Raw genomic sequence first — 113,648 nt, 5'->3', positions numbered from 1 at the left:
CAGATTGCAAGTAAGGTATTTGAGACCAAAGTCCAGATCTCCTGTGGTGCTTCCCACCTCCTGTGTAGAGTTATGTGATTACTGTCTTCACGTATATAAACGAGTCCTCCACCTGAAGCAGAACTCTACACAAGAAAATGTACCATCTTCAAATGGGAGAGGCGGCTTCTGTTCACCCACACATCAGCAGCCCCAGTGCCAGCGCTGCTTCTCCTTTTCTGAGCCTCCCACGTGCCAGATGCCCAGCCCCAGCTGCTTCTGTAAAGAGGTGATCAGAGCCTCCTGACATCACAGGTCACTGTTCCTATCTAGCCAAGTATTCTCTGCTTACGTTTTCATTTTAAATTTTTATTAACAATTTTTTACACTGACAAGATGTACCTAACATAAAATTCACCACTTTAAGTGTACAATTCAGTGGTATTAAGGATATTCACATTGTTATGCAGCCATCACCACTGTCCATTTCCAGAACTTTTTCGTCATTCCAAACAGAAACGCAATACCTATTAAACAATAACTCCCCAGTCCCCTCTCCCCCCAGCTCCTGGTAACCTTTATTTTCTATGAGTTTGTCTCTTCTAGGTACCTCATATAAGTGGAATCATACACTATTATGCTTATTTTTATGAGTTTTTACTCATTTTCAAAAATTATGCCTTTACTGTGTGCTCATTATTGTACTAGGATACAGAAGAGACATAAAAAAGATGTGACCTCAAAAAATTTATAATTTAAATGTTTCTTATTCAGTTCTATATTTCTCTTCCCTCCCCACCCCTGTATTAACCCAGCCCTTATCATGAGTATTCAAAAGAATATTTGTTCATTCAGACTATATTAAGGAGTACATAGTAGCAAGATGAAAAGAGTTAAAGAGGTGAGTATACATTGTGTGTTCATATTTCCAGAGAAGGCAACACTCAGCCCCTTTGGTGGTTCCCATTCCACTGTCCTAACAGTTCTTGGTCCTCAGATTTTTCATAACTTTCATAAAATCGCTTTCCCCTACTTTTATTGAGGACAGGACCTCATTCTAGCCCCTGAAGTTTAAACATCCACGCAAGAGTGAGTTCTAGGGGTTTTTTTGTTTTTTTGTTTTTAAACATTAACAAGAAACCCCAGTGGCCTCAGCAGGTGTTGTTTACATCTCTTCTCTTGGTTCAGGAATGCCCAGCTTCATTCTACTGGCAGTAAATCTATTGTTTTAGTATCTTAGCCTGTTGAATTCAGATTCTTCCTTGGTTCAGAGTGTGGAGTAGCTCTTGCTGAAAGGGAGCAAGCTTTGATGTGCAGGCTAAATGGATACTGTACCAGGTGGGCCCGTTGTAGTGCGTGGGGGCCTGGACTCATGGAATGTCAGCCAAGGCATTAGCACACATCCCAAAAGCCTACTTTGGATGTAGGGTCAATGAAGATATTTAAGAAATTTAAAATCATCACCTAGAAAACAATTTGCAAAGGAAAGAGTAGCACCTTTCTTTTTTTTTTTTTTTTTTTTGGTCTTTTCAGGAAATTGCACAATTAAGAGGCAGAGTTTTTAATTTGTTTTTGTTTGGTGTTAAGCATGCAGTATGCTGTAGCTGTTAGTGTCAAGAATAAATTAAATAAAAAATAGAACAATTACTAGTAAAGTTGGTCTCAAGTGATTCACGCAGAGCCTTTAAATGTCTCCTGTACCTTGATAACTTTTCCTCCAGAATCAGCACTGCTCAGACGATTATTGTCCTGGGAGACAACTTTGTCTCTCTTAGTAAGGAGCTGTAGATAGTAGAACCAAGAAGAAGAAACTTCTGTCAGCCAGGATGGATTGTCCTTCCAAATGTACTTTCTCTAATGTTGTAAAGTAAACCATTGGAGATGGGTTTACAAGTTTATAGTTCTGAGCTCCTCCCTGGCCTAGGTATGGGAAGGCGTTCTTAAATACACAGCTACAGAACAGAGAGAAGCAGGAACACATACAAGATAAGGGAAACCTATGATTAATTGTTGTTTTAAAATGTCATGACTTAGGGCTGGAGTAGAACTCTTGAATTTCCTTCCCATGAGATATCTTCAATTTTCTCTTAAAATATTTGCTTTGGGATGGGATTCTTTTCTAACCAGACACAATACTTCAGCCCATGTTTTTAGCTACCACCCCTTAGGTTTTTAACTTTTAGCTCCTCACTTAAATATAGCATACATGGAGAAAAGTGTCCCATCACAGGTGTACAGCTTGGTGATTTCTGCAGACAGAACATGCACATGCAAGCAGCACTTTGGTCAAGAAACACTACATTGGGCTTCCCTGGTGGCGCAGTGGTTGAGAGTCCTCCTGCTGATGCAGGGGACACGGGTTCGTGCCCCGGTCCGGGAAGATCCCACATGCCACGGAGCAGCTGGGCCCATGAGCCACGGCCGCTGAGCCTGCGTGTCCAGGGCCTGTGCTCTGCAACGGGAGAGACCACGACAGTGAGAGGCCCGCATACTGCAAAACAAACAAACAAAACAAAACAAAAACAAAAACAAAAAAAAGAAACACTACATTGCCTGCAAGTCCTCTTGTGGGTCCAGCGTCCATCACCACCGCCAATATGATAAACTTACTTGTGCCTGTTTTTGAACTTCATGTAAGTGGAATCATACTCTCTGTGTTTTTTGGTACCTGATTTATTTTCCCCAACATTATATTTTTGAAACTCACTCATGTTGCTGCTCCTTCTCTTAACATTTATGCTTCTTAATCTTTTTTCTTTCTCTTCAGATAAACACTTAGCTTTTATGTGTCACCTCCTTGATGCAGTGTTGCCAGCCATGACATGTGTATAAGTAGAGTGACTCCAAGTCAGGTCCTCCTGGTGGCCTTGATGGCTGGGGCTGTCCCTGCTCTTTCTCCTCTGTATGGTTACCTGGGAAGAACTGAGAGCTAAGAAGAGACAGGAGAAAATGACAAGCTCAGCACTCTCTGCATGAAGCTTCTTTTCCTTTAACACTCTTCCTCACTCCAACCCCTTCCACCCCAGTCCCTCAGGTGGGAGGAATGTCGATGCTGGCTACACCAGCCAGGTTCAACTCCATGGAGACACTTTCCCGAACAGGAGTCATTTTCCTCTAATTAGGGAAGGAGGAGTAGAGGAAAGTGATCTAGGAACATATTACCAGCTTTCATAAAGGGGTGATTTGTTTGGCTGGTAATTTGTTCATGATTTTTTCCTTCCTCTCCTGGTGTGCTTGCCCATGAGAAATGAGCTAATACTTTATAAAATACAAAAATAAATTTAGCAACCTCTTTTTTAAGAGAGAGAGAGATTTAAACTTCACAAGCATATAGCATAGATGAAACAACCCATTCAAGTTTGAGCAATTGATTTTATAAAGATTTTTTCCCCAGATCTCTTTGCAGTATGAAATTTACAATAGCAGCTCTGTAATTTTGTAGGTCATCTTTTTACTAAGTACTTGTCAATTCATTCATTTTCATACACTGTGCAGAAGTAAAGCCAGTAGCTGTCTGAATGTGTCAACTTCAAACACTAGTGCGTTATCAAGAAAATCAATACGATGTTTCAACACTCTTCCAACTTATTCTTCTGACCTCAAAGGCAGAGAATATTCACTGGAATGAAGTCAACTTAGATTCTTAGGTCACAGCCAAAGTGGTTATATTGATAAAACGAAGACAAGGGAATTGTGCATTTCTTTTCTGATGTTTCTTTTCATATTTATGATCAGCGTTTGCAGCACTGGGAAAAATGTAGGAGGAAGTGGGAGGAAGCAATGTAATGGTTGCTGTGGTTTTAGATGCTAAGGGAGTTACAGACCCTCCTGTAACTCTGCAGTGACTGCAGGAAGCGGTGTCAGGGTGGTGGAATATGGTACAGGGGATGGTGAATCCTCTTGGCAGGTCCCTTCTTATAGTCCTTGACACTGGCTGCCTATGTGGGAAAGTCGACTAGAGACAACAGCTCATTTGGAGAGGCCCCCTCCGTACTCCTCTGTTTGGGGCATGAGAACCATTTCGATTTGCAAAATGAAATGTTGAGAATTCTGTATATGTAGGCACTTGAAATTACCTAGACCCCAAAAATGTGAAGGTCAAATAGAATAGGAGACTCACCTTTTGAAGCCTCAGTACAAAATATGCATGGAAAATTTGAATTTATTTTGTATTAAGTATTTTGGGACAGCTGCTGCTAAGGGCAGTGTGATCTGAATGATGAACCAGATGTAGGGCTGAGGCTCCAACCATCAGTCATGCATTCACAATAGGCATGTAAGAAATTAACACGAACTTGAATTAGTATTTGAAGCCTTTCCTCAAAGTACCTTTGTTTAAAGGAGAGAAGAACCCCATCCATTAAGTGTCACAGGCCAGATTACTCTGTCACCTGCTATGGCATCTCCATAACTGTCTGGAATGCCACATAGCTTGTTACTTTGTTTTGGAGAATTCCTACCTGTGGTAACCATATTTCCTTTGTCGAAGGCCCCCACGTGCTGCTGTATTCTCTGCCTTCCTGATACTCACCATTGCTTGACTTCACCCTACCGCCATATACACGAAGGCTGTAAAGAGAAAAAGAGACCTTCAGAGCTGGGAAAGGACCAGCTAGTCCAGTAATTCCAAGCTGTGCTCCTACAGTGCCCTAAGCAGCCTGCACAGAGTTGGGACTTAGAGCTGAGGAGAGCCAAACTAGGGGTGCTCAATGCTCCTTCCAGCCTTCACCCTGCCCTGCTTCAAACAAAACAGGAAAAGATTTGCAACACAGTTACATAGTCCATTCGCTTTCCTTTCCAGGTAAGGAAATTGGAATCTGAAGAGCTGACTTCCTAGATACAAAGCATATCAGTGTGGCAGTGACAAAACTGCTCGAGAAATGGAGGATTTCTGGGAACTGCAAGTCCAGCCCTCACATGTGAAGGAGGGAGTTAAAGGGCAACGTAAACCTTCTGAGACTGAACCGGGAAGAAACAGAAAATATGAACAGACCAATCACAAGCACTGAAATTGAAACTGTGATTAAAAATCTTCCAACAAACAAAAGCCCAGGACCAGATGGCTTCACAGGTGAATTCTATCAAACATTTAGAGAAGAGCTAACACCTACCCTTCTCAAACTCTTCCAAAATATACCTGAGGGAGGAACACTCCCAAACTCATTCTACAAGGCCCCCATCACCCTGATACCAAAACCAGACAAAGATGTCACAAAGAAAGAAAACTACAGGCCAATATCACTGATGAACATAGATGCAAAAATCCTCAACAAAATACTAGCAAACAGAATCCAACAACACGTTAAAGGGATCATACACCATGATCAAGTGGGGTTTATCCCAGGGGATGCAAGGATTCTTCAATATATGCAAATCAATCAATGTGATACATCATATTAACAAATTGAAGGAGAAAAACTATATGATCATCTCAACAGATGCAGAGAAAGCTTTCTACAAAATTCAACACCCATTTATGATAAAAACCCTCCAGAAAGTAGGCATAGAGGGAACTTACCTCAACAAAATAAAGGCCATATATGACAGACCCACGGCCAACATTGTTCTCAATGGTGAAAAACTGAAACCATTTCCACTAAGATCAGGAACAAGACAAGGTTGCCCACTCTCACCACTCTTATTCAACATAGTTTTGGAAGTTTTAGCAACAGCAATCAGAGAAGAAAAAGAAATAAAAGGAATCCAAATCGGAAAAGAAGAAGTAAAGCTGTCATTGTTTGCAGATGACATGATACTATACATAGAGAATCCTAAAGATGCTACCAGAAAACTGCTAGAACTAATCAATGCATTTGGAAAAGTTGCAGGATACAAAATTAATGCACAGAAATCTCTTGCATTCCTATACATTAATAATGAAAAATCTGAAAGTGAAATTAAGAAAACACTCCCATTTACCATTGCAACAAAAAGCATAAAATATCTAGGAATAAATCTACCTAAGGAGACAAAAGACCTCTATACAGAAAATTATAAGACACTGATGAAAGAAATTAAAGATGATACAAATAGATGGAGAGATATACCATGTTCTTGGATTGGAAGAATCAACATTGTGAAAATGACTCTACTACCCAAAGCAATCTACAGATTCAATGCAATCCCTATCAAACTACCAATGGCATTTTTCACAGAACTAGAACAAAAAATTTCACAATTTGGATGGAAACAGAAAAGACCCCAAATAGCCAAAGCAATCTTGAGAAAGAAAAACAGAGCTGGAGGAATCAGGTTCCCTGACTTCCGACTCTACTACAAAGCTACAGTAATCAAGACAGTATGGTACTGGCACAAAAACAGAAATATAGATCAATGGAACAGGATAGAAAGCCCAGAGATAAACCCACGACATATGGTCACCTTTTCTTTGATAAAGGAGGCAAGAATATACAGTGGAGAAAAGACAGCCTCTTCAGTAAGTGATGCTGGGAGAACTGGACAGCTACATGTAAAAGAATGAAATTAGAACACTCCCTAACACCATACACAAAAATAAACTCAAAATGGATTAAAGACCTAAATGTAACACCAGACACTACCAAACTCTTAGAGGAACACATAGGCAGAACACTCTATGACATAAATCACAGCAAGATCCTTTTTGACCCACCTCCTAGAGAAATGGAAATAAAAACAAAAATAAACAAATGGGACCTAATGAAACTTAAAAGCTTTTGCACAGTAAAGGAAACCATAAACAAGATGAAAAGACAACCCTCAGAATGGGAGAAAATATTTGCAAATGAAGCAACTGACAAAGGATTAATCTCCAAAATTTACAAGCAGCTCATGCAACTCAATATCAAAAAAACAACCCAATCCAAAAATGGGCAGAAGACCTAAATAGACATTTCTCCAAAGAAGATATACAGATTGCCAACAAGCACATGAAAGAATGCTCAACATCATTAATCATTAGAGAAATTCAAATCAAAACTACAATGAGATATCTTCTCACGCCGGTCCAAATGGCCATCATCAAAAAATCTACAAACAATGAATGCTGGAGAGGGTGTGGAGAAAAGGGAACCCTCTTGCACTGTTGGTGGGAATGTAAATTGATACATCCACTATGGAGAACAGTATGGAGGTTCCTTAAAACACTAAAATTAGAAGTACCATATGACCCAGCAATTCCACTAGTGGGCATATACCCTGAGAAAACCATAATTCAAAAAGAGTCATGTACCACGATGTTCACTGCAGCTCTATTTACAATAGCCAGGACATGGAAGCAACCTAAGTGTCCATCAACAGATGAATGGATAAAGAAGATGTGGCACATATATACAATGGAATATCACTCAGCCATAAAAAGAAACGAAATTGAGTTATTTGTAGTGAGGTGGATGGACCTAGAGTCTGTCATACAGAGTGAAGTAAGTCAGAAAGAGAAAAACAAATACCATATGCTAGCACATATATATGGAATCTAAAAGAAAAAGAAAAAAAAGGTCATGAAGAACCTAAGGGCAGGACAGGAATAAAGACGCAGATGTAGAGAATGGACTTGAGGATATGGGGAGGGGGAAGGGTAAGCTGGTACAAAGTGAGAGAGTGGCATGGACATATATACACTACCAAGTGTAAAATAGATGGCTAGTGGGAAGCAGCCGCATAGCACAGGGAGATCAGCTCGGTGCTTTGTGACCACCTAGAGGGGTGGGATAGGGAGGCTGGGAGGGAGGGAGACTCAAGAGCGAAGAGATATGGGAACATATGTATATGTATAACTGATTCACTTTGTTATAAAGCAGAAACTAACACACTATTGTAAAGCAATTATACTCCAATAAACATGTTAAAAAAAAAAAAAAAGGTCAACCTAACTTTGTAAAGCTTTGGTTTCATTCAGAGATTTTAACTTTTCCAAGGATGTGCTTGCCACCTTCTTTAGATTCTTGGTTTCTGGTACACAGCTTTGGAGAATTGTCTGTGCTGTTTCAGGAAAAAAATTCAATAGCAACTTTCAGCTAGTGCTTCTCATGCCAATGTGAGGCTAAACACAGGGAACTATGGTGAAGACTGTGGCCTCTAAGGCTTATCTTAGTCCAAACCTCCCTTTCCACACTTTAGAGAAGGCCACGATGAAATGACAAACACGCCTAATCCATGTCCCACAGTTCCTGGGTGGCAGCTTGACTTGCGATGGTGCTTGAGACCCTTACTGTTATTGGTCCCCCGCCTAAATCCATCTCTCCTTTAGACCCTCCCTCTCCAACTCCAGACTATTATCAACTGTGTACTTGAAATTTCCACTTGCTTGTCTAATAAACACCTCAGACTTAACATGACAAAAGGTGAATTTCTGGTCTTTTCCCCAAACCAGCTCCACCCAAGCATTTTTCACCCTGGATAATGGCAACTCTATCCTTCTGATTACTCAGGCCAAGACCCTCAGGGTCATCCTTGCCTCCTCTCTGTCTCACACCCTCCATCCACTGGATCTGACCAGTTCTCACTCCCTCTACTGCTATCACGTCAGGCTGAGCCACTATCATCTCCTCTCCTGTTTTGCTTCAGGAGCTTCTTAACTTGGCTTTCTTTCTGCCTCTGAACCTCACTTTCAGTCTATTCTAACAAAGTGGTCAGAGAGGTCCTTTTTATAAGTAAGTCAGATCATGTCATCCTTTCTTCAGAACACTCCAATGACTCCCCATTTCACTCAGAAATTAAAAGATCTGCCTTCTTTATTCCCCACCCTCTTCCATATCCCATTGATCCAAGCCACACCCTTCCAAGCCGCCCCAAAGTCCCTCCATGCCCTTCCTCTTCCACAGTCACCCCCTCCATGCCTCACCCCCATAACTTCTCTGGCCTCATCGCTACTACTAATCTTGACCCTCCCCATCACTCCACTCCGGCCACACCAGCCTCTGAGCTGAGCCTCAAACTCCCTTGGTGTGCTTCTGAATTAGGCAATTTGACCGGCGGTCCTCCTCTGCATGGATCACTCTAGCCAGATTTCTAACTCCCTTACAGCTTCAGGGCTTTGCTCCAGTGTCCCTTTCTCAATAATCATCCTAGCTAAATCATCAGGGAAATATAAATAAAAACCACAATGAGGTATCACCTCATACCTGTCAGAATGGCTATCATCAAAAAGAACACAAATAACAAATGTTGGTGAGGGTGTGGAGAAAAGGGAACCCTCTACACTGTTAGTGGGAATGTAAATTGGTGCAGCCACTGTGAAAAACACTATGGAGGTTTCTCAAAAAACTAAAAATAGAAGTACCATATGACCCTGCAATTCCACTCTTGGGGATACATCCAAGAAAAACAAAAACACTAATTCAAAAAGATACATGCACCCCAATGTTCATAGCAGCATTATTTATAATTGCCAAAATATGGAAGCAACCTAGGAGTCCATCAACAGATGAGTGGATAAAGAAGATGTGGTGTATATATACAACAGAATACTACCCAGCCATAAAAAAGAATGAAATTTTGCCATGTGCAGCAACATAGATGGACTTGGAGGGCATTATGCTAAGTGAAATAAGTCAGACAGAGAAAGACAAATGCTGTACGATATCACTTATATGTGGAATCTAAAAAATATGACTAATTAGTGAACATAACAAAAAAGAAGCAGACTCACAGATACAGAGAACTAGTGGTTACCAGTGGGGGGAGGGGAGGGGGAGGGGCCACATGGGGGCTAGGGAAAAAGAGGTACAAACTCTTAAGTATAAAATAAGCTACAAGGGCTTCCCTGGTGGCTCAGTGGTTGAGAGTCTGCCTGCCGATGCAGGGGACACGGGTTTGTGCCCCAGACCGGGAAGATCCCACATGCCGTGCAGCGGCTGGGCCCGTGAGCCATGGCCTTTGAGCCTGCGCGTCCGGAGCCTGTGCTCTGCAACGGGAGAAACCACAGCAGTGAGAGGCCCGCGTACCGCAAAAAAAAAAAAAAAAAAAAAAGCTACAAGGATATATTGTACAACAGGAGAAATATATCCAATATTTTATAACTATAAATGGAGTATAACCTTTAAAAATTGTGGTTCATGGGCTTCCCTGGTGGCGCAGTGGGCTTCCCTGGTGGCGCAGTGGTTGAGAGTCTGCTCTGCCAATGCAGGGGACACGGGTGCGTGCCCCGGTCCGGGAAGGTCCCACATGCCGCGGAGCGGCTGGGCCCGTGAGCCATGGCCGCTGGGCCTGCGCGTCCGGAGCCTGTGGTCCGCAACGGGAGAGGCCACAACAGTGAGAGGCCCGCACACCGCAAAAAAAAAAAAAAAAAAAAAAAATTGTGGTTCACTGTATTGTACCCCTGTAATATATAATATTGTACGGCAACTATACTTCAATTAAAAAATAATTTAAAAAATTTTTTTAAGAAAAAAATCATCCTAGCTAAAACGGAAAAATACCTGCCACCTACACATGACCCGCCCTACGCATTCTTGCCTGTGGCTATGCATAGCGAGCGGAATTTCCAGAGAGAGACCTGCGGGAGGAGCTCTTGGAACTCTCGCGAGAGCCGAACCGCAAACGGTGCGCCGGAAGTCCACGTTGCTCCCTGTTCCCTGGCCCGCGGTGCGAAAGCAGCACGATGCTTAGTGACTCTGAGAGGCCCGCGGAAGTCCGTCAGAGCCCTAGCAGCCTTCCTGAAGGTCCAGGAGGCCGAAAGTGCCTGAATGGGTGGGCGCTGTCAGCCGGCCAGGCCTAAAGCGCTTGCTCCCGACCATGAGAACTGGTTCTGCACACCGCGTGTCACCTGTCCGTCCGGGCAGCGCTGGGGCGGCTCCGTGACCGAGTTGTAGCGGGGCGGCCGCAGGGAGGTGGCGTCCTGCCTCAGCCCAGGCTCCAAGAGCGTGGCCTGTGGTCCTCCCAGCTCCGGGGCGCCGAAAATGGTGGAAAAGGCCCAAGGTGGGGTCCACAGACTGACACCGCAGGAACAGAGGTCTGGATGGAATCGCCGGGTAAGGTGATGGCTGACGACAAGGAGCATTCCAGTAAGTGATGCTGGGTTAGTAAATTGCCTCATTCGTTAAAAAAAAAAAAAGAGAGAGAAAAGAAAAAGAAGGAATAGATGGGTTCAAGTATATGTCCTTAAATTTTTGCCAGCTATTGCCAAACTACCATCCAGAAAGATTCTTCTAGTTCACAGTTTCACCAACAGTGTGTTAATTTCTTTCTCCAAACCCTTGATAACACTGTCTTATTAAAAAAATATCTTTGCCACTCCTATAGGCCAACAATTATATGTTATTACCGTTTTAGCTTATGTATCTTTGGTTACTATTGAGGATGAACATCTTTATTGATAATCTGTGATTTTTACTTTTATGAATTGTTCTTTGTTTTTTTAAATTGGCAAATTATGAAAACTCTTTATGCATTAACCATTTCCTAGCATTTCACGTTGCACCCGGTTTACTTTTTATCTTTTTTTATGGTGTTTTTCTGGTCATGTGAAAATTTTAAGTGTTTAGAGAGTTAATTCTATCCACCTTTTCTTTTATGGGATCTAGTTTTGTTTTGCTTAAAAAAGTATCTCTCCCTCCTCTTCATATGAATATTTATCCATATTTTCATCTAAGTTTTCTGTGGTTTTATCATTTCACAGAAATCATTATATATTCTGGAGTTTATTCAGGTTTAATAGGTGTGATAGGTCGCAAAAATAGCTACAGTTCTCTATGCTTCTCAGTACCACCCTTCTCTGCAATGTCAAGTTGAGCTCTGCCCGTGAGGAGGTGGAATCTGTTTCCCTACCTCTGAAGTCTGGCCTTGTGACTTGCTTTGACCAATAGAATGGAACGGGAGTGACAATGTATAGATCCAAAGCTAGACCTTAAGAAACCCTTTGTGCTTTTGCTTGCTCTCTGGGAACCTTCCTGGGCCACACATGAACAAGCCTGCTGGGTGATGAGATGCACGGGGCCTTGTTGCTCTCGATCACTCCAGTTGACATCAAGTCAGCTTACAGAGATGTGAGTGAGGTCATCTTGGACCCGTTGGTCCCTAGCCAAGATATCAGCTGAGCAGTAGCTGAGGGCAGCAGAGCCAAGACCTGAAGCAGAGCTGCTCTGCTGAGTCCATCCCAAGTTGCTGACCCACAGAAAAATGAACTAAATAAATGGAGGTTGTTTTTAAGTCCCTAAGGTTTGGAGATTGCCTGGTTATATAACAAAAGGTAACTGATATATGAAGTAGGGAATCCTATTTTATTTATCCAAGGGTTAGCATATGGTCTAATATCATCACTGAATAGTTCATCTTCTCCCCACTGATTTGAAATGTCACTTTTATTCCAAATGCATTGTCTTGGTTCTGCCTCTGGGTTCTCCATTATGTTCTGTTGATTTGTTTCTCCTTTGTTTAATAGGCTTGCTCAATTATATGTTTCAATATCTGGAAGGACAGGTCTCACTTCATTACTCTTTTCTCCTACAATTCTTAGCTATTCTTGTATTTTTATTCTTCCAGATGAGCTTGGTATTATTTTTTCATATCACAAAAATATATATGTTGGGCTTTTGTTTGGGTGTTATTAAACATAAAATTTGAAAAGTATTGACATTTTTAAAATATTGAGCTATCTAGAAATACAATATTTTGAATAATTTATTGTCATTTTATATATTTCAGAAGAATTTTATAGTTTTCCTTATGTAGCTTTCTCATATTTCTTATTAAATTGATGTTTGGGTATTTTATATTAAAAGTAGGATTGTTTCATTATATTTTATAGCTGATTACTTTAAATTTTTAGGAAAACTATCGACCTTGATATATTAATTTTGTAATTGACCCCCTTACCGAACTCTCTATTTCTAGAAAAATGTTTAAAATTGGGTTTTTTTAGCTATGCAAATCATAGCATTGCAAATAATGATGACTTTTTCTCCTTTCCTATGTTTTTTCCCTTTATTTTGTCGTTGCATCTTATTGCTTTGGTTAGCACTTTCAGAATAATGTTAAAGAATAGTGGTGATGAGGTCATCCTTTTCTGAATCTTGCCTGTATTGTTTCCTTTAAACAAGATAATAACTCTTTGAGAGCAGGCTCCATGTCTTGTTCTTTTATTCTTTCTCTCTTGATTCATAGCCAGCGCCTTGCTTATATTTGGCAATAAGCAAATATTTAGTAATTTAAGGGGCAAACACTTATTGCAGATCTTCTTTGTGTTGGAAGTTGTAGAAGGAACTGGGTGTACAAAGATTAAGATAAGGTTCCTCAGCTTCAGGGACTTCTAAGTCCATTCATATTGTACGGACTTTGTAGTTGGAGAGAACCAGGGGCAAACCTTGGCTTTATGTCCTACCTGTTGTGGGACTTTGAAAAATTTACGTCACCTTTCTAAATTTCAGTTTTATCCCCTTGAAAATCTGGAAATTAATCGTAACCCTCTTACAAGTTTCTTGGGAAGATTGGACAATACGTGTATAAGAGCATTTAGAAGAATTTCTGAGTAAATGAACAGAAGCAGGAAATACAGGAAGAAGAGCTGTGGTAGATGGGGGAGAACACAGGCTCAGATTTGGACATGCTGAGTTGAAAATGTCTATGGCACTCTAAATGGAGTTGTATGTTGGGCAGTTGATTATACAGATCTAGAATTTGGAGAGATTTAGATTTATGAATATGTTACTTAGGTCCTTAATGTGTCAAGGCCCAGAAGAATCACTCTGGTCACTATAAAGAGGATTTTTTGTGGGGTGAGTGGGTGGCGGGAGAGGGGAAATACATATGAAGCTAAACTGAAAATGGAAAGCCACCAGAATGGAGACAGCTCAAGGATGAGAGTTATCAGGAGAGGCAAGTGCCACAGAGTGGTCCAGTGAGCTGGGGATGGAAAAGTGCACTGATGTTAGCTATTAGGTCTCTGGTGTCCTCTCAGGAGCAGCTCCACCACTGGAGGGTGGGAGAGGAGGGCTGACGGCAGTGCAAGTGGGAGGTGAGAAAGGAGAAAGCAGCTCTGCAGGGAGGATAGAGATGAGCGCCATGCTATCTGTTGGCTTGGTGGGTGGTTCGTAGCTCAAAGCCACGCAATATCCATGGCTGGGGTTCAGATATCTCTGGGAAACTCTTCTGTGGGTGACCACATCTGAGCCTATTTCTGTTGAGGGCTGAGATACTCCCTTGGCAGGCAGTCAACAGAGTGTAACCCCAACGAGGATCTCCCTACTTGGAGATGGAATGCAAGGTGGCTTTGACACACTGAAGATTCCAGAGAATGCAGAGTACCTTTGGCTTCTCAGTGGCTCCGGAACATTAGCACAGTGGACAAGGTGTTTATCAGGCTGCAGTGCTTGGCAGATGGGACAGTACCTGGCAGAAGAAGCAGGTTCCAGGCATGGCCATGCTGTTCAGTGACAGCAGCAGTGGCTGGAGGATGCAGTGGTACCTGGAGGAGATGACATAGGTGCTTCCCAGAGCAGGCAGGTTCCAAAGGTGTGGTGGTATCTTATGTCATCAGAGGAGATGATGGGCTCCACCTGATACCTGACTAGGCTTTCCTGTGAGTACATATAAGAAAGGGCTTGGGGATTCTCAGAAATACACAAGGGGGCCTTGAGGGGTTTAGGGTATTGTGTGGTAGTTAAGTATAAGAGCCAGCAAAATGTGGGTGATGAGTAATTCCTGTGATCCCTTGTGCCCCTATGAGCTAGGCTGTACGTGAGGCAACATGGTTACCAGGTGAAGAAATTGTTCCTAATAGGCCACAGGAGCCCTAGCAGGTCAACCATTTGCTGCTGTCTCTGGGGTTGTCTCTGCATGGAAAGTGTTTTAGCAGGACATGCACACACACGAGTTCTAGGGTGAAATAATCTGGGAAAGTGAGTTAAAGAACATTGAACAGGTTTTCGTATATAGATTCTTTTATTAAGGGTCTCTGGTGTCCTGATCCATTCAAGTTATATTCATTGAGCACCTGCTAGGTATCAGGTGAACTAGGTACAGTGAACACCACAGGCATGGTCCTGGTGGTCTAGAAGGGCAGACAGTGCTAATATAGACTGTGAATCTCTAGGAGGAAGGGTAGAGTATTCAGCATTCCCCATATTTATGCCATGAATCCTTTCTGGAGGAACACCCTTCGTGTTTGGGATACTGCAATATCAAAGGAAAAGAAGTAGGAGGAAAGCTGGCAGGTGAGGTATGGCTATTTGGTCTCTGACTAAAGGACATAAAACAAGTTGAAACAAAGACAAAGAAAGAAACAATGCACACCGTAGAAGGTGTTGATAAATCAACAATAAAGACCAAATGGGGGTGAGGTGAGCGAGAGAGATTCTGAATTGCTCCCACCCTCCAGAGCCCTTCTCTCTCTCACTCTCTTTCTGCTTGAATTGCCTCCAAATCATTTGAAAACCTCTATCTCCCCTCTCACATATATACTTGATATTTAAACATTTTTAATCATAAGCTTAAGTAGTTATAAATGTGCAGTTACCAGATTATTGCATGTGTGCCTCAAATATATTTTTGAAGCTGTAGATTTGAGTTATCTAGTCATAAAATATGCCCACCGTGTAATTAATCCACAAAACTATTCCTCATTTTCAGCCCGAACAGCCAAATCTTTCTGAAAAAAAATGTTCTTCATGTTTTTCAGATACATTCCTTTGACAGCCATTCCTCTTCTGAATTCTTGTCCTAAAGTGGAGGGAGCAATATTGCACACAGCACTGCACACAGCAATAGAAGACAAAGGCTTAGAGACTGCCATCAGTGTGTCACTGAGATGAAATGAACGTTACCTCCTTCAGTATTTCCTACCTTACTTGCTCTGCTTTGCCCTCAAGGGAGATGCTTTCTCAAACTGTCCATGGGTTTAGTGACCTGGAGGTTTTCCCAACCTGGGGCACTGCTCCAAAGTCAGACTGGGTGAAGGCTGAGTCTTTCCTTTGTGAGGAGGGAGACTTCTTGTGAAAGGGGAGGTGGCAGGTGCCCCTGCCCCCCATCAAAGCCTGTGTGGGGCAGTCACTTTTAGGAAAAGACACGGAAACTGAGGATCTCGTGTCCATGCCCATGTGTCCCGCAAAAGCCGTTCTATGTCCTAACACACTTGTACCCAGTTAAAACACTACTGGTGAACTAGCCGGAGAGTAATGGAAAGAAGCCACTTCTGACTAAGCTCATGGTCAGTGCAGAGGCTTGGGGGCTTTATTCCTTCTCCTAAATTCAAAGCCCAGTTCAGCCCCCACGTGGGGTGATGCATTTGCTGGGCGAGGAACCCAGAGCTGGAAGTCACAGACATTTGGGTTGGGAGGGAGGGGGCCCATCATCAGCACCTGGGGTTTTATCCTGTTACAAAAGAAATTCTTACTGTGTCTGAGCTGCATTCTTCTGCTTTCCCCTCCTCTCTGTTATCAGGTGCCCCTACCTTCCCCAGCCCCCAGGTTTCAGCGTTGCAGGCTGATCTGTACCTGCACCAGTCTTCCCCTTGCTGAGCCCACCAGTCTCAAGGAGAGGCATCCCACCCACCCTGTCCCCCACCCCAGGGCAGCCGTTGCCCCAAGCGATCTGATATCCACCTTTCATAAAACCTCCCAGATCCTCTTAGCCTTTCAGCTATAAGAGAGTGGATCATTATCTGAATATTCCCCCGGCTTCCTTCAATTCCCTCTTATAGTCAACTTGTAACGTTGACTTTTCCCCCCTAAGTTGTCAAGATGTTTTATCTCTACTGCAAGAGTGGAACTTCCTAGGGGCAAGACATTTTCTCCTTGCTCATTTTTGTTTCCTCTGAAGTACCAAGAATGGGGTGTCACACACGGTCGGTGCTTAACAAATATTAGTTGAATCGGTGAAATTGGAGGTGACATAATATACATATATGAGCTATGCCTTGATAAGACTCAGGTCACAAATATAGAATGAAATTCATATAAAGAAAAATATGAAGACCAAGTTTACAGCTGAGGTTTTTAGTGGTTATAATGGCTATTACTGGCTATGCATTATTGACAAGAAAATCCATGGAATCTGAGTGCGTGGCTCCTTATTTTGATAACCACATTTTGTGATTAGGATGTCAAGCCTGAAACTAGAGACTGAAGCCACCCCTGCCTCTGGGCGGCAGATGGCGCTCGCACACCATTAGAGAAGTTCAGTCTGAAGTTTCTGTTTTACCAAAGGGGAGGGCTGTGGCTTTCCGCAAAAAATTGCAACAAATTGATTTCCTGCAGTCTTCTGGGCCAGAGGTCAGTTCTCCAAAGCGGGGGTTTAGTCTTTGTGCCTTTTAAACAGCTTTCTTACCGAGAACGAAAAGACCAGACGAAAAGCAGAGAAAGAGAGCTAGAGAGAGAGGTATTGTCTGGACTCGGGGATCACTGCTGACCTATAGAGAAACCCAGAGTGCAAGTACTTTGGACAAATCACTTGCCCTGAGCAAGCCTGCGTTTCATCATATAGGTAACGATGAGGACGCTGCCTCAGTGCTTTCGGATCTTTGGGGAGGTGAATTTTTACTATGTTTTGTCAGCTCTTATCTCCTTACTCTGCAAGAACTCTGGTGCCTTGATCCCTCTCCTCCCGCTTTCTCTCCTCCACTATTCCTGGAATCTTCATGATCAGTCTACAGGGAGGAAGTGGTTAAGGCAAAACACAACACAACACAGCGCAGCAGCCTGGGTCACTCACCATCTGAGGCAGTGTCTTCCCTGAGCCTCAGTTTACGTATCTGTAAAATGAGGATAATATGTACTTGGAAAAGTTGTTTTTATAAGAATTGAACAAAATAATGGATATATGGTGAAACATTTGTTTTCTTATACCTCTGAATAAACAACAAATACAGACTAACACTAACCAAGAATTTGAGTCTAAAATCTTCACTAATTCATTTTTAGTCCATTACTTCTAAGCCATCTCATTAGTTTCTCTTCACTTAGGCTGGTTCTTCATGACATGACTGGTTTTCCATTCATTCTTTTATGAAACAAATATTTATTGAACACCTAATATGCCCCAGGCACTTTACTAGGTACTGCTGAGTATACGACAACAAGGACAAAATCCCTGACCTCATGGAATGCATGTTTAGTGGCAGAATAAATAATAATAAATAATAAGTAAACAAATAATATGTAATTACAAATATTTACTGTGAAGGAAAAAAAACTAGTGTTTTGGTTTAAAAAAAAAAACAATGGGGCTTCCCTGGTGGCGCAGTGGTTGAGAGTCCGCCTGCCGATGCAGGGGACACGGGTTCGTGCCCCGGTCCGGGAAGATCCCACATGCCGCGGAGCGGCTGGGCTCCTGAGCCACGGCCGCTGGGCCTGCGCGTCTGGAGCCTGTGCTCCGCAATGGGAGAGGCCCCAACAGGGAGAGTCCCGTGTACCGCAAAAAAAAAAAAAAAAAAACAGTGAGGGGAGGGATATCTTAGGATGGTCAGGGGAGGCCTTTTTGGGGAGGTGAACTTAAAATACAGAGGAAATAGAGATGAAAGTGAATACTTTCCTATGGAATAGGCTAGGAAAAAATCCAGGGACACCTGAAAGATTTTATTTTTATTGTCCTTAAATAATAAATACAATTATGTTTATAATCATGTAATAAAACTATCCATTCTATAGCATTTTGCAGTTTATATAAACATATTTCTTTGGGAGATTTCATCAAGTGTATCTTTTACCCTACTGCTTTACTTTCAGCCTGGTCCATAGTAGGTACCCAATAAATGCTTGTTGAATGAATAAATGGTTATAAAAATCCGCCAGTGTAGGCAAGGCAGGGGTTACTGCACCATTTCAGGGATGTTGAATGACTTGTCCCTGGCCTAATGGTTCAGAAGGGAATGGAACTAGAGCTAGAATCCTGACTTTTTTTTGACCTTTGGCAATTTTTTCAATATTTTAGTCTTTAAAATTAAAGTCTCATCTTACATTTATGGAATTTCTCTTCAATATATTAGAGTGTTTAGGTGAGATACAGTCCATATGTCTGATGGAAAACCAGTGCAATCTTGTGGGGGATAAGTTGTTTATAGATAACACTGATGTTAATCCAAGTGAAGTTGTCCACACCACCTATCCTCCACCCATAAAATCCTGGACAGGTTTAACCTGCCAATTGCTGATTCTTGAGTGTGTTTCACAAGCCCATGATTAGCTCCAAAATACTAATGTTTCTATGAATTGTTATGAAAGGATGATTCCAAAACTTCAGGAAGGGTGTGGTGGCAGAATTGTGCATATTGTAGAAAGTCCGTATTTCAGGAATGCGAGTGGATCTCTTCACATTCCCATTTATATTCACCCCTCCTCTGTAGGAGGTGAAGTTCAGAGAGATCTTATGGGTATCTCATGTGTTGGTGGATTAGTAGATAACTAAAGAAGTGCTTGAATAGGGACTTCCCTGGTGGGGCGGTGGTTAATAATCTGCCTGCCAATGCAGGGGACATGGATTCGAGCCCTGGCCCGGGAAGATCCCACATGCCACGGAGCAACTAAGCCCGTGAGCCACAACTACTGAGCCTGCGCTCTAGAGCCCGTGAGCCACAACTACTGAGCCTGCGCTCTAGAGCCCGTGAGCCACAACTACTGAGCCCACGTGCCACAACTACCGAAGCCCGCGCACCTAGAGCCCATACTCCTCAACAAGGGAAGCCACCACAATGAGAAGCCCGTGCACTGCAACGAAGGGTAGCCCCTGCTCACCACAACTAGAGAAAGCTTGCGTGCAGCAACGAAGACCCAACGCAGCCAAAAAAAAAAAAAGCCTGAATAGAGCGTCTTGAAGGTAAGATCTCTGATCAAAAAAAAAAAATCTCGTGGGGATCTGGAATGCCACCCAATGGCTTTGTTTCCTCATTTTAAGTAGAATCTTTACCTGCAGTCTTTCTTTGAATACAGATCTACAAATCACTGCTAGGTTCTGGGAGAGGTGCAAAGAAGAATACAAGTGTTTTTCCACCCAGTAAATAGGTTTTTTTCTCCCTCCCTCCTTCCTTCCACGAGTATTTCCTGAGCACACACTATATGCCAGATACTCTGCTAGGCTCTGGATGAATCAAACAGCTAACGTTTTGAATGCTCACTGTGGACAGACACTGACTGTTTAAAGTGCTTTTTATGAGTTAACTCATAGACTCACAACCTCCCTTGATAAATCAGAAAGGGAGGTCCAGAGAGGTTAGGTGATTTAACCTGAAGTTACACTGCTAGAGAATAGCAGTGACAGGATTCAAACTTAGGCGTTCTGGCTCCAGAACCCGGGCCTTCACAGGGTCCCTGCCCTAAGCTCCTAGCCTAGTTGGAGGGACAGAAATGTAAAGAGATTTGTAACTAGAGTCCAGCAGGGCTGTGATGGAAGGGGAAACAGAGGACTCCTGGAGCTGGCTGCCTGGAGGAGCTGGGAGCCATCACCAGGCACCAGATAGTAACTTAGTCACAAACAATCAAAACACAAAAAAGCACCTCTTGTCTTCCTCAGTGACTCGCTTTGCTGTTAAGGTGTATCACTCCACTGAGGTTACTTCGGTAATGCAATTTTTAATTCTTTTAAAAGTAATACAAATCAAGTACTGGTTGAAGCAATGAGCGCCATTTGGGTTTGTGAGACTTGGCAGGTATCCCATGTGTAAAGAGTCACTTTGTGCTCTTGCTTTTGTCTCTCAGCCTCTTTTGTTCTCTGGGTCGGGTGGGGGGTTGAGCCAGGGTGGAAATCTTGAGACACTGTTCTCTCTCCCAGGACCGCATGGACGTGACTAAAACCACTAGAACTGGAAAGGGAAGTTGAAGGGGAAAGGGGATGGATAAATTCAGCCACGCCATTGTGAGACTTTAATCTGTTCATTCTCTGCGCGCTCACTGTCCCTCAAAACCTTGCATCTTCCGTCTCCTTTCCCTGAAGTACAATGTCATCTCTTATTCCTGCCTGTCTGTGGTCCCGAAAGATGCGGCTCATAACCTGCCTCTTCAAAAAGCCTCCCTAACCTCCAGCGCCATCTCCCTCACGCCACACTCCTGTGGTGCTTAAGGTACACACCACTCGTCTCACTAGTGAACAGACGTTGCTTTGGAACAGCTGGTATTTTCATATTATGGCATCATATTTCATATCTCTTCAAATTCAACTCAGTACCCTTTTTCTTGAACAGAAGATTCTAGTTAACTATACATCTAGGGTAGGTCTTCCTTTTAAAGCCGAGGAAATCTTGATTGTGTACCTGTAAATTTCTCTCCTTTTAGGCTTGTCAGCAGGTCAGTTTTCCTAATCCTATTTTGCTTAAACATCAGTTCCTCTTGTGGTGGACTCCTAACACTTTTGCATAAACTTTATTTATATAGAAGTTACAAAAATTTATAGGTATCAACATGGTTGTTGCCTTTTTTTGAGAATATTGCATTGTTTTACGTACACTTAAAATTTTTTTCTCATAAAATACGCATAGCATACAATTTACCATCTTAACCATTTGTCTATCCTTTTAAAATCTCCAAGGTTTTGAGCTAAATAATCTGAATACATTTATTTCTTTTTATATTTCTGATATTTCATAAATGTATAGAGCTCCATGTATCAATCATTAAGTATATCCTACCGGAACATTCTTGTTTCCTTCTTGCTGTTTTGTGATAGAAGTGAAAACACATATAAGGAATATATTTACGTAATAAATTCACTACACTTTAATTTTTGTGTTCCTAATTAATTTTGGGTCCTGCATGTTGAATTGATAAGTTCCCAGTTATGGACAACTGCATCAGGCTCATCACACTCTTGCTTTTTACCTCCACACTTTTCTAGGTTTCAAATATTGTCAATACTTATAGCTGCGATTGAATTATTTTTGATATTACATTGAATATTGTGATTTTAAATGTAAAGAACACTAATAATATGAATACTACTACTAATAGTAGCTAACACTTTGTCAAGTACTTACTATGTTGCCAGGGATTTTTTAAAGTGATTTACACAGATTGACTTAGGCACTCAAAACATTAATTCCAGTCAATTCCTGTGCTGAGTAACACTTTATACCGTCTCATGAAGTTAGACCAATGATAGATGCAGGTGTCTCTTGTCCTCTCCTGGGTTTGCTCTTGGGATATAAGGCACAAATATTAAAGTTCACCAAGAAGGGAGTAGCAAACTATACTAGATTGGAAATTCCTAGAATTATTTATTTTTGATATCCCAAGTTATTATTTGGCATACAAATGTTTGAGAAATAAATTAATGAATATTATTTCATTAGAGCCCAGTAAAGTATAGGATCATGATGGGCTTTGAAATGGCAGGGGAAACAGCTGTGCGGGGAGCTGAGTTTTCAGCTAGAACTTACCTGCTGTTAGGGAGGTAAGTCAAGGAAAACATCTATTCCTGTCAAGGAGAAATTTAAAGTACATGGTATTGGCTTCATGGATGATTGCAAATGTCAAAATTCCATTAATTTGATTTTTAAAGTTTAAGGTATTCTGCCATTTGGTTACTCAGTATATGAATAGAATGACATTTATTCTACTTGGCTCTCTGTAAGCTGCACATGCACATTTGTTTGAAGGGTATAATTTATCCCTTTAATGAGTATTTTAGGAGCACACCACGTTGGGCTAAATAGGATGTGTGAACTGCAGGAAAGGGACTCTGATATTTAGCCTCTAATGGAAGACAGACCTGCTGGACATGAAAGTCTTAAGTTATAATGAAAACCAGCATGGGATTAAGTGGCAGTGAGTGATACAGACAAGATGATACATCTACATATATTTCAGAGAAGGGAGAGGATGGTCAGCTAAGGTCTGATGAGGGAGGTAGGATTCTGTTTGGACTCGAATTGCAGGGAAGGGAAGAAGAGCTTCCTTTAGAAGTGGAGGTGTGTTGTGACCCAAAGCAGGAATTCATAATGTCTGTTTTTGAGGTAATATAATGATTTTTTCCTGGCTGGAGTTTTTCTTTTCTTTTTTTTTTTTTAAGGTTATTCATTGGGCACTTACTACATGCCAGGCATTGTGTCACGTATTAAGGTGCATCGTTTAACTTAATCCATCTTACGCCCTATGAAATAGCTATTACTAAATCCAGAGAGGACACTCAGGTGAGGGAGGTCAAGTCACTTGCCCAAAGTCAGCAACAGATCTCAAGTCTCTCCCTCACAAAAGTTTGTGCACTAACCCATGTGCTCCCATCCCAATTTGTTCAAAACGAAATATAACCCAAGTGTCAGTCTCTCTCGAAGACTTCTCTTCCTTTACTGTATTTGGGGATAGGTGGTCTTATCTCATGTTTCCCCTGAGTTATTTCCCCGTAGCACACGTTCCCGCTCACTTTCAGCTTGGCCCTGAGGTTCTGCTTACTTCACGGGTGGTCACTGTTTGGACACTACAGCCATTGTCCTCATGATATGGTGCTGCTGCCATTGTGCTGGCTTCAGCTGAATGGTGGTGTGGAGAAGGACACAGTATCTTTTCCTGCTCTGTTGCTTAATTCTTCACTATATCACCAGCACAAAACATCACTGAAGGAATAAACTGGAGTTTATCTTAGTTTGGATGTAGGTTTAATCATAGAAACAGAGACCCACCATTAGTAATGGCTTGACTATGGTGGGAGTTTCTCTACCGTATGAAAGTCTGAGCTGTTAGGGTTGCTCTCCTTCATGACAGGGATGGGGCCCAGACTTCCACCTTGTTGCTGTGCCATCGTAAGGCAGCTGCATGTAAGGTCCAGTGTGGTGCATCATCATGTCTATATCCTAATATTTTCAAGGAATGGCCTGGAAGTTGGACACATCACTTTCACAACCATCCTGCTGGCCAAAACTTAGTCACATGGTCCTGCCTAGCTGCAAGGGAGGCTGGGGAATGCTCTCTGTATTCTGGGTGGCCAAGTAGCCAGCTGAAACTGAAAGGTTCTATTACTATGAAAAGAGGAGAATGAATATTGAGGAATAGTTAGGAATCTCTGCCACAGAGGGAATGATTACAAAAGAAAACTGTGAAAAGACCAAACTATTAAAATCTTTGGATTTGGGAGGGATGCCGTCCTCTAATAGACATTGTCTAGGTACAGTCTTTGCTCTCAGGTGTGACTTCTTTCAGAGAGAGAGAGAAAGAGAGAGAGAGAGGGAGGTCCTAAGTACATCTTCATTCTTTTAAAGGACTCTGGGTACTCCTTCTTCCACAGAAGTAGTTCTCACCCTTGGATCTCTCCTCCAGCACCATCCTTAGACACGACAACCTGCAGCCATACCTTTGCCAAATTCTGTTTTTTTTTATCTAGAGTTACCCATAAGGGACATGAGCGGAAAACCCCAGATGTTATAGAAGAGTGCTACAAATGCAGCCAAAGTGGCTTTTTGCTTCACATCATTGGTGGGTTTTTTTTCCCAGAAACAAAGTAGAAATGAACGTCTACCTCGCTTAGCTTCTACCAGCAGGTTCTGAGTCTCCACACAATGGTTCTCACACGTGGCCATCGACTGGGACCACTGAGGGAATGTTTAGAAATGTCAGTGCCTGAGTGTCTCTCCCAGGGCTTCTAAGTTAATTGGTCCTGATCATGGCCTGGGCCTCAGGATTTAATAGGCGATTTTAGTGCACAGCTGCTGTTGGAAATCTGTTCTCTGCCTTTTCATAGGGATATTTCCTGAAGGATTCAATTCTGAGTTAGTGACTTATTTTAAAATGCTTCTGGGACTTCCCTGGTGGTGCAGGGGATGGGACTCCATGCTCCCAATGCAGTGGGCCGGGGTTTGATCCCTGGTTGGGGAACAGGATCTCATGTGCCTGCCACAACTGAGAGTTCGCATGCCCCAACTAAGGAGCCCGAGCTGCAACCAATATATATATATAAAATGGTTCTAAAAGCACTTACACTTGGCTGGTAGAGAGAACAATTAGTGAGCAGCATTGAGAATTGGGTAGAATTAGAAATAAAGTTGAGATTCCAAATCCTCTGGATCCAAAGTGAAGTGACACATAGTTGCACGATGGGTGGGAGACAAGGTGACTGAACCAGGCAAGATCAGAGTGAGAGCACATTGTAGTGAGGCAGATGTAGGGGCAGATGTAGTAGGGAAAGGGTGAAGGGGTAGGCTCTGCTACTCCAGTCTTCTGAGGTAAAATTCTAACCAGGAGGATTTAGATTGCGATGGGCTTTGGAAAAGTGCACAGGAAAGCAGGAATCCCAGGTGTGAGAGTAGAATGAGAATTCCCCCCTGCCAAGCATCCCTCTTTCAGAGCTGCTTGGCTGGTCCTGTGTGCACTGAGGGGCTGAGAAAATGAAGGTTGAACACACCCTCCCTCTCCCATCGCCTCTTCTCTACAAGCTTCTCTGCCAGGGGACTGTGGACAATTCCTACTCAGAGCAGGGGGATTTAGATTTGACTTGGAATTGTAAAATTTCCAAAATCACTGTTTACAGCTCTGCCCTGTTGGTTCAGTTCATTTCTGCAATCCAGGGGTTTTAAGGGGAGCTTTTAAAAATGGGACAGGAAGGAGAAGTTGAGGAATAGGAGAGAAAATTCAAATTGGTCACTTTTGACCTATTAAAATTTGGAGACATGAAGCCAGGTGGTGATGCCTGGATTAGCAGTGTTAGTCTTGCTTCACTTGAGTCCTCAAAGTTATTTTTGCTCTTTGTAGATACATTTTTCAGGGGTTCAACCCGTGTCCCCTGCATTGGCAGGCGGATTCTTTTTTTCTTCTTTTTTTAATAAATTTATTTTATTATTATTTTGGCTGAGTTGGGTCTTTGTTGCTGCACGCGGGCTTTTCTCTGGTTGTGGCGAGCTGGGGCTACTCTTTGTTGTGGTATGTGGGCTTCTCATTGTGGTGGCTTCTCTTGTTGTGGAGCATGGGCTCTAGGCACATGGACTTCAGTAGTTGTGGCACGTGGGCTCAGTAGTTGTGGCTCGTGGGCTCTAGAGCACAGGCTCAGTAGTTGTGGTGCACGGGCTTAGTTGCTCCGCGGCATGTGGGATCTTCCCGGATCAGGTCTCAAACCCCGTGTCCCCTGCATTGGCAGGCGTATTCTTAACCACTGCGCCACCAGGGGAGCCCGCTCTTTGTAGACATTTATTTGGTGTTTTTCTGCATCTCCTTGCTCTTCGATAATGGGTAAGATCTGATATATGCCCAGATAGAATAATATTAAATGACTATGTTTTGGCTCATATTACATTTTACATTTCTGCCTTGTAATAGTCTGCTTTAGTAGAATATCAGATTTTTCATTTCACTGCAATGCAACCATCGAGTTTGGCTTTTCTCCAGTTTTTTCTGTTGGACGCTCGTGGCAACAGTGTGTAAAATTTATACTTGCCTTGGACCCCTGTAGTTAAGGGTTCAAATCATTCTTTTTGAAAAATTACTTAAGATCTCTGAGCCTCAGTTTCTCTTTTGTAAAATGGGGATAATAATAGTCTCTATTTTATAGAGTTGCCTTTTATACTGCTATTTAAAAAAGTATTAATATTATTTGGTTTTTACAAAAACCTGTTTTAGGACTTCCCTGGTGGCACAGTGGTTAAGAATCTGCCTGCCAATGCAGGGGACATGGGTTCGAGCCCTGGTCTGGGAAGATCCCACATGCTGTGGAGCAACTAAGCCCGTGCACCACAACGACTGAAGCCCATGCGCCTAGAGCCTGTGCTCTGCAACAAGAGAAGCCACCACAATGAGAAGCCCACACACCGCAATGAAGAGTAGCCCCCGCTCGCCACAACTAGAGAAAGCCTGCGCACAGCAACAAAGACCCAATGCAGCCAAAAGTAGATAAATAAGTAAACAAATAAATAAACTTATAAAACAAAACCAAAAAACTTGTTTTACAATGCTGGAACAGTTTAGGCAATGACTAATAAAATAATATTGAACTAAAACTCAAAGTATAAAATAAATAAAATACCAATACTGATGTAATACATGATTGATTAATTAATAAATGGAGGGAGACTGAGCAAATCTGTGCAGAAGAATTGCACGTAATTCCGAAGTCCAATCCATTTTTCAATCCCAGGTCAAAACCAAAGTGTCTGATGGTAAACAAAAACGTTAATTTGAAAAAAAACCTGGGATATCCTCAAGAAATCTTAACACCTAATGATGACAAGTTAAACATGGAGAAGTCAGGGATGTTAGAGGGAAACATTCTCTCTTCAAAAACTATAAAAACAACGCCAATAACTTTCTACTCTGAAAAACTTGAAGTTTTTTCACGTTTGTTTTAAGTGATTTTAAGTTCACAAGCCTTTAATACAATGTTTTGACTGATCCTTTAGAGTCTTTATTTTTTACTTTTACTTAGAAAAATGAGGCTGGAGTAGTTGTGTTTTTTCTGGTGTCAAAGAGAGTAGACTTTGACGATGTCACTCCTCCTCTTTCTCTGCGTCCCCTACTCTCCCCATCCAACACCACGCCCCCCAACCAGAGTATTATTTTATGGTTATTCACCAACTCTTCCTTTAGCTAAAGAAAATATTTTTGGAAAAGTGAAAGATACATGTTATTCTCCAAAGTTTATTTCTGTTTCCATTTTGGACAGCCCTAGAAAAGATGGGTATATTTGAAGGTGTGAAAGGCATCAGGAGAGGATCTGGGAGAAGGCGGCAGTTGGTGTGTCAGGGGTTTGCACTCTTGTTAAGCAAGGTCTCAGCCAACACTGCTTCTGACCTGCGTCCCTCCCAAAAGAGGTTGTGTTTGTCTGACAGCTTTGCGCCATGTCTGCAGGGCGTGTTGGAAGTTTGTATTTCCATAATGCTTCTTAATGAGTGCTTTCAGCAATGCTCACTGTCCTAGTTTTGAGGAACCAGTCTTGTTAATTCTTGTTTCATGTGAAATAGTTTAACATCAATGCCTTACTTACGTCAAAGACCTAGGAGCAAAAAAGTGTGACGGGATGATTTACTGAAATATTAGCTGATTGTTTTCTCCTGTTATTTCCCCTCTTCTCTATTTGAGGAATATAACCTGGTCTAGATTTTGTTGTTGTTGTTGTTTTTTGGCTCAGAGATTTTTGTTGGATAGAAAGGAGAAGCAACCTTTCCTTCCTTCCTTCTTTCCTCCTTCCTTTCTTCCTTAGCTAATGGCCAGAACAGGGAAATATAACCGTTATTTTGTAATAACGATAAATGGAATATAATCTATAAAAATATTGAATCACTATGTTGTACACCTGAAACTAATATAATATTGTAAATCAACTATATTTCAGTTAAAAAAGAGCTAATGGTAATGTCCTATGAGGAAAAGGGAAATAGATAAGGCCCTTAAGGGCTTGGAGAAATCGAGGCAGAAGATTCTCCCCAAACTCATAATTGAGGTTTGAGGTCTCATGGGGGAATAAACGCATTGCTTAGGAGGGGCAATAGCTGAGGAGTTGGGAAGAGCCCAGAAAAATGGCACCTAGGGGAGAAGAGACATTAAGCATGAGGGTTGCCAGTCCAGGTAAAGATCCCTAGTGCCCACATATGGCAAGGAGGCCAACTCTCCTGCCCTTCTAGGACCACTCCGGGCTTGGAGGATGTTCACCCAAAGTTCTTCCTGCCTTCTCTGCATTCCAAGTGACCCCGTCAGTCTGGTGCAGCCTGGGAATGGAAGGGGTGCTCCTCATGACTGGGATGAAATGCAGGCTTGCTGCCATATTAAGTTGGTTAAAAGGCAATAAAACAGCAATATTTCTTGAGCACCTGAGCTTGTGGACTGAGATTCATATCTGCTACACTAGAATTAATTCATGGCTAATTGATTTGAGGGGAAAATATTGATCTTTCACACCAAAGGCAAATGTTTGAGTAAGCCCCGACAAAAGCAGAAATTGTACTAATTTCATGTATTAAGGGGGAAGAGAAGGAGAAAGCATAAGTAAATATATAGGGTTTGTTTTTCTGTAAAAACTCAGGGCTCCAAAACCCTAGTCAGAGTTTCTTTTACAGAATATACACATTTTTATTTTATTTTTGTTTGTTTGTTTGGTTGGTTTTTTGCGGTACGCGGGCCTCTCACTGTTGTGGCCTCTCCCGTTGCGGAGCACAGGCTCCGGACGCGCAGGCTCAGCGGCCATGGCTCGCGGGCCCCGCCGCTCCGCGGCCTGTGGGATCTTCCCGGACCAGGGCATGAACCCGTGTCCCCTGCATCGGCAGGCGGATTCTCAATCACTGCGCCACCAGGGAAGCCCCCTCACATTTTTAAATTCTAGGGATTTGCGATCATTTTGGGCACGTTTTAGGTGTGAATGGGGAGGGAGTCATTGACTTACTTCCCGATTGGTTGTCCTTTCCCTTCCATATCCAGCTAATGCACTTTCTCATCTCTGGAAAGAGCACTGGACTGGGAGTCAGGACACTGAATCCCAAACCTTGGTCTTGGGCGAGCCATTTTACCCTGAAATATGTGAAACCGAGGGTCTTGGTGTACATGGGAGTTCCCATTTGTTGGGATTGAGGATGGGGAGTCAGCTGTGGGGAAATGCGTAGAGTGAAGAGCACTGGACTTGCTCTGAGGACCGAAACTCAAAGTTCGGCTTTTAATACTTATTAGCTTTCATGATTTTTGGCAAATTATTTAATTTTTCTCAACCCCAGTTTCCTAAACTGGAAAATGATCCTTATTTTTTGTGTGTGTGAGGATGAAATGAAATGCTGTATGCTGGAGTACTTTGTAAATTATGAAGTACGATACAAATTTAAGGCCTTATTAGCAGTCAATCAACATAGGTTTTTGAGAGCCTGAAATATGTTGCTTGGCTCTAGAGGAGAGATGAGAGGAGCCTCAAACGACTTCAGGTCTCAGTGAACTTTTCGTTCAGTTGAGGACAGGAAACAATCAGAGGACACTTAGCAAAGGAATACTTTTAAAAAAGTTTTATTGGGGCAGGATGAGAAAATAGCTGGGGCATATTATTAAAAAATTATGACATTAAAGTAAATAAAGGCTAAATTATTTGCCAAGCCTTCTAAAATTTGCCAAAACAAACCCAGATGATCTTTCATTTTTAAAAAATTTAATTTTTTTCCTGGAACTTTATATATCATAGCAGCAAACAATTCCCATCCTAGTCAGAAAATGCAGAAAGCTTCTCTGGGTGAGAATCTCCATGCCTGTTAAATCGCAGATCAGTAAAGATTCTTACCTTTTTGATTTCTTGAAAGTGGCTTGCCTGCCAGCAGTGTGTATTTCTGGAAGAAATGATAGTAAGTTCAGGTGTCCCCATGCTTTACATAAATTAGTCTGTTTAATCCTCACAACAGTCTTATGAGTTAGGCACCACCATTACCACCAGTACCCCTGCTTTATAGAGAGGAAACTGAGGCATAGAGGAATTTACAAGCAGTTGAGCCTGAACATGAACCTGGGCAGCCTGATTCCAGGGCCAGTATTCTATGCAGTAACCAGTATTCCATGTTGCTGCCGAAACACAGCATCATCTCTGATCTTAACTTTTGCTAACAATGAAATTTTTATTCTGTAGAGTGTAGAATACCCAAAGTTCTCAAAGGCAGTTTTTTTTGAAACATTGTTTTATTTCATTTAAAGTGAGAATATCTATGACAATCTGTTTGTTCATTGTTGGCGCCATCAGTGAAGACAATATCGCAGGAAGATTAGTACTTTCCTTTGTGCTAAGGATTCTCTAGAGTGATGATACTGAGATCGTGAGTCCTGAACTCACATATAAGTGACAGTTAGAAGAGAAAAAATTAAACAAAGAAAAAAATGGAAACAACAGAATGAGATCTTGAAAAGACAGAGTAGAAAAACAACATATGTCAGATTTATTTTAACACAACTCACTTGAATTCAATGCATATTGTGAACAGTTTTGACTGAGATATTTGAATTCCCAGAGAATTTTTTCTTTCTATTAGTACATCCTTTAATTTTAGGTTATGTATTTGCATATCCAGATACTTATCCTTAGGGCAAAAGTAATTACCTATGTCCTTAAAAAATAAATTATTTGTATGGTAAACATGTTGAATAAAAAATATTAGGTCTCCAGGCAGAGGATTCTATTCGTGCATAATTCCTATTTATTATCAAACACATATGTAATTATAAATCTTTTTGAAAAAATATGGAGAGCTGTAGTAAAGCTATTATATGAGCAACAATAAAAAATGTTACAATTGTGATGGAAGATTGGTTTGGGTGTTTTACCTCTACATTAAGCCCTACATACCTTCAAACATTTAGGGCGCTTCTGAGGAATGAGGAAGAAACTGGTGAACTCCTAATGGTAATTATATTAAATTGCCAACACCTATTTGATTGTAATACTGAAAAAATAAACATGATACTAGGTAGCAAGTTTAAATAGAGAAACTGGAGCTTACATAAGGAGAAGGAGACAGATGTTCAGAAAATTTGAGAAATCGGGCAGTAAAAATTCGCAGTGTGTAATTTCTTCCTAAAGACACACATTAAAAAAACAGTTTAATCCCCTTACCTTTCTCCTCCTTTCCTTCCCTCCCTTTTTTCTTCTCTCTCTTCCTTTCATTCTTTCTCGCGTATTTATTGGGTGTTTACTGTATTCCAGTCGTTGTTCCTACTCAGAGTGCAACAAGACAGATGTGATCAAGACAGATGAGGTTCCTGCCTTTCTGGGGCTTACATTCTAATCAGTATCTCTCCCATGCTGTTTCCATTTTCTTCACTATCACTGCCATCCCTCATTAATAAATGTGAGCTATTGTAGCTAGACTTCTAACTGGTTACCTGGTTTCAACTTTCTCTCCTTACTCTGTTTAGCATACTGCAACCAAATAAATCTTTGCAGTATGTTGCTTGGTTGAATTCGCCACAGAGTGAGGACCAGAAAACTACCATATGGTTAAATGAAACTTTCAGGTAAAGATTTAGAACAGTAAGTCCCCATTAAATATTGGTCCATGCTGTTATTCTAGAGCCTCCATTGGCTTCTCCCTCTCCAGGAGGGAAAGGTTAGCCTCTCATCCATCATTTGCATGCCTCCAAGATTTTGTTTAGGGCTTGAATATAACATATTAGGCAGTTCTGTTTGGTTTACAGTTTGTGGGATAGTGAGGGTCAGGTTGGGTTTATGATACACACATAAAAGTGATTCAGTCCCCAAAGTGATGACCATTCAGGGGTAACAGTAGAGAGAGAGTGTTTGTCTAGAGCACCTTTCAGTATTTCAAATTCTACCTTGTCAGCCTATGCTCAGCCCCTGTAACAATGTAGGATATTGTTATTTTTACTAAATTATACTGATAACTTCTACATGTCTAAAACAGAACTCATGGTTTCCCCTCCCTATTGTTCCCCCTCCCCCGCCCCATTGGTAAATGGTACTGCCAAGGCACCCGCTTGCTTAGTCAAGAGATCCTGGAATCATCCCTGATTTCTTTCTTCCTCTATTACCCCACACTGAGTTCCTGAATAAAGCCTGGGGGCTCTAATTTCAGAATGTATCCCCACCCCAACCCTATCTCCTCTACTCTCTGGTCCAAAGCATCAACTTCTCCTCCCTAGGTTCCCCCAAGAGCCTTCTTCCTTGGTGTTTTGCCTCTCTTGCCGTCTACAGTCTATTCCCACACGGCAGCCAGAGTGATTCTTCTGAAACATGAAATTACATTAAGAACCTAAGTCCTTTGCTCCTCCAGCGACTTCTCATCTCCTTTAGAATCAAGGCAGATACCTTGCAGAGGCCCTCCCTGACCTGGCTCCTGGCCTGTCTTTAGTCTCGTTTTCTACCCCTGTCACCTCTTGCTCACAGCTCTCCCGCTTCACTGGCCGCCTTGCTGCTCCTCTGACTGACTGTCTCCTAAGCAGCTCAACCTCCTGAAGCTCCTTCTGTTTCCATTGTACAAAGGAGATATTTGCATAGTTGAGATTTTTTGTCTCATGTTGCTTGGGAAGATTACAATGGATTAGGCTTGTAGAGTGTTGTGCCTTGTGCCTAGCATACAGCAATTCATTAATAAATATTTACTATTGTTTCTCTTTTAATACTACTCTCAGTTTTCCAGATGTCCTAGATGTCTCACTGGCAAATCAAATTCGATGTTTCCAACCTGAACTCATAAACGCTTCCCAACAAACCAACTCTTTTTTCTGGCACTTCTGTTCAGGTGTCAGGACATCACCGTTTTTCAGGATCCCTGTCCTGACACCTGTGCCCTGACTCTTGCTTAGATATCACCTCTAATTAGTCACCAAGTTCTGTTGTTTCTAAAAATTTCCATCGATCTCCCTCTTTGCTTAATGCCAGCAAACCAAACTCTCATAGTAACTTCCTAACTGACCATCCTGCTTCTGGTTTCTACTTTTTAAAGGATCCCGTTTTCCACTCTCAGACTCCTGCAGTCTAGCTCGGCCCTGGTCATGCCACTCCTGGACTCAGAAGTCTTTAAAATCTTCCCGTCACCTACAGAAGAAAGGCTCTGTGACCTGGCCTGTTATTTAAGGCCTCTGTATTTGTCAGTATTTTCCAGAGAAACGGAACCAATACGATATGTGTGTGTGTGTATATGATTATAACTATATATATTATATATATATATGATTTATTCCATAGAATTGGCTTACATATTAATGGAAGCTGGTGGAAGCATAATGGAAGCATATTAATAAAACCTGCAGGGTGGGCCAGCAGGCTGCCATTGCTGCAATTCCAGTGGGAAGACTGGCAGTCTGGAGACCCAGGAGAGCAGATGTTCCAGTTTGAACGCATTCTGCTGTAGAAGGCTGTAGGAAGAACCGTCGTCGCTGATGAAGTCTGAAGACAGTGTGCTGGAGAATTCTCTCTTGCTCAGAGGACGCTGGTCTTTTTGTCCTATTCTGATGGTTGGAGGAGACCCACTCACATTGTGGAGGGCAGTCCACTTGAAGTGCATGGATTTGAATGTTAATCTAATCCCAAGACAGCCAGAATAATGTTTGACCAAATATCTGGGCACCCTGTAGCCCAGATATTTGGTTAAGTTAAGTTGACGCATAAAGTTAAAAGCTAATATCTTAACCAGCCTCCTTTGTGTAGGCCAGTACTTGCTGTTTACTGATGACTCTTATTTAGCTCATTTTGGAGTTTAAATCAGCAACCTGCTGTGCTTCTTGGTTTTTGTTTTTTTTTTTTAGAGTTATTTATTCATTTATTTATGGCTGCGTTGGGTCTTCGTTGCTGTGCGCGGGCTTTCTCTAGTTGCAGCGAGCGGGGGCTGCTCTTCTTTGAGGTGCGCGGGCTTCTCATTGCTGTGGCTTCTCTTGTTGCAGAGCACGGACTCTAGGCGTGCGGGCTTCAGTAGTTGTGGCTCCCAGGCTCAGTAGTTGTGGCTCAGGGGCTCTACAGCACAGGCTCAGTAGTTGTGGTGCATAGGCTTAGTTGCTCCACAGCATGTGGGATCTTCCCCTACCAGGGCTCAAACCCGTGTTCCCTGCATTGGCAGGTGGATTCTTAACCACTGTGTTACCAGGGAAACCCTGTGCTTCTTGGTTTTTAAAAAAATAAGTAAAAAAAAAAAATGTTAAATTTAATTAAAACAATTTATTGTTCATAGAGGGATTTAGAACAACTGTTGGCCTTGTTCTTTTCGTTTCAGTTCCCAGGCAGCAAAGGCTGCTGAGTATGAACTGTCCATAGTCACCAGGAAGCCCTCTGAAACCCTCAAACCCAATAGCAATCCAGCAAAAAAAACAAAAACAAAAGCAAAAATCTATCATTTATTGAACTGAACATGAACTGCCTACTAAGGTTACACCAAATAGGCCTGAATGATAGTTTTTAGTCTTCCCATTTTGCAGCTGACAAGACTAAGGCTCAGGGAGACTGAGAGGGTTTAGGTAACTTTCCTGAAGACACACTATAAATGGATAAATTGGGATTCATCCTAGGAAATTAAAAAAACAAAATACACACCTAGATTTATTCCTACTAGTGAAAGATTTTAAGAAGTGGGGCCTGGAGGGCTGCATTTTTTTTTTTTTTTTTTTTTGTGGTACGCGGGCCTCTCACTGTTGTGGCCTTTCCCGTTGTGGAGCACAGGCTCCGGATGTGCAGGCTCAGCGGCCATGGCTCACGGGCCCAGCCGCTCCGCGGCATGTGGGATCTTCCCAGACCGGGGCACGAACCCGTGTCCCCTGCATTGGCAGGTGGACTCTCAACCACTGCGCCACCAGGGAAGCCCGGTCTGCATTTTTAATGAACTCACCAGGAGATTCTGGTATGTGGACCACTCTTTGAGAAACACTGACCAATGGGAATGAGCTTGTGAACATGAAGAAATGAGCTCACGGACATGGCACTGCTGTGGGATAGTGTTCAGTTCTCTCAAACCAGCCATTTGATATTTCAGATAAATTGAAAGTAATACAGTAGAATTCAGTTATGGGACTCACAGAAGAGGAGCTCAGTGCAACGTGAGGAGCATACTTCTCCAGCGGACAGATATGGAATAGCTTACAGTAGAGAGGCCCTGAGCTGAAGACCAGCTGAGGAGTGGAATTAACTGGGTTACCTAGACATGTTAGGATTCCGTGTTCCTGAAAAGAGAGAAGCCAGTGTCAGCTCAGACTCCACCTGGAAGAGATCTGGGGGGGACTGTTTCCTTGGTCCCCAAAATACAACACATATGGGGAGGATTCATTGTTTTCCATTTAAAGAGAAAATGGCCCATCTTGGTTCTGAATAAGCAGTAGGAGGTATTTGAGTGTGATTTCTGGAGAATGTAAACTGTCCCCCAAATCACTTACAGATAATGACTCCAAATGAGGTTTGAGCAAATTCATGAAAAGCTAAGTGTTTTTTGTCTGTTGTAATAAGCGTCCTAATGCAAGATCAAAACATGCAAGTTCAGAACTGAGCCACACAGCAGGAAAACATTTACAGAACCCAGAAAAGGAGGAGTCCAGAGTCCCAACAGCAAAGATGTTGTCTTGGTTCTCACCAGAAACTAGACCCTCTGAATCACGTTCATAATATATGTAAATATAGCATAAGTTAACTGCTTCGTAAATGTATATATTTAATATTCTAGGATAGTATATTTTCCATTTATTTCTATATAATCCATTTGTGGTCTTCAAAAACTCTGAGTTTGAGTTCCTTCAAGTATTGTAATGGATTACCAATTATGTCTAAACATAAAAATGTTATAATACAAAAAATATAAAAGTGAAAATGCCTTATTAGTAATTGCTTCATTTCATTTTAAAAAGCACAAAGAAATAAAGAATCACAGAAAGTAGGTTTTGCTTATCTTAAATACTGAAAACAAAACCGAAGGGGAATATAAAGTACAAAGGCAAATTTCTAAGTTTATCTACAGCAACGATATAAACTGCATCCTAAGAAATCATATTTCCCATTTTAAAAACAGTATATATTTTCAAGTTCTAAAGTGAATGTTACCTGAAGTTACAAAATAGACATCAGCTTATTTAAAACAAAAGCAGGATGACAGATTCTACCCATGAGAATTTTTAGCAATACTACCGAATTCTAACATTAGTTTTTTCATATCAGGGATTTTTTTGGCAACAAAGAGCACAATGAAGCAGGAACATATTAAGGAATTCATCTATAAACTGACTGTAGTCTTGCAAATGTCAAAGGCTTACCTAAGGTGTTTGATATTTCACAGAGCTGGTGAAAGGATTAGCTTTCTTCCTTTCTCTCGGTTCTTTCATTCTATTCCTGCACTAGGACAGCTCCTCAGAAATCAGACCTTGCCAGGCTGTATCATCTTTTATTTGTCTCAGTTTCCAGAAATGCTGTTCCTGCATTAATAAATAGTTAATGCTATATCGTCTTTTTCTCTTTTTTTTAAATAGAAGGCAGATTAAAAAATACTCATTTGGGGCTTCCCTGGTGGTGCAGTGGTTGAGAGTCCGCCTGCCGATGCAGGGGACACGGGTTCGTGCCCCGGTCTGGGAAAATCCCACATGCCGCAGAGCGGCTGGGCCCGTGAGCCATGGCCGCTGAGCCTGCGCATCCGGAGCCTGTGCTCCGCAACGGGAGAGACCACAACAGTGAGAGGCCCGCGTACCGCAAAAAAAAAATAAAAAATAAAAAAAAAATACTCGTTTGAAAAATGACTCAATTAAAAAACTAGTCAAAGATATTTTATTCCATAAGCCTATTAGAAAGATTGAAATAATGTTTGTTCTTCTTAAAAGGAAATAGATGTATTCTGCCAAGGCCAGGGCCTAGCACAGAGTGGATACTCACTAAATGGTAGTAATTTAAGAAAATCTCTTTCAAGAGTTACTGTCAGAAAAATATTTGACTCTTCTGAGGAACTTGTTTGCTTTTTAATGGAATGAATGATGAGAATTATATTCTCACTTGTTTACCTATTTTCTATAACTGATAGAAACTCGAAACTAAATTTAGTGCTTAACTTCCATAATCATCGTATTCTAGATACTTAACGCATCTATTTCGAGTCATTTTACAATTGTAAAAAATTAGCTATCTTATTTTATTTGGACTTTAACATTCTGATCACCTTCAAGTGGTTTTTAGAAGGAGATGAGAATAATGAAAACAAAACAGTAACAAGAAAGAATGCTGCAAGCCTCCAACTCCTAAGATTTTTCATAGACATTAGGATGCATCCAAACAAAATGATTTTATTTTTATGACATAAATTATGTCAATTTATGTTATGTATTATTTATGTTTTTATTGTAGTGTCGAGTGTTTAAAATATTTCAAATATCACAGGAAAAATAGCCTGGATGACTGATTCATGCCGCACTTAAAAAATAAAATAAAACAAAAACCAGTGTTTTATAAAATTTAGAACTTTTCTGTTTTCTAAAGAGAAGTCTGAGAGAAGCAAAATATTAACTTATGCTGTGTTTTAACACTTTAAAGCATCGTGGTGTATACATGGTTATATGGACAGAATCCCACAGACTCATGATCTGATCCAGTTGCTGCTGCTTCCTCCTGGGTGATCTTTGCAGAGTTAATCAACCCTCTATGTCTGTTTCCCTATCTGTAAAATTAAAAAAAACCAATTCCTACCATTCATAGTTGTAAGGATTTATGACAGTTTATGCAGCTTGCCTGAGACAAAGCCTGGTACCCATTAAGTATTCCATAATTGGTAGCTGTTGAATTAGTAACAAAACCAACACTATATGCTCTGCTTGCCTAGAAGGGTGCTGAACATGAATCCTCAAAGGACCTTTGGTAAGTTGCATTGAGAAAAAGAGTAATACTGACAGCAAAACAAGCTGGCTCTTCCTTCTAGGATGCTTCTGGCTTGACTGACTTTCTCTCTGATTGATGAAGCTGGATGTAAAGATGGGGACTTGAGTCTATTTTTAATAGCAAGAGTTATTAAATATTGTTTTTCACTTACATCAAATATCAAAAGTAACAACACTAAGAAAATAACATTGTGTTGTTGACATAGTTATACTTCTTTTTTTCATAAGGAAGAGAGAAAAATATCTTAATCACTTATAATAATCATGTTGAACATGTTTTTCAGGCCGTGGGGCTTTTTCCTGTAACACCCTGGAATAATTATTTACTTTTGTCCGAAGTCTGTTTTTGATTGTGTACAATTTCTTTTGATTATCTTAGAGGTGCGCTAAGATTCCAGAAGGCTGAATTTTGCCCGTAACATAATGCACCAGTTGAATCTGGAAATTGTGCCTGTTGGAAAATAGATGCTGACTCACATGGTGGACTATAGCATGACTACATGTAGTAGTAGTAGTCACATAGTCACGTACATGTAGTCACGTACATGCCCTTCCATCTGTTAGAGCTCCTGCTGTCATAATTGTAATTTTTTTGCTCTGGAAGAAACTGATAATACGATTCTCAGTTTGTCAGAGCTGTAGAATTCCACTAATGTAACAATTTGGCTTTGGTATTCAACATTTTTGCAGCTTTTTGTATTGGTAAAACTGAACTAAGCAGAGAATCATTAATTAAGTGTGTACCAATTTTGACCCTTTAACTTTGTTTTCTCTAGGAAGATATAAAAACAAACAAAAAACTTTACCTGCCAATTGGTAAACTTTATAGTGTAGCTGTGAAGTTTAGAAGCACACCATGTTTGCCTCTATCAAGACACGCAGTAATTACTGCATTGGGGAAAAAGTTCCTGCTTTTCTGCTGGGGGAAAGTTGGGGGAAAGTTCCCTGGAGTTGTTTAAGGGACTGGTGGGATGATGTCTGCCAAAACTGTACTGGAATATGTGGCTGTGTGCAGTGGGATGCATGCTCCTCAGACGTGAAGCTCATGGTTATTTCTTCCAGGGTAGGCAAAAGGCACAGTTTTATTTAAAATAAACAGCAAAGGTACAAATCATCTGAGGCAACACATTATAGATGTGTATGTGTACCTGTATGCAGGGATTGATGGAAATCCTGCATTTAATATACTACATTCATTGCTGTTTTGCGTACTATAGTGAGATATGCATTGCTAATGAGGGGCAATGCTTTGAACTTTCATGTATGCATTGAGCACCCCATGTACTTCAATGCAATATCACCAAATAAGTATACATTTGCCTGTGTTTTCAAAATAAATGGTCAAATAAATATATAGCTCTCTAATCCCTGAGTAGCACAGTGACTAGGGTGACCAACCATCCTTGTTTGCCTGGGCCTGAGTTTCTCAAGATCAGGACTTCCAGTTTTAAAATCAGGAAAGTTCCAGGAAAAGTTGGACCAGTCGGTCACCTTAATGGTGACATACCAAGATGTGAAAAAGTTGGTCAATATGTTCTACCTCCAATACTAATATAGGAAGTGTGAAATCAACTGAACGTTAAATTCTAATGTTAATTTACACAAAAGGGCAGTAGCTACGCTGTCTACCATAAGACCTGTGGTTGCTCTAGGTCTCAGGACTATTTTCATCATTATCCCCTGCCTGGTATTTATAATACACATGATAACTACTGACCAAGATTTTGTGGACTGACTCAGCTAGCCACATCACGTCCCAGCATGGAGCCAGAGAGGTGCAATGTATCTAAATAAAAGCAGAATTAATTAATACTGCAAGGATTTGCAAACCTTTTCCTCAAACTTAGAGGGACATTTTTACGAAATATTAAACTAGAAGGGCTGGAAGAAAGGGAAGTATAATTCACTGTCAAGAATCTTTCCGGCTTGCTGTTTCTCATGCAGCTGTCTTAATGAGATTGAGAGGAACAAGGAAAAGAGCAAGGGCTCTGGAGTCAGGCAGGACTGGGAAGGAATCCTACCTCCAGGACACCTTGGCTGTGTAATCTTGATCAAGTTACTTAACCTCTGTAGTCTCATCTCTGAAATGAGAAATGCATAGTCTAAATCATTTTCCTTTGTCATATGCTTTCAGAGAATTATATTTCTTTTCATTAGAGCACTGAGCTTAATGGTGATTATTTGCTGTGTCGATCTCCCTGTGAGTTCTACGAGAGGAGTGGCCATCTCTCTTTTTATTTTAACTGCATTGTCATAGTGGGCATTCAGTCATTTTTTGTTGAATGGAAGAATGAAGAATTTTTGTGAGGATTACATGAAATAACTTACATGTAGGGTTCCTGGAACCTTCTTTTCTTCTTGTCTGCCCAGTCAAACCCACTGAAATTACAGTCTTGCTTTTGTATTTGTAGAAAAAGGTTTAGTTAATAGATATTTTGTAAATATGTAGAAAAACTGAAAATCCAAAGATCAGATGGTATATCTGCATGTTCATCCAATCTGCATATTTGGTCCAAATGCCAATTCCTACCTATCCAGTTATTTGGGGTAATGTCCATACAAGTTTAGGTTATGGCTAAGGACTGTGACCACAGAGAACTGGAGTTTATTTTGTTGTGATTAGTGGTCCCTATTTCTGTAGTGAGGGTACACTGATAACCAACAATTTAGATAGATTGCATACATTTTCAAATATCTTCTTATGCCAATTTTGAGCCCAGGTATTGCATTCCAGGTAAGAATTGTGTCTGAGCAGACAGTGAAAAGTGAGTACTAGCAGGAAGTTTATTTTCTTTTATCCAATCAATATTTCAGCTGTATGTGATTTTCTGTCCAAATTATGTAGTTGATTGCTTCAATTTTTTACTTCCTTCTGCATGTCTAGACACATCATTAGAACTGACAAAGAGAATTTAAGTGGCATGCCAGTCTCTGTAGCACGGGGCCTTATGAGAAGGATAATCCTTGGAACTACTCCTTTCCAAAACAATTCATGTAAAACAGGCCATATCATTTATTTGTAGAAGGAACACTATTCAGCTTATCAATAAGTTAATATGGGGTAGATAGAACAAATTCAGTTGTATCATATTTTTATAGTGGGCTTATTCCACTATAAAATTCCAATACCCTTTCAGGGAATCCTTTAATTTTGTATGTGTGTTTTGAAGAGTTATCTAGATATAACAATTCAAAAATTTTAATGGTTGTTCTATGATTTGATCCCTAAAAATCAGCAATGGATGGTGTACCCTCACCATTTTTGTTCAGAATAGTCTTGTTATTGCCATTTTCTTACCTCACCACATACTCTGCTCTTCCTGTACTCTCAGGCATACTTTCTTAAAGATTGGAAGTAAGGATGAAATTAAAAACATACAAACCAAATAAATAAAAAACCTTGTGAATAATTATTTTATGCATAAACCTAATAAGAATACAAAATATAGGTGGTTGCCTACACAGAAATCCTTGGGGTTTGCCACAAATGCCATTTTAGTTTCTACATAGTTGATGCTGATGGGGAGGGGAACATCTCTTCTACGCATCCTGGGTTCTCTAGCTGTGGCCTTGTAAATTAGACTGGCCAAAGGCAGATTAACAAGGGAAAAACAAACAGATGGTTATTAACATGTGCACCATGCATGTATCACATGGGAGTACCAGAGATGAGTAACTCAAAGGTTTTGTTAGCATTTTAGCAGAGGAACAAAACATTTTTAGAGATATGACAAGGAAAAGGAAAAGGACCTTGAGTCTCTAGGGATAGCAAATAGTGGAAAGGCAAATATAGGAGAAACTAATGGAAGACAAGGACTAGCTAGTAAAATTTGTTATGTAGATTCCTCTGGTGCCATCTCTAGGCTGATGAGGATCTAAATATGTCCCTTGTGATTAACTTTTGTCCTTCCTGGTAGAGAGAGGGAGGAGGGACACCTTTGTACATTTATGTTCTGTTTTAGGCAAACAGGAGGGCAGAAAGCTTTTCTTGTATCTGCTTTTTCTCAATTGCCTTCCGCTCAAAAATAATTCTTATGCCAAAGTGACACACAGTTGGCCTATCCACGGGTTCCAGATCCAGGGTTTCGACTAACCCCGGAACCTGCAGATATGGAGGGCAGAGTGTGCAATGCTGTTTTACATAAAGGACTTGAGCGTCTGTGGATTTTGAGGGGCATCCTGGAACTAATTCCCTCCCAATACCGAGGGACGACTGTATTTTGGGATGATATGTTTTGCTACCCTACAATGCCATTGGCCTTTTCTTATGCTGCTTGTGTGTGTGTGTGTGTGTGTGTGTGTGTGTGTGTGTTGCTTTCTTTTTAAGCTATAAGATGAAACTGATAGAATTAAGGACATATGTGATAGTAATCTCTATATAGCACTCATCGCCATATTCAGGGTTCAAATTAGATACATTTACTTTGTAGAGATCAATTACATGATATAATGTGACAAACTAAGTGACTTTTTAAAATAGAAAAGGATACCAAGGTCACCTTTTTTACTCACTTTATCAGTTCATTCTCATAGTTTAGGACTAAATTTAACAATACTGTTAGGCAAATAAAATTTTTAGAATAAAAATTTGGGAACATTGTACTCTCCCAAGTCCAAAATTTTATAAACTACACGGGAGGGACACATTACAACATGTTTGCCCAGTGTTTTACAACAGAATTTATTCTCTCATTCAGAAACATTTACTGAGTGCCTCCTGTTTCCCAGGTGCTAGTGCTGTGCTGCCAGTTTTAGGAAATAGGAAGCAAACAAGACATTGTTCCAGCCCCAGGGGAGCTTACCAAGTGTCAGACAAATCGATGGGTCATTTTTACATTGTGTGATGAGTGCTTTGATAAAGACAAGTGTCGTGTTGCCCTTCCATTCCCTTAGAGGTAGGTTCTCTGTCAAAGTGATAACTAATGAGGCTGCTGAGTTCATCAGTGATCTGTGAGGTTAATCATGGAGTGGGCTAAGTGGGATCATGAAGGCGTGTAAGGAGGTAGGTTGGGAGACCACAGCCTTTTTTTTTTTTTTTTTTTTTTTGCGGTACGCGGGCCTCTCACTGTTGTGGCCTCTCGCGTTGCGGAGCACAGGCTCCGGACGCGCAGGCTCAGCGGCCATGGCTCACGGGCCCAGCCGCTCCGTGGCGTGTGGGATCTTCCCGGACCGGGGCACGAACCCGCGTCCCCTGCATCGGCAGGCGGACTCTAAACCACTGCGCCACCAGGGAAGCCCGATCACAGCCTTCTTAATGTGAAATCGTTTGAAAGGACACTTCTCTGACTTCTAGGAAGTACTTACAGCTATGATAGAGATGAGTTATCATGGTAGACTTTCTAAAAAATCAAAAACAGATTTCTGGGTCTCTTTCAGGGTCTGCTAGTGTTCCTTGCACACTCTGTCTCACTTACACAGGACGTTTTCCTGCACACAGGAAGTCAGTTGTATTTTACCACTTAACAAGATTTATATAAAAACAAAATAATGAATACTGCTTGCATTATTAGTTGCAACTAGTCGCAACCCCAAATATGTTGTTAAGTCTTCCTGCAGTGGAGCCCATCTTCCCTTCATTGTTAATCAGTCTTTTTAAGCACGTGGTTGGCTTTATCACACTAGAGTTTCTAATTAACTCAGAAGTCTGTACAGTCCTGTTGTCAAATATGTCCTGTTTGGTTCAAAAAATTCAAATTTGTCAAATCTGGGTCATTTGATGAAATCAGGTGATTTTTCCTACTGTATAAAATCCCCTTATTAATGTTTTAGTAATGTCTCCAGATATGTATATTTAAACTAATTTAGGGAGAGAGAGAAAAATATTAGAAAATTGGATTGACAATGAAACTTGAAAGATTGAAATCTGAAGAAGAAAATAACTTCCTTTGCAACAAGCTGTAGACACTGTATGGACACTGTATGAAGAATAATGATTTCTTATTCTCTATCTTCTCCATGAGAAGAAATATATTAGTTCTGTAGGAGGTGAAATGTAAGTAAAAATTCCTGGAGAATAACATCCTCTAGAATGTTTAAATACAGTGGAACTGGTCAACATGGAAATTTCCATAATGTCCTTTTTGACTTTTCAGAGGTGGCTATTCTAGGCACTGTGGAATACGGTGGTGACTGAGGCGGTCAAGTCACTCTGGGTTCTTGTTTTGGGCAGGGGCACCTTTCTCTGGGACCAGTGCAAGTGGCAGCAGATGCCTCCTCTGCACAGAAACAATGCCCTTCATTCCTTTATGTTCCGAAAATAATATAAAGGTCTGCCTGGGAGGTTTCTGTTCTATATATACCCTTTTACTCCTCCCCTATCAAATGTTTGGGTGGTATTTTATGCAGACTCATGTTTAAACATTTATTTTTTCTGACTTCAAGTTTTTAAGTTCGAATGTTTACAATCTCTTATCAAGGGAAACCAGGCTGCTTACTCTTGTCAGTGTCACACAGGGATGTGGGCAGCCTTTTGGGTACGAGTCATCCACAATAGCCAGAAAGATGGAGGCAAAAGACAAAACCATATCTGAAGAAGACATCCAGGTTCGAAACTAGATTTGCCAAATTGGTTGTCAGTGAGGAGTGGGATGGTGGAGGGGGCAAATGTGGGGAATTTTCTAGAGTTCTGTAACTAGAAGAAAAAGCATAAAGCAGAAATGAGATGACAGAGGTCAAGACATTGGTCGTAAGTAGGGATGGGTGTTGACTGCATGATGTATGTGTGTGTCATTTGGGTCAGATGGCACAGGGTTTAGTTTGGAATTAACATATACACACTACTGTATATAAAATAGGTAGACAAGGACCTACTGTATAGCACAGGGAACTATATTCAATATATTGTAATAACCTATAATGGAAAAGAATCTGAAAGAGAATATATATATATCTGAATCACTTTGCTGTACACCTGAAACTAACACAACATTGTAAATTAACTATACTTGAATTAAAAAAAGATTGAAAAAAAATAAAATAAAAAAGGAAGGCACAGGGTTTAAGGGCCTGAGTAAGGGATTTAAAGCATGTGTTAAATTTTTTTTAAATTTATGCTTATATATATTATTATTTTTAATTTATTTGTTTTATTTATTTATTTTTGGCTGCATTGGATCTTTGTTGCGGTGCGCGGGCTTCTGATTGCAGGCTCGGTAGTTGTGGCGCAGGGGCTTAGTTGCTCTGCGGCAAGTGGGATCTTCCCAGACTAGGGATGGAACCCGTGTCCCCTGCACTGGCAGGCGAGTTCTTAACCACTGTGCCACCAGGGAAGCCCTGTGTTAAATTTTATACTCACTGAGTAATTAAAGTTATTCCTCCTTACCTAGAGATGAAGTCAGTGCCTTCTTTGTTTCTTACTTTTAAAAATTTGCCAGGCAGGATATGACTTCTCCTTTTCGAAAAGAAGGAATCCTCTCTTAAATATTCATTGCCACTTGCCATAATAGAAGGAACAGACTGGAAATGAGAAAGAGAACAAGAAGAAAAGGGGAGATATAAATGACAAATATTTAATATATGTGCATTTATGAAATGTATTATAAAAATGTAAAATATGTATTATCACCCAGATAACTAAAGTGACTTAAATATCTGACATTTATATTGTTTGTGGGACTAACAAGACAGGAATTATGTCCCTACTTCTTTAATCTGGAGGAAGAACTTGAAAAAATCTAGGGCTTTTCAATATCTATAAAATTTTCAAATTTAAAAGTGATAAATATAAAAAAAAAAGAGTTTCTTCCCCAATTGGGTTTTTTTTTTTTTTTTTTAGGGATTATTTTATTTTATTTTATTTTTTGGCCGTGCCACACAGCATGCAGGATCTTAGTTCCAGGGATCAAACCTGTGCCCCGTGCAGTGGAAGCACGGAGTCCTAACCACTGGCCTGCCAGGGAATTACCCCCAATTAGTTTTGACTTCAGTTCAACAGAACATGAATGGAATACTCACAATTTCATATGACACACCATCCTGGGCTTTGTTTTCTGCCCTGGTGCAAAAGAATAAGATGAAGTTGTAGAAAAATCTCAGCTCTTGCATCATGCAGTCATATTGTTTCTCCACAGACTTGTCAACATGAAAAAAGTCTATGTTATGGCTAACAGTTAATGCTTGAACAATGTGTTAATACGGTCTTTCTCAGAATTGAGAAATACATGGAGCCTTTTTAATGGAAAAAAATTCCAATCCTTTGAATGTTGAAAAAATATTTTTATTGTAATGTTACTTGAAATGTACAAATATACAAGGATGTATACAACATGGGGAAAATAGCCAGTATTTGGTAATGACTGTAAATGGAGTGAATCCTTTAAAAATTATATAAAAATGTATAAATATAACACTAATTATATACTCTTAGCTATTAAACAAATGACCAAAATAAATTTACAAATTAAGTAAAAACAATACGTTAAAACCAACAAAATCCAAATTAATATGATTAATTTAATGTGGTGGATGATGTTGTATTACTGAAATTAAATTACCTCTTGTAACAGGAACTCTGTACCTTCAGACCCCAGGTACACAGATCTTGGCTGAGGAATGCCCTACAATAATGCTATGACCCTCTTTACATCATCCTAAGGAAGAGTATGGTCTAGTAGATACCATGTGGGATTTAGGGGCAATCAAACTTCAGTTTGAATACCTGCTCTGATTTCTTTTCCTGTAAGCGATGTAACCTTGGACAAGTTTATTTAATTTCTTAAGCCTCATTTTTCTCATCTGTGAAATGGGTGGGTGGGTGTAATACCCCCCTCCCAGGTATTGTTTTGAGGATTTAGTGAGATCATTTAGGATGCCTGTCACATAGAAGGTATTCTATAACTATTAGTTTCTCTCTTTCCTTGATTAATCTAGTTTTTTTTTTAAAGTTCCTCACAAGTTTGGACTTCCAAAAAGAATTACAGCCTATCAGACTGTATGAAAAACCAACTAGCTAAGACAATTTTTGGAGTCACAAGAATAATAAAAACTCATCACCCTCCCCCTGTCCCCCACTTTTTTTTCTCCATGATTGCTTATGCTTTCTTCCTCCATTCATATGTCCTTCTAGACATTATCACATGTCCAAATCCAACTCAGAATTTAAGGTCCGGATCAAGTGCACTGCAGCCCAGAAAGCTTTTCTAAATTCTTGGCTAGAGTCATCACTCACTTCTTATAACGCCCAAAACACTTAATCTCTACCTCTCATGTGTTACTCAAATTTGAGTAAGACAGCTGAATATGACTTACACAATGGCAGAGCCTTGAGGATGGGCTTGGAGAACAGCTTTGTCATAACACAGCCCAGCCAAGGACTGCTGGGAAACAACTGCACACGGACCCACCCCACCGGAGCAGTGACAGCTGCGCCCCTCAGCACTCTAGTTGGGTGGGCTGCGTCAGAGCTGTGAAAGGGTCTTTTGTTCTGAGGGTTACTGGCCTCCCATTAGCCCTTTCAGCCAGTCACGCACAGCGAGCAGTCCTGTCAGCAGCCTCATTTCTTTAGAGGAAAGGAGGTGGTAAATCAGTGTGTGGTGAGGATCGTGGAACATCGGTTGGAAGAAGCTGCGTTTCTGGAAGCTTCTCTGCTGGCAAGTAGACACTGCTCAGTGGCTGAACTGCTGCTGATTTGGACAGGAAGCTGAGTCAGCTTGTGGGTCAGCCTCTGAGGAAGAGGTTGTGAGGGAGATTCATGCACTAGGGTCCAGGGAGAGATGGAAGAGACCAGAAAATGAGGCCACTGCATAAAGTAGACTCGACCACAGGGGAGGTGAGGTCAGCTGAGGAAGGAAAGTTGTCAGGCCAAAGGTGTGGTTTCTGCTGCCTATGGTGAGGACAACCAAACAGAGGTAACCAAATGTACGTGCCAAAAAAGGTCCAAGGTGTACCATGTTTGGAATAGAATAGGCCTGTCCCCAGGCAGAAGCCCTGCCCTTGTCTTGGTTAATCTTAATATCTGAAAACACAGGAGTGACTGAGAATAAATATTTCTCTTTATGAGGGATATATGCAATAGTGTTAGTCAGCATTTCTCAAACTGACCCAATCATAAAAATCACCTGGTGAGGTTTCTAAAAAGATACAAATTTCCAGGCTCCATCTCAGATAGACCCGCGGAATCAGAATCATCAGGGAGAAGGCTGGTCTGGAATTCAGAATTTTTTTCTATGCTTCTCAGGGGATTCTTACAATCAGGCCAGTTTAGGATGCCCTTTTGTGCCTGGAAGGGCTCACAAATGGGAATCAGAAAGTCTGAGTTTGAATCCAGGCTTTACCGCTCACTCATTGAGAGGTCTTGTGTGAACAGCATAACTTCTGTGAACCTGTTTCCTCAAATGAAAAAAGGGCATCCCTTTCCTCCCTACGTCACTGGCTTGTGAGGCTCAAAGGCCTTCATGTGTATGACAGTACGTAGTAAATTCAACCTGTTTTCCCCAAACTGTCTATAAAGTAAATTGCTCACGTACTACAAAAGTTTTCCATTGATTTGCAGCGTATTTTGGAAGAAGTATACATTTAGGTAAAATCAATTACAGGATGATAGTGGAGGCTTTAGTCTCCTCTGTCTGGCTTTCTCATCTCCCCATTCAGCATGCATTGGGTGAGCAAGTTATATTTCTTTGGGGACTGCTTGGGTTATCATTGCTGCTTTCATTGCCTTCTCGGGGGTTTGTGAAACATGACAGGTCAACCCCAGACTCCAAGGAGAATAGTTGTGTTTGTCTTCCTCTGAAGGTGGGAAGGGAGCAGACTGTGGGATGCAGAATGGAGTGAGACCACATGGTGGTCAGCTGTGTTTCTTCCAGAAGCAAGAAGGGAAGGTAATGATCAGGAAATCTGAGCATATAGATATGTATGTGAATATACTACTCACACACACACACATACATGTAAATATATACATACATATAAATATACACATAAATACATACAGGTATTAAAAATATAAAAAGTAAAATTGGGATTAAAAAAACACCTCATTTGTTTTTCAGTTAATACAGTCTTGATAGCTTTCCATCTTAATAAATACAGACGCATAACATGATTTTTTTTTTTTTTTTCGGTACGCGGGCCTCTCACTGTTGTGGCCTCTCCCTTTGCGGAGCACAGGCTCCGGACGCGCAGGCTCAGCAGCCATTGCTCACGGGCCCAGCCGCTCCGCGGCACGTGGGATCCTCCTGGACCGGGGCACAAACCCGTGTCTTCTGCATCGGCAGGCGGACTCTCAACCACTGCGCCACCAGGGAAGCCCCCCCCCATAACATGATTTTTAATGGTTGACTGCTAACACTTAAATTAATTGATGTGTCATAACTTACTTAACCAGTCCCTACTAGTGAATACCTGGAATGTTTTCCAAATATTTGCTGGCATAAATGTTGCCTCCTACATATGTCTTTGCCTAGTTGTCCAAATATTTCCTTAGGAAAAATACCTAGAAATTGAATTGCTGGGTCACGATTATGCACATTTAAAAAAGACTTTTGATCTATTAGTTCAAGTGATTTTCCAGAAAACTTGTATCAATTTATATTCACACCAATACCTTCTATGTGCTAGCCCCTACCCTTAAGGAAACCACAGTCTAACTCTTTATACTTTAGGATATTAACCGTTTGTCTACCTTATGTATTTGGAAATATTTTCTGGTGTTTTATGCTCTTTTTTTTCTCTGATTGGACTGGGTAAATCCTTGATGTTTGCTTAAATTTCATAGTGTACTTCATGGTTTGAAAAGAGATTAAAAACTGTCCTCACTTTGCTCAAACATAAGTAGGAGGCTAAGGTTATTGTTGCCACTTACAAATATGTTTATGTAATGTCAGATACTCAAATTCAATCTGGGTTTGTTGGCTGGACCATCGATTCATTTATTCATTTCATCAAACATTTATTGAGTGTCTTAAAAATTTCTAGGACCCTTCAGTCAAACGTGAACTCTAACTCAGAGGAAGCTGATGATCTAGTAGAGAAGACAGACAAATAAATCCATACTGATAGTGTGACATGCAGTGTGATACGTGCTATGATATCAGAATACACAGACTGCTCTGAGAACGCAGAGTAAGGAAATCTCTAATGAGGTGGGAAGGCACTTGGGCCATTTTGAAATTTTAGTAGGTATTTCGTGGATATAGGCATGGAAGGGCATTCTGTGCAAAAGGAACAGTATGATTGAAGGTGCAGAGACATGATACACATTGAAACATTTAGGAAATATGCAGTGTTTTTGTTTCTCTGGATTAAAGAGCATTGGAGAGCGGCAGGAGGGAAGTTAGAGATGAAGTTGGGGCCAAGATAAAATGGGGCCTTCTGAAGGCTAAGATAAGAATGATGAATTTTACTTAGAAAATTTTGGGAGAAAAGAGGAAGAGGAGTGGGATTGCAGAGGGAAGAGTGGGACTTTACTTGTAGTGTTTCTTCTTTTTTTCTTTCCTTAAGAGATAATTTTAGATTTAGAGTTGCAAAAATGAGTTCCCACATGCCCTTTAACCAACTTTTGCTTATGTTCACCTTACCTAACCATAAAACATTTATCTAAACTAAGAAATTAACCTTGGTTAATTAATAATACTATTGATTATAGAACAGAACTTTATACAATTTCACCAGTTTTTCTACTAACGTTCCTTGTCTGCTCCAGAATCCAAGCTGGGAATCCCACATTGTCTTCAGTTCTTATATTGCCTTGGTCTGTGATAGTTGCTCAGTTTTCCTTGTCTCTCATTGTTACTGAACCAAGTTTGAGTCCGCTGGCTCTCATGCGGTAAAGCCGCTCTACTGACACTGGGTTGTGGTGAAGCAAAGTGCAGTGCACCAAGCAAGGAGTCCAGGACAGCTAGTGCTTAAAGCACCTGCACTCCCCATGGGTTTCATTCAGCAAATCATTTTTAAAGGCAAGGTGAGGGAGGGGCATCCCAGGGTATGTGATCAGCTCATGCACCATTCTCTGATTGGTTGATGGTGAGGTAATAGGGTGGTGTCACAAGGGTGAATATTATCAATTCTTTAGGTGCCAGTAGGTATAGGGGCTACGTGCTCACGATCATCAAGTAGTTAATTTCTTACATTTGGTGGTGGTTTTAGCATCTGTAAAACAACTCAGGAAATGTGCATCCGATACTGTAATCTAGGTACTTCAGAGAGAATTTGAAAGAATACTAGTCAGTTGTTTTGTAGCATGTTCCTCAGTTTGAATTTGTCTGTTTTCTCATGATTAGACTGAGGTTATACATTTTTGGGGAAGGATAACTCAGAAACGACGTGCCCTTCTCAGTTTGTCATATCATGGTGAACACTGATTTTTCATTGCTCTCTGGAAATGTTAACCTTGATCACTTGGCTAAGGCCGTGCTTGCCAGGATTCTCCACCATAAACTTAATATTTTTTCCTTTTTAATTACTTAATATCTTCAGAATGTCAACTAAAAATCTGGAAGAACATCTTCTTGGTGATTTGGAGACATCTAAGAAATAATATCAGTATTATAATTATAATAATAATTACATATTATTAGTATTTTTGAGAGACCTGCTTTCTGAGCTGGTAGACTCTGTCTCATTAAAGCTCTAAGCCTTCTTGACAAACCAATCAGTAATAGTTCAGACATTACTGCTCAGTAAAGACTAACTTAGCCTCATCTCGCGACAGATATTGACATCCCCCCATGTGTACTTATTCTACCAGCCAAGTTGCCTAGATCCTTAAGCCCTACCCCCCTCTTCCTCTCTTTCTCAAATGTCTCATTCCCTTCAGCACACACATTTTCTCAAGTCTCTTCCACGTTAAAAAAATACGTATATATACATAAAACCCCTCAATATCTTCCTCTGACCCTGTGACTGTCTCCCTAACCACCACCCTTTCCACATACTTCCTTCACAGTAAGCTTCCAGAGTATGTCATTTACACTCTACATCCGCGTTCTGTAATTAGCCCAGCCCATGGCATTCTTCTTTTGCTCCATCAAACAATTAACGTTACTCTTATTAAAGTCAACACAACCTTTCATTTGGCACTTTTCAGTAATTACCTTACTTTACTTCCTGCGGCATTTGACGTTGCTCACCATGGACTTGTTCCTGAAATGCTTCCATCTTTCTTGGCTACATTGGTTAACTCTTTCAGGGTTTTCTTTCTGTCTCTCTGGTTGTTCCTCCTTTATTTTTCTCTGTCATATTTTAAATCCGCCTGCGTCTGAATGATGTAAGACTCACACTTCCAAAGACTAGAGGGAAAAACAGTAAATTTACAGGGAAGAACTTGCCAAACACTACTTAAGCCTTGAGGTTAATATCCCTAGTGATGTCACGTGGTATCAGGTACCCCTGGCATGCTGTGATGAGAAGGGTACTTTCCCTCTGTGGTATTCTTTCAAAAAACCCACAAACCAAGTCAAGAGGAGTTGACCAAGGTGGTGACGTAGGAGGCTCCTGAGCTCCCCTCCTCCCACGTGCACACCAAACGCACAGCCACATGTGGAGCATTTTCCCTTTGAAAAGGATCCAGAAACTGGCTGAAGGACTCCTACTCATCAGACGAATGAGGAAACATCCACATCAAAACAGGCAGGAAAGGCTGAGACACACTGTCACCATAAACCCCACCCCTGACACAGCACCATACAAGGGGGAGGGAAGCCCCAACTCTTAGCTTTTCCTTAAAGAGAAAAGGGTTTGAGCCCCACGTCTACCACCCCAACATTTGAGACTCCCAGGGAGGGTCAGGCTCCCAAAACATCTAGCTCTGAAAGCCAGTGGGACTTGTTTTCACAAGACTCACAAGACTATAGCAAAATAAGAAGCAATTCTTTTCTTTTTTTTGTCTTTATCTGACATTTTTTTTAACATCTTTATTGGAGTATAATTGCTTTACAATGGTGTGTTAGTTTCTGCTGTATAACAAAGTGAATCAGCTGTACGTGTACATATATCCCCATATCTCCTCCCTTTTGCGTCTCCCTCCCACTCTCCCTATCCCACCCCTCTAGTTGGACACAAGGCACCCAGCTCATCTCCCTGTGCTATGCAGCTGAGAAGCAATTCTTAAAGGGTGAGTGAACACTCACCAAGGCTATCACCCCAGCGTTCAGTGCAGAGGGAGAGGGCAAAATAGCCCTTCTGCCAGTCTTGCCCTCAAAGAGATTTATCTGCATACTTTAAAAGCTGCTGCCTGAGGGCCAGCCTTCTAATTGAGCGGGCGCTAGAGGCTGGCTGTAATCCTCCCTAGAGCCCAGAGAAGCTGGAGGACACCTCTGCCACCTGCTCCTTCCTACCTGCGCCAAGTCACCAGTTTCTCCGTGGAAGGAACTTGTAGGCATGTCTGTGCCCCAGCTTTTATGGCTGCTGCAGAAAGGACTGACTGGATCACCTACCTCTGGTAGCCGAAGGGGCTTCCATTCCCAGGTTGGAAGTGAATGAAAGGAGGTAGATATAATTGCTAGGAAAGTAACTGAGATGATGTCTATGGTAAGACTAACTGGTAGGTGACAATAAGCTGTATGAGTGTGTTGGACAGGCTTCACAGGTGAGAGGTAAATGATGGGTTTTAGTTTATAAAACGTATTTTGCTTATATGATCAGTTCTTTAGTTACTCCCTGCAGTGACTCTATGAGATATTATTATACAATATTTTCATTTTCCACATGAGCAAGCTGAGGTAAAACAGCTTATGTAGGCTCACACCAAGGGCCAGAGTCTGCTCAGAATGTTGCTATTTCCAGCTGTGCTGATCACTGGAAAAAAAATTGGGGGGAGGTTTGTTAGTTCATTTTGCTAAAAAGGAAACTGCTTTGAGTAGGTTTGGCTAAAGCAAGATGTGTGACAAAAAATGCTGCTTGTTCCAGGTCTTATTTTGTGCTTTGGTGATGCAGTGCTGAGTAGGCTTGATTGAGCTGCTCAAATTCCCTAAGCGTTCTAAGCGAGCGGCAGGGAGACGCAGAGATGTGGGTGTTCGTTTTCATTGAGCCTCATGCTGTTTGATGGTGTATTTATTTTCCTCATCTTCCTTAGGATGTTCTGATTTTTTTTGTTTTTTTTGGTTAAGTCTCTCATAGTAACAACTCCTATTTAAGAAGAGCTCAACACATTTAAGAGGCAAATATGACAAGATCTTGGACTTTTTGTAATGCCTTTTGAAAATTTCAAATAGTCCAAATGACCAAGTTTCTTTATATGATTTAGATTAGAGCTATCAGCTTCTCCAGATAATACATTTTTTTCATAACAAGGTACTGTTTAGAGGATCAGAGCTTTTGGGCTTATTAAATACATTACACATCTTTATGATAAAAATTTTTATTTTTTATAATTTAGTTAATTCATGTAGTAGAATTTAATAGTCTAAATTCTACAGGGTAAACCCATGCAAAATTTTCCCCTTTCCTGGATTTAGGAAACATTCTTTTGGATGACTTTTTTCCACTGCAAGTATTTTTGGTCTCTTGTGTATAACAGCTAAATGTACAGTAAATATCCCTGTTCCCAGGCCAATATGAGAGGCAAAACACGTAGAAAAAAAACATACAAAACAGTATAGGGTACATGTCTGATGATAGGCACTGACAGCAAGAACTACTGAAATTTAGAGAAGAGAGAGCTTAGGATTCATTAAGAGCAGTTAGGAGAAATGTTGCAGGAAAAAAAAAGACTTAAAGATTGAAGGGTCTTGGAAACAGCCTAATTGAAGATTATGTAAGTGAGTTGGAGGAAAGAATAACTAAACTCCATACTGATGGAAAGTATGAGTATCTCATGAATTTATGATCCAAATCCCAGGAAGAGGCATTCTTGAAAAAATTATTCTTGTGAGAAGAGTGAGAAAAAAGGAGCGTAGATGGGGATGTGTATGCAGACTGCCTATGGGCAGCCCTTTCAGATCTCTGTGGTTCCTTCCCTAGTCGTACAGTGGGTGAACGCTATGCTTCGTGTCTGTCCTTCGTGATCACTTACCCAAGATCTTCAGGAATTTGTTCCTCAGGCCCAGCTGAGGAAAGCCTTTATAGATTGTGTGAGATCAAGACAGCCAGCCAGACTACAGGAAAGATGTTCTTTTTGTTCTGCAGAGAGGTCCTTGCACTTACAACGATTTACACAGGTGTGGTATAGATTGTTCTCTGAACCAGTAAACTAAGAAAGCGTTATAGCAGGATGAATTCCTTACTTGTTTTCTGTTTATTGTTGAAGGGGTTATATTACTTTAGAAAAATGGAGTGATTTTTCAGAGGACATAAAATTATCTAAACTCACAGGGACCAAGAGGTATCTAATTTGTGGCCAAGCTCTGAGTGAAAGTTTATCTTTTACATGGTACAATGTAAGTGAAAATTGATTCTTTGGACAGTTATTGCTTGGAGTGTAACTTCTATTCCAATTATCCAGGAATTCTGACTCCCTTTTGAAAATAATAGCATCTTGATGTTTGATGTTATTTTATTTTGAAGAATTCAAAGGATTTTATTTTTCACAGTTTTATTTTGATAAATATACATTATTAGAATATTCATATTTTATTTGATAATGCAATTAGAATTTTATAAAATATGCAGTTAAAATTTCTGAATGATTTAAGTAATGGTTTTGAAAGGTAAACTTGACTTCGTATCATTAAGTGAGGTCAATAGTTATGCTATTATACATTCACTTCAAATTAGTTGAGTCAGCCTGGATTTTATGATGTTAGACTAGTAAGATATCAGAAGTCCAAGGATATAAACAACAAAAAGATAATAATGACATATATATCATTAATAATTGAGAAATTTTTTGAAGTTATTTCTCAGATAAACTGCTTAAACTGTCATGAAGGTAAATTAAGTTAGATGCATCTAGTTTAGGCTCCAGATCTCAGAATATTTCATACATAATTTTACCAAATATTCTACTTAATTAACTATTTTTCTTAGCCAAAGAAAATCCATATAAAGTGAAATACATTAATGAAAGAATGATTTAAAAACACAGTATTCAAATAAGTGTAAAATTAAAATTGATTTTAATTTTACACTTATTTAAGTTGATGTAGTTTTCCAAGATTTAAAAATGATTTTAGTGAAATTTTAATAGGTACCCAAGTGGAGAGAAGAAAACACTTCTGGATTCTGGGTTTTGAACTATCTGAAATTCAGCAGTAATGAAAATTATTTCAGGTTGAACTCGATCAAAGCTTGGCAAAGTTTTTGCCTGGATAAAATAGTTATTAATAAACATTAAATTGGAGAACAATTATTTAAACTACCCTTGAGTGAGCTATAGTTATTTTATTTAATAGAAAACTTTTTGTCTCCTTTCTTTATCTCTTGCTGAAAGAGTGCCAGAAACCATTTAAGAGTGTTCACTTGAAGTAAAATGAGAAATAAGCAAAAAGGGATAAGGAAACAGGGCAATAAGGAAAAATGTCTGATCTTCAGTGTGCAAATCTATTGGGAAAACAGTATTTTTCCTTTTGCCAAGCATTTATTGAAGTTTAAGTAGCAGAATAAAAGTCTTTTCTTGGGAAGAAATGGCACTCATATCGTACGAAAATTGAAACGTTGAGGTATCATAATATACTTTCCTTTGTAGTGCATTTTTAAATTAAATTAAAAAAATTTTTTAAACTAAAAATTGTACATATTTAAGGTATACAAAATAATGTTTTGATATACATGCATCGTGAAACGATTACTGCAGTCAAGCTAATCAGTCCATCTCCTCACATGGTTATCTTTTTTGTGTGTGGTGAAAGCACCTGAGTTCTTTCTACTCTCTTAGTGAGTTTCCAGGTAAACTACAGTATTATTATTAACTATAGTCACCAAGCTGTACATTAGATTCCTAGAATTCACTCATCCTACATAACTGTAATTTTGTACCCTTTGACAAACATCTCTCCATTTCTCCCACCTCCCTGCTCTGACTTTTTTAGATTCTGCATGTAAGTGAGATCATGCAGTATTTTTCTTTCTGTGTCTTGCTTACTTCACTTAGCAGGATATACTCAAGGTTCATCCATGTCTTTACAAATGGCAGGACTTCCATCTTTACTGTAGCGGAATAATATTCCATTGTATGTATATACCACATTTTCTTTATCCGTTCATCCACTGATGGACACCTAGTTTGTTTCTATATCTTGACTATTGTGCATAACACTGCAGTGAACATGGGAGTGCATATATTTCCTCGAGTAACTGATTTCCTTTGTAGTGTTTATTACAAATGTTATTAAACATTTATTTGTATGTGTTTTTTGCTAAGCTCTAGGCTCCCTGAGAGAAAAGACTGAATCTCTGGTCCCCTACTTACTTTCAAAGACTCAGCATAGTGGCTGACACCTACTAAGACACAGGAAATAGTTATTGCATGAATGAATGTTACAAATAAAATGAAAAACTGAACCCACAAGGGAAGTTAAAAGAGGAAGTTTGATTATTTTAGTCATTAAGAAGAGACTAATCCAAGATTTTGTGGAGATAAACGAAGACCACCGTGTGAGAATAAACAGAGGCTCTTCATTCAGAACTCACTATATAGCAAGGGTGTCAGCCACCATCACTTGTGTTTGGTAGAGACTCAGAGGATGTAGGGGAGTGGGAAAGCTTTATAGTGGAAAAAAAAGGAAGGCTTCAGGTGAACCTGAAGGCTGTTGGCATGCTGAAGCTACAGGTAGGAAAACTAGAATCAGGTCACCTTATATGGTTGGTTTGGGGAGCATGTTTGGCCTTCGCTGAATGATCCTGAGTTGGGAGAGGGGGCAAAAATTAGGAAAGCTGTCAGTCATTGGCCAAGTCCTGACCATTCTAGGCTGATTGTGGTTTGCCTTTCCTGGCTAGTTGTTGCTGGAAGTTGTGGGTCAGAGTTCTACTGAGATGTAAAGTTTGACATGTTCCATTTGTATATTCAGTCTTTCAATTTAGTGTTTCTCAAATATGTGACAGGTTGAGAGCCTCATTTGATAGTTTCCTTCTGTCTGGTAAAAGATGGTGGGTGCTTAGTAAATATTTGTGGGATGGTGAGAAATGGGAAGAGAAGAAGGCTGAAGTTCTTTCTCTGCTGCATCCCAAGACTGTACTATGCAGTGCAATAGCCACTAGACACACATAACTGGTGAGCACCTGAAATGTAGCTAGTTTGAATTGAGATGTGTTTTAAATGTTAAATATACAAATGTCCAAATCTTCATATGAATGAAAGAATGCAAACTATCTCATTAACAATTTTTTTTCCTGCTTTTATTTTTATTTGCATTTTTTTGGGGGGGGGCAGCATTTGTTCCCGGGCCATAAGTTTTTGTTTCTTTAGTTTCTTCTGGGGTATCTTTTTCTTCTGTGCACCTCCTTTTCTGATTTAAGATCAATCTATTCTTTTTCAGTAAGGATCATCTCAGTGTGGCAGGGAGAGCTCATGAATGGGTTGATCCGACCATGAGCTCTGTAAGTCCTGTGCCATATCTCGGGGGCTTTGTTCACCTGGATGTGCTCAATATCCAGAGAATCTACATCTAAACCCTTAAGTTCAGCATTACTCTCTGCATTTCCGAGCATGTGCAATAAAAATTCAGCAATCTTTTTGGGCCACCGACTCTTGAGGCCAGCCCCACTGTTTGGCCTGGGCACACCTACCAACTCCACCATTGTAACGACTGAATGGCACACATCGCTTCTGTAAAGTGACATCCTTCAGATACTCGGTGGCATTTAGGATATGCATACCGTTAATGGCCTGGGAAGTTTCACGAGTGTTCTTAAAGTGAACACGAAGGTTTGAACCTCTTGATTTGCATGTTTGTGGGGTTTTCTGGGTCAAGTGAATGGTGAACCATTTTTAGCGGTCACCTCAGGCCGCTTACTGGAAAAAGCTCATTAACAACTTAAAAATATTTATGAAATATTCAAATGATAATATTTGGATATATTAGGTCAAATAAATATGTTGTTTAAATTAATTTCACTGTTTTTAAAAAATGTTTTTAAAAATGTGGTTACTAAAAACTCTAAGATTATGTATGTGGCTTGGATTACATCTCTACTGAACAATGCTGACCCAGAGTAACACTTTTTGTGCATAAATTTTCTCTTCAATAAAATAAAGGAAATAATTTCTATAGCATGTCCCTTTTACATTGCCTCAATATAAAGGTATTTGAAAAGGCTGGAAACAAGTTTGCATTCATTTATTCATTCATCAAAATACGTGATGTATTTACTATGTCCCAGACATAAAACTAGACATTCCTGAATAACTCCCAGTCCTTGCCTTTGCCAGCTTGTGGACAGAGAGACTTAAAGGGTGATTTGTTTGGTAGGCATACAAAACTACTTAAACCCGAGAAAACTTCATGGGAAATGCTCTTGCAGCCTAATTCTCACAGTGGTGTATCAATAATGTAATAATTTACATCTCTAAAAAAAGTAAAACCAGGGCTTCCCTGGTGGCGCAGTGGTTGAGAGTCCGCCTGCCGATGCAGGGGACACGGGTTCGTGCCCCAGTCCAGGAAGATCCCACATGCCGCGGAGCGGCTAGGCCCGTGCGCCATGGCCGCTGAGCCTGCGCGTCCGGAACCTGTGCACAACGGGAGAGGCCACAACAGTGAGAGGCCCGTGTACCGCAAAAAAAAAAAAAAAAAAAAAGTAAAACCAGCACCAAAAACATCTGAAAATTCACCTAAGGAAGATCTTTGTTTAACATGTTTTCATGAACCAAGACGCGTTTCAGTTCTGATATTTTTTCCCCACTTACGAGCTGTGTGACCTTGATAAGCCCCTGAACCTTATGGGAACCATAATCTCCTCCCCCATAAACTGGATTTACCTCATGAGATTGCTCTGAGGATCAAACAAGATAATGTGTGTGTTAAGAAAAAAAAAAATGTCATGAAGAACCTAGGGGTAAGACAGGAATAAAGACACAGACCTACTAGAGAATGGACTTGAGGATATGGGGAGGGGGAAGGGTAAGCGGTGACAAAGCGAGAGAGAGGCATGGACATTTATACACTACCAAACGTAAGGTAGATAGCTAGTGGGAAGCAGCCGCATAGCACAGGGAGATCAGCTTGGTGCTCTGTGACCACCTAGAGGGGTGGGATAGGGAGGGTGGGAGGGAGGGAGATGCAAGAGGGAAGAGATATGGGAACATATGTGTAAGTATAAATGATTCACCTTGTTATAAAGCAGAAACTAACACACCAAAAGGTTTAGATCTTAATATCATGTATTATGCTTTGCATCTTTATGCTTCTTTATTTGGCTTCTTGTAGTCTCTATATGGACTTCCCTGGTGGCGCAGTGGTTAAGAATCCACCTGCCAGTGCAGGGGACACGGGTTCGATCCCTGGGCCGGGAAGATCCCACATGCTGCGGAGCAACTAAGCATGTGCGCCAATTTTTTTGTTAATTCCAGTTTGTTAATTTTTATTTCCATTTCTCTAGGAGGTGGGTCAAAAAGGATCTTGCTGTGATTTTTGGCATAGAGTGTTCTGCTTATGTTTTCCTCTAAGAGTTTTATAGTGTCTGGCCTTACATTTAGGTCTTTAATCCATTTTGAGTTTATTTTTGTGTATAGTGTTAGGGAGTGTTCTAATTTCCTTCTTTTACATGTAGCTGTCCAGTTTTCCCAGCACCACTTATTGAAGAGACTGTCTTTTCTCCATTGTATATCCTTGCCTCCTTTATCAAAAATAAGGTGACCATATGTGCGTGGGTTTATCTCTGGGCTTTCTATCCTGTTCCATTGATATCTATATTTCTGTTTTTGTGCCAGTACCATACTGTCTTGATTACTGTAACTTTGTACAAGATGAAAAGACAGCCCTCAGAATGGGAGAAAATATTTGCAAATGAAGCAACCGACAAAGGATTAATCTCCAGAATTTACAAGCAGCTCATGCAGCTCAATATCAAAAAAACAAACAACCCAATCCAAAAATGGGCAGAAGACCTAAATAGACATTTCTCCAAGGAAGATATACAGATTGCCAACATGAAAGGATGCTCAACATCACTAATCATTAGAGAAATGCAAATCAAAACTACAATGAGGTATCACCTCACACCAGTCAGAATGGCCATCATCAAAAAATCTACAAACAGTAAATGCTGGAGAGGGTGTGGAGAAAAGGGAGCCCTCTTGCACTGTTGGTGGGAATGTAAATTGATACCGCTACTATGGAGAACAGTATGGAGGTTCCTTAAAAAACTAAAAATAGAACTACCATATGACCCAGCAATCCCACTACTGGGCATATATCCTGAGAAAACCATAAGTCAAAAAGAGTCATGTACCACAATGTTCATTGCAGCACTATTTACAATAGTTGAGACATGGAAGCAACCTAAGTGTCCATCAACAGATGAATGGATATAGAAGATGTGGCACATATATACAATGGAATATTATTCAGCCATAAAAAGAAACGAAACTGAGTTATTTGTAGTGAGGTGGATGGACCCAGAGTCTGTCATACAGCGTGAACTAAGTCAGAAAGAGAAAAACAAATACCATATCCTGACACATATATATGGAATCTAAAAAAAAAAAAAAAAAGGGTTCTGAAGAACCTAGGGGCAGGTCAGGAATAAAGATGCAGATGTAGAGAATGGACTTGAGGACACGGGGAGGGGGAAGTGTAAGTTGAGATGAACTGAGAGAGTGGCATTGACATATATATACTACCAAATGTAAAATAGATAGCTAGTGGGAAGCAGCCACATAGCACAGGGAGATCAGCTCGGTGCTTTGTGACCACCTAGAAGGGTGGGATAGGGAGGGGGGAAGGGAGATGCAAGAGGGAGGAGATATGGGGATATATGTATATGTATAGCTGATACACTTTGTTATAAAGCAGAAACTAACACACCATTGTAAAGCAATTATACTCCAATAAAGATGTTAAAAAAGGAAAGAGAAAGACTCCGTGCTTCCACTGCAGGGGGTGTGGGTTCGATCCCTGGTAGAGGAACTAATATCCTGCATGCCATGTGGCCAAAAAATATATATATATAAAGAATAAAAAGTATAAACTGTGAAAAATCCAAACATTAAAAATGTGTTTCTTGCAAATAAAAATAAAATAAAATATGTTTCTTGCAAATAAAATAAAAATAAAGTAAAATGTTTAAAAAAAAAGAATGAAATGAACAGAAAGCTCTTGGAGGAAACTGCTTGGGGGCTATATTTTTGATTAAAAGTTTGGCCTAAGGCCTTATTCTTTGTAGCAATCTAAAAGAAAAAATAAAAGGTAGTGCTCCTTGTTAACTCTTGTGGCCTTTTGATAAATTTTAGTTCTGTCTCTTCACCTAGCCCTATAAAGATAATAACATCCTTGGCTATATCACTGGATTACAAAAGGAGAAATGTAAATGACTAGTCTAGGGCTGCATAAAGGGAATAGCTTCCTTCTAGATCTCCACAGTCCAATATGGTAGCCATGTGTGGCTGTTGGACACTTGATATGCAGTAAGTGTAAAATACAGGTTTTGAAGATTTAGTATGAAAAAGAAGAGTGAAAAATATTTCATTATTAATTTTTTATATTGTCTACATGTTGGAATAACGTTTTTGTATATATTGAGTTAGGTAAAATCTCTTATTAAAATTAATTTCACTTTTATTTCTATTGTGCCTTCTGGAAAATTTAAAATTACACATGTGCCTCACATTTGTGGCTTACAGCATATTTCTATTGGATAGTACTCCCCAAGACCCTTCCTAGTGCATTTTAAGTTTATTTATTTATTTATTTATTTATATTTTTGGCTGCATTGGGTCTTCATTGCTGCGTGCGGGCTTTCTCCAGTTGTGGTGAGCAGGGGCTACTGTTCACCGCAGTGCGCGGCCTTCTTATTGTGGTGGCTTCTCTTGTTGCGAAGCACGGGCTCTAGGCACACAGGCTTCAGTAGTTGTGGCACACAGGCTCAGTAGTTGTGGCTTGTGGGCTCTGGAGTGCAGACTCAGTAGTTGTGGCGCATCGGCTCAGCAGCTCCGCAGCATGTGGGATCTTCCCGGCCCAGGGCTCAAACCCATGTGCCCTGCATTGGCAGGCAGATTCTTAACCACTGTGCCACCAGGGAAGCCCCCTAGTGCATTTTAAAAGCTCAAGTTCTGGGACTTCCCTGGTGGTCCAATGGCTAAGACTCCGCATTCGTTGGGCCTGGGTTTGATCCCTGGTCAGGGAACTAGATCCCACATGCCGCAACTAAAGATCCCCTGTGCCGCAACTACGACCTGGCACAGCCTAAACAAACAAACAAACAAATAAATAAAAATTATTTTTTTTAAAAAAAAGCTCAAGTTCTTGTCTGGATGGATTTTGGAATACTTTTCCTCTCTCCACATCCATCCTTTCCTGTCCTTCCTTCTAGCAGGCATGAACTAAGCTGCCAAAGCAGAGATCTAGGTTAATTACCTGAAAAATAAGACCCCCAAAATGTTCTTTCCTCTTGTTCTTGATGGTTTTCTTCACTCTTTTTTTTCCTAGTTGAAGAGGAGAAAAACTTTGGTTGGAAATGACTCAGGCAGAGTTCCTGTAAAAATTCCTTCCATTAACAAAGAGTTGGAAACCATAAAATGATTTCTCTTTGCCAGTCAATGGCTTTCAGTTTAGTCTGACGTCATCTGTCTCTGCTCATATATGCAACGAATACAATTCGTTAGTACTTTTCCTGGACTAATTTTCTCTCCCACTAGACATTCCACTGAAGTACCTCATCTGACCACAGATCTGCACCAAGAAGGGAGTCTCATGACAGAAACAAACACTTTTTATTCTCCCACTCCTTTACTGGGAAAAAGCAATAGAAGTAGAAGAAGAGCAGAGATTTATGGTATCATGTTTAAAAGTCAATAGAAGGAAGAGAGATATTCAAGATTATTTAGAATTCCTGCAAGTGAAATTCTCAATTTACAGGGTTTTGTGCACACAATGTGCCAGGAATGGTGGTAGGCACTGGTAATACAGACAAAAATTCCTTCCCTCATTCAGCTTATAGTCTAAGGTGAGGAGACAGGCAGTAAACAAAGTGTTAAAGTATAATTTTCAAGAGGATCTTGTAATGACTTTCTTGCAACTATAAAATGGACACGTGTCAAAGATTATATTCACCTCATTACTAAGGGAACAAGTAAGATATTAAAACAACTTTAAAGATCATTTGAGAAGTTAGGTATTTATAGTCAATGTTAGGACAAGTTTGCTGGATTAGATACAAAACTGGTTAATGACCAATGGGGACATAAACCATAAACTTTGGTTTCATCTGTCCCACTAGACCAGAAGTTACTTGCATCTTTACCAGTCAAAAATCTACAAGTTAGCCTCTGCTAACAAATTTTACCTATTTAAAAGTTTTGGATAATTTTCTTATAGAAGTAACTAAGTAAAATATATAGTATTTTGGATGGTGGTAATTGCTTTAGAGAAAAATAAAGGAGATAACCAGATGAGGGGGCTAGTATGTGTTTGTGTGCTCAATTTTAAATCAGGAGATTAGACAAGACCTCTCTGAGAAACTGACCTTTGAATAAAGATCTGAAGGAAGTGAGAAAGTGGTAATTATATCTGGTGGAAAAGGATAACAAGGTAGATGGAATAGTGAGTGCAACATTCCTAAGATGGAAATGTGATTGGCAGTGGTCTCTGAGCATCTAGGAGGCCAATGTGGATGGAGTGCCTTGACTGTCTGAGACAGATATAGGAGCTGATGTCAGAGAATTTATGGTAGGGGGTGGGCCAGATCCCACAGAGCCTTGTAAACCATTGTAGTGACTTTGAGTTCCTCTTTGAGGGAGATGGGGAAACGATCAGGGCCTTTGAGCAGAGGAGTGATATGATATGACTTCCATATTAATAAAGTCTCTCTGGCTGCTATATTGAGAACAGACTGAGGGAAGCTAAGAGTGAAAGCAGGACAGCCAGTGAGAAATGATGGTGTCTTGAACCATGTTGGTGGTGTAGGGCTGTGAGAAGTGAGTTTGCATTTTAGATATGTTTGGAAGGAAGAACCAACAATATTTGCTGGTGGATCACATATGGGGTGTGATAGAAATTGAGGAGTCGTTGATAGCAAGGTTTTTGGCCTGAGCACCTGGAAGGATAGGGCTACCATTAGTTGTCATGTGAAGCAATGTCCTGAGCTGAGAGCCATGTAAAGATTCTGAAATAATAACTAACCAGTGATTTTTTTGCTTATTCTATCTGAGAAACACAAAATGTAGATTCGCGAATTTTGTTAAGCCAAAGTCTTCGAGGGAATTAGTTGTTGCTTGTTCTTCATTTTTTTGTGTTTTGTTTTGTTTTGCCTAGTCATCTTTCAAAAGCCAAAATGAACAGAGGTCTAATATCAAAGAGATGATGTCCCCTTAGGCTCGGAGAAGAAGGGGAAGAGGATGGGAAGGAAGAATTCAAATTCTGGTTACTCATGTACATTACCACATAAGTAACTTGTATTAAAAAACACTATATACTCATTATAATTCTGGAAGTAATGCAGAGTGGGATTTCTTAAAAAAAAAAAAATTAAGGACCATCTTCCACACTTCCACCCTATTGGGTAAACTGTTAACCATCTGTTGTGTATTCTACACCTTTCTCCATGCTTATATAAATGCGTTTGTAAATTTTCAAACATATACGCATTAAAAATGGAATAATATTCTAGATTTTAAGCAGAATAACATTCTTTTAGTTTTTACTTAATATATCATGGACATCTTTCCCAGGCCATATGCAAAGCTAGACAGAGTCAGTACACGCCCATGGCCAGTGGAAAGCTGGAGCCATCTCCTGCGAGCTCACGAGACCTGTCGGCATGTCTTCCCAGCTCTGCACTCAGCAACATCACACTGGCAAATTGAAACTGACCATGGTGGGAATATTTACACTCTTTAAATTGTCAGACGCTACAAATCAGGCCCCCTCTTCCGAGAGCCAGTTGTTAAACACATACTATCATACCTGACCAAGATGGCCTCAGTATTCCTCTCAGCTGACTAAATTTTAGACAAACTTCCTGACTATTGGTTCCTGACCTCCCCTTTTTTAGAGATTTTCTTTAGAGAACTTTCAATTTTAAATATTTTCTCTGTCCCTTTGAGATGTTGTCCCAGCCTCTTGCCAGCTGCACAACCCAGGACTGTCTTTTGCAAGGACCTGGGATCCATACATCCATACCTTTAAATGTAACCATCAAGGAAGACAGTGCCTACTACCTACCAGTCTCTGTGGGAGGGCAGGAGCCTAACTTCACTTACCGCCAATTAGCAAACACAGATGACCTAATCACACTGACCAGTCTCCCCCCCATTTTATAGGAACCTCAGTCCTATATCCCACCTTGGGCCTTCACTTTGATCCCTCTGAGGCCATTAAAACCCAAGATGATGTCTTCACTGAAGCTGTGACTTTAGTGCGTGTTTTTAACACTGGTCTTGAGACTCCTTCCTTCACCACTCCCATGTTATATATATCATTTTCGATGTTTTGCAGTGGGAAGGATTTTCTGAGTTATATGGTCAGCCATGTGGGTACAAATGGGTGCCGTCTCTCTTGCGTAGGCCTAAAATTTCTTCCAGTAATTTCCTTCTTTGTATTTAGTTTTGCAACTGAACTGATCTATTTTAGCATATGATATATGGTAAGAATTTCATTTATTTTTCCAAGCAGTTATCTATTGAAATAAAGCCATTTGTGATTACCTGTTTGTCACATACTAAATTATGTACACTTAGGTCTATTCCTGGACTTCATTCTTTTCTATTAAATATATCTCTGTGTTTGGGAGCAAGTAACACACTTAAAATATTTTCTAAATTGTGGCTTCATAATACTTTTATTAACTATTAAAAAAATTTTTGAAACTTTAATGCTCTTCTAATTCATTTATTCCTCCAGATACATTTATGTTCTGAAATGTGTATTATATCACAAATTAATTTGAAATATTGATATCTTCTTAATAGGTACTCCAGAATTATGTTAAAACTCTATTCAAGCATATAGAACATTTAAGCTAAGTGATTATTTTAGAGATACACATTTTAGGTAGCTTAACCCTGAATAATCAGGGTGGTAGAGAAATTTTACAAGGATGGGTTTTCTACATCTTCTAGTGAAGTGTTGCTGTTTATTTAGTATAAAGATTAGAGAGGAGAAGAGGAGGGAAGGAGATGGCAGGGAAGGAAGTAGTTAGGTAAATCAACATTGGTTGATGGCTTCTAACTCCTACTTTCAGTTTCTAATTTTAGTCCCATTAAATTCTTATAAAAGCAGCTTTTAAGTAATACATGTGACTGATGCTAACATTACAGTCTCTCCTCTTCCCTCTCTTTGTCTTGGTGGGGGAGGAGGACTGTGGAAGAGTCTGAGCAGTCATCAATCTGGGTAGCTGACCCTGGAATTATCATGATTTCACTCAGTACTGCTAGGGTTTTAGTATCCAGTGTGATGAGCTGGTGATAGTTCTTTAGTAGTACCCCAATGACAGGGGTCTTCATAAGAGAATAGGCTTTTGGTCAAATGATTCAATTATAAGTTTGATATTGATAACTTATGGGGGCCTTCTAGTAGTTAATATGATCTAAGTTAATTTTTGGAAAATGATTGTGTGCATGACTCTGATTTTTAACTCATGAATGAGGTTTGTAGGGCCCCTCTATTGCAGCTTATGATCCATCCCAAACTATCCAGGAGCTTTCTGAAGTACCAAATACTCACCCTTTTGTTGTTTTACTCTCAGACAATAACCATGAGGCTGCACTCCACCACTCCATCCCAGAAGTTCAGCTTACCAGCTAAACATGTCTGTTGTTACCTTGAAGATTATTCTATGGTCCTCCGCTGTGTTTGAAGTTAAGGGGAATATATATTGCTCTGTTAATTGTATAATATAAAAGAGAGGAAAGGTGTTCTAAACTTCATCCTCCACTGGCCCTGCCATAGTTACTCTTACTTCTTTGTATGAAGGTAGCAAGACCCTTAAAACAAAGATTTTGAGGAGAAAGAGAACATCATCTTACTGTATTAGAGAATGAGGAAAAATGGAAGAATCAACTTGAATATCCTGTTTTGTCCTCTGAGATCCTATCAGTTCTTTAGAACCCCTCTCTAGTCCTCTCCCCACCCCTCTGGTGTTTTCCTTGGCTACCCCACTCCCAGTGTGTCTGCTCTCCTCTGACTCTGACAGCATTTAGTTTGAGGGATTCATCAGGCATAGGGACTCAGTAAGTCCTCATTATTCCTGGTCTCTATATTTGCAAACTTACTTGCTCACCAACATCAGTACTTGAGGAATTTTTACAGTCATTTGTGGATATGAGCAGAATGGAAAAAATTTGAAAAAATTGAGTCTCTCATCATGCATGTTTGTAACTGAGATTGAACAAAGAGACACTTCACCTTCCTGTTTCATCTCTCCTATTGTTGTGTACTTTTCATAGTCTATTTAGCTCCATGCTCTTTTTTGCACTTTTGTGCTTTTTGTTGGTAATTACATAGTTTAAAATAACCTCCAAGTGTAGTGCTAAAGTGCTATTTAGTATTCTTAAGCTCAAGAAGGCTGTGATGTGTTTTATGCAGAAAATACATGTGTTAGAGAAGCTTTGTTTAAGCATGAGTGCCATTGGAAACAAGTCCAGTGTTAATGAATCAGCAGTATATATTATGTAAGATATCTCTAAACAGAAACACACATAAAACAAGGTTATATATTGATCAGTTGATGAAAGTGTTGTGATCAGAGGCTTGCAGAAACCTAACCCTTTATTTCTTCTAGGAGCAGTGGTTCGGTATTTTCTTTCTTTTTTTTTTTAACATCTTTATTGGAGTATAATTGCTTTACAATGGTGTGTTAGTTTCTGCTTTATAACAAAGTGAATCAGTTATACATATACACATATCCCTGTATCTCTTCCCTCTTGCATCGCTCTCCCTCCCACCCTCCCTATCCCACCCCTCTAGGTGGTCACAAAGCACCAAGCTGATCTCCCTGTGCTATGCGGCTGCCTCCCACTAGCTATCTATTTTACATTTGGTAGTGTATATATGTCCATGCCACTCTCTCACTTTGTCCCAGCTTACCCTTCCCCCTCCCCATATCCTCAAGTCCATTCTCTAGTAGGTCTGTGTCTTTATTCCCGTCTTGTCCCTACGTTCTTCATGACCATTTTTTTTTCTTAGATTCCATATATATGTGTTAGCATACGGCATTTGTTTTTCTCTTTCTGACTTACTTTGCTCTGTATGACAGATTCTAGGTCCATCCACCTCACTACAAATAACTCAATTTCGTTTCTTTTTATGGCTAATATTCCATTGTATATATGGGCCACATCTTCTTTATCCATTCATCTGTTGATGGACATTTAGGTTGCTTCCATGTCCTGGCTATTGTAAATAGAGCCGCAGTGAACATTGTGGTACATGACTCTTTTTGAATTATGGTTTTCTTAGGGTATATGCCCAGTAGTGGGATTGCTGGGTTGTATGGTAGTTCTATTTTTATTTTTTAAGGAACCTCCATACTCTTCTCCATAGTGGCTGTACCAATTTACATTCCCACCAACAGTGTAAGAGGGTTCCCTTTTCTCCACACCTTCTCCAGCATTTACTGTTTGTAGAATTTTTGATGATGGCCATTCCAAACAGTGTGAGATGATATCTCATTGTAGTTTTGATTTGCATTTCTCTAAAATTACTGATGTTGAGCATTCTTTCACGTGCTTGCTTGCAATCTGTATATCTTCTTTGGAGAAATGTCTATTTAGGTCTGCCCATTTTTGGACTGGGTTGTTTGTTTTTTTGATACTGAGCTGCATGAGTTGCTTGTATGTTTTGGAGATTAATCCTTTGTCAGTTGCTTCATTCGCAAATATTCTCTCCCATTCTGAGGGTTGTCTTTTCGTCTTGTTTATGGTTGCCTTTGCTATGCAAAAGCTTTTAAGTTTCATTAAGTCCCATTTGTTTATTTTTCTTTTTATTTCCATTTCTCTAGGAGGTGGGTCAAAAAGGATCTTGCTGTGATTTACGTCATAGACTGTTCTGCCTATCTTTTCCTCTAAGAGTTTGATGGTGTCTGGCCTTACATTTAGGTCTTTAATCCATTTTGAGTTTATTTTTGTGTATGGTGTTAGGGAGTGTTCTAATTTCCTTCTTTTACATGTAGCTGTCCAGCTTTCCCAGCACCACTTATTGAAGAGGCTGTCTTTTCTCCACTATATGTACTTGCCTCCCTTATCAAAGATAAGGTGACCATATGTCATGGGTTTATCTCTGGGCTTTCTATCCTGTTCCATTGATCTATATTTCTGTTTTTGTGCCAGTACCATACTGTCTTGATTACTGTAGCTTTGTAGTATAATCTGAAGTCAGGGATCCTGATTCCTCCAGCTTTTTTTTTCACTCAAGACTGCTTTGGCTATTCAGGGTCTTTTGTGTTTCCATACAAACTGTGAAATTTTTTGCTCTAGTTCTGTGAAAAATGCCAGCGGTAGTTGGATAAGGATTGCATTGAACCTGTAGATTGCTTTGGGTATTACAGTCATTTTCACAATGTTGATTCTTCCAATCCAAGAACATGGTATATCTCTCCATCTGTTTGTATCATCTTTAATTTCTCTCATCAGTGTCTTATAATTTTCTGTATACAGGTCTTTTGTCTCCTTAGGTAGGTTTACTCCTACATATTTTATTCTTTTTGTTGCAATGGTAAATGGGAGTGTTTTCTTAATTTCTCTCTCAGATTTTTCATCATTAGTGGAAAGGAATGCAAGCGATTTCTGTGCATTAATTTTGTATCCTGCTACTTTACCAAATTCATTGATTAGCTCTAGTAGTTTTCTGGTAGCATCTTTAGGATTCTCTATGTATAGTATCATGTCATCTGTAAACAGTGACAGCTTTTCTTCTTCTTTTCTGATTTGGATTCCTTTTATTTCTTTTTCTTCTCTGATTGCTGTGGCTAAAACTTCCAAAACTATGTTGAATAATAGTGGTGAGAGTGGGCAACCTTGTCTTCTTCCTGATCTTAGTGGAAATGGTTTCAGTTTTTCCCATTGAGAACGATGTTGGCTGTGGGTTTGTCATATGTGGCCTTTATATTGTTGAGGTAAGTTCCCTCTATGTCTACTTTCTGGAGGGTTTTTATCGTAAATGGGTGTTGCATATTGTCAAAAGCTTTTTCTGCATCTATTGAGATGATCATATAGTTTTTCTCCTTCAATTTGTTAATATGGTGTATCACACTGATTGATTTGCATATATTGAAGAATCCTTGCATTCCTGGTACAAACCCCACTTGATCATGGTGTATGATTCTTTTAATGTGCTGTTGAATTCTGTTTGCTAGTATTTTGTTGAGGATTTTTGCATCTATGTTCATCAGTGATATTGGCCTGTAGTTTTCTTTCTTTGTGACATCTTTGTCTGGTTTTGGTATCAGGGTGATGGTGGCCTTGTAGAATGAGTTTGGGAGTGTTCCTCCCTCTGCTATATTTTGGATGAGTTTCAGAAGGATAGGTGTTAGCTCTTCTCTAAATGTTTGATAGAATTCGCCTGTGAAGCCATCTGGTCCTGGGCTTTTGTTTGTTGGAAGATTTTTAATCACAGTTTCAATTTCAGTGCTCGTGATTGGTCTGTTCATATTTTCTATTTCTTCCTGGTTCAGTCTCAGAAGCTTGAGCATTTCTAAGAATTTGTCCATTTCTTGCAGGTTGTCCATTTTATTGGCATATAATTGCTTGTAGTAATCTCTCATGATCCTTTGTATTTCTGCATTTTCAGTTGTTACTTCTCCTTTTTCATTTCTAATTCTATTGATTTGAGTCTTCTTTTTTTTCTTCTTCAGTCTGGCTAATGGTTTATCAATTTTGTTTATCTTCGCAAAGAACCAGCTTTTAGTTTTATTGGTCTTTGCTATCGTTTCCTTCGTTTCTTTTTCATTTATTTCTATTCTGATCTTTTTTTTTTTTTTTTTTTGGTGATACGCGGGCCTCTCACTGTTGTGGCCTCTCCCGTTGCGGAGCACAGGCTCCGGACGCGCAGGCTCAGCGGCCATGGCCCACGGGCCCAGCCGCTCTGCGGCATGTGGGATCCTCTCAGACCAGGGCACGAACTCGTGTCCCCTGCATCGGCAGGCGGACTCTCAACCACTGCACCACCAGGGAAGCCCTATTCTGATCTTTATGATTACTTTCCTTCTGCTAACTTTGGGGGTTTTTTTGTTCTTCTTTCTCTAATTGCTTTAGGTGTAAAGTTAGGTTGTTTATTTGAGATGTTTCTTGTTTCTTAAGGGAGGATCGTATTGCTATAAACCTCTCTTAGAACTGCTTTTATTGCATCCCATAGGTTTTGGGTCGTCGTGTTTTCATTGTCATTTGTTTCTAGGTATTTTTTGATTTCCTCTTTGATATCTTCAGTGATCTCTTGGTTATTAAGTAGTGTGTTGTTTAGCCTCCATGTATTTGTATATTGTCCAGATTTTTTCCTGTAATTGATATCTAGTCTCCCAGCGTTGTGGTCGGAAAATGTACTTGATACGATTTCAGTTTTCTTAAATTTACCAGTGCTTGATTTGTGACCCAAGATATGATCTCTCCTGGAGAATGTTCCATGAGCACTTGAGAAGAAAGTGTATTCTGTTGTTTTGGATGGAATGTCCTATAAATGTCTATTAAGTCCATCTTGCTTAATGTATCATTTAAAGCTTGTGTTTCCTTATTTATTTTAATTTTGGATGATCTGTCCATTGGTGAAAGTGGGGTGTTAAAGTCCCCTAATATGAATGTGTTACTGTCATTGTCCCCTTTTATGGCTGTTCGTATCTGCCTTATATATTGAGGTGCTCCTATGTTGGGTGCATAAATATTTACAATTGTCATATCTTCTTCTTGGATCGATCCCTTGATTGTTATGTAGTGTCCTTCTTTGTCTCTTGTAATAATCTTTGTTTTAAAGTCTGTTTTGTCTGATATGAGAATTGCTACTCCAGGTTTCTTTTGATTTCCATTTGCATGGAATATCTTTTTCCATCCCCTCACTTTCATTCTGTATGTGTCCCTAGGTCTGACGTGGGTCTCTTGTAGACAGCATATATATGGGGTCTTGTTTTTGTATCCATTCAGCCAGTCTATGTCTTTTGGTTGGAGCATTTAATCCATTTACATTTAAGGTAGTTATCAATATGTACGTTCCTATAACCATTTTCTTAACTGTTTTGGGTTTGTTATTGTAGGTCTTTTCCTTCTCTTATGTTTCCTGCCTAGAGAAGTTCCTTTAGCATTTGTTGTAAAGCTGGTTTTGTGGTCCTGAATTCTCTTAGCTTTTGCTTTTCTGTAAAGGATTTTTTTTTTTTTTTTTTTTTTTTTTGCGGTACGCAGGCCTCTCACTGTTGTGGCCTCTCCCGTTGCAGAGCACAGATTCCGGATGCGCGGGGTCAGCGGCCATGGCTCACGGACCTAGCCACTCCGTGACATGTGGGATCTTCCCAGACTGGGGCACGAACCCATGTCCCCTGCATCGGCAAGCGGACTCTCAGCCACTGTGCCACCAGGGAAGCCCTGTAAAGGTTTTAATTTCTTTGTCAAATCTGAATGAGATCCTTGCTGGGTAGAATAACCTTGGTTGTAGGTTTTTCCCTTTCATCACTTTAAATATGTCCTGCCACTCCCTTCTGGCTTGCAGAGTTTCTGCTGAAAGATCAGCTGTTAAGTTTATCGGGATTCCCTTCTGTGTTATTTTTTATTTTTCCCTTGCTTTTAATATTTTTTCTTTGTATTTAATTTTTGATAGTGTGATTAATATGTGTCTTGGTATGTTTTTCCTTGGATTTACCCTGTATGGGACTCTCTGTGCCTCCTGGACTTGATTAACTATTTCCTTTCCCATATTAGGGAAGTTTTCAACCATAATCTCTTAAAATATTTTCTCAGTCCCTTTCTTTTTCTCATCTTCTTCTGGGACCCCTATAATTCGAATGTTGGTGCATTTAATGATGTCCCAGAGGTCTCTGAGACTGTCCTCAATTCTTTTCATTCTTTTTTCTTTATTCTTCTGTGCAGTAGTTATTTCTACTATTTTATCTTCCAGGTCACTTATCCGTTCTTCTGCCTCAGTTATTCTGCTATTGATCCCTTCTAGAGAATTTTTAATTTCATTTATTGTGTTGTTCATCCCTGTTTGTTTGCTCTTTAGTTCTTTTAGGTCCTTGTTAAACGTTTCTTTTATTTCTTCCACTCTTTCCAAGATTTTGAATCATCTTTACTATCATTATTCTGAATTCTTTTTCAGGTAGACTGCCTATTTCCTCTTCTTTTGTTAGGTGTGATGGGTTTTTACTTTGCTTTTTCATCTGCTGTGTATTTCTCTGTCTTCTCATTTTGCTTAACTTTCTGTTTGGGGTCTCCTTTTCGGAGGTTCATAGTTCCCGTTGTTTTTGGTGTCTGTCCCCAGTGGCTAAGGTTGTTTCAGTGGGTTGTGTAGGCTTCCTGGTGGAGGGGACCAGTGCCTGTGTTCTGGTGGATGAGGCTGGATCTTGTCTTTCTGGTGGGCAGGTCTACGTCTGGTGGTATTTTTTTGGGTGTCTGTGGCCTTATTATGATTTTAGGCAGCCTCTCTGCTAATGGGTGGGGTTGTGTTCCTGTCTTGCTAGTTGTCTGGCATAGGGTGTCCAGCACTGTAGCTTGCTGGTCATTGAGTGGAGCTGGGTGTTGGTGTTGAGATGGAGATCTCTGGGGGATTTTCGCCGTTTGATATTATGTGGAGCTGGGAGGTCTCTTGTGGACCAGTCCCTTGAACTTGGCTCTCCCACCTCAGAAGCACAGCCCTGATGCCTGGCTGGAGCACCTAGAGCCTGTAGCTTAGAGACCTCTTTAAATTTTCCAAAGCACTTTCACAAGAAGATACTGTCACAGCTTGGGGGTCCAAAACCCCAGACTCAGTGGCCAGCACCCGGGGTCTGTCCTCCAGTCATTGCTGCCGAATCCTTCCCGTCATCCTCCCAGTATTTTCTAATTCAGTGTTTGCAGTGACTTTATAGACCGTAACTACTGTGAAGAACAATAATTAACTGCATATTTTTGTATCTCCAGGGCCTGAAGAATGTAAATCTCAATGCATGTGTATTTAGTGGAGTAGTGAGTAGCTACTAAATATTTGCCACGTCAGTGAACCCTAGGGATGTGGGACAAGGTGTGGAACAGGGAAGAGCGCTGTTAGGCCACAGCTTGGGGTCTGTTTGTTGGTTGGGGCAGTCACTGCACGTCAGGGAGGCCCTGTGCAACTAGCCAGGTGATCCTCCCCAGCAAGGCAAGGGGCCAATCCCGAATACAGCACAGACCTTGGGTAGTCAGGTGGAAATGAGCTGGAATGAAGGGGCTGGACTCCTGTTTGGTTCTGCTACTACTGAAATGTATAACTTAGGGAGAATAAGTTGACCTTGCTCCATCTCCCTTTCCTTATAAGCAGAATGAGGCAGTTGGGCTAGGTTACCGTGTGAGGCCTGGTGAATATGTGAAAAGAGGGAGCTGGCACTTTCTGGGATGCAAAGAAAGCTTAAAGCCCACATCATATTCTTTCCATAATTCCCAAAGGCAGAAATACAGATAATCACAGATGTTTCAGTGTATGAATTCTGCCCTCAACTGAATGCCACCTTGTTCTGACAATCTCGTTGACAAGTTCTGTAGAACATGTGTTCTGATCATACCTTTTGACACAAGAAAGAATTGCTTCTGCAGACCTCTTGGCAAGATCTGTGTGGTGCTTTCAGTCATATTCAACTTGAAGTTCGTAGTTAGGTCAAGTGAAATATTTTCAAAGCTCAATATGTATCCCAAAACAGCAATAAATCACTCAGAAAGTTATGTGCTCATTTGCACATGGCTTCAAATTCTGAGCTAGCCAGCTGAGGGCACATATTATGGTTTTTCACCGTATGATTTTTTTTATTTCTGGTGTTCTGATCATCCAGTAATTAGTGGATACAGATGAAATTACAAGCTGCTGCCATTGCCTCAGATGGTCAGGTTTTCAGGATGACAACTCCCAGCTCCTCTGGAGTTGACATAAATATTACGGAAGCAGAAAATTACAGTCATTTGCAGGGAAATCATGTGTTTAATTGCCAAGTGAAGCAGAGGAAAAATAGCAGAAGCACACCTCATGTATCAGTTAATGTGAGTGCATTTTTGCATGTTGCAAAGGGGTCTGAAAGGACTTTTCAATAGCAAAATGAAAACAAAACTGTTATAAAAAATGCCATCTGCACAGTGGTTAGGAATCCGCCTGCCAATGCAGGAGACACGGTTCGAGCCCTGGTCTGGGACGATCCCACATTCCACGGTGCAACTAAGCCCATGTGCCACAACTACTGAGCTTGTGCTCTAAAACCCGTGAGCCACGACTACTGAGTCCGTGCGCCTAGAGCCTGTGCTCTGCGACAAGAGAAGCCACTGCAAGGAGAAGCCCATGCACCGCAATGAAGAGTAGCCCCTGCTTGCGGAAACTAGAGAAAGCCCGCGCTCAGCAATGAAGACCCAATGCAGCCAAAAAAAAAAAAAAAAAAAAGCTGGCTCATTTCCTTTAAACATAGTCCCTGCATTCCAAAAGCTGATAATAGTGAATGGAAATAACTGCAGAGTACAAATGGACTATGGCTGATGGAGGGAGACTTAATGTTAAGGATTAGTTGCTACTGAAATCAACATGGAGAAGAATGTTCCACAGACACATTTTGTGCAGATATTTCAATGTTTGCTGCAGATGGCACTTTAACACAACATAAGACTCCTCATATCCTACACACAGGGGAATTATTTTGATAATTCATTGCAAGCTCAGAATTTACTTGTAAAAATTTATTTGTAAATAAATATTATTTATAAAAATTTTATTGGTTTTCTGTTTTCCCATTTTGTTATTTGGTAGACTTGTCATCATAGGAAAGATAATTGATGACCATGTAAGATTTTATAGGGGGCCAAAAATTAATCTAACTTGGAAATACTGTTGTTACATTTCTGTATTGGAAACCAATCACCGCAACCAATCACCAATCACAATCACAGAAAACTTAAACCTAGTAATATGGCACATGTTTTATTCCTCTTTTTAAATTACATGTAAAATTGGAGACTTCATCTATTATTTTAAAACCAAAAATAAAAAACTCTCATGGGTTCTATCTATCACTGCCAAGCGATCAACACAGTATAGTGGTTAAGGTCACGAACTCTGGAATCAGATTCTATGGTTTTAATTTCTGTTCTGCCACTTACCAACATGTGACCTTGGGCAAGTTTTACATTTATATATACCTCAGTATCTTCGTCTATAAAATTGAGATAATATCGGTACCTACCTCATAGGTGTTGAGAATTACATGAGACCATATGCATGAAGCAGTTAGTTTGATCTCAGGCATGTATGAAATGCTCAAGAAGTATAAGTTCTCACCATTATTTAAGTAGCAGCTGCAGAAACATCCAGCCAGAAGCTAAGTGGTAACATTCTCTGTTATTTAACAATTTTTAGGGGAGATGATTAAAAGGGCTGTTATATTATGAGGATCTATTACTGTCCTATTGTTTTATTTAATCTCCTCAATAAATCTATAATGTAGGTTTCATCATTTCATTCTATAGATGAGGAAACTGAGATTAATTGAGGCTAACAATCATGTCTTTTGAAACAAAATAATAACTAGGGCTTATTGAGTGATGGCTATGTGCCAGGCATTGTTAAATCACTTTTAACTGTAGTCGCTCAATTCTCAACAACATTCTAGGAGGTAAGTATTCTTAATATCAATATTTGCATAAGAAGGGACATAGGCACAGGAAGATTAAGTAACTGGTACAAGAGCACATAATTAAAAAGTGTCAGAAGTCAGATTTTATTCCATCAGTTTAATTTCAGAATCCTTGTTCTCAACCACTATGCTGAAAGAAAAGAAAAAGGATTCACAGCCACGTAAAAAAGTTACTTATAATAAGTAATAAAAGAAATAAATGATAGACATGTGGGAAAAGTATATAAACAGACAATTTACAGTGGAAGAAATAACAAATGGCCAATATATCCATATGATATTGCTGTTGCCAATTCCTCTAAAAAAGACACAAATTAACATTATAAAGATAATATGATTTTTCACCCATCAGATTTGCAAAATATGAAAAGATTGATACTGCTGTTGATATAAACTCTATAAAAGTCAATTCAGTGGGACCTGTAAAAAATGGGAAATGCACATACTCTGTTCTAGCAATTTAACTTGTAGAAATATATTTTAAACAAATATTGATGTTCATTGTATTGCTATTTGTAATAGTGAAAAATTGAAAATAACCACAGTATATCAACGGAATGTTTTTGATAAACTGTAGATTTTTCATGCTTTTGAATATTATGTAGCACTCAAAATACAGGAATGAAGTAGATCTATAAGAAATGTTATATAAAGAAGTCTACCACATTCTGTTCATGGTAAAAATCAAGTTGCCTTATGTTATATATTTGGTATAATTATTTTTTGGGTAAAAAACCTATTCATTTACCTTCTATATTTGTATATTTATAGAAGAAAGACTGGAAAGAAATACATAAAATATTAATGTTATTTCTTAGGAGTATTCATGGATGGAAATTTATAACAGGAGAAAGATTTCGATTTTACTTAACACTTTAGTATTATTTAATATATACTATAATGATATATAATATATATTATAATGATCATATCCCATCATAACGTAAAGAATACAGTAAAAGTATAATGTAAAAATAAAACAGAAAAAGGAAAGTAAGAACTATATCAAAGTTACAGAGCTCATAAATGACAGACGTATAATTCAAACCAAGCTTGTGTGCCTCCAAATTTGTCTGTCTTCTCCACTATTCCAGTCTCTAGGATAATAGAGCATTATTGAACATTGCTCCTGCTTTCCTATATATTATGTGAAATTATATATAATTTGCTTTCCTTACAACTTGTCAGGAAGGAGAGGAGACTTTGTTAGCTTATTTAAAAAAATATATATTTATTTGGTTCTGCTAGGTCTTAGTTGCGGCAGGTGGGCTCGTTAGTTGCAGCTCGTGGGCTCCTTAGTTGTGGTATGCAAACTCTTAGCTGTGGTATGCATGTGGGATCTAGTTCCCCGACCAGGGATTGAACCCAGGCCCCCTGCATTGGGAGCGCGGAGTCTTAACCACTGCACCACCAGGGAAGTCCCTTTCCAGCTTATTTTTATTCCTAGATTCTTATCAGATCTTGGTCATGCAGTGGAATGGAACAGGGTAAAGCTTTTTAATGAAGGCTGAAAAAGTTCTGCTCTTTCTTTTGTACACTTGTGTAGCGACGAGTTTATAGACCTTCAGTGAGTACTCACCTGTACTTTGCCTCAATTTATGAATGATAAATGGATGTAGAGACTGTCTTACAGAGTGAAGTAAGTCAGAAAGAGAAAAACAAATATTGTATATTAATGCATATATGTGGAACCTAGAAAAATAGTACAGATGAACCGGTTTGCAGGGCAGAAATAGAGACACAGATGTAGAGAACAAACGTATGGACACCAAGCGGGGAAAGCGGTGGGGGTGGTGGTGGTGGGGGTGGGATGAATTGGGCGATTGGGATTGACATGTATACACTGATGTGTATAAAATTGATGACTAATAAGAACCTGCTGTATATAAAATGTATATATATATTATTTTTTTAAAAATTGCCCATAATAAGTTTTTATTCTTTTTAGTAAGAAGCAATCCAGAGCTGCATCAGGTAAAAAAGTTGTTAGTAATACAGAAAACAAAGAAGAAAATGTGCTGATGGAACAGAAACTGCATTTCAGATATTTTTAGGAGGATATCAGAGGAATGGTGCTGACCACTGGGATTTTGGGTGTCTTTTGGGTCAGCTGGTGTCCTATGGAGCAGAGTGGCTGAGGATATGTTCTCACAGTCTTCCAGGCTTCCTGAGCACATCAGCCTTTGCAAGCTGATCACAGCTGAAGGCCTGTCCTGAATCTATCATCCAGCAAATTGTTAAAAGAGGTAATGACAACAAAAAAATTTCATTCAAGTTGTTTACTGGAATAAAGACAAGTTAGGAGATAGAGAGGAAGGCAAAACATTGGGGCAGAAGATAGTGTATGTTAGTGAATCCAGACGCAAAGGATGCATTGAAATTCAGCCTCTGCTTTCAGGACCCACTGGCCCATCGTGACACAGCCCATTCATTCATTCTAAGTTATAGTCTCCCATTATGCGTGCTATGTTCAGATGTCACTATGTTCTGGAAATGACTTTGGATGAAGTAGTCTTTTGTATAAATTGCATTTAGAACATGCTGGTAATAAATTACAGTCTATCAGACAACCAAATTACTTATTAAGAATGTCCTATAGATTTTAAAAAGTTAATCAGCATTAATTGTTCCTTGTGAATATGGAAGCTCTATAATTTTAACTTTGCCCTAAACAGAATAAGAATATAGTTATTAATTGGAAATTTTTGATGTAAAACTTAGAAAATCTAATTCAGAAAATAAAATATTCTTAAAAGTCTGGATAAGTTTTATCTTCTTTCATTTTGATTAACTTTGTTTAGTGAATGGAAATGATAGAGGAGAAATATTGGGTTGGCCAAAAAGTGCCTTTGGTTTTTAAGTAAAAATAAAAGACACATTTTTCATTTGCACCAAAAACTTTATTGGACAATGTATTCCCCCTTTTGTTCCACTACCTTCTGCCATTTTTCAGGCAACTTCATAATTCCATCTTCCCAAAACTTTTTATCTTTTTGAACAAAGAACTGTTCCAGGTGCCTTATATGGTCTTCCAGGGAATGGAAATATTTTCCATTTAGAGAATTTTATAAAGACTGAAATAAATGGAAATCCGAAGGTGCAATGTCTGATGAATATAGCGGATGAATCAGAACTTCCCAGCCAAGCTGTAACAGTTTTTGCCTGGTTATCAAAGAAACACGTGGTCTTGCATTATCCTGATGGAAGATTATGCGTTTTCTTTTGACTAATTCTGGACACTTTTCGTCGAGTGCCACTTTCAGTTGGTCTAATTGGGAGCAGTACTTGTTGGAATTAATTGTTTGGTTTTCCGGAAGGAGCTCATAATAAAGGACTCCCTTCCAATCCCACCTTATACACAACATCACTTTCTTTGGATGAAGACCAGTCTTTGGTGTGGTTAGTGGTGGTTCATTTCACTTGCCCAATGATTTCTTCCATTCCAGATTATTGTACAGTAAAGTAATTTTATTTATTTGAGTCCTCTCCGTTCTTTCTAATGGTTCATCAATTTTGTTTATCTTATCAAAGAACCGGCTTTTAGTTTTATTGATCTTTGCTATTATTTTCTTTGTTTCTTTCCATTTTTTTCTGCTGTGATCTTTATGATTTCTTTCCTTCTGCTAACCTGGGGTTTTGTTTGTCCTTCTTTCTCTGGTTCCTTTAGGTGTAAGGTTAGATTGCTTATTTGAGATTTTTCTTCTTTCTTGAGGTAGGCTTGTATAGCTATAAACTTCCCTCTTAGAACTGCTTTTGCTGCATCCCATCGGTTTTGGAACGTCGTGCTTTCATTGTCATTTGTCTCTAGGTATTTTTTGATTTCCTCTTTGATTTCTTCAGTGATCTCTTAGTTATTTAGTAACGTATTGTTTAGCCTCCATGTGTTTGTTTTTTTTTACGTTTTTTCCCCCTGTAATTCATTTCTAATCTCTTAGCTTGTGGTCAGAAAAGATGCTTGATATGATTCCAATTTTTTTTAATTTCCTGAGGCTTGATTTGTGACCCAAGATGTGATCTATCCTGGAGAATGTTCCATGCGCACTTGAGAAGAAAGTGTAATCTGGTGTTTTGGGGTGGAATGTCATATAAATATCAATCAAATCTATCCGGTCTATTGTGTCACTTAAAGCTTGTGTTTCCTTATTTATTTTCATTTTGGATGATCTGTCCATCGGTGTAAGTGAGGTGTTAAATCCCCCACTAATATTGTGCTACTGTCGATTTCTTCTTTTATAACTGTTGGCAGTTGCCTTATGTATTGAGGTGCTCCTATGTTGGGTGCATATATATTTATAATTGTTATATCTTCTTCTTGGATTGATCCCTTGATCATTATGCAGTGTCCTTCCTTGTCTCTTGTAACATTCTTTATTTTAAAGTCTAGTTTATCTGATATGAGTATTGCTACTCCAGGTTTCTTTTGATTTCCATTTGCAGGGAATATCTTTTTTCCATCCCCTCACTTTCGGTCTGTATGTGTCCCTAGGTCTGAATTGGGTCTCTTGTAGACAGCATATATATGGGTCTTGTTTTTGCATCCATTCAGCAAGCCTGTGTCTTTTGGTTGGAGCATTTAATCCCTTCACATTTAAGGTAATTATCGATATGTATTTTCCTATGACCATTTTCTTAATGGTTTTGGGTTTGTTTTTGTAGGTCCTTTTCTTCTCTTTTATTTCCCACTTAGAGTAGTTCCTTTCACATTTGTTGTAGATCTGGTTTGGTGATGCTGAATTCTCTTAGCTTTTGCTTGTCTGTAAAGCTTTTGATTTCTCCATTGAATCTGAATGAGATCTTTGCTTGGTAGAGTAATCTTGGTTGTAGTTTCTTCCCTTTCATCACTTTAAGTGTATCATGCCACTCCCTTCTGGCTTGTAGTGTTTTGCTGAGAAATCAGCTGTTAACCTTATCAGAGTTTCCTTGTGTATTATTTGTCATTTTTCCCTTGCTGCTTTCAATAATTTTTCTTTGTCTTTAATTTTTTCCAATTTGATTACTATGTGTCTCAGTGTGTTTCTCCTTTGGTTTATGCTGTATGGGACTCTCTGTGCTTCCTGGACGTGGGTGGCCATTTCCTTTCCCATGTTAGGGAAGTTTTCGATTATAATCTCTTCAAATATTTTCTCTTGTCCTTTCTCTCTCTCTTCTCCTTCTTGGACCCCTATAACGTGAATGTTGTTGCTTTTAATGTTATCCCAGAGGTCTCTTAGGCTGTCTTCATTTTTTTTCTTTTTTTTTTTTCTTTATTCTGTTCCACAGTAGTGAATTCCACCATTCTGTCTTCCGGGTCACTTATCCGTTCTTCTGCCTCAGTTATTCTGCTATTGATTCCTTCTAGGATAGTTTTCATTTCAATTATTGTACTGTTCATCTCTGTTTGTTTGTTCTTTAATTCTTCTAGATCTTCGTTAAACATTTGTTTCATCTTCTCTATCTTTGCCTCCATTGTTTTTCCAAGGTCCTGGGTCATCTTCACTATCATTATTCTGAATTCTTTTTCTGGAAGGTTGCCTATCTCCACTTCATTTAGTTGTTTTTCGGGGGTTTTATCTTGTTCCTTCATCTGGTACATAGCCCCTTGCCTTTTCATCTTGTCTATCTTTCTGTGAATATGGTTTTTGTTCCACAGGCTGCTGGATTGTAGTTCTTCTTGCTTCTGCTGTCTGCCCTCTGGTGGATGAGGCTATCTAAGAGGGTTGTGCAAGTTCCCTGATGGGAGGGACTGGTGGTGGGTAGAGCTGGCTGTTGCTCTGGTGGGCAGAGCTCAGTAACACTTTAATCCACTTGACTGTTGATGGGTGGGGCTGGGTTCCCTCCCTGTTGGTTGTTTGGCCTGAGTCAACCCAGCACTGGATACTACCTGGGCTCTTTGTTGGGGCTAGTGGTGGACTCTAGGAGGGCTCACGCCAAGGAGTGCTTCCCAGAACTTCTGCTACCAGTGTCTGGGAAGCCACAACCACCTCCTGCCTCTGCAGGAGACCCTCCAACACTAGCATGTAGGTCTGGTTCAGTCTCCCCTGGGGTCACTGCTCATTCCCCTGGGTCCCGATGTGCACACTACTTTATGTGTGCCCTCTAAGAGTGGAGTCTCTGTTTCCACCAGTCCTGTCAAAGTCCTGCAAGCAAATCCCTCAAGCCTTCGAAGTCTGATTCTCTAGGAATTCCTCCTCCTGTTGCCGGACCTCCATGTTGGGAAGCCTGATGTGGGGCTCAGAGCCTTCACTGCAGTGTGTGTCCTCCAGTCTGTGAGTCACCCACCCAGCAGTTATGGGATTTGATTCTACTGTGCTTGTGCCCCTCCTGCCGTCTCACTGTGGCTTCTCCTTTGTCTTTTGATTTTGGGTATCTTTTTTGGTGAGTTACAGTGTCTTCCTGTCGATGATTGCCCAGCAACTAGTTGTGATTCTGGTGTTCTCACAAGAGAGAGTGAGAGCACGTCCTTCTAGTCCGCCATCTTGGTTCAGAGCCATCCAAGAAATCGGTGTTTCGATTAATATCAGATCACGGTGAAATTTCAGTCATGGAAGTATTTGAAGTGGGTGACTTGATCAATAAATTAATTTTGTTGTAATCTTTAAGACTACAGTGTGGTTCATTTTATAACAGATGACAGTGTAACGGGCTCTGCATTCTTTGGCCAAAAAAAAATTACCAGTTGTTAAAAGACCATCAACCACTCTCAATTAATACAGACTTCCACATTTTTTTGACTCAACATTATGCAGATATCAAAGAGCTTTTCTAGGAGATATTCAGCATACCAATGAGAGTTGCCTGTATTTCTTTGCCTGTTGTAGTAATCCAGGTGTGCCCCTCTCTAGCTGTTGGTTTGTGATGTGAAAAAAGCACAAAAAGTATTCTTTGGGAAAATAAAGTTCTAAATTTATGCTGAAGATTTAAGTGCATAGCGATTTACTTTGGCTCTTGAAACAGTTCATCAACTAATGACAATGAGGGTGGGACTTTGATGATATTTTGTCAGTGACTTAATGATACACACTCTGGAATTTTACCTTCTCAGGGGTTCTGGAACTCCAGGGCAGAATATAAATATGTGTGTGTTAGTACTGCAACACCATACTAGATTTTTTTAAAGCCCAAGTAAACTATGTATTCTAATCGAATATTTGTTCACTAGAGATATTGAATCAATTTTTAAATGCATTGACTTATCCAGTGGTCATGGTTAGTACTAGTGAATCTCCTAACTCACATGGGTTCTTTATTGCTAAGTGACCACATGTCCTGGTTTACATGGGATAGTGTTGTCTCTGTAAAATTAGATTATTAATACTGCTTCCTTTTGCTCTCAGAAGTATTTTGGTTTGGAGTGATAAACTACATGATCACTCTACTTATATTGTCACAGAAGCCATAGTTTCACTGCCTTAGTTTCATTATGGAGGGGTAAAGCGTTGTCTTTTACTCTTTCCTAGAATAAATCCCTTCCCTAATTTTTTCACACCTTTTTTATTCTCTAGATCTAAAGGCCATTTTACTTTGCTTCCATGGATTCCAATGGAAACTTTTAGCTAAAGAATGCATCTATAAGAGAACTTTAGAAATGATCAAAAAATATTTTAAGACATAATTCAGTATACGTTTTACTCTACTCCAAGAGAGCAGGAATCTTGACTCTTTTATTCACCATTGAGCACTCAGCCTCTTGCACAATGCTTGGGTATAACAGAGACTCAGTAATGCTTATTGAAGGAATAAGCAATGAACAACTTACCCATTTTTTTAATTTGAGAAAATTGTAGTTTCTTTACACACACGATTTTATTCCCTAGAGATATGAAGACACTCCATGTGCATGCTTGGGATCATTGGTTAGCAAACTGTTTCTCAAACATGTTTGAATAAAGATTACTTGACATTTGGCCAAAAAGTCAGGCTCCCAGACTTTGCCCCTGAAAGTTCAGTCTCACATGGCTTCCGGCATCATATCTAGGATCTTTTCCAAATCCAGGTCTTTGATATCTTTGTTTCACTTTGTTTTCAAAAGACATTTGCTTGACTTCCTACTAGGCTGTCCATCTTTCTACAAAGTCACTGTTAATAAGCTAATTATAGAGACGGTATTAGACTGAAAGGAAACTGGGTTCTACCACCCAGCTGATTTTATCGCTTCCCCTCTTTGGACACAAATTCCCTCAATCTTAAAATGACAAGGCTGAGTTAACTCCAAGATTTCCCAGCCCTCTTGCAGCTCTATTATCAGGTAATTCTTATCTTTGAAACCTGATAGATATCTGGCCAGTTAAAAAGTGCTACATGAGACATTTTCAACAAAAAGTGTAAGTATTTTGTCTTTGTTGCTTCATTTGTAATAAATTAACTATGGACTAATTACAAATTGAAGAGATATTTAAAAACTTTTAGGTTATTTAAGCACCATTCTTCATAAATAATTTTCTATACCAGTTTTATTTGGGATTTCTTGGGTACGTGTGTTGGGAGCTGATTGATAACTTTTTATTTGAGGTTAAAAATGATTCCTTAAAAAAAATGATTTCTTAACTCTTGTCAATTGTCTTTTAGATCCCTCCAAAGATATATCTACAGATAAGAAAAAAGTCCTTTGCTTTTGAGTATAATTTTCAGAAGTTAGAAAAGCCCCACCTGCCCAAGTGTCTTGTTACTAAACTGTAAGCAAAATCAGAAGTAATCTTCTGGGTAACTATGCCAAATAGATCTCACAAAAAACGAAGAGAAGGGGATCTTGGTGAATATATTCACAGAGATTTGTTTATCAGATTAACCGTCTGTATCAGTCTGGGGCTTGGAGACATGTAAGCCAAGTTGTATTATTTTTTTCCAGAAGTATAAATCAAGTTAGATTAACATTTTCTAGAAGCAGAGAAAAAGAATAGATTGGAAAAGTTTTAAAGGTGAGGAGGAACCCAAGAAGGTCAAGACTTGATGAGCAGAGGGTCATGTGTGCCTAAAGGTTGTTGCCAGTAAGAGCGGAAAGATGTTCCTGTCTCTTTGGAAAAGAAGCAACAGCAACATTCACGTATTTCAGAATTCTATCTTGAGCTGTTCCTGAAGTCAGAAGGAAGAGTTCTGTGAAATGATGTGATAGGAGAGAGAAGGAAGAATTGTATAATTGCAGTTTCATTCTACCAGGAAGCTGCCTGGTGGCATAGTATTGAGGGTGTCATCACAGAGGTGGGATTGGTTTTCTTATATCCTCATGTAATTTCTTAACACCCACTTCTTCCTCTAAGGTGGATCCCACATAAAGAATAATTATTATTTAGTCTAATCCACACTAGCAGTGATGTCTCATAGTGGATATTAATCAACTCAATTATCTCTCAAGTTTGCAGGTATAAAGAGCAATGAACAGGCTGAAGAACATTTCTGGAGTTAAGCTTGTGCTTCAAGAATGGACAGAAAATGTGGGAAATACGTAGTGATGGAACAGTCTGGAAACCAGCAGATGAGTATTGGTGGCACCACCGTGGTATGTTCTGATAGTTCAGAGTCTTGTTTTCAATAATAATACAACTCTGATTTTTTTTTTTATTACAACATGGTTCTTCCCCAAAAGCAATTTTTTTGTGTGTGTGTGGTACGCGGGCCTCTCACTGCTGTGGCCTCTCCCGTTGCGGAGCACAGGCTCCGGGCGCGCAGGCTCAGCGGCCATGGCGCCCAGCTGCTCCGCGGCATGTGGGATCCTCCCAGACCGGGGCACGAACCTGCATCCCCTGCACCGGCAGGCGGACTCTCAACCACTGCGCCACCAGGGAGGCCCCCAAAAAGCAATTTTTAATCAGAATTCTACATGAAAGACAATTTTTAGCTATTCTATGACTACTTGTTAATTAGAAAACTTGTATTTTTTTCTGTATATCAATATATGCATTATTAATAAATTTATTTTAATACTCAGTAATCTAAGATATTAGCAATTTGGGGGGTAACAATTTAATAAGCTGTTCAAATAATTCTCTACAGTTACCATAATTAGAGTATAAGATGACAAATCTGTGGTTGATTGCATTAACAATTTATGTTTTTAAAATGTGATATATAGATTTTTGTGTTAATTGCCTGGATTTTAGTGTAATGTGTAGATTTGTCAGAACTCAAAGATTTCATACGTTTTTGGAAGTCAGAACATCATCTTGTAAGTGAATTCTAGACCTAGGAAGCAAATTATCTAGCAAGTCTTTTAGATTAGCCTCTGCTTAACTACATACGAGTTCCTTTTTTAGTAAAGAATTGTATTCAAGGGAATATTAGAGTTCAATTATATACAATATTATTTGACTATTGCTTATGTTTTTAGAAGAAATAATTTAGTACTGTGTGTTTTGGGATTGCCTTTTATGTAACTTTGTCTCTGACTAGAGCCCTTGATACTGGAAACATGTGGAAATGTGTTGAATGAAATCAGTATAAGTTTGAATGGACAATTACATTCTGTGAGGAAAAATATTTTTGTCCCCTGCATTAACAAGGAAGGTACAAGGCAGAGAAATTGTTCTCTTGATTCTAGATCAGCACTCCTTTCCCCTAAAGATGTTCTTTATGGTTCTAGCCTTGCAGCTATGTCATTAGGTCTTCACAGTGTCAAGATACTCAGATAAAAAGGTCCCTTTACTAAGGAATTATTCATCTTGAAGATTTCCCTAGATAATAATGAGAGTTTTCAAATAAAGGGCATGTATCTTCATCACTGACTATCTCACTTTACATCTGGATATTTGGATATAATCGTAGAGAAATTTCTTTTTAATTGATGGCCATTTTCACCAGTGGATTATAGTAGCAGTTGAAGTCTACATAAAACAGAGAAATTTAGGAGTTTGTTTTCCCCTCTTAGGAAACATGAAATGGTAATCTCTTAAGTTATGAGCGTAGAATTTAAAATTTTATTCTATGAACATAGCTAATGCATATTGGGTGTATGTAATGGAGATTATTGGCTTCTACCAAGAGCTAATTAACTATAATTCATAGCCCCCCAACTTCTCAAAATTTTAACTTTAGAGACTACTCTGCTCTCAGTGCAATCACTCACCATCTTTCTTCCCTTAAATATTTTTAATTCTGGTAAGTTGGTCTTGCCAGTGAATTTTTATTTAATTACGAAAGTTCAGAAAAATATTCAAGTTCATCAGCCATAAACAAACTGGATAGCTGAAGAATAACGATAGTAATAATACAAAGAAACACAAAGCTTTTATAAAATATAAATGTGTGATTTTCTCAAAGCTACCTATTTAAAAACAGATGGAAATTCTTAAAGTGCTTGTGTGTATTATATCATCTTTTATTTGATATCACTGCATAGCTATTCTCTTTACTTCTTTGGCGTGATATTACACCTTTAGAAAAACAGAACTTGACTAATTTTTTTTTGCCTGAGTGTATTCCTTCTTGACTATATTTAATCATAATTATACTCCCTTTTATTCTTAGTTATAGTTGCTCAGTGGCCACCATCTGCACACATATGTAGCTTGATTGTTTTAATAGAAATTCGAGATTGAGCCAGCAATGTCAATAGCATTTTTAATAACCATTTAGGATTGGTTATTTAATCAATGTAATTGAGAGAGTACATTTAAATAATGCTCTTGCTGTCCTATGAGTAAAAATTAGATAATTCTATAATGTTTTTGAGCTATAATAAATTTATACATAACAATTTACACTCCCGTAAGAATATAACACAGATTGCTCTCTATCTTTTTCTTAAAACCGTATCTGGAGTTATTTCTCTGTCTCTCCTTTTTTTTTTTTTAGTTGAAGAAATAATCTTCTACTGTTAGAAAATAGCATTTATTCAAATAAATAGAGCTAATATATTTTAACATAGTAAGTTTATAAAATGTTATAGATGGTGCTGTTGAGGAAATGTCTTAGACTGACTTCAAGAAAAACCTAACCACCAAAACCTTTCTTATTTGAACCCATCCTTTTAATTCATTTACTTTAAAAAATTCAACGTGTATTTAAAAGACTTCAAGAATAATGTAATAGGCATGTATGTACCAAACACCAAGTTTAAGAAATAAACCATTACAGATATAGTTGAAGTCTTTGTTTTTTAGTTTTTTATTGGATATATTTGACACATAACATTGTAAATTTAAGGTGTACAATGTGCTACTTTGATGTTATTATATATTGTAATATGATTAGCTGTAGCAATATTTATCACATTACATAACTATAGTACAAGAATGTTGTCTATATTCATTATTCTATGTATTAGATCACTACTTGTTGCAAGTTTGTGAAATCTTTTGTGTATATCTTCCCAACACCCTTCCCTTCCTCCTTGTGCTACCCACCCCATAAAGACTATGGTGAATGTTTGTACCCAAACATTTTCCAGCTTCTAATCCTTATCATATTTATCTGCACATATTTTATCGAATTCAAACAAGCCTGTTGTGCTTCACCAATGGAGCATAAGATCTGTAAGAGTAGAAAAATCAAATAGAAACTAGAAAATGCGTGTTGAGAGATTACTAAATGACTTGTCTTCCATAGGTCTTTCATGGACTGCCTAGTTCTGTTGAAAAATGAGGATGGCATTAATAATGTTAAGGCTACAAGACCCATTCTGGTATGAGGAATTTCAGTTAGTAGGTTGTGGACAGATGGCTACTGGTCTTATTAGACTTAGAAATCCTGGGCAGTAGAACCTGAAAAATGTAACTTTGTTATTGTTTTGAAAACCTTTATTTTTAAAAATAGTTGTAGTCTTATAGAAAACTGCAAACATAGTACAGAGAATTCCCATACACCTAGAACCTAATTTCCTCTATTTTTTCTTCCAGCTTTATTGGGATATAATTGACATACAGCACTGTATAAATTTAAGTTGTATGGCATAAATTTTGTATGTAGTTGTATGGCATGATTTTATGTACATACATTATTAAATGATTATCACAATAAGTTTAGTGAACATTTATAATCTCATATAGATACAAAATTAAATAGAATTTTTTGTGATAAGATCTCAGGATTTACTTTCTTAACTTTCATATATAATATACAGCAATGTTAATTATATGTATCATGTTGCACATTACATCCCTAGTACTCCTTTATCTTATAACTGGAAGTTTCTTCCTTTTGATTGCCTTCATCCAATTACCCCTTGCCTCCATGGACCCCACCTCTGATAACCACAAATCTGATCTCTTTTTCTATGAGTTTGTTTGTTTGTTTTTGAAATTTAATTGACCTACAGCACTATATTACTTTCTGTTATACAACATAGTGATTTGATGTTGCTGTACGTTTCAAAATGATCACCACGGTAACTGTAGTTATGATGTTACCATACAAAGATATTACACAGTTAATGACTGCACATTTCATTCCTGTGACTCATTTATTTTGCAACTGGAATTTTGTACCTCTTAATCTCCTTCATCTATTTACCTCAACAGTTTTCCCATATTATTAACATCTTACATTAATATGGTACCTTTGTTACAATTAATGAACCAAGGTTGATATATTATTGTTTTAAAAAGTCCATACTTTATTCAGACTTTTTAGTTTTTACTTACTGCCCCTTTTCTGTTCCAGGATCCCATCACAGCTACCAAATTAGGTTTAGCCATCATGACTCCTTAGGCTTCTATTGGCTGTGACAGTTTCTCAGACTTTCCTTGGTTTTGATGACCTTGATCGTTTTGACAAATACTAGTCAGATATTTGGTAGAATTTCCCTCAATACGAATTTGTCTGATTTTTTTTTTATCATTAGCCTGAGGCTCTGTATTTTTTTGTTTTGTTTTGTTTGTTTCTTTTCCTTTTAGGGAAGACCATGGAAGCAAAGTGCCATTCTCATCACATCAGATCAACAGTACCTATTATTATTTATTTATTTTTTTTTTGTGGTACGCGGGCCTCTCACTGCTGTGGCCTCTCCCGTTGCGGAGCACAGGCTCCCGACGCGCAGGCTCAGCGGCCATGGCTCACGGGCCCAGCTGCTCCGCAGCATGTGGGATCTTCCCGGACCGGGGCACGAACCCGCGTCCGCTGCATCGTCAGGCGGACTCTCAACCACTGCGCCACCAGGGAAGCCCAACAGTACCTATTATTAACATGATTTATTATTGTTGATGTTGACTTTGATCACCTGGATGAGGTAATACTTAACAAGGTTCTTAAAGTTGTTCTCCACTCGTCCCTTTCCAAACTATATTCTTTGGAAGTTGCTGTGCTTAGCCCACTCTTAAAGAGTGGGGAGTTATGTTCCGTGAGAGTGTAGTATCTATGTCAATCATTTGGGATTCTTCTGCATAGTAGATTTACCTCTTCCTCCTCATTCACTTATTTGTTCAATCATTTATATCAGTATTGACTCCCAGATGTTTATTTTATACTTTGGGTTATAATCCAGTACTACTTTAAGTTTTTTGCTCCAATTGTTATAGATTTGGCTATTGAGAGCTCTTTCAGCTGGTTCCTGTGTCACTTTGACATACTGACATACCTCTATCATTGTTATTATTATTATTATTATTATTTTGGAGAAGCATGGAGGATTTCCTTAATCTCTGGTGCTACAAGATGCTCCAGGCTCATCTTGTATATTTCCACACCCAGCCCTATAATCAGCCATTTCTCCAAGGATCCTTGGTTCCTTTCGCTAGAGAATGGTATCAGAAACCAATGTCTGGGTACTTGTTCCTGCTAGTGTGTTGTTGCTTCTAGGTCCTCTCAGCTGACAAAGCAAGGAAATATGTGTGTATATTAACCAGTGTATACACATGCATCTATAAATATTTCTATATGCAATCATCTGCATTTATATTAAGCTAAACATGAATTCATACTGATAGCTCCAACTTTTTAAATTTTTTTATATTTATCCGTATTCAGTGATCTCATTAATTCACTTATTCTAACATTCTGTCTATAGATTCTTTTGGATTTTTTTTGAATTTTTGAATATTAATTTATTTTTCTATACAGCAGGTTCTTATTAGTTATCCATTTAATACATATTAGTGTATACATGTATATTCCAATCTCCCAATTCATCACACCGCCCCCACCACACCACTGCTTTCCCCCCTTGGTGTCCATACCTTTGTTCTCTACATCTGTGTCTCAATTTCTGCCCTGAAAACCGGTTCATCTGTACCATTTTTCTAGGTTCCACATATATGATTTAATATACAATATTCGTTTTCTCTTTCTGACTTACTTCACTCTGTATGACAGTCGCTAGATCCATCCACGTCACTACAAATGACCCAATTTCGTTCCTTTTTATGGCTGAGTAATATTCCATTGTATATATGTACCACATCTTCTTTATCCATTCGTCTGTTGATGGGCATTTAGGTTGCTTCCATGACCTGGCTATTGTAAATAGTGCTGCAATGAACAATGGGATGCATGTGTCTTACTGAATTATGGTTTTCTCTGGGTATATGCCCAGTAGTGGGATTGGTGGGTCATATGGTAAATCTATTTTTAGTTTTTTAAGGAACTTCCATACTGTTCTCCATAGTGGCTGTATCAGTTTACATTCCCACCAACAGTGCAAGAGGGTTCCCTTTTCTCCACACCCTCTCCAGCATTCGTTGTTTGTAGATTTTCTGATGATGCCCATTCTAACTGGTGTGAGGTGATACCTCACTGTAGTTTTGATTTGCATTTCTCTAATAATTAGTGATGTTGAGCAGCTTTTCATGTGCTTCCTTGCCATCTGTATGTCTTCTTTGGAAAATGTCTATTTAAGTCTTCTGCCCATTTTGGATTGGGTTATTTGTTTCTTTAATATTGACCTGCATGAGCTCCTTATATATTTTGCAGATTAATCCTTTCTCCATTGATTCGTTTGGAAATATTTTCTCCCATTTTGAGGGTTTTCTTTTCGTCTTGTTTATGGTTTCCTTTGCTGTGCAAAAGCTTTTAAGTTTCATTAGGTCCCATTTGTTTATTTTTGTTTTTATTTCCATTACTCTAGGAGATGGGTCAAAAAAGATCTTGTTGTGATTTATGTCAAAGAGTGTTCTTCCTATGTTTTCCTCCAAGAGTTTTATAGTGTCCAGTCTTACAGTTAGGTCTCTAATCCAATTTGAGTTTATTTTTGTGTATGGTGTTAGGTAGTGTTCTAATTTTATTCTTTTACATGTAGCTGTCCAGTTTTCCCAGCACCACTTATTGAAGAGACTGTCTTTTCTCCATTATATGTCTTTGCCTCCTTTGTCATAGATTAGTTGACCATAGGTGTGTGCACTTATCTCCGGCTTTCTATCTTTTTCCATTGATCTATGTTTCTGTTTTTGTGCCAGTACCATATTGTCTTGATTACTGTAGCTTTGTAGTATAGTCTGAAGTGAGGGAGTCTGATTCCTTCAGGTCCGTTTTTTTCCCTCAAGACTGCTCTAGCTATTCGGGGTCTTTTTTATCTCCATACAAATTTAAAATTTTTTGTTCTAGTTCTGTATAAACTGCCATTGGTAATTTGATGGGGATTGCATTGAATCTGTAGATTGCTTTGGGTAGTATAGTCATTTCCACAACGTTGATTCTTCCAATCCAAGAACATGGTATATCTCTACATCTGTTGGTATAATCTTTAATTTCTTTCATCAGTGTCTTACAGTTTTCTGCATACAGACCTTTTGTCTCCCTAGGTAGGTTTATTCCTAGGTATTTTATTCTTTTTGTTGCAGTGGTAAATGGGAGTATTTCCTTAATTTCTCTTTCATATTTTTCATCATTAGTGTATAGGAATGCAAGAGATTTCTGTGCATTAATTTTGTATCCTGCAACTCTACCAAATTCATTGATTAGCTCTAATAGTTTTCTGGTGGCATCTTTAGGATTCTCTATGTATAGTATCATGTCATCTGCAAACAGTGACAGTTTTACTTCTTCTTTTCCAATTTCTATTCCTTTTATTTCTTTTTCTCTGATTGCCATGGCTAGGACTTCCAAAACTATGTTGAATAATAGTGGTGAGAGTGGACTTCCTTTTCTTGTTCCTGATCTTAGAGGAAATGCTTTCAATTTTTCATCATTGAGAATGATGTTTGCTGTGGGTTTGTCATATATGGCTTTTATTATGTTGAGGTAGGTTCCCTCTGTGCCCACTTTCTGGAGACTTTTTGTCATAAATGGGTGTTTAACTTTGTCAAAAGCTTTTTCTGCGTCTATTGAGATGATCATATGGTTTTTCTTCTTCAATATGTTAATATGGTGTTATCACATTGATTGATTTGTGTACATTGAAGAATCCTTGCATCCCTGGGATAAATCTCACTTGATCATTGTGTATGATCCTTTTATGTGTTGTTGGATTCTGTTTGCTAGTACTTTGTTGAGGACTTTTGCATCTATATTCATCAGTGATACTGGTCTGTAATTTTCTTTTTTTGTAGTATCTTTGTCTGGTTTTGTTATCAGGGTGATGGTGGCCTCATAGAATGAGTTTGAGAGTATTCCCCCCTCTGCAATTTTTTGGAAGAGTTTGAGAAGGATGGGTGTTAGCTCTTCTCTAAGTGTTTGATAGAATTCACCTGTGAAGCCATCTGTTCCTTGTCTTTTGTTTGTTGGAAGATTTTAATCACAGTTTCAATTTCATTACTTGTGATTGGTCTGTTCATATTTTCTATTTCTTCCTGGTTCAGTCTTGGCAGGTTATACCTTTGTAAGAATTTGTCTATTTTTTCCAGGTTGTCCATTTTATTGGCATAGAGTTTCTTGTAGTAGTCTCTTAGGATGCTTTGTATTTCTGCGGTGTCTGTTGTAACATCTCCTTTTTCATTTCTAATTTTATTTATTTGAGTCCTCTCCCTCTTTTTCTTGATGAGTCTGGCTAATGGTTTCTCAATTTTGTTTATCTTCTCAAAGAAACATCTTTTAGTTTTATTGATCTTTGCTATTGTTTTCTTTGTTTCTATTTCATTTATTTCTGCTCTGATCTTTATGAGTTCTTTCCTTCTGCTAACTCCGGGTTTTGCTTATTCTTCTTTCTCTAGTTCCTTTAGGTGTAAGGTTAGATTGTTTATTTGAGATGTTTCTTGAGATAGGCTTGTATTGCTATAAACTTCCCTCTTAGAACTGCTTTTGCTGCATCCCATAGGTTTTGGATCATTGTGTTTTCATTGTCATTTGTTACTAGGTATTTTTTGATTTTCTCTTTGATTTTTTCAGTGATCTCTTGGTTATTTAGTAATGTTTTGTTTAGCCTCCATGTGTTTGTGTTTTTTACGTTTTTTTTTTTCCTGTAATTGATTTCTAATCTCATAGCGTTGTGGTCAGAAAAGATGCTTGATATGATTTCAATTTTCTTAAGTTTCCTGAGTCTTGATTTGTGACCCAAGATATGATCTATGCTGGAGAATATTCCGTGTGCACTTGAGAAGAAAGTGTAATCTGCTGTATTTGGATGGAATGTCCTATGAATATCAATTAAATCTATCTGGTGTATTGTGTCATTTGAAGCTTGTGTTTCCTTATTAATTTTCTGTTTGTATGATCTGTCCATTGGTGTAAGTGAGGTGTTAAATCCCCCACTATTATTGTGTTACTGTCAATTTCCTCTTTTATAGCTGTTGGCAGTTGCCTTATGTATTGAGGTCCTCCTATATTGGGTGCATATATATTTATAATTATATCTTCTTCTTGGATTGATCCCTTGATCATTATGTAGTGTCCTTCCTTGTCTCTAGTAACATTCTTTATTTTAAAGTCTAGTTTATCTGATATGAGTATTGCTACTCCAGGTTTCTTTTGATTTCCATTTGCAGGGAATATCTTTTTCCATCCCCTCACTTTCAGTCTGTATGTGTCCCTAGGTCTGAATTGGGTCTCTTGTAGATAGCATATATATGGGTCTTGTTTTTGCATCCATTCAGCAAGCCTGTGTCTTTTGGTTGGAGCATTCAATCCCTTCATGTTTAAGGTAATTATTGATATGTATTTTCCTATGACCATTTTCTTAATGGTTTTGGGTTTGTTTTTGTAGGTCCTTTTCTTCTCTTTTATTTCCCACTTAGAGAAGTTCCTTTCGCATTTGTTGTAGATCTGGTTTGGTGATGCTGAATTCTCTTAGCTTTTGCTTGTCTGTAAAGCTTTTGATTTCTCCATTGAATCTGAATGAGATCTTTGCTTGGTAGAGTAATCTTGGTTGTAGTTTCTTCCCTTTCATCACTTTAAGTGTATCATGCCACTCCCTTCTGGCTTGTAGTGTTTTACTGAGAAATCAGCTGTTAACCTTATCAGAGTTTCCTTGTGTATTATTTGTCATTTTTCCCTTGCTGCTTTCAATAATTTTTCTTTGTCTTTAATTTTTTCCAATTTGATTACTATGTGTCTCAGTGTGTTTCTCCTTTGGTTTATGCTGTATGGGACTCTCTGTGCTTCCTGGACGTGGGTGGCTATTTCCTTTCCCATGTTAGGGAAGTTTTCGACTATAATCTCTTCAAATATTTTCTTGGGTCCTTTCTCTCTTCTCCTTCTGGGACCCCTATAGTGTGAACGTTGTTGCATTTAATGTTGTCCCAGAGGTCTCTTAGGCTGTCTTCATTTCTTTTCTTTTTTTTTTTCTTTATTCTGTTCCACAGCAGTGAACTCCACCATTCTGTCTTCCAGGTCACTTATCCGTTCTTCTGCTTCAGTTATTCTGCTATTGATTCCTTCTAGTGTATTTTTCATTTCAGTTATTGTATTGTTCAACTCTGTTTGTTTGTTGTTTAATTCTTCTAGATCTTTGTTAAACATTTCTTGCATCTTCTCGATCTTTGCCTCCATTCTTTTCCCGAGGTCCTGGATCATCTCCACTGTCATTATTCTGAATTCTTTTTCTGGAAGGTTGCCTATCTCCACATCATTTAGTTGTTTTTCGGGGGTTTTATCTTGTTCCTTCATCTGGTACATAACCCTCTGCCTTTTCATCTTGTCTATTTTTCTGTGAACGTGTTTTTTGTTCCACAGGCTGCAGGATTGTAGTTCTTCTTGCTTCTGTTGTCTGCCCTCTGGGGGATGAGTTTATCTAAGAGGCTTGTGCAAGTTTTGTGATGGGAGGGACTGGTGGTGGGTAGAGCTGACTGTTGCTCTGGTGGGCAGAGTTCGGTAAAACTTTAATCCACTTGACTGCTGTTGGCTGGGGCTGTGTCCCCTCCCTGTTGGTGGTTTGGCCTGAGGCAACCCAACATGGGAGCCTACCTGGGCTCTTTGGTGGAGCTAATGGCGGAGTCTGGGAGGGCTTACGGCAAGGAATACTTCCCAGAACTTCTGCTGCCAGTGTTCTTGTCCTCACGGTGAGACAGAGCCACCACTGCCTCTGCAGAACATCCTCCAACACTAGCAGGTAGGTCTGGTTCAGTCTCCCCTGGGGTCACTGCTCCTTCCCCTGGGTCTCGATGCGCACGCTACTTTGTGTGTGCCCTCCAGGAGTGGAGTCTCTGTTTCCCCCTGTCCTGTCAAAGTCCTGCAATCAAATTCCACTAGCCTTCAAAGTCTGATTCTCTAGGAATTCCTACTCCCGTTACCAGACCCCCATGTTTGGAAGCCTGACGTGGGGCTCAAAACTTTAATCCAGTGGGTGGACCTCTGTGGTATAAGTGTTCTCTAGTTTGTGAGTCACCCACCCAGCAGTATGGGATTTGATTTTATTATGATTGCACCCCTCCTACCATCTCACTGTTGCTTCTCCTTTGTCTTTGGATGTGGGGTATCTTTTTTGGTGAGTTCCAGTGTCTTCCTGTCGATGATTGTTCAGCAGTTAGTTGTGATTCTGGTGTTCTCTCAAGAGGGAGTGAGAGCACATCCTTCTTCTCTGCCATCTTGGACCCTGTTTTGGATTTTCTATAAACCCAATCATGTCTTTGTTTTTTCATATTTTATAACTTTATTTTTGTTTTTCTAACAATGCACTGGCTACAACCTCCAATGTAATGTTGAATGGAAGTGGTGAAAGTGAACATTTTGTGTTGTTCCCAAATTCAGGGGGAAACATGAAATATTTCACCATTAATTATGATGTTAGCTTAGGTTTTATGGAGCTATCCTTTATCAGATTATGGAAAATCTCTTCTATTACTAGTTTGCTCAGAAATTTTATCACAGATGGTTGTTGAATTTTGCCAGAAGTCTTTCTGTATTTTTTTGATATATTCACATGTGTTTTTCTCCTTTATTTCTGTTAATGTGGTGAATTATATTAGCTGTTTTGAATGTTAAACCAACTTTCATTCTAAGTTAGTTTAGGTAGCTGGGTAGACCTCTCTTGGTTATGAGATTTTACCATTTTGATATATTTTTGGATTTAATTTACTATTATTTTGTTTATAATGTTTGTATGTATATTCTTCAGAGATTGACCTTCAGAGATTTCAAGGTCAGCTCTTTAACATCCTATGCCAGGCAGCCTCAAAGTATGGCAAATGTCCTTAGGGGGAAACCAGTCTTGTGTTTAAGTCCCTTTCTGATAGCAGGATTTTATCTCCTAATCACTATGATACTGCCAAAGACTTTACTCTGCCTTTCCATCCTACTTCCAGCCTCCTGAGCTATTCCAGAACATTACAGAGGCCTTGTGTTTGGGGATCCCCTATTTTCCAGTCTGTTATGCCAGACTCACATGAATAGCAAAAGTTCTGCTGACTCTTGTTAGTCAGAACCTCAACTCATACTCAGAATCAACAAATGCTCCCAGAAAATAAAATGGCCTATGATTATTAGATCACTTTGGAAAAGCTCTTTCTTCTTTTAAATTTTAAGTAATCTGATTTTCACTTCTTTGAAAGCCCTTCAATTTTATTTATTGATTGATTGATTGATTGCAGTGGGAGAAGTGTCCTATTGCAATTTACTATACCTAGACTCTCACTTCACCTCTTTAGATTTGATTTTCTCATTATGAATAAGACCACAAAGTGTTGTTCTTTATAAGCTTTGAAGTTTCTAGAATTTTCATTTTGGGACTTTTAAATTCTATTTTATTAAAAAAATTTTTTTCTGGAAAGAAATTTATTATTCCATACTAGCTGAAGCACACAAATTTATGGCCATGTAGAATTACACAGAAGTATGTAATTTTTTTTATTGAATAAAAGATTCTTTAAATTCTATAGTTCTTTACAATTTTCAGAAGTTTCATACATATGATTTTATATATTCTCATAATAACCCTTTCCCCACCCATCCTCCTCCCCCTTTCCTCTCCCCACTGGTAACCAATAGTTTGTTCTCTGTATTTGTGAGTCTGCTTCTTTTCTGTTTCATTCACTAGTTTGTTGTATTTTTTATTTTACAGCATTTGTCTTTCTCTGTCTGACTTATTTCACTTAGCATAATGCACTCCAACTCCATCCATGTTGCTGCAAATGGCAGAATTCATTCTTTTTTATGGCTGAGTAGGATTCCACTGTAGATATATATCACATCTTCTTTATCCATTCATCTGTTGATGAACACTTAGGTTGCTTCCATACTTTGGCAATTGTAAATAATGCTGCTATGAACATTGGGGTGCACGTATCTTTTTGAATTAGTGTTTTTGTTTTTTTCAGTTATATTCCCAGGAGTGGAATTGCTGGGTCATATGATAATTCTGTTTTTAGTTTTTTGAGAATCCTCCATACTATTTTCCACAGTGGCTGCACCAATTTACATTCCCACCAACACAGTAGGAGTGTTCCCTTTTCTCCACATCCTATTATGGGACTTTTTAAAATATCTCTCTACATCAGCTTGCCACATATGATATTTAACAAATTCTTTAAATATGATGAAGGTAAAAGATAATGCCTGAATTTTAATGTGAATAATTATATAAAATAATTAAATGTAATTTATGATGACCTAATTAGATTTTCTTATTTTGAGAAGAAATATAATAAATGTATTTATTTATTCCTCAGGTTTCAAATGATCTTATTTGATCAAATAAGCCATAATGTGACATAATCTAATTTATATTTGTCCGAATTGTATTACTTTAGACACAAAATACAATAGCATCTTATTTTTCTCCCATTCTTTTCTGTACACAGCCATTCCCGAACCTTGGAAATGATGAAGCTCAGAGTTCAGCCTGTAAGTTTGCAACATCAATTGATGTAACTGGCGATGCTGGTCCCAATTTAAATGACATCTGCATCAACAGAGGGACCCTTGGACTTCCAAATTTTCCAAACAGAGAATCCCAACATTTTCAGGTAATGTCTGGGGTGACACTGTTTCTCTGGGTTATGATGTAATCCACATGGAAGTGTTTTTGATCTAATATTAGAGAAAAAACATTCAATCAATTAACATTGTTCTTTTGAAAATCTACAGCATCCTTTGAACATGTCAAATCACTGAGAGGGAATGCAGAAGAGGTAGATTTATGGGACTCTTAATTTAAGGAGCTAATGATCTTGATGGAAAGAAAAAACACCTATAAAGTTTAGGGAAAATATATAAGCATCAAAAAAAAAAGCAAAGTTTTGTGTTCCTTTTTTTGGAGGACCGAGTAGCTGATGACAGCAGATGCATTGACAGTGAATGACATTGTAACCCTTGCTCAGTGGAAGGTGAAGTCATGTGTTAAAGCCCTGGGGCCCTAGTCTGTGGGTGATCTGGCTCACTCTCCTTCCCTTCCTGCTTCTGAGCATAACTGTGGGCCTTCTGTTAGCCTCCTGTTTCTGACCTCGTGTGTTTTCAACCTTGACTTAGACAATATTTAGCCTTGCCTTGGTTTGGTGCCCGGAAGCAGATTTCCGGTGTTCTTTACGCTGTTTCTCATCATTCTGTTTTCTTCACCTTGAGACCTGATCTCCGAGTCTTTCCTCCATTCCACCCCCTACTCCAGGTGAAAACTTGATTTTGACTGATTGCTACTGATGCCTGGCAGTTTGGTTCGATTCTTCTGGCCCTGGACTACACCCCTCCTCTGATTAATCCTGCTATAGAGACAGTTTGGAAAGACTTTGATAAGAGAAGAGAGGATAAACTCTTAATGACAAGAAACACTGTGGAAGAAGGCTTTTGATAGAATTATTTAGAGAATATATCCCTGATGACCTCAAACAAACCAGACCAATCAGAGAGCTGAAAGTTATTTTAGATGCCTTTACTTAGCCACAGATGGACAACATCGCGGTCTAGGAGGTTTAGATTGTTTGTAAGAATTCACACATCTAGATAGTAGCAGTAATAGCACTTGAGCACGGGTCTCAGATTAGGTTAAGATGAGTTTTTATTAATCTTGCTCCTCTTCTTAAAAATTCAAACAAAAAATGAGGGTAATTTTCCTCGGAGGTGTGAGTATCGTCCTTCCTCTCCTCCCCCTTTGATTTCCTTTCTAAGGCCTAGATGACATGGGGCAGGAGGCGCCATTAGTCACTGGGCTCTCATAGTTGGTGCCACAAATTCCCTTAGCCTTGGTACCCAATGCCCTTGAACTGCTTCTGATTGCCTAGTGGGTGTCACTCTCAACACCCAAATTGTGGTTTATTGTCTGAGACAGTGTCCACTATTTTGGAAAATTGAAGAGTTACCCTACATGCTCCAATGACATATGTGCTCTTTGTTTCCTTTAGTGATTGTTTTCAGTCATAAGAAAATAGATAAGAATGAGCTAATTAGTGAAATCAAATGTTTTTTGAGTACTTAGAAAGTGCTAGGACAACGTTATTCATACTGTTTCCTTATTTACTGTTTAGCTTTATTAAATAGGTGATATTATCCATGCAAGGGAATTGAGGCTTTGCAAGACATGGCAAATTTCCACATACCACCATCTATCTAGTAAAAGGTGGATTTAAAATTTAAACCTAAATCTGTTAGATTCCAATGGCTATGGCCTTAATTACTATAAAGCCCCGCCTTCTGCAAAAATCTAATTTGAAGGATGTTTCTTATTCTAATTTTCTCAATAACATTTGGAGGTAGATATTATTATCCCCACTTTTGATACAAGGCAAGTTGAGAATTAGGCAAGTTAAGAAACTTGCTCAGAATATTAATGGTATGGAATTCAAATTCAAGACTCTCTTGTCTCAAGCCTTACATGTTTTATACTATGCAATGTTTCCTCTACAATAACAGATTAGAGAGATATTACAAAGTAATATTACTGACATTAATCCCTATTCTAATCTTATAGATTTTTATGGATGAAAAAATAAGATCAAAGAGGTTAACATCTTACACAGTGAAAATAGCTGGTGGCAGCACAAGATGGATTTCAACAAATGTATTCAACTCTGATTTTCATGCTGCCATTACTAACCTGTATGAACACCTAGCTAGAATATTTGATAGGCCATTATTAATGCATTTAAAATGGAAGGCTATAAAGCAGACACAAATCTGATAGTTGATAGGCCAATGAAGGGAGAAGATTTTATCAGGTGATATTTTGGGTCCCTCAAATCACTGTATGCAGCAGTCAGACACACATGTGTAGATACTTCATTTGATGGTGGGAGGAATAAACAGTTTCTAAGATGACATTTAGTATTTCTTTTAGCTTTAAATACATATGAAAAGAAAGCAGACAGATCAGTGGATATTCCTTTATTCCTATTACAAAGAACAAGCCTTTCCCAAATGAAACATTAAACTTGAGCCAATATTTATTACTACAGGCTATTAAGGTATTTTTTATGTTTATACATTCTTCCACTGAAGTAATCTATATATAAAAATATTATAAATGACATTTTTCTTGCAACATTTGGTTTCAACTTCAGTAATTATATTTAAATCCTTTTCAGGTGACACGAAATTTGTTTAGTGGCTGGTCTCTGTGGAAAATATTCCTGGCTTGTCTCTTAGCTTCTGTGATAACAGTGGCAATTGGAGTACTCATAGTGTCTCTGGTGTATAATGGGAAAAATAATAATGCCCCCATTTTTATACAACTTACTCAAAACCAGGGGACAATCTCATTGACTGAAACAAGCTCATCTGCTAGTTCCGAAACTACAGTTGCCACTAGCACAACAGATTCTACCACAACATCCAGTACCATGACTACCATCACTGAGCACACTTCAACGGAACCTACAAGTATACCAACCACTGATTCCACAGAAACCACAATTGCAACAGACGCCACTTCAACTGAAAAAACGATCACAGATACAACTGAGGGTACGACCAAAACAGCCACCACTGCCTCCACCACTTCTACTGAGACTATGACTACCACAGTTGCCACCACCACACCTCAACCAACTACCACGACAACGGCCGGCACTACCACTAAGGCTGAAACCACAACAGACAACTGATTCTTCCATTTCTGGTTAGACTACAACTACCACAGTGGCCACCACCACACCTCAACCAACTACCACGACAACGGCCGGCACTACCACTGAGGGTACAACCACAACAGACACAACTGATTCTCCCCCTTCTACTGAGACTACAACTACCACAGTGGCCACCACCACACCTCAACCAACTACCACAACAACGGCCAGCACTACCACTGAAGCTACAACCACAACAGACACAACTGCTTCCACCACTTCTACTGAGACCACGACTACCACAGTGGCCACCACCACAACTCAACCAACTACCACAACAACGGCCGGCACTACCACTGAGGGTACAACCACAACAGACAAAACTGCTTCCACCACTTCTACTGAGACCACGACTACCACAGTGGCCACCACCACAACTCAACCAACTACCACAACAACGGCCGGCACTACCACTGAGGGTACAACCACAACAGACACAACTGATTCTCCCCCTTCTACTGAGACTACAACTACCACAGTGGCCACCACCACACCTCAACCAACTACCACAACAACGGCCGGCACTACCACTGAAGCTACAACCACAACAGACACAACTGCTTCCACCACTTCTACTGAGACCACGACTACCATAGTGGCCACCACCACAACTCAACCAACTACCACAACAACGGCCGGCACTACCACTGAGGGTACAACCACAACAGACACAACTGCTTCCACCACTTCTACTGAGAGTATGACTACCACAGTTGCCACCACTTCAGCTGAACCAACTAGCACAACTACTATTAGTACCATGGGTGAATCCAATGTCAGTAACTGCCAGCATAAAGCTACAGTGACCAAAATAACCACTTCTAAAACAAGATTACTTAATGACCAATTCAACTAACACTAAAATGATAGTGAATTCATCCGCAAAACAACATTTAGATGTAACAGTACCATATATTAGACCTGACCATTTAATGTGGATAGTCTCTACTTTGTGAGGTTTTTGATAATACAATTTTCATACAAAGTAAATCCAATCCATTTATTTATGCTGGAAAGCTGTTACGATTAAATAGAAAGTTACCAAATGTGATTACAGTCTTTTATTATTATAAAGTTGTAGTCTCTAATACACTAATTCCATATGTAATAAGGAAAATATATTCTATATGGTAAGGGTGTTTTAAATAGATTTACATATTACCACATCTTCTTTTTAGATTGTGCCAACATTATTTTCATTTCATTTTCTCTTTAAATCATTTTGATATATAAGTAAAATTTTAAATGTGTTATCACTATTTTCAATTAATAATTTTGTTTTCTACTACTTTTTGCAGTAATCTTATAAAGGCATTCAATTAAATACTTCCGATAAATATTTACTTATGCCTGCTATCTGCTGAAATACCAGAGAAAATTCAGAAAAAGAAAATAGCAATGCTGAGAGTAATAAACTTACAAATTTGGATTCTGTTACTTAGAATTCTTGGTAATTCACAGGTTTAAATCAATGTTGATGGTACACGCACTCTACTGCAGTCCTACTGAATCAGAATCCTCAAGGGTGATCCAGAAATCTATATTTTTCAAAAAGTGTGCAAACAGGACTGATAACCGCTACTTGAAGCAGTGAATTCAGAAGGGCATTGTGACCTGTATCTTTGATGTTAGTGAGATTGATATAAATCAGTAAATATTCTTTAAAGCACTAACAAAAGTCAATTCCATTTGTTGGTGTTAATTTTACCTATAAACAAAGGATGCTGAATAGCATATAGACACGTGAGCACATGGTAGGGACTGGGTATGGAAATGCTTTCCTTACCCAAAAGGAAAAATGTGTTTTCCAGTAATTTAAAACAAATATTTTAGTGGTCACTATGCTAATAAGAAATAATTTTTAACTATCCTTCCAAGTCAGCCTTACAGAGTTACTTTCCCCCTGTATTGCCAAACTACTTACTGTAACTATATGCAATTAATGTAATAAAACTTTATTAGAACACTCTAATTCTGTTTCCTTCATTAGTTTTGTTTTTGTTTTTGTTTTGCGGTATGCGGGCCTCTCACTGCTGTGGCCTCTCCCTTTGCGGAGCACAGGCTCCGGACGCGCAGGCTCAGCGGCCATGGCTCACGGGCCCAGCCGCTCCGCGGCATGTGGGATCTTCCCGGACCGGGGCACGAACCCGCGTCCCCTGCATCGGCAGGCGGACTCTCAACCACTGCGCCACCAGGGAAGCCCCTAAATCATCTTTTCATATACTTTTAATGTTAAGCTATTCTAATTAGTATCATTTTTCTAAAATGTTTTTTAGTTGAAATACACATATGTGCAGAAAATGCACATATCATAAGGCACAGCTCAATGAGTTTTCACCGAGTGAACACACTCATACCCCAATCAAGAAACAGAACCTTACCAGCTCTTCAGAAGCCTGCCATGTGCCCACACCCAAATACCACCTCCTTTTTCCTTCCCCCAAAGTAAACACTGTTCTGATTTCTAACACCGCGGACCACTCTGTCTGATTGCGAACATAGCAGGAATGGAATTGGTATAGTGTGTACTCTTTTGTGTCTGACTTCTTCGGCTCAGCTTTTTACTTGTGAGATTCATACATGTTTTATAATGATTTGTCTCTGAGGATGAGTGATAGAGTATATATGGGTGTTCCATGTAAAATTCTTTATATCTCTTTGTATATTTGAAATATTTCCTAATTTTCCAAAAGCAGTGTGGCTAGGACACAGCAAATGTTGTCTGCATGAATGCACAATGAAGTCAGCTGGGGCTAACTTACTTAAGATCTTATAGGTTTTGCTAAGTTTTAGTGATTTTCCTTTCCCCAGAGGAATGCCATTGAGGAGTTTTGAGCCGGAAAGTGACATATCTTATTTAATTTTAGGTGGAACAACGTGAATGCCTTGCAGAAAAGGGATTGGAGGACTGAAAAAGTAGAAATAGAAAAATTAGATTTTTGCAGTGGGTTCGGTAAAAGGAGATACAGAAATACATCTTTTCTGAACCTGTCTCTAGTCCTCCCAGCTAAGTCCACCAAACCTTCCAACCTGTAGCCCCTGTTTTACCTCTGTTTCTGCCCAAGTTCCAGAACTGACCATATCAGAGAAAAAAATTATTGAAGTGCTGGGCAGGCATGCTTCATATGCTCATCTTCTGACACTTTCAACCCAGATTAGGTGAACCAGTATCAAATCTCAAGCTCTGAACACTCTGACAACAGTGTCCTGCAGTAAACACTTGTTGCGGACCTGAGCAGGGGTTTGATGCTTGCTTATAAGCCCTTATCTGTGAGCTAGTTTGTAGCCTCTGATAAGGTGAAGGTCCCTTTTGAGTTGCTGATTAGCATCTAGTTGATTCCCTTTTGTATCCCAGTAGTGCTTGCAGTTTTACAATACCTAGTTCTTTTTTTTTTTTTGTGGTACATGGGCCTCACTGTTGTGGCCTCTCCCGCTGCAGAGCACAGGCCCCAGACGTGCAGGTTCGGCGGCCATGGCTCACGGGCCCAGCTGCTCCGCGGCATGTGGGCTCTTCCCAGACTGGGGCACGAACCCGTGTTCCCTGCATCGGCAGGCGGACTCTCAACCACTGCGCCACCAGGGAAGCCCCAGGACCTAGTTCTTTCAAGGCCCCATTCCTGAAGACTGGGTCTTTCCCAGGAACTTTAGCTCCAAGTGCTAGGGCCCTATTGACTCCTGGCAGATCTTGACAGACTGCAAAACTGCAGAGCTCTTAACAGATTTCTAATTTCTGTACTCGGGACACCTGTTGGAAAGTTAAACTTCTCCAATGTGGACACCTGAGTGCTAATCATCTATCTGCCTAAATCCCAGTCAGGGACTGTAGAGTTTGTATGATTAGAAGGCTGGCAACCTTGGCTGAATTTGCTAAGCCCTTTCTATGTTTTAGAAATAGATTCTTGCATTTCCTGTCCCCACGGATAGTCTATTTCCAGCCCTCAACACCATCCCTGTCTTGTTAACATCCAGGCCTCCCTGATGCATCTTGAGGTAACTTACCAGCATGTTTATTATTCTTTTCAATAGTTTGCTTGATCTCTTTGACTGATTCACTTCTAAATATTTTTTACTCCACTCCCTCTACCTCCCTGCTATTAATCTTTTCTTCTAATAGCTTTATTGAGGTATAATTCAGATTATAAGATTTACCCATTTAAATGTATAATTTCTCTCTCCCCATTATTCTTAACGAAAATGTACAATAATTATAGAATGACCTTAATTAAATGATTGTTGGGGCTTCCCTGGTGGCACAGTGGTTGAGAGTCCACCTGCCGATGCAGGGGACGCAGGTTCATGCCCTGGTCCGGGAGGATCCCACGTGCCGCGGAGCGGCTGGGCCCGTGAGCCATGGCCGCTGAACCTGCGTGTCCGGAGCCTGTGCTCCGCAACGGGAGAGGCCACAACAGTGAGAGGCCTGCGTACAAAAAAAAAAAAAAAAAAAAGCAAAAGAAATGATTGTTGGATGAGTGTCTGGGGAAACCTCAGGTTCACACACTAAACTTAGCTTGGGACTCATTAAGTGTTTCTTTAAGATTTGATGGCTCATCAAGGACGTGGGGATAATAACACTTAATTCTTGAGAGGTTATGAAGATCAACTTATGGTCAGAGGAGTGCACCCACTTATAAAGCCACATCTCTCCGTAGTATATGTCAGTAATTGTCCTGGAAAGGACTTAACATCCGGGTGTTAAGGCCCATTTAGGGGGCTGCAGTGACATTTTGCAACAACAGATGGTGCTGTGGTGCTATTTTCTTCCTCCCTCCCTCCTTCCTTCCCTCCTTCCCTCCCTCCCTCCCTCCTCCCTCCTTCCTTCCTTCCTTTTCTTCTCTCTCTCTCTCTCTCTCTCTCTCTGTCTCTCTCTCTCTGTCTCTCTCTCTGTCTCTCTCTCTCTCTCTCTCTCTCTCTCTCTCTCTCTCGCTCCCTCCGTCCCTCCTTTGCTCCTCCCCTCCTTCCCTCCCTCCCTTCCTTCCTTCCTTCCACCCATTAAAAATACTAATAGGACTTACATAAAACTCAAGTGAGTCACTTTTGTCTTTTAAGGAGCAGATTTTTAAAAAAAATCTTGAATAATGAGGGACACAGTTGTAGTGCCAAAATAATTGACCTACTATTTAAGAGAAGAATTTTATTAATTTTGTATATCTTTCTAGAAAACAGAACCTGGGTAAACAGGTTGAAGTTACTGAGATGAAGTCTTCAACTCAACATAAGGAGGAAAGATCTAGCAGGAGAGTCAACCCAGAAAGGAATACTGAACCCTAGAAAACAGACGAGCTCCCAGTCACGGCACGTAGCACAGAGAGGCTGGCATAAGGGTTCACTTCATTCACTGGCGTTTGACCTGAATGTTTAGAATCCTTTTAACTCAAACATAATTACATCCATTTATAAAAGCAGAGCATTTCCCACAATAAAACACAACTACTCTTTAAACAAAGTTTAAAATTTATAATCAAAGGTAAAATGTTACATGCATTGTGAACTGTAATAAGGCTGGAATATAAACTCCAACAGGACAAGTGCTTGCCTATTTTATTTATTGCTGTATAAATCCCCATTGCCCAGAAAAATACCTGATATGTTTTCATCAATTCACTTGACAAATGAATAAAAAAACCTCAATATTCTATCAATAAAAACACATTTGACATTTTAAAGTAGACTTAGAATGGAATCTAGTGTAATGTGAAATTAGAAAAAAATCACTGATACGGATCAAACAGTTGCTTGCTCCCAATTTGAGTAGTACTAATTATTGTTGATCCAAGATGTTACCTAAATAATAGTTCATTATTTTAAATTTGCTGAAATAACATTTTGTCACAGAATTCTGTCCTAGATTTTGGGAATTGAATTCGTAAAAAAAAAAATTCTTTTATGATAATCACGTAAGAAAATGTACGAAATTTTCCTTTTTTTAACTTCTATATTTACAGATTTTGTGCAAAGCACTAATTGAATACATACCAGTTCTGAAAGGGCTTTTGAAAAGTTCTTTGCACATTTGTGTATGTTATAATGATTTTTTTCATGCATTTAAATTAGTTGAATAATACTAATTAACACTAACCACTATATTTTTAAACCTCTTGTTTGGCTTGTTAGTTACTATGTCAAACAATAAAAATGATGAACTAAAATAATCGCTTTGGCTAAAAATTACTCCAAATCAGGGAACAGGAGCTGTCCTACTGGTCTCAGCCAGTTAGTGGACCAAACTTGATTTAACTGTCAGACTATGGTGTAATTTAAACCCAGGAGCTTTTTTTGTGTGTGGATAAAAATATAAAACAATTTGACAGAGCATTAATAGGTGAATTTGAAAGAGACCACCAAATTCTTTTGGCTAAAGAATGGCCAAATACAAAGCACCTTTACTGTTTCACTAACAAAGTTTTCCAATTCTTTTGGCTAAAAATTCACCAGAGATCGAAGAGTCCTTATAGGGAATCCTGACTTAACTGTGAAATATACCCAGGTATAGAATGTCTGACTATGAAGATAGTTGGAAACACTATAAGGGTCACCAATTTCGTAACCTAGGATGCAAAAAGCACCCCCAGGGTTGGGCAAAGTGGCAATCCCGGATTTACCCATATCCATGTTAATCCGGGTGTGTTCTACTCTGTCCTGTTGAGTAATGTAGTAATACCTGTATTAAACTGTTCTTTGACAAGATAGAGATCATATGAATTTCACAGTAACATACTTTCTTCAGTACTTTGCAATTTGGTTTTGCAACTCTTTAATTAATCAGGCATTTTGAAAGTGTGATTACTTGTGCAGTTACTGCACAAGTATCAAATTATTTATTCCTCTGTAGGCTACCAAAAAAAGGTATAGATGCAAATGAATGCCTGTGAAATTTTATCTACTCTGTGGTTATGGTGCTCCAGGGTCAAATTAAGATAGTGTCTTCCTACCATCATAAGATAGTATATTACTAAGAATGCAATCCAGCTGTTATAGAATTTTAGGGGCTGCAGCAGCTCTTCGTTATTAAAAATTTAGAGGTTAGCCTTCTTCCAGTTGTCTGTTCCACTGTTCATAGGATATTGCTCTAATCTCTGTGTTACAGGATGGCTCACCCACTGATCTGCTTTTGAATGAAAAGGAAGGGCATATTCCTTGCTCCTAAGTAGACAACCAGAAGTTGCACGTATACCTTCTTTTCTCATGCCATGGGCCAGGATTTAGTCATATGGCCACACCTTGCTACATGGGCAGTTGGGCAGGATAGCCTTTATTGTTGGCAGGCATGTACCCAGCTAAATATTCTGGGGTTTGCTTACTATGAAAGTGAAAGAGAGGCTGATTATTAGGGAAAGCGAGCAGTGTGTCAAACATGTAGCCAGCCTGGAAAAAAAGCCCAGTTTGTAGTCTTTTCGAGTGTGATTGATGCTGATGTTATTATCAGTGTTCAATACTATTGAAACATTTCATTCACATGGATTCTTAGAGCCTACAGGCCCAAGTCATTTCTTGGGGGGCATTGTGTTATACTGCTTTTCGAAACAAATCACTCTCTCCCTCTCTCCTCTCTTTTTTTTTTTTAGACAACTTCCAGAGAATTCCTTTATTGAAACTTTTAAGTTTTACCATGAAATTTTATGTACATGATGGAAAAACGGGAGACACATACCAGTTACATGTCAGGAAAAAATATTTTAATAGTGTTGTTATATAGCGTATTGGCTAGTTCCAGTGGATCTTCATCTCTTACTGCTGACATTATTTCCAGTATTTGAATTATATGGCAGGGTTCATTTCTGTCTTTCAAACAGTGCCCATTTTCCCACTTCTTTTTGGTGGGAAATGAAGTTTTTATATATTTTGATCCAGCATGTGTATTTTTGACTCCACACCAAGGTGCATCAGTCTCAATCATTAATTTTTCACTAGGTATTGACTTCAGAACTTCCAAATTAGCCTCAGTTTTCAGTGAGCAACCATTAAATCCTATGTAGAGACCCAAGTCCATCAAAGCAGCTGCTGCTTCCTTGGTACCGTCAAATGAATGCACCACTCCACCTACACACCGATCTCTATTCCTTCTCATTATGTCCAAAAATTCAGCATGTGAGTTCCGACAATGAAGAAACATTGGTAATTTTGTTTGTTCTGACAGTTCAAACTGTTTTTCAAAATATTTGAGCTGAGTACCTTTAGGACAAAACTGCAGTCGGTCAAAATCAAGTCCACATTCCCCTATTGCTACAACTTTCCCCTTGTTGTTTTCAGCGAGATTTAGTAACTCCATCAAGTAAAGATCAGGGTTATTCTTTTCAAATTCATCACATCTTGTAGGATGACACCCAACTGTACTGAAAAACATATCATTTGTCTGTGCCAAATGCAGTGCATCTTTACTGTCTTGTAGATTTCCACCTGTAATCACAAACTTTTTAACACCAATCTGAACAGCTCTCTCTATTACATCCCGTAAGTCATCTTGATGCTTTTGAACCCCCCTATAAATTCCTCTGAACACAGGATCTGTCAAGTTGATACCAATGTGAATTTGAAGCGACTCATGACTGCGGCCCCAGCTCCTCCCTCCCTCTCTCCCCTCTTCCATAAATTTTTCATTGCCTATTTATTTTGGAAGCCGAGGCAATGACATTCTGTTTCAGTTGATTCCAATTAGAACTCTTAAGCTAAAAATGGTGAATACATTTATAAGAAGACTTTTGAAAGGGTTAAACTACACACACACACAAATACTTCTTCCTAAATATTTCAGGGAATTCCATCACTTTTCTTTACAACATTTTCTAAGTTAGTGCTTCTCAGACTTTGGTGTGCATTAGAGTCATCTAAGCAGAATACAAAACTCCCTTTAGGTTTAGTGAGGCCCAGGAGTAAACATTCCAAAGAAGTCTCCCCAATCCTTTCCAACTCTGGAACTTGAATATTTGCTTTTTTTTTTTTTTTTAAGAAAAGGAAAGCTAATGAACTCTCTAATGGATTGTATGCCTTTCTTCATCCTGATCTGGGACATACGGGTGGCTACTAGTCTGAAAGACAGCAGGAGGTTCTGACCACGATGATTAAACTGGTTTTGTCAGTTCTCCTCTTGGGGCCTCAATGTTTTCAATTGCCAATTGGCAGGGTTGGAATAGATGGTTTACATGTTATTGGTAGATTGAGATGTATTAAATTAGATGAATCTCTAGCTAGTCAATTAGTGCTCGTGATATATTTATCATTAAAGACCATTATTTTTGAATTAGCTTTTGATTACTTACTGTATGAGTCATTTTTTTAAAACTTACATTATTCAAGTACCATTCTTCACCAAGAAATTTCTGTGCCACTTTTGTGAAGATCTCTCAGGATATATGTGTTGGATACTAATTGTTAACTTCTAGATTGATAGTTATTTCTAAACTCCAGCCTATTGCAATTTAGATTTTGCTGAGTCACAGTGACATTTCTACCTGTGTAAAGCAGAGGCTGCCTCAGCAGTTAAATATGAAGACGTTGGAAGAAACTTGTTGAATCAATTCCCTTTAACTAA

General features: G+C 39.3%; 3 protein-coding genes and 1 pseudogene across 3 annotated transcripts; 2 read left to right on the top strand and 2 right to left on the bottom strand.

Moving 5' to 3' along the window:
* Window positions 1–10,933: 10,933 nt before the first annotated feature.
* Window positions 10,934–104,123, top strand: LOC125961194 (dynactin-associated protein-like). Its single transcript, XM_049697646.1, has 4 exons — window positions 10,934–10,961; window positions 87,190–87,333; window positions 100,868–101,032; window positions 103,580–104,123. Exons 2-4 carry the CDS (start codon window positions 87,256–87,258, stop codon window positions 104,096–104,098), a joined length of 762 nt encoding a protein of 253 aa, XP_049553603.1. The 5' UTR covers window positions 10,934–10,961; window positions 87,190–87,255; the 3' UTR covers window positions 104,099–104,123.
* LOC101283059 (60S ribosomal protein L17-like) lies at window positions 58,243–58,885 on the bottom strand (annotated as a pseudogene).
* On the top strand, window positions 104,118–106,081 carry LOC125961281 (uncharacterized; the record flags this gene model as incomplete). Its single annotated transcript, XM_049698138.1, has 1 exon — window positions 104,118–106,081. A coding segment is annotated over one exon (861 nt), but the record flags the coding sequence as incomplete, so codon positions are not given.
* Window positions 106,082–111,689: 5,608 nt separating this feature from the next.
* LOC101286426 (deoxyribonuclease TATDN1-like) lies at window positions 111,690–112,663 on the bottom strand. The gene is given in 2 exon segments (XM_033421450.1): window positions 111,690–112,645; window positions 112,648–112,663. Coding segments are annotated over 2 exon segments (888 nt in total). The 3' UTR covers window positions 111,690–111,773.
* Between the last annotated feature and the right edge of the window lie 985 nt (window positions 112,664–113,648).

The sequence above is a fragment of the Orcinus orca genome, chromosome 15, assembly GCF_937001465.1.
Source record: "Orcinus orca chromosome 15, mOrcOrc1.1, whole genome shotgun sequence".
Lineage (NCBI taxonomy): Eukaryota > Metazoa > Chordata > Mammalia > Artiodactyla > Delphinidae > Orcinus > Orcinus orca.
Note: the sequence above shows the minus strand (reverse complement) of the source record. Positions and strands in the feature narration are given on the sequence as shown.

What these genes read in the sequence shown, in the direction of transcription:
- LOC125961194 (XM_049697646.1), top strand. Translation starts at nt 87,256, where the DNA reads ATGGACAGAAAATGTGGGAAATACGTAGTGATGGAACAGTCTGGAAAC. An exon ending in GTATTGGTGGCACCACCGTG is followed by an intron (nt 87,334 to 100,867) that starts GTATGTTCTGAT and finishes TTCTGTACACAG; the next exon opens with CCATTCCCGAACCTTGGAAA. An exon ending in GAGAATCCCAACATTTTCAG is followed by an intron (nt 101,033 to 103,579) that starts GTAATGTCTGGG and finishes AATCCTTTTCAG; the next exon opens with GTGACACGAAATTTGTTTAG.